The 121,896-nt window shown below is 41.9% G+C and overlaps 1 protein-coding gene and 1 pseudogene across 2 annotated transcripts; both read right to left on the minus strand.

Annotated features, from left to right (window-relative positions):
• Positions 1–42,498: 42,498 nt before the first annotated feature.
• MCCC2 (methylcrotonyl-CoA carboxylase subunit 2) lies at positions 42,499–119,844 on the minus strand. 2 transcript variants are annotated; one of them, XM_061393316.1, is made up of 18 exons: positions 119,546–119,844; positions 114,310–114,376; positions 102,476–102,560; positions 100,711–100,812; positions 97,016–97,143; positions 95,430–95,542; positions 79,027–79,140; positions 67,976–68,040; positions 63,380–63,479; positions 63,173–63,268; positions 59,279–59,351; positions 55,775–55,851; positions 53,771–53,837; positions 51,180–51,336; positions 50,181–50,295; positions 48,020–48,105; positions 44,948–45,095; positions 42,499–44,543 (listed from the first exon to the last, which is right to left on the minus strand). In XM_061393316.1, the coding sequence occupies exons 1-17, from the start codon at positions 119,672–119,674 to the stop codon at positions 44,978–44,980; spliced, it is 1,692 nt and encodes a 563-aa protein (XP_061249300.1). In that variant the 5' UTR covers positions 119,675–119,844; the 3' UTR covers positions 42,499–44,543; positions 44,948–44,977. The 2 variants fall into 2 exon arrangements, with proteins under 2 accessions (XP_061249300.1, XP_061249299.1); XM_061393315.1 differs by having other exon boundaries at positions 42,499–45,095.
• On the minus strand, positions 105,655–114,303 carry LOC133233481 (peptidyl-prolyl cis-trans isomerase FKBP2-like; annotated as a pseudogene).
• Positions 119,845–121,896: the final 2,052 nt, after the last annotated feature.

The following is a 121,896-nucleotide window of genomic DNA, read 5'->3' on the forward strand; positions in this document are numbered from 1 at the left end:
ACATCTAAAAAGCTCATGCTTTGAGATATATCCTACCTGAAGCCTTCCTCATCCACTGCTCCATCACACCACCAGGTTTGCCTTGCCTGTGTTTCCATGGAGTTCTCTACATATACTTATTAAAGCACCCATCTTAATTGCTAGACAAGATGTTTGAGGGCAGAGAATTTATCTAATCACCTGTGTGTTCTCAGAATGTAGCATGGTGCCTGATACACAGATGAGGAGAGGAAATGCTGTGAAATGAAAGATTACCTTTAGACACTAACAAGATGAGCATCCAATAACGTACAATACACAATCTATTACAGAATAGGTTCATCCAAGCGGCATAAAAGTACTACCAGTTTACTAACCAGAAACACCATTTTTACCCTTGTGTAAGGAGAAAAAAATGTGCTAGAGGAGGTAAAATTGTTTCACAGTAGTCAGTTTCAGAAATAGGATTTCTAAGGTTCAGACTATGGCCTCTCTCAACATTACCTCCCTACAACTAAGGGTATTTCAGTTGCAAAATGGAAAATTTTTTTCCCCAGATGCAGAACTGGCTGTGTCACTAGGGAGAAGGCTATCAACTCCATGCTCTTCTTATGGACTTCATTACTTTCCCCTCACACTCTCATGGTCCAGTATGGAAAGAGAACTGGGATAGGATCAATCCTAAAAAAATTCTCGAGAAGTTTAAAACCGACCCCTGATCATCAGTCTACAAATCATGGAGACGTGAATATGTGACTCCTGTGCTGGACAGGGGTTTGGCTTAGATGGCATCTAAGGTCACTTTTAAAACCACTGTTCTTCTTTGCCTCCTTCAAAACTCATCGAAGTGAAGTCTACTTCTTTTGACATAAACTATAACCTCAGGAGAAATAGGATACCATCTAGCATGATCCAAAGAGGCAGGGCCTGAGGGCAAAAGTATATTTTATAGGAAGAAAGATCTTCAACAAGTTTCTCCTCTCCTTTTTAGAAGTTCTCTGGTCCTGACGTTTCTCTACAGTACATCAACAGAAGTTTAATCTGGCTCTGCTTTGAAAAGTAGATTCATCACGTTGGCTTGGCTTACCAACTAAGTCAGACCCACTTCTCCTGCTCTGCAAGCTAGATGTATTGACCATCAGGCCTCTGTTTTTCCCCTCAAACTGCCTCTCTAAAGCCAGTCTGGCAGCCTCTGAGATGGATGGGCCAACGATCATTCCTTAAGCTCCCCCATCACTTGCAGGATGTCCACAGGGATTGTGCTTATTACTCAGGAAGGGGAGATTAGAGTGGGCTTTGAGAAGACTGAAATCCAGAGAACCGTAAGCTTGCCCAAGGTAACATGTCAAAGTTTTCCTCTCCTGTTAATGATTGCTGGAAGATAGTTGCTTAAAAATCCAGATGAACAGGATTATAGACAAGGCAGGTTCTTATATTTCTATACAAAGGAAGCTTAGGGACTTTAGGGAAGGCAATCCAATCAGAAGAGTTGTGCCAGAAGGGCATGTCTTAAAAGTTGAACTTGCCGGAGAGTTCACTGTTTTAGGACGATGTTAGACAGACAACAATGAAGATTAGGGACATGCTTTTAAAAATTCTCAGTTTTTTTTCAGTGCCCTGTACTCCCCTAATTTTCCAACCTTCTCTGAGAAAGATAGCTCTTTAATAGTATTTTCCTCTCTTGGGCCCTGGGGCCTCTACTCCAGTTCATCTGAGGATGTGAGCCATTACTCCCCTTCTTTGTTTATCACAGCAGTCTGTGGCGACCACTCCCTCCGATGGTATATTATGCACTGTGTTTCAGTTCACGACTATTTACTGCCCCACTGCGGGAAAGGATTATACTTTGGGTCCTAGTGAACTCATACGTGGCCTAATGACTCGCTCTTGGCCAGTAAAACACTAAGCAGAAGTATGTTGGGTTGTTTTCATGGGAAAGTTTTAAAAGTCAGGGTATACTCAGCCTCATTTTCCTCTTCCATGGTGATTAGCAATGTTCCAAAATGCAGTGGCTCTGTCAGCCTGGGTTATGGAGGGTTTTGGAAGGAGGGAAATGTTGAGTACAGCTATAATCAACCTTCCGCGGACATGTAGTGTGTTTAAGGAAATAAACTTTTATAGATATGAGCCACTGAACTTTGAGGGTTGTTTATTGTTACAGCATAATTTAGCTCAGTCTGATCAGTTCAGATAGACTACCATACCCATCAAAATATCTCATAGACAGTATTAGTTGTCTATCGCTTATAAGCAAAGTAATTTGCTTATAAGCCCAAAGCTTAGTGGCTTAAAAGAATCCATGTTTGTTATGTCACCATGTCCGTGGATCAGGATCGCAGGTGTGGCTTAGCAAGGTCATCAGCCCAGGGAATACAGACCCTGTATTAGGGAATACAGCCTAGGGTCTCTCAGAAGGCTGCAATCACAAGAAGTTGACTGGGGCGGCAGTCATCTCAAAGCTCAACTAGAGCAGGATCCACTTCCAAGATAACTCAGTGGATGCTGGCAAGATTCACTTCCTCACAAGCTGTTGCACTGAGGTCTCAATTACTTGCTGGCTTTTGACCAGGGGCCACTCTCAATTCTCTCAAGGTAGCCCTCTCCATCAGAATAAACATGAGAGAAGAGCCTGAGAGAGGGAATGCCAGCAAAAGAACAGGCTCAGTCTGTCCTAATCTAATCACAGATGTGACATTCCATCACTTTTATATTCTATCAAATGTCAAATTCTATTCGCTGAGTGCTGCCCAGACTCAAGGGCGGGGGTTACATAAATCTGTGACTGTCAAGAGGCAGGGACCACTGGGAACCATGTTATAAACTGTCTACCACAATTATCTGTCAAAAAAAAAAAAAAATTAACACAAATTGTGCAAGAACCGAGGCTTGTCTGGTGAGGTAAAAAAGAGAATTGCAGATTTTACAACTAGGTTCAGAAGCCCAAGAAGTCTAAATACCTCGTCTAGAATATACAGTCAGAAGTCAAGCCAGGATTAAAATTCAGGTCAGGGACTTCCCTGGTAGTCCAGTGGTTATGAATCTACATTCTAATGGGACGCAAATTGGGTCTCTGGTTGGGGAAATAAGATCCCACATGTCTCAGGGCAACTAAGCTTGAACACTGTAACCAGAGAAGCCCCTATATGCTACAACTAGAGGAAAAACCCACTTGTAGCCAAAAAACACACACCAAAAACAAAAACAATTGTTTCAGTTTTCTAAAGCTAGTTTGGAAAATTCTATCTGAAATGATCATATTCATTCATGAGTTATAGTATCCTTTCATATATAATGTTGAGTATATACCAATAATTCCCAGAACATTTTAAAAATTAAAAAAAATTAAATTCAGATCAGTATTATTTCCACTAGAGATAAGTGAAAAGTTAAATAGCAATATAAGACAAATTGCATTCAACTGAAAGAGAAGCTAGCCATCAATTTCTAGTTGAATTGCCAAATAAATCATCTAGACAATGAGTGTACAAGATGTGCAGAGAAAGCAAGCTCTTTGGGCTGGAGCAACTGGAAAGGTAGGTCATGATATGAGCGAGGCTTTGCAGGGTGTAACTCTTTGGGCTGGAGCAACTGGAAAGGTAGGTCATGATATGAGCTAGGCTTTGCAGGGTGTAATGTTTGAGCAGAAAAGAAGGGGAAAGTGTTTTCAGGATTGGCCAAACTGAGGCTTCTTTAGGGAATGCTAGTGTCATTGGGAAAAGTTCCCCCAAGTGACTCTGATATAACCTGTTATAATCCCCTGGTTGAGGAGCACTGCTCAGGGGATCTTTGCATCATTTAGTGAAATGTCAGGGAGCATGCTTTGCCCTATAAAGATCCCTAAGGCCAAGTCTTTCAGGATTCCAATATGCTTTCCTCATACAAGAATAGCTATATAGACTCTCCCCAGTATTGATGGATAGAGTCAAGTTACTGCCAGTTAAGCAAAGACTTCCATGGTCCCCTCATCTAAAGGGTCATGAACACACCCAAAGGGCCTCCGAGAGCACCTGACATGCAGAGATAAGCCCCCAAGATATAAGTCATTAAACTTTGAAGAAAGACTTATTAAAAAAAAAAAAAGACTTATTTATATTCACCTTGAGCTGATACTGTGTTCCCAATTCTGCAGGCGATATCATTGATAGTTTAAGCAATTGGATCCAAATCCCCAGTCAAGTGGGAAGGAAGCTGGACCCAAATCATCTGGAAAAGTGTTTTCTTATTTACACCTTCCTTCCATCTTGTTTTATCAACTTGATCATTTTTTTTTAAGGAGATTGGGAAAAAAGAGAGAGCAAAAGAGAAGGAGAAAGTAAAATTTGAATTCTAAAATAATCTTTAAATTTGGTAAAAGATAGTCCCTAATGGTCAAGATCCCCCTTTGCTCCCTGAGAAACCAAGTCATTTTTCCACTGAAAGCTGCAAAGATAGCCGATTAAGCGTCCAAGTGCAAGCTTTGACTTTCCAAACATGAACTGGGACTGGCCGTGTTATGACAGAGACCTTAATGCCGGGTAGAAGGGAGAGGCCTTTAGGGCCTTTTAGCCGACGGAACAGTAAAGATCTCGGCCTATAGAGACACAAACACCACCCCCACCCCATGCCTGACTGTGGAGGGACCCTGTGGAGCCACAGTGATGGGCATGTGAGATGCTTTGTACCCAGACGCAAATGTCATCTTCTGCCATTTGCACTCTTGGCCCGGGTCGCCCTGGATGAAGACATTGCTGATGGATATGGCCTCTGTCCAGCGCCCTGCAGTGGGGTTTGGAATGGACCATAGCTGTAGCTTTGCCCACAGCAGCCACAAGATACCCACGGAGACCTATGTCCTCCAGGGTTTGCTAACGAAATTTCTCCTCCAGGAATTAAAAGGACTTCAGTGAAACCTGTCCAGTTTATTGTATTTTTTATTATGTTTTTCTTCTGAAGCAAAGCTGAACATAAAAGAGCAAGTAGCTTCAAAATGTTTCCTGTTTCCTAGGAATCTTAATATTTGCCACAAGACAGTCTTGATGTTCGAGCATTTCAAAGGAAGACTGAAATAACTCTTTGTTCTTTTCTCATCTTCTCTCTTTCTCCAGAATTCTATAAAATCTTAGCTCTGGAGATAACAAACATAAAAGTCAAAAGTGCCCAGGACTTCTCTGGTGGTCCAGTAACCAAGGCTCTGTGCTCCCAATGCAGGGGGGCCTGGGTTTGATCCCTGCAGGGGTCAGGCAGATCCCACATGCCACAACTAAGACCCAGCTGCAGACAAATTAAAAAACAATTTTTTTAAGTCTACAGGGCCCAATTACACATCAATAAATCAGGATGAGGTGAACGGGGCTAACCCAGAGGTGCTGGGAGACAGGTAAAAACACCAACTTTGATGCAAGACTTCATGAGCCCATTTGTCTGACATAGAGACCTGAGCCTGGAGTGCTACTTATGGGCAAACCCTAAGTGGAGATTTTTAACCTGGCTGGGGATTAGAACCCCCTGGGGAGCTTTTCGAGCAATAGTTATCTATCCTCAGACTCTGATTCAATCAGCCTGGGATAGTGCCCAGGCAAGGGCCATTTAAAAGCTCCCCAAACACCTGTCAATGGATATTTAGGTTGCTTCCGTGTTTTGGCTGTTGTGAAGAGTGCTGCTATGAACAGAGAGGTATGTGTATCTTTCTGAATTATAGTTTTGTCTGGATATATGTCCAGGAGTGAGATTGCTGGATCACATGGTAACTGTATTTTTAGTTTTCTGAGGAAGCGTCATACTGTTTTCCATAGTGGTTGCAAGAAATTACTTTCCCACCAACAGTATAGGAGGGTTCCCTTTTCCCCATACCCTCTCCAGCATTTGTTATTTTTAATGGTGGACATCCTGACCGGTGTGAGATGGTACCTCACTGTAGTTTTGACTTGCATTTCTCTAATAAAATTGTAAATCAACTATACTTCAAGATAAATAAATAAATGCAAGCTCCCCAGGCGGAAACCAAACGTATCTCACTCTTCCAATGATCAAGTGGCCTACGCACTAAACTAGACTTGGGGTCAATGGCTTTGTTCTAGCCTTGGGGTTACAAACTCAGATATCTAAGATGGCCAGTAAGGTAAGGCATGAAGAGGGCCATATACACGGCAACAGAGAGGTAGAACTTCTGGGTTTTCAATAGAGGTGGAAATTTGGATTTTTACAAGAAACTTACTGACTTTAAAGTGCTGACAATTTATTTAACGTGAAACTCTTTGAAGGTACAGCCTTGGTTCCCACTCACACCATTTCCTACGCTGGGTCCTCAGATGACCTGGTTATCTCTTTCTTTCATGGATAAACTAGCAAAATTAAGGCAAGAGCGAACAGGTCAACAGAGCTTGAGTGCATCACCTGGTTAACACAGGCCCGTGTCAATATGGGGCAGAGAGGTGAGTTCTCATATATACCCTTGTGTCATTCATTCATTCATTCATTCATTGTGCTGGGTCTTTGTTGCTGCTCGGGCATTTCTCCAGTTGCAGTGATGGGGGGCTACGCTCTAGCTGCAGTACACAGGCTTCTCATTGCGATGGCTTCTCTTGTTGCACAGGAGGGCACAGAGCACAGGCTCTGTGGCAGGCGGGCCTCAGTAATTGTGGCTCAAGGGCTCCAGAGCACGGGCTCAGTAGTTGTGGCACATGGGCTTAGTGGCTCCGGGGCATGAGGAATCTTCCTGGACCAGGGATCGAATCCATGTCCCCTGTCTTGGCAGGTGGATTCTTATCCACTGTACCACCAGGAAGTCCCTACCTGTGTGTCTTTAATTGCATTTAATGACTGTGGTTACAGGGAAGGCACGGGAATATCCCCATCACCTAACTGGGCAACACTGAGCCTGAGGCCAACCCTAGTGTAACTCTGAGACCAGGTCTTAGACAAGGATGTGCTACTGGGTCCGGGACTTCAGAAGAAACCCAACAAAAATAAGAAGGGGAATAACTGAACCCCCTAAAGATCACTGTTGAGCCTGTTTATTAAGATCACAAATAAGAGCATGTGGTGTATAAGGGAAAGCACAGGAACTACAGCCAGACACCTAGAGTCTAGTATGACACTGGCAAACTAGACTGTCCCCAGACTCCACATCCATAAAAGGGACATAAAAAGAGCTCCCCCCAAGAGTTACAATGGCAACATAACATGTTCAGAGCGTTGCGCAGTACCTGGTACATACAAGGCACTCCGTAAACTCCCAGTCAGAAAAGGCAACCATTTGCACTCCTTTGTAACTGAATTAAATCATCTCAGAACACTTACAGTTCGAGAGCTCTTCCAAGTATCTAACTTAATTCTAAATCCTTTTTATCTGCAACAACTGGCAAATACATGTTCTTTCCACATATTGAGCACAGATAAAAAAAAGCCTCCCCCCACCATAGCCCTTTCCTCCAGCATTTTCCGAAGCTCCAGTGATTCCTGTCGCCTCTGAATCTGTCTCTCTTCCCGCATACCTGAGGTACACCAATTATCACTGAACCTACTGTATCATCTGCCACTCAGCCCATCAGGCTGTGAAAACACCACACCTTAGCAGTCTGCATCGAGTCTCCAGACAGAATCACCCTTAGGGAAGAGACTGTGTGTCATTTATCTTTTCATCCTCTTCAGATACAAAACATCACCCCGAAGACCAAAACTGTCACCCAAGACACTTTCTCCCAGCCTCTCTCCACAAAGCCCTATCTTGCCTCCAGCACCCACAGCCAATTCCGAAATTATATTTTCCATCGTGGTGGACTCCGCATTCCACAGAGCAGCCCCAGTCACGGCTCACCATCTTCCAGAACATCTATTTACACACAGTTTAATTTGCAAACAGGTGGTGACTTCTACCTCCAGCCACTCTATTTACGGCCTTGAGGTTAGTGATAGTGTTAGTCGCTCTATCATGTCTGACTCTTTGCAGCCCTATCGACTGTAGCCCGCCAGGCTCCTCTGTCTATGGAATTCTCCAGGCAAGAATACTGGAGTGGGTTGCCATTCCGTTCTGGACAAGCTAAACAGTGCAGTGTCCTTGTTCTGAGTTCCCACATTATAGAACAAGTTTTCTTGAGAGGATGACATCCCATCTGTGGTTAGGCAACTTTTTATTAATACTTCTCTACTCTGTATCTCTTTACCAAGACACCCACCTCTGATTCAGATTCCCTGGCCCAGAAGTGGAGGGGTATGACTATTAACTAAGATAACTGATTTTTTTGTTAATTTATTTTTATCAAGGTAGTACTGATTTACAACATTATATAAGTTTCATGGGTACAACATTATATTTCTACTGTATACACTACAGCATGTTCACCACCAAAAATTTAGTTTCCATCCACCACTATACAGTTCAAACCCTTTAGCTCTTTTGCCCTCCCAACCCTCCACATTTTCCCCCTCTGATAACCACTACTCTGTTCTCCATATCTGCATTTGTTTTTGTTTCGTTTGGTTTATTCATTTATTTTATTTGTTTGCTTTTATATTCCACGTGTGAGTAAAATAATACAGTGTTTGTCTTTCTCTGTCTGACTCATTTCACTTTAGCCTAACACCCTCAGGGTCCACCCATGCTGTCGCAGATGGAAGATTTTATCTTTTTTATGGCTAAGTAATATTCTATTTAGAACTTCCCTGGTGATGGTATGGATCTAACAGAAGCAGAAGATATTAAGAACAGGTGGCAAGAATACACAGAAGAACTGTACAAAAAAGAGCTTCAAAACCAAGATAATCACAATGGTGTGATCACTGACCTAGAGCCAGACATCCTGGAATGTGAAGTCAAGTGGGCCTTAGAAAGCATCACTACCAACAAAGTTAGTGGAGGTGATGGAATTCCAGTGGAGCTATTTCAAATCCTGAAAGGTGATTCTGTGAAAATGCTGCACTCAATATGCCAGCAAATTTGGAAAACTCAGCAGTGGCCACAGGACTGGAAAAGGTCAGTTTTCCTTCCAATCCCAAAGAAAGGCAATGCCAAAGAATGCTCAAACTACCACACAATTGCACTCATCTCACACGCTAGTAAAGTAATGCTCAAAATTCTCCAAGCCAGGCTTCAGAACCGTGAACCGTGAACTTCCAGATGTTCAAGCTGGTTTTAAAAAGGCAGAGGAACCAGAGATCAAATTGCCAACATCCGCTGGATCATGGAAAAAGGAAGAGAGTTCCAGAAAAACATCTATTTCTTCTTTATTAACTATGCCAAAGCCTTTGACTGTGTGGATCACAATAAACTGTGGGAAATTCTTCAAGAGATGGGAATACCAGACCACCTGACCTGCCTCTTGAGAAACTTACATGCAGGTCAGGAAGCAACAGTTAGGACTGGACATGGAACAACAGACCAGTTCCAAATAGGAAAAGGAGTACGTCAAGGCTGTATAATGTCACCCTGCTTATTTAACTTCTATGCAGAGTACATCATGAGAAATGCTGGGCTGGAAGAAGCACAAGCTGGAATCAAGACTGCCAGGAGAAATATCAATAACCTCAGATATGCAGATGACACCACCCTTATGGCAGAAAGTGAAGAGGAACTCAAAAGCCTCTTGATGAAAGTGAAAGTGGAGAGTGAAAAAGTTGGCTTAAAGCTCAACATTCAGAAAACAAAGATCATGGCATCTGGTCCCATCACTTCATGGGAAATAGATGGGGAAACAGTGGAAACAGTGTCAGACTTTATTTTTTTGGGCTTCAAAATCACTGCAGATGGTGATTGCAGCCATGAAATTAAAAGACACTTACTCCTTGGAAAGAAAGTTATGACCAACCTAGATAGCATATTAAAAGGCAGAGATATTACTTTGCCAACAAAGGTCCATCTAGTCAAGGCTATGATTTTTCCAGTGGTCATGTATGGATGTGAGAGTTGGACTATAAAGAAAGCTGAGGGCTGAAGAATTGATGCTTTTGAACTGTGGTGTTGGAGAAGACTCTTGAGAGTCCCTTGGACTGCAAGGAGGTCCAGCCAGTCCATCCTAAAGGAGATCAGTCCTGGGTGTTCATTGGAAGGACTGATGCTAAAGCTGAAACTCCAATAATTTGGCCACCTCATGCAAAGAGTTGACTCATTGGAAAAGACCCTGATGCTGGGAGGGATTGGGGGCAGGAGGAGAAGGGGACGACAGAGGATGAGATGGCTGGATGGCACTACCGACTCGATGGACATGAGTTTGAGTGAACTCTGGGAGTTGGTGATGGACAGGGAGGCCTGTCGTGCTGCGATTCATGGGGTTGCAAAGAGTCTGACACGACTGAGCAACTGAACTGAACTGAATATTCTATTTCTGAATATATTACCTCTTCTTTATCCATTCATCCATTGATGGTTACATAGGTTGTTCCCATATCTTGACTAGTATAAATACTGCTATGATCACTGGGGTGTATATGTCTTTTTGAGTTAGCTATAACTGATTGTTTAAAAGTAAAGCTTTTGTGTGCAAATACACCTGGAAAGAGATCAGAGTATGCTACCCCCAAAATAAGTACTTTAGCCTAAGGTTTATTTCAATAAGAATTTGAGCTGAAGAGAATCAACAGACACAGAAAGAATTCTCTGTCCCCCCTTTATCTGCCTATAAGCAGAAAATAAATTTTTCTGTACTAGAAGAGAAGAGTGACCCTTTTAACTGAAGACTGAGAGACAGCACCAAGATGAGTCTGCAGAAACAAACTTACCAAAATGGCCCTCGTCTTCTGTAAGTTTCCCCCATGTATCTCCTAGTCACTTTCTTAAAATTTATTGTCCCCTGAAGCCCAAACCCTCTTTCCTCTGTTAAAAAGGTCATATAAGCTACCATGTCTACCTGCTTCTCTGAGTTTCACTTCTTTTCTGTGAACTCCCATGTATGTAAATATTAATAAAAATGTGTGTTTTTAATCGTGTTGATATGTCTAATGCCAGTCAAATTTGCAGACACCCAACCACTGAATCAAACAGGTAAAATCTTTTTCTCCCTAACAAGTTCCTTCAGAGCAGACATTCTTGGAGACAGTATTCTTATTCTCTAAACCTAAGGACCTGCACCCCCTTCTTGGAAGATTCATTGTAGTTTATTTAATTAGGAAACAATTATTGAGCCCTCATGCATGCAAGGCTGCTGGTGGAGAATTATAAACACTTATTTGCCCTGAAGCCATGGCTAAGCTACTGGAGATAGGATGAGGATACATGAAACAATTTCAGAGCAGTGTGAGATGAGCTGTAAAAAAGGAAAGCACGGAATGCTACAAACTGGACCTTGGTAGCTGTGCTTCCAGCTCAGATCCCGTGCTCCCGCAGAGCAGCCGTGGCAGTCCTGAGTCTTATTTTTCCCCTGCTCAGATCCCCTGAAGGCTGGCTTTGCACTTAGAATGAATTCCTAATTCTTTTCACAGTCTACAAGACATGGCGTGTATAAATGATTTTATTTGCAAAGCAGAAATGGAGACATAGAGAACAAATATATGGATACCAAGGGGGAAAGGGGAGGAGGGTGGGAGGAATTGGGGGATTGGGATTGACACATACACACTATTATTGATGAAAAAGTTAAAGAGATAGTCGCTCAGTTGTGTCCGACTCCTTGTGACCCTGTGAACTGTGGCCTGCCAAGCTCCTCTGTCCATGGAATTCTCCAGGCAAGAATACTGGAGTGGGTAGCCATTCCCTTCTCCAAAGGATCTTTCCGATCCAGGTATCAAACCCAGGTTTCACGCACTGCAGGAAGATTCTTTACCGCCTGAGCACCAGGGAAGCTATAAAATAGAATAGCTGTTATAAAATAGACCACTGTTGGGAACACGCTGTACAGCACAGAGAACTCTACTTGATGTACTGTGGTGACCTGAATGGGGAGGAAGTCGGGAAGGGAGGGGATGTATGTATATGTAGGAAGAGGAAATGGCAACCCACTCCAGTATTCTTGCCTGGATACTGGAAGAATCCCCAGGACAGAGGAAACCGGCTGGCTACAGTCCATGGGGTCCCAAAGAATCAAACATGACTGAGCAACTGAGCACACACACACCCAAATGTGTATGTATGGCTGATTCATTTTGCCATACACTAGAAACTAACACAACTATACTCCAATTAAATTTTTAAAAAGTAAAATAAGGACAATGAGAAATTCAAATATGGGGGGAAGAAAAGACACAGAGTGATCTGTTCCTTGCTGCCCTCTCCACCCCCATTTACTGGTCCTTTGAGCATCTAGGCTGCAGGCCTCCACTCATCTCACTTCAGGCCACTCCCCTTGACCCCCACCTGCTCCTGAGTGGTTTCTTCTCCTCTATGTCTTTTGTTCTAATGTCACCACAGTGGCCACTTAAAATAGCTGCCCTCTGTTGCTCTCAATTACAGAACACCATTTCCTTCAGAGTACTCATCACTGTCTGAAATGGATTAACCTGTCTCCTTGTCAAAGGTTTATCTTCCTCCTTAGATTGCAGACTCAGTGATGACCGGGTTCTGGTCTGAGTGGAAGAGCACTGCACACAGAGCCTCTCCAGAACCAATGGTTCTGAATGATGAATGGAGTCAGAAGGTCAGCCTTCAGGACAGCAGCCCTCCTCCATGCCCCCATCCATCACCCACTCCCCTGATGTCTGGGGCTTGTGCTGTCTGAAGCCAGTCACCCCGCACCTGGCCACAGCCAAGCAGGAGCAGGTTCTCCCACACACCTGGTAGTCCAGCAGCATCTCAGGGCCCCTTTGCAGTTGCATTCCTGTTCCTGAGTTCTTTCCCCACCCAGCCTCCAGGCAAGCCTTTGGAAAATGGACTGGATGCCAAGAGAAACCTGTTCCTTCCTCTCCTTCCTCATCGCACCTCCCTAACAGGTGTGCGTGCACACACACACATGCGCACATCAGGAAAGCATGGCTGGGCTTCCACAAATAGAGACACAAACTATCCAACAGGTACAATTCTGGCTTTATTCTGAGATCTTCAACTCCTGGTCCCTCACTCCCAAGCTGTTTCCCACAGGAGTCTGTGCTGGGCCCTTGCTCTGAAGCTCCTGCAAAAACCCTCCTGAGTCAGCCTGAGGGAAGGCCGGGCCACTGCCACCCAGAACATCCAGTGTGACGAGAGTTTTCAGCGATGTCAGTGCGTGACCGTGGGTACCGGGTGACATCATACATGACCTAGCACTGGACTTTCAACACGGCACAGCATGAACTTCATCACAAGAACCAGATAATATAGATTTGATGCCTCCAGAAAGAGATGGCTGCGATCTCATTTCCTAGGGATCAGACAGATCATGCTGAAATGGGTGTTGATAATACCCACTGATTGCATCTCAAGGGCCATTCCCCTGAACAAAGCCTGGGTCTTGTCATCAGAGAGCTTATTCCTTTAAAGCTACATCTACTGCGAACATTTTAGCTCTAAAATATACAGCATTAGAGAAATGGAAAAAAACCTTTTAGGATTGTATAGTGAAGACAGTTTCATAATAACCTAATTAAATTTTAAGATACCATAGAGCTTATTGAAGGGCAGCTATGAAGAAAAGATGCATTAGTGTCTTAGGGGATACGCTCAATAGACTCTGACATCAGAACCCCGCCAGGGACGCTACCAGAACCCTTACTCTGGGCCAGGCACTGAGCAAAGCAACAGGCATGTCTCATTTAAACTGAGGGTCAGAAATTATTCTATTTTCACATGAAGTAACTAAGGCTCAGAAACTAAGACTAAGTAGTCACACAGCTTATAAGTGACTCAACCCTTTGCCACATGGCTCCATCAGTTCTTCCTGCCATCATCTCTGTTGCTTGTGAACTTGGGAGTCAGCAAGAGAGCCAGGGAGGTAACCAGCTTAAAATCCACCAGCCACTGCCACACTGTCTGCTCCCTATTGCCCATCTAGGTGGTCTCATCACCAGCCGCCCCAGGCAGACAGCCCTCAAGGCTGCTGCTTGGAAATGGGACCTGCGGGAACAGTGAGGAGAACAGAGGACCAGAGGGCAAGACCCTCTCCTGCCACTGACTCACACAGCCCCCAGGAGCCCGCATCCAGGGTCCCACCACAAAGAACACTGATGACACGGCTTTCAAACCTGACAGTATCTGCTGAACTTGAAAGCAATGTGCTCTCAATAAGCTGCTCTTTCAAAGCTCTAAGAGCTGAGTCTAATGGGTGCCCTTTAAACATAATCCAGGGTATATTTCTTTCCTGATATATTTTACTATTATTATTGTATTACCATAGAATTATGTAATAATAGTAATAAATGGCTAGTGTTTACTGAATATCTACTATGTGTCATGAATTACATAGATATTTCTCTTAAATAGCTGTATCATGAACAATGCACACTGTACTAACATTTTAACAGTTATTAATGGCTATTCATAGTATCTTAGTATGAAGGTATTATTAAAAGTATTTTGTTTATCTATTTCAAATCATTTGCAAGGTTAGTAATTTCAATCTTTCAGATTTTTATAGCAATTATAGTTTAGAATAGAGCCAGGCCCTATACAGACGGGAGTAGGAAATGGCAACCCACTGCAGTATTCTTGCCTACGAAATTCCATGGACAGAGCACAGACCATGGGACCACAGAGAGTCAGACATGACTGAACACCGGCACTGGCACTCTAAAGATTAATTCATTTCATTCTTCTTAACAACACTACATTATTTTTTTTCATTGTTATAGTCTTTTTTAAATATAAATTTATTTATTTTAATTGGAGGCTAATTTCTTTACAATATTGTATTGGTTTTTGCCATACATTGACCTGAATCCACCATGGGTGTACATGTGTTCCCCATCCTGAACACCCTCTCCCACCTCCTTCCCCATCCCCTCCCTCTGGGTCATCCCAGTGCACCAGCCCTGAGCACTCTGTCTCATGCATCAAACCTGGACTGGCATCTGTTTCACATATGATAATACACGTATTTCAATGCCATTCTCCCAAATCATCCCCCGCTGACAGAGTCCAAAAGACTGATCTAGACATCTGTGTCTCTTTTGCTGTCTCGCATATAGCGTTATCATTACCATCTTTCTAAATTCCATATATATGTGTTAGTATACTGTATTGGTGTTTTTCTTTGTGGCTTACTTCACTCTGTATAATAGGCTCCAGTTTCATCCACCTCATTAGAACTGATTCAAATGTATTCTTTTTAATGGCTGAGTAATACTCCATTGTGTATATGCACCACAGCTTTCTTATCCATTCAGCTGCTGATGGACATCTAGGTTGCTTCCATGTCCTGGCTACTATAAACAGTGCTGCGATGAACGTTGGGGTGCACAACAACACTACATTATTATCCTTTTTTTTTGCAGATAAGGAAACTGAGGTCCAGAGAGAGTAAGTAATTTGCCCAGGGTCACACAGCAAATTGATAGCCTAATGGAGATTTGAACCCTACCAATCTGATTTCAGAGTCCAAGCTTATGGCCTCTTCGCTTTGCTGCTACAAATGATTCCGGCGGCTAACTTCTTGAGAAGGCAAAGGATAATTGCATAAAGCTAATGATTGCATTAAAAAAAAAATTAGCAGATTCAGACAAGTCCATCCTGTGACAGAGTCAGAATCACATACATCTCATAGGAACACTTTTACACACTGAAAGTGAAAGTGTTAGTTACTCAGTTGTGTCCAACTCTTTGCAACCCACGAACTGTAGCCCACCAGGCTCCTCTGCCTATGGAATTCTCCAGGCAAGAATACTGGAATGGGTAGCCATTCCCTTTTCCAGGGATTGAACCCAGGTCTTCTGCACTGCAGGCGATTCTTTACCATCTGAGCCACCAGGGAAGTCTTTTACACACTTAAGTTGATTAAAAAAAAAAAAAAGTGTTTAATGTTGCACACTACAGAGATCCTAACCTTTTAAGATTAAGTAAATAAAGACTTAGAAGTGCTTACAATACTTATTAGCATTTCTTTTTTTTAAATATAAATTTATTTATTTTAATTGGAGGTTAATTACTTTGCAATATTGTATTGGTTTTGCCATACATCAACATGAATCCGCCACAGGTATACACAGGTTAGCATTTCTAACTGTAATTTGTTAGTGTCTCCATTTATAAATCAACAGGAACCACATGTAATATACTCACTGGATATTCATGCTCTCAGTGGATACTCAGCTACAACCCACATGCAGATGAATCTTGGGGAAACATACTTAATCAGGTGTGTGTGTGTGTGTGTGTGTGTGTGTGTGTGTAACAGACAGTAGCCTGCAATGTTTATTGGTGGGAAATAGGACACTCAGGTAGAATACGTAACATGTCCACTACTTACTCACTACACTGCCTTTCTGAAAAAACAGAATGAGAAGAGGTTTCAGCTATGTTTTTCTATGAAACCTTGAATTTATGTTAAAAGTTATTCATCAAAAGGAGATAAACAGACCTAACACTCATAAAGTATGATTTATCTGCCATTCTTTGATCTATTTATTTTCTATCTTCTGTAAGTTTTGTATCCCCAAGGTCTTTCATAAGTCATATTGGTTGTCATTAAAAAGATTATCTATTTAATTGATTGTTTTTACTTAAAAATTCTGTATACTAACGCATATATATGGAATTTAGAAAGATGGTAACAATAACCCTGTGTACGAGACAGCAAAAGAGACACTGATGTATAGAACAGTCTTATGGACTCTGTGGGAGAGGGAAAGGGTGGGAAGATTTGGGAGAATGGCATTGAAGCATGTATAATATCATGTATGAAACGAGTCGCCAGTCCAGGCTCGATGCATGATACTGGATGCTTGGGGCTGGTGCACTGGGACGACCCAGAGCGATGGTATGGGGAGGGAGGAGGGAGGCGGGTTCAGGATGGGGAACACATGTATACCTGTGGCAGATTCATTTCGATATTTGGCAAAACTAACACAATATTGTAAAGTTTAAAAATAAATTAAATTAAAAAAAAAACTCAACATTCAAAAATGAAAAAAAAAAAAATTCTGTGAAGTAGGTTTGCTAAATGCTTGGAATTCATGTTTTACAGTATTTCTTTTTAGTGTACCATAAACTAAAATTGTTCCTTTCTTCCTTTTTCTAAATGACTAATTTTAACCCAAAAAATAGCAATGGAAACCAAAGGATTTTGTGGGAAACAAAACTGTGCATATTGTTATCATTTTGTCCTCTCTCTTGTTACTCACTGAAATCATGAATCCTTATCACAATGATGACAGACAAGAGAACTCCGGATAATATATTGTCTACAAAGCAGGTGAGGAAAAAAGGGAAGAAATGAGAAAAATGGTCAGACTTCATCACATCTGGGTCAGGTGCACAGGACAAAATGCCTGTAAGCTGCTTTTGTTTTTCAACTGCTTCATTTAAAAAACACCATTTGATCTTTTTTGCCTTTGACTTCATCTCTGAGGCATGTTTCTACCCTTCGGTTGGCTTCAACTAGCTAGCCAACCCTAAGGTCATGCGTGATGACTTCCTAAATGTCAGGGGCACACAGGAAAGATCACAGCTGGAGGGTTTAAGACTCAGGCTGCTCCTATCAGAACTGCCTGGTGTGGGGGTCCAGCTACCTCAGCCCCCCACCAACTCAAAGAAGCAAGTGGTCCACTTAAGGCCTGTGGCCTGTGTGTCTCTCAACCACTTGAGAGACTGGGTTAAGGTTAGAGCTGGGGACAGGCATGAGCCAAAGCAAAGCCCTGAATGTTCACAGGCTGAGGCCCCTCCCCTCTTGCTCGGCAACCACACTGAAGTGCTCTTCCCGTGTCCTGAGCAACCATAAAGGCACAGCATTTCCCAGACAATGTGCTGAGCCTGACCCCCATGCACAGCAGCCCTACGGAGTGAGTGCTACCATCTGCATCCTTGCCCAGAAGGGGAAAGCGAAGTGCCAGCTGGGACTACAAAACCCAGCAAGCTGGCTCCAGAGCCCACTACCCAGGACCACAGCTCTGCCAGTGGGCACCCCAGCACCTTTGCAGGTGCCTTGGGAAGAGAAGGGTAAGCCCAGAGCAGGGGTTTGAGCACCAGGGGAAAGCCTCACCATCTGCATCATGCCCTCCACTCCCTGGACCTGGTGAGAGAGCATAAGCTTCCAGACCCACCTTAGGGCTGTCATTGCGGTCCTCAGAGGCCTGAAGGAGAGGAAATGAGGCAACACATGAATTTTCAAAAAAATTTTTTGAGCCTAAGGTCCGTCTAGTCAAGGCTATGGTTTTTCCAGTGGTCATGTATGGATGTGAGAGTTGGACTGTGAAGAAAGCTGAGTGCTGAAGAATTGATGCTTTTGAACTGTGGTGTTGGAGAAGACTCTTGAGAGTCCCTTGAACTGCAAGGAGATCCAACCAGTCCATTCTAAAGGAGATCACTCCTGGGTGTTCTTTGGAAGGAATGATGCTAAAGCTGAAACTCCAGTACTTTGGCCACCTCATGTGAAGAGTTGACTCATTGGAAAAGATCCTGATGCTGGGAGGGATTGGGGGCAGGAGGAGAAGGGGACAACAGAGGATGAGATGGCTGGATGGCATCACCAACTCGAGTTTGATGTGAGTTTGAGTGAACTCCAGGAGTTGGTGATGGACAGGGAGGCCTCACGTGCTGCAATTCATGGGGTTGCAAAGAGTTGGACACGACTGAGCAACTGAACTAAACTGAACTGAACTGAAAAGCTAAGAGAGGTCTTTTTGAGGGAGACTGTAGAGTCTGTCCTTGAACTTTACAACAGAGGATGGACAGTCCCCTCGGCTGCATGCTGAATGTCCTTCCATCAGACCAGGACATTTTGCTATTGTTCCACCCCCACCCCAGTGAAATCCTCTTTTGTCTTCTTCTATCTGCCCTTTTCTTTCTCCCTCTCTGTAAGTCTTCACTGATTTGACAGTCTGAAACACTTTACTTCTTGTCCAAAACTTAGTCACACCATCCAATAATTTCTTGACCTCTTTGATATATAGACAACTAAATAGTTTGGGGCTCAGTAATAAGACTTATTATGTCAGACTGAAAAGGAAAGAACATTTAAAACATCTTTGCCCCACAAGTCACTGCTCTTTCAAGTCTGCAACAGATATCTACAATTATCAACTGAATAAAAAAAATTAAAATGCTGCTTTCTAATAAACCCTAATTCTTAGAGCAATAAAAACGGTTTGTGTGACAATATCCCTGTAAACCTTTTTTTTTTTTTTTCTATTGGTCTCATGTGTTCACTTTCAGCTAAAGGCTCAACATGAATTCATTTACAGATCAAGGAGACTTTTAATAGCTCCCTAGCCAAAGGCTCTGCTGGATGACTGCTGCCACTGCCTCTCAGCGACAATGTTCACCTCTGGGGAATTTTTCCATTAGTCATGGGTCATCACCATTCTCAAAATGTAATAAGTTTGTGGCTACACATGACCCTGTAAGTGAGAGAAACGTAACTGAGTACTTTGGCATTAAACGTGCCTGGGTTAAAACCTAGCCCAGCAATTCTGTCCTCCCCTATGTGCATAACGAGTTATGGACATAGATGAATACTGTAGCACTGTGTTTAGCAGAAAAACAAAGAAAGCAACCTAAATGTCCACCCTAAGGAAATGCGCTGCTGTGCTGGAACACTATACAAGAGTTAGAAGAGGTGATCTAGATGTTTACAACAGCTTATGTTTATCAAGTGCTTACAGTGGAATAACCAGACAAATTTCTGTTCTATGACCAATGATTCCAAATCCACCTCCCATGCAGTAATGTTGGTAATGCTTGTTTGAGGACACAAGAGGGATTTGGTGGAAATTTGTATCAGTGATAGAAAAAAACAATTCAACAACTTTGTCTTAGTGATGGACAGCCAGGGGCATCTTTAATAAATAGCAGCAAAAATGAACAGCAATTACTGAGCTCTTTCTGGGTCAGGCACTGTTGTGCACACTTTACATGGTTAACTCAATTTCTGCTTCAACAACACAATAAAGACGATAAGAACCTGCATGTCACAGACAAAGAAACTAAGATACAAAGAAAATAGGGAGTTTCCCGAGGTCACACACTAGTGATGGCAGGGCTGGAATTCAACCCAGACCATCTGACTTCAGGCCCTGTGGTTCTAACCACATTGCTATCTATTTCTCTATTGGAATCAAAATGATAGAAGTCAAAATAAAATGAGAATGGGGAAAAAAGGATGCAGAATTTTATACAAGACATAATTCATGGAAACTTTAAGAACACATATATATTATAATAATACCGCATGTTAGCTACTAGCATATAAATGTATTATGTAAAAGTATTTCTATGTGGTTCATTAGGGAAAGAGGGGGTAAAAGACATCAGGATGGGGAGATGAGGAAAAAAACTGAACAGAGCTGTATCCCTAATATTTTCTCTCTTTAAAAAGGTTTCTTCAGCTTCAATGAATATGTGAAGTCAACGCACTGCTCTTTTAGTTTTCCCAGTACTCTTACAAAATGTCTCATTTTTCCCTGTGGTATTTACAAAGCCCAGAATCCATAAACATGCTTTCAATTTAATCCTACCAATTAATACTTGTATTATTAGGAGACAGTTTAAATGACATTTACTTTTACTGAGTTATGCATTTTAGTAGTATGAAAAGATTTGAAAGAAAAACCAAATAGATTAAACAAACTTTACTTTCTTATGATAAAAGTGTTGCAGATTCATTTTAGAAACTTAGAAAGTTTCAATATGCAAAATGACACTTCACTGAAATACCACTGTTTACAGTCCCATGTATATTGTTCCAGGGATATTCTGTGACTCAACATACATATGTAATTTTTATATAAAATGACATTATATTGTATATCCATTTCCGTAAACTGTTATTGTCCACTAAAGACACAGGAAATGTCTTTAAATGTATTTCTGCATTAAGCAGCTACATATGCTTGATTATACGGATGTACATATTTAACAACTGTTATTACCACCCCCAAAAAATAGGAAGGTTAAATAAAGACATTTTTGGAATAATGAAAGCTAAAAGAATTTGCTACTAGCAGATCTACGCTATGAACAAGTGTGAAAAGTAGTTCCTATGACCGAAGGAAAATCATTCAAGACAGAAACCTACACACACACAAAGGAATAAGGTGCATCAGATGGTAAATATGCGAGTAAACAAGTTTTTGTTGTTTTTTTTTTACACATCTATAAAATATAATTTAAAATTTAAAACAAAAAGGAATAACAGTGTATCCCAGGTTTTGTAACAGGAATAAACTCGAAAGATATGACAATAACAGCACAAAAGGTGGCAGGAAAAAATGGAAGCAAACTCTGGTAGGTTCTTACATTATTCAGGAAGTGGTATAATTGAAGTAAAATGTGAAAAGATGTACATTGTAGACCTGACAGCAACTGTTATACATTTAAAACAAAAGTATGAAATAAGACAGCAATTATATGATTCCAATAACTGATATTTAAAGAAGGAGAGAACTTTCTTAAAATTAAAAGCTTTTACACAGCAAAAAAATTAAAAAATGAAAAGACAACTTATTGAGTGGAATAAAATACTTGCAAATGATATGACCAATAATGAATTAATAGTCAATATATATAAAGAGCTTATACAATTCAACATCAAAAAATCAAACAACCTGATTAAAAAATAGGCAGAAAACCTGAACAGATATTTTTGCAAAGCAGGCGTGCAGGTGGCCAATAGGCATGTGACATCTCTAATCATCAGGGAAATGCCAATCAAAACCACAATGAAAAAAGAATAAAAATCATTTTATAAGACCACATGGTTTATCACTGCACACCTGTCAGAATGGCTTGATAGCCAATGAGAATTTGCTGTATGACTCAGGGAACTCAAGCAGGGGTTCTATGACAATCTGGAAAGGTGGGATGGGGATGGAGTTGGGAGGGAGGCTCGGGAGGGAGGGGACATGGGCGTACCAATGGCTGAACTTGTTGATGTTTGACAGAAAGCCACAAAATTCTGTGAAGCAATTATCCTTCAATTAAAAAAATAAAGTGGAAAAACAACACACAAATACAACTGTTGACAAGGATATAGAGAAAAGAACCCTCGTACACCTGACGGGAAGGTCAACTGGTGCGGCCACCAGTTGTTTTTCAGAAAGCTAAAAATAGAACTACCGTGATCCAGCAATTCCACTCCTGGGTATGTATCTGAGAAAAAACAAAAACACTAATTCAAAAAGATATACACTCCCCAATGTTCACAGCAGCATTATTTATAACTGCCAAGATACAGAAGCAACCTAAGTGTCCATCGGCAGATGAATGGATAAAGAAGATGTGGTGCGCACACACACGATGGAATCCAACTCAGTCATAAAAAGGAACAAAGTCTTGCCTTTTGCCGCAGTGTGGTTGGACTTAGAGGGCATTATGCTGAATGAAATAAGTCAGACACAGTCAGACACATACTACATGTTATCGCTTACATGGGGAATCTTAAAAAATACAACAAACTAACGAATATAACAAAAAAGCAGCAGTCTCATAGAAGACAAAATAGTAGTTACCAGTGTGGAGAAGGGGAGGAAGGGCATATAGGGGTTGGGAAGCAGGCGTACCAACTATTGAGAGTAAAATTAACCAGAGAAGCTTGGGTCCTGAAGCTTTGACATTAATCACCCTTTTTCTATTTTAACAGTTTATCACCACTGAAGACATTTTAGATTCACTTTTTAATACAGTTTCAGGTATGATAACCAAAGTGGAAGTCTGCTGGCATTTTTCAGTATCAAGGGATCAATTTTTCTAAGATTCAGTTCCTTTTTGCATCCACAAAAGGACAGAGACAAAACACAGCAACTTGGCCTTGAATGAGCCCTCCGGGAAAGCCAGCTGTTGTTGCCAAATACATCGGAACTCAGGTGGTGGAAATCAAACAGACTTTCTGAATCATCCTATTTTGTTGCCTGGATCCAGGCACAGCTCTGCACGTCTCTGACAAGTCCTCTTGTCAGTGCCTGCAGGCCTCTGGCAGCTGAGAATTTTTTTAATGGTTCATCAATCTCAAAATATAGTTATCACTCTAGACCCATCCCAGACTTCCTTTGTGGCTATGGGCAAAACACCTGACCTCCTAGAATCTTGCATTTGTCACTGGTAATTATTATATTAATTAAACCGAGCACTTGGGCCTTAATATATGCTCTGAATGGGCACAAGTGACTATATTATACACATGTATAATATATAATACATATGTATAATTTAATAAATGATATAAATAAATAATATATATGCACTTAATCCTCACTATAGATGATGAAACTGGGACAGAGAAAACTTGAGTAACTTGCCCTCAAACTAAAAACCAGAAAGTGGCAGAGCTGAGGCTTCAAAGCCAAGACTTGGCTCCAGCTCTTCACCTCTGTCCCACACAGCCTCTGGTCAAGGAAGGTGAAAGACTGAGTCAACACAAAATCAACTCATTTTTAGTCCCAGCTTCCAGGTGACAATAGCCAAATACTGGGACAGAACGCAGTAACCTCGCTTCTTACTCATGCCCCTGCTGCTAATTTGCTGCCCCCACAGCCTCCCCTTGACTGCTCCAAACGTCCATCATGTAAGCACCTCCCCCAAGAGTGAGAGACAGCCCACTGTGGTCACTGCGGAGGGTCCATCCACCGTGCGGGTCTCTTCTAGTGCTGGCACCTCAAGCCAAGTTGGCTTTCTTACCCATAAGGAATGCATCCATTTGTTCATCCCACCAATATTTATCAAGCACCTATTATGTGCCAGCCTGGCACTGTGCCAGGACCTGGGAATACAGAGCTAGATAAACAAGAATAACCCATGCCTGTGAAGAATATACAACCAAGTAAAGAAGACAGACAGTGAACTCATAATTAACAGTTTGAAGAGGAAGAAAAAATAGGGAAATGTAGCAGAAGAGCTGACATTTGAGCAGAAATTGGAGGCTTTTGTGGGAGTTTGTCAGTCAAACAAGCAGAATAAAATTCCAAGTTGAGGTCAAGCACATGCAAAGACATGAAAATACACTGTTGGTGGGAATGAAACTGGTACAGCCACTGTGCACTTTGGAGAACAGTATGGAGGTTCCTTAAAATCCAAAATTAGAGTTGCCATATGATCTAGCAGTTCCATCCCTGGCATACACCCAGACAAAACTATAATTCAGAAAGATACATGCAGCCCAATGTCCACAGCAGCAGTATTTACAATAGCGAAGACATGGAAGCAAGCTAAATGTCCATCAACAGCTGAATGGATAGAGAAGATAATGTGATACATATATATATGGAATATATATAATAGAATATTACCCAGCCATTCAAAAGAATGAAATAATGCCATTTGCTGAAATATGGATGGGTCAAGAGATTATCATACTAAGTGAAGTAAGTCAAAGATAAACACCATGTGATATCACTTACATGTGGAATCTAAAATATGACACAAATACATTGAATGAAGTCAGACAGAGGAGAAATACCATATGACATCCCATATAGGTGGAATCTGCAAGGAAATGATACAAATGAACTTATTTACAAAACAGAAACAGACCCACAGACTTCAAGAAGGAGCTTATGGTTGCCAGGTGGTGGGGGAAAGATGAGAGGAAGGAATAGTTAGGGAGTTTGGGATGCGCATGTACACATGGCTATATTTAAAATGGGTAACCTTCTGGAGAGCACATGGAACTCTGCTCAGTGTTATGTGGCAGACCGGATGGGAGGGGGTTTCAGGGAGAATAGATACATGGATATGTATGACGGGGTCCCTTCTCGGTTCACCTGAAACTATCACAACATTGTTTATTAATTGGCTATACCCCAATTGATGCTTTTGAACTGTGATGTTGGAGAAGACTCTTGAGAGTCCCTTGACTTCAAGGAGATCCAACCAGTCCATCCTAAAGGAGATCAGTCCTGGGTGTTCATTGGAAGGACTGATGCTAAAGCTGAAACTCCAATACTTTGGCCACCTCATGCAAAGAGTTGACTCATTGGAAAAGACCCTGATGCTGGAATGGATTGGGGGCAGGAGGAGAAGGGGACGACAGAGGATGAGATGGCTGGATGGCATCACCGACTCAATGGACATGGGTTTGAGTAGACTCCAGGAGTTGATGATGGACAGGGAGGCCTGGCGTGCTGCAATTCATGGGGTCACAAAGAGTTGGACACGACTGAGCGACTGAACTGAACTGAACTGAATACCCCAATTCAAACTAAAATTTTTAAAAATATGACACAAAAAAACTAATTTACAAACAGAAACAGATTCACAGACTTGTGATTGCCAATGGAGTAGGGGAAGGGGAGGGATGGATTGGGAATTTGGGACTATTATATATAGGATGGATAAACAAGGCCCTACTGTATAGCATAGGAAACTACATTCAATAGCCCTTGATAAATCAGAATGGAAAAGAATATGAAAAAGAGTATATATATATGTATAACTGAGTCACTTAGCTGTACAACAGAAATTAACACAACATTGTAAATTAACTATACTTCAATAAAATTTTTTTAAAAAGAAGGAAAGAGATTGGAGGGTCCCATGACTGTGGGATTATGGGCAAACGATGGCAGGACAGGAAGTCAGGTGAAAGAGATTAGGCAGCCTTTGACTGAAGAAGGTAAACTAAGCAAGGATGTGTGTCTCCTCACCCCCTTTACACACCAGGAAAAATGACAGGAAGCAGCACAAGAGGAATAAGCTGACAATAGCAAAGATATAGGAAGGGGCTCATCAGTGGATGTATCAAGGTGGAAAGCACAAGAAATGGTGGTGATTCATACAGCAGAGTAGATGACAAACATCCAAATTTGAGGTTTCCCAAAAGCAGATCCTGAGACAAAGACTTGTGTACAGTTAGTTTATTTGGGAGGTGATCCCTAAAAAGCATAAGGAGGCAAATTGCAAACAAAGGGTGAAAAATTCAATAAAGTACATGTTAATTTGAAGGTTTTGTGTGTGTCTTAGTCACTCAGTTGTGTTCTACTCTTTGCAACCCCATGGCCTGTGGCCCACCAGACTCCTCTGTCCATGGAATTCTCCAGGCAAGAGTACTGGAGTGGGTTGCCATTTCCTTCTCCAAGGGATCTTCCCAACCCAGGGATCAAACCTGGGTATCCTGCATTGCAGGCAGATTCTTTACCATCTGAACCACCAGGGAAGCCCAGTTTGAAGGTTATTAGTACTAACTAGGGATCCATCCTGGTGGGGATGTAATGAACTCAGAATTGGAGTATTTATCCAACAAATTCCATCCCTCACTGGTTAAAGATTGTCCCTGGAGGCTTAAAACTCCAGCATTTTCAGGCTGCCCCGTATGCTGAGCCAAGCCCTCCTGGCCTGGGAGAAAGCCTACATGCAGGGAGAGGCAGGTACCTAAAGTAGGAAGTTGGTGGTATCTACAGTGACAGACTTTATTTTCCTGAGCTCCAAAATCACTGCAGATGGTGATTACAGCCACAAAATTAAAAGACGCTGCTCCTTGGAAGGAAAGCTGACAAACCTAGATAGCATATTAAAAAGCAAAGCCATTACTTCGCTGACAAAGGTCTGTCTAGTCAAAGCTATGGTTTTTCCAGTAATCATGTATGGATGTGAGAGTTGGACTATTAAGAAAGCTGAGCACTGAAGAACTGATGCTTTTGAACTGTGGTGTTGGAGAATACTCTTGAGAGTCCCTTGGACTGCAAGGAGAACAAACTAGTCAATCCTAAAGGAAATCAGCCCTGAATAGGCATTGTAAGGACTGATGCTGAAGCTGACGCTCCAATACTTTGGCCACCTGATGTGAAGAGCCAACTCACTGGAAAAGACCCTGATGCTGGGAAAGATTGGATGACATCACCGACTCAATGGAGATGAGTTTGAGCAAGCTCCGCAAGATGGTGAAGAATAGGGAAGCCTGGCATGCTGCAGTCCATGGGGTTGCAAAGAGTTGGACACGACTGAGCGACTGAACAACAGGCACTGGGACTGCACGTAAATTCAGAGGCGATCTGCAGGGATGTGGTGCCAGGTATAAGCAGCTTCTGCTATGTACAATAGGCTCCAGACTCAGAATGTGTGAAGGACAGCAGGAATGGGGCAGGTATTAGCTGGAAACTAGCTGAAGTTCAGCTCACCAAGCAAATGTTCTCTCACAACACCATGCGTGGTAGGCTCTGCAGTCAGATCATTACCCTTCTCCTGCTCTATTATTCATCCAAAACTGAAAGGTTATGAAGAGTGGTGGTACCAGACTCAAGTGTGCTTCCTCCAAAATCCGAAAAGGCCTGCCAAGTTCTGGACCTCATTTTACTGGCGGACAATGAAAGACAGAGCAACCTGTCTCTCCCCCTCAGGTGCTATTTCAACTGGACCCCCAGAAACTTCACCAGGGAGACAGATTCCTAAATGTTCACAGGCTTTATCTCCCACCCCAAGTTCACGTATGACTCACTAAGGCATCTTAAGTATCTGCTACTTCCTGCTCACCAAATCTAATTAACTTGACATCAAAATAGTGGTGAATTATAATGCTGTATGGAAAGTCAAAATGACCAAGGCTTTGGTGGATTGTGTTATAACAAGAGGGCAGAACAGGTCGTGTAGACCTGAGGTAAGACTGGGCAAACACACTGTTGGTTCTTTCATGTAAGAGCAAAATTGCTTCTGGTGATACTCAGAAATTGGTAAGAAGAAAAGGGCATTTTTCTGGGTCAAAATCTGAATACCAGATGCCTGTGTGCTAAGTCGTTTCAGTTCTATCTGACTCTGTGAGACCCCACGCACGGTAATTTTCCAGGCTCCTCTGTCCATGAGATTCTCCAGGCAAGAATACTGGAGTGGGTTGCCATTTCCTTCTCCAGGGGATATTCCTGACCCAGGGTTCAAACCTGGGTCTCCTGCATTGCAGGCAGACTCTTTACCATCTGAGCCACCAGGGAAGCCCCAAAAGGCAAAATAGGAAGGTGAAACGAGGATGCAGTAAGCAGCAGCAGCTCACATCTTTTACGTATTTGACAGCAGCTCTGCAATTCTTCTGCATACCAGCTATTTCCTCCCACATCAGACTGTGTGCTTGTCACCCTAATTATGGATCTCGTGACAACAAGGAGAGAGTGGGGTGGGTCTTGATGACAACAGGCATCCTCTTGTAAGGCAACTTCCTTGAGTAAAATTATTACAGTCTTCAAGCTAGAGAAAGCTTGTCTTCTCAGATGCAGGGTAGCCTGCTTCCTCCAACAAGAGAGCCTTGAAAAGACTTGGGGATTTGAGATTCTCAAGTCTACCTGGGTCCATAAGATATCCCCATTCCAAGTCTTTTTTTTTTTTGGCTGTGCTGGGTCTTAATTGCAGCATGCAGGTTCTTCTTATTGCTGAGCGTGGACTTGGGTATACGGGCTCAGCAGTTGCAGTGCTGGGCTTTCCACTTGTGTTGCATGGGCTTAGTTGTCCTGCGGCATGTGGAATCTTAGTTCCCAGACCATGGATTGAACCCACATCCCCTGCATTGGAAGCTGGATTCTTAACCACTGGACCACCAGGAAAGTTCCCCATTCCAAGTCTAAATTTTTCATTCCTTCTCAATGGTTTCACTCTCACAAGAAAGACAGCTTTGTCATGCAAAGCTGTGAACTCAGTTAAATTTTGTATTTTTCTTTCAACGAGATTGGCTCTGTGGCTATAACAGGAGATTATTTTAGGGCTGCCCTAGAAGCTCTCTGGTTCTCTATAACTAGAACTGAGAATTTAAACATCTAAGCTTGTCACTTTCTTTCTCCCGAGTTCCCAGGAGACTCCATCCCAGGCTGTTGTCCTCTGAGGCCATCATTGCTGCCACACTGGTCAAGAGCAACAGCCTATTGTTCCCACGGACACTTGCTTCCATAGACGCTTCATCACAATTAGCCACACATGAAATCGTTCAGAGGTTGAATTTGCCAGCAAATGGGTTTCAACACCAAGATTTTTTTTTAATCTTTTCAATTTCATAGATTTCTGAGTTTTAAAACTGTAGACAAAAGATGATGAACCTGTGATAATAAAACTATACTGGGAGGAGAAAAAAAGAGGAGATGGGGATGGCTGGGTAGGTGAGCTAAAAGTTTATTCTAGCAAGAATTAAACAGATTATTTCTAAAGCTAAAAAGCAAAGAAACTATTAATCTTTTAAATGGGGATATCACCTAAAAACAAAACAGAAATGTTTTACAGTGATTACTCCTATGGATAAAAGATGGATGAGAAAGGTGGATCTGGGGGACTGTTATGTACCCGCTTCTTCTATTTATTTCAACCATTTGTAAGTATCATTTGATTTTTTTTTTTTAATTTAAAGAATTTAAGCCAAGCCCAGATCAGTCAGGGATGCCAAGGAAAGTCATGTTAAGACATGTTAAGGAATCATGTTGATCTGCTAAGTGATAGGGAATCAACAAAAGTATTTAAGCAAGAGAACAGCATGATCAAAAAATGTTTTAAGAAAGGTCGGGGGTCTGCAGTGTAAGGAGTATACCATATGATCTCACTTACATATGGACTCTAAAAAAGTCAAACTCGTAAAACCAGAAAGGATCGATAGAACAGTGGTGACCAGGGGCTGAATGGTGGGAGAAACAGGGAGGTGTTAGTGAAAGGGCACACAACTTCATTAGAAACAACTACCTTCTGGAGACCAAATGTATGGCCTGTGACGACTGTTAATAATAATGTGCTGTATTCTTGAAATTTCCTAGGAAACTAGATCTTAAGTGTTCTCAACATACACACACAGACACATGCACACATACGCACAAACAGAAATGGTAACTATGTGAGGTGATGGTATGTTAGCTCCATTGTGGTAACTATTTCAACAATGTATGTGTGTGTAGGAGCATCATGCTGTACAAGGTAATACATATAGTAGTAGCGGTGTCAGTTGCTCAGCCGTGTCTGACTCTGTGCGACCCCACGAACTGCAGCCCTCCAGGCTCCTCCATCCATGGGATTCTCCAGGCAAGAATACTGGAGTGGGTTGCCTTTCCCTTCTCCAGAGGCTCCTCCTCACCCAGGGATCAAACCCAGGTCTCCTGCATTGCAGGCAGATTCTTTACCATTTGAGTACAGGGAAGCTCTTTAAATATATATAACTTTTGTCAGTTGTACACAATAAAACTAAAAAATGTATATTTTTAATGTAAAAAAAAAAAGATCATATCAGAGGCCTATTAGAAGGTGGGGCACAGGAGTGTATCAGGACTAGTCAGAGGGGAACTTTCCACACCCATAGTTCTCATAGCTGAATAGTTCAGAAACTATTTCACTTGCAATTCCAAGTTCCAGCAGTGAGAATATTTAAGCTCATCCCTCATACAGCTCTCATATGGTCAGACAGCACACCGATGAAGGCTGTTTTTTAATCTATTAGTTATCATTATTACTTTGGGGTATATTATTACCTTAGGGTATAGAGTTAATAAACCCTGAATATTCATTGGAAGGACTCATGCTGAAGCTGAAGCTTCAATACTTTGGCCACCTGATGCAAAGAGCTGACTCATTAGAAAAGACCTTGATGCTGGGAAAGATTGAGGGCAGGAGGAGAAGGGGCCGACAGAGGATGAGATGGTTGGATGGCATCACCGACTCGATGGACATGAGTTTGAGCAAGCTCCAGGAGTTGGTGATGGACAGGGAGGCCTGCCGTGCTGAAGTCCATGGGATCACAAAGAGTCAGACACAACTGAGCAACTGAATAACAACATAAAGAGCTATATATGGCCCCATATTGTACTGAGGCCCAATCTAGAGGATTAGCAGAAAAAGTCTTCCACTAAGAACCAAAGAGTCAAGGTGGATGCCTGGTATTTAATGGCCATGGGATAAAGGTGTGGACAGAACAAGGATCTGAATGGCATGCTTCAGATGCCCCAGGTACTCCCATGCCCACTCACTTCCCTGCTGGCATGTGTGAGTGAGACTTGGAGAGGAAGATAACCAAGAGTTAATGTACTCAGTCTTTAAACTGATCCTGAATTTGCAAATATTTGAAAATACTACCCATCAAATTTTAACCCAAATATATATATATATATATATATATATATATACATATATATATATAGTATGGATGGATGAAGAGAGGAGGGAAGAGCTTCAAAATGGTGATTCTGTGGCTCAGTGATGTGACCAAGGATCCAGACCAAGGATCCTTTCAACCTGCTCTGCCACACTCAACATCAGCTTCATCCTCTGATGGGAAGCAACCAGTCTCCAATCCCAGAGCCACGTCCCCACAAGACAAGATCCAGAAGAAAGAGATCAAATTTTTGGCTTTTCTCTGGAGCAGAGAAACATTTCCTAGAACCACCCCTCTACAGACTTCTTCCCATGCCAATTCCTGGGCCAATCACTGAGAAAGAGACTGGGAAACCCTTTAAACCAGACAAGCCCACCTGGAGCCAAGGGTTGACAGGACTTACCTGAGGCATGTGGATGCATTCATCGGTATGAATAATTGAAGAAAAAACAAACAGAGTTATACAGGAGAGAAGAGAGTAGCCTGGACACTGGGCAGACATCCACTAACATCCATTATAACATCTACGTGGGAAAACTGGCTTATGGGGTCAGGAAATCAAACTATACTAACTGGTAATTTTGTTCAAAATCAATAGGGAAAATATCCTGATTTCTGAAAGTAAAGGAAAGAAAATGCTAACAGGACATAAGACCCACAAAAAAGTATTTCTAATAATCTCACAGAAATCTGGGAGAACATGTGGCCTCTGAGATCTCAGCTCTCAAGAAGCCTCCAAGAATACAGGAGGCACAGGAAGGTACCGATGCAGAACCCATGAATGTCTGAATGAATAATTACATACCATAGCATAGAATGTATCAAGCTCTTGCTCTACATTAAGCACTTTACATGCATTAACACACAAAATGCTCATAAAAACTCAATGCTGCTGCTGCTAAGTCGCTTCAGTAGTGTCCGACTCTGTGCGACCCCATAGACGGCAGCCCACCAGGCTCCCTCGTCCCTGGGATTCTCCAGGCAAGAACACTGGAGTGGGTTGCCATTTCCTTCTCCAATGCATGAAAGTGAAAAGTGAAAGTGAAGTCGCTCAGTCGTGTCTGACTCCTAGCGACCCCATGGACTGCAGCCTACCAGGCTCCTCTGTCCATGGGATTTTCCAGGCAAGAGTACTGGAGTGGGGTGCCAAAAACTCAATGAGGAGTCATCAAAGATGAAGAAAATGAAGCTCAGGTAGGTTGTTACTTGCTCAGCTTCATAATCCTAGTAATGACAAAGACAAGACACAAACTCGAATTTATTTGATTCTGAAGTTCATGCTCTTAGTCATTCATCTACAATAGTTTCTAGAAAAATGGAGGAATTAAACTAAACAAATTAAACCATGGTCTATACCAAAAGTTCTGAAGAAGTCTAATGTAGTTTTGGTAGCAGGCTTTATCCATTTGGAGAAGGAAATGGCAACCCACTCCAATACTCTTGCCTGGAAAATCCCATGAACGGAGGAGTGTGGTAGGCTACAGTCCATGGGATCACCAAGAGTCGGACACAACCGAGTAACTATTTTTTTTAAATCCATTTTCACTTAAGTAATCTTTCCTAAATACCCTCTCTGCCCTTAAACAACACCTAGGTCACCCAGCCAATCAGTACGAGTATTCCCTATTGTCTTCTACTAAAGTGTGGTCCACAGATCAGAAGTCTTGGCATCAGTAAAAGCTCAATAGAAACGCAGAGTCACAGACCCTACCCCTAACTTAGTAGACTAGAACTGTATTTTAATAAGATCCTCAGGCAATTCATGTGGGAGACCTGAGTTCCATCCCTGGGTTGGGAAGATCCCCTGGAGAAGGGAACAGTCACCCACTCCAGTATTCTGGCCTGGAGAATTCCATAGACTATAGTCCATGGGGTCGCAAAGAGTCAGACACAACTGAGCAACTTTCACTCACTCGGGCAATTTACATGCACATTAAAGTTTGAATTACTGCTCTATAGCATCCCTGACATCTGGGCTCCTCTAATTTTTCCTGGGGACAGCTGACTCCATAACAACACAGCTCCCATTATTATTAAATTCTTACTAAAGTTTCTCTGATCATTCTACTCCTTCCCCCAGTCTGTCATCTCAACTTACAAAAGGGAACTCTTCAAATTTTAGAAATACATATTACATCCCACCATGGTCCTCCCTCTCTAAGCGCCTTCAATGTTTTCCAGGTCACGCTGTTCATTTCCTTCATATCAGTGGTCCCTGATCTGATATGTGTATTGAATCACCTGAAAATACCCAGACGTAGATCCTAAGCATCTGTGCTTTTTACATACTCCCCAAGTTCAGCCAACCACTGCCTTACATGCCCTACAGTATCTTATTGATAATATTCTCCTTAGAATGCAGCTTACAGAGCTGAAGACAATGATTTGTCTTAAATATAGGCATTATGCCCATAATGAGAGCAGCCTGAAGTGTGACCAGCCTGAAGCGTGACTAGCTCTTGTAAAGGGTCTCATCACACTATTAACTCTTATCAAGTCTGTTAATAACCAAAACCTCCAGGCCTTTTTTCCCCCTATGAACTGCTACAAAGTCAGATTTCCCCAGTTCTACACATCAGCTTTTTATTCTCCTTTAGAATTAGATGTAAGGCTATGTACTTTTTACTCTTAGATTTCCTCTTGTTGTTTTAACCCCTTAATTTCACCTGCCAGGAGTCCTAAATCTTTAGTCCATCCTTTATTGGATGGCAATGAATGGACTGTGAAGAGTTGGACTCTAGCATTAGCCATGCTTAGGTACAATCAGATTTATTTTATTGAGACAAATGACTCAAATAGCTCAGCACAAATCCTTACAAGAAATGTTCGTGCGCTAAATTTGTTGAATGAATTAATGATGTAATGACTGATAGCAGTGATAACCAGGGAGACTAGTTAGGAGGCTCTTGTACTGATTTAAATATGAATGGATGGTCTGAACTGAGATTGGTTCACTGATAAACAAGGAAGATTTAGGGAGCTATGGAGAGGTATAATCAATAATATTTATTGGACAAGAATAAGAATGTCAGGATAAGGAAGAGGGAAGAATCACAATGACATCCATGCCTAAAGGCTCCAGGGAAATAAAAATGTTCTCTATCACCTGTGCGTGTGTTTAATTGAAATGGGGCTGATGACTTTATGGACCTAACTCAATTGTGACACAGACAGAATTGATTAAAAATAATCTCCGGATAACCTTGAAGACCTTATGCTAAGTGAAATAAACCAGACACAAAAGAACAGATACTGTGTGACTCCACTTACATAAGATACCTAAAACAGGCAAATTCATACAGACAGAAAATAGAAGGGCCTGGGGGAAAGGGAAGAATGGCAATTATTTTTTAATGAATCACAGCCTCAGTTTGGGGTGATGGAAACGTTCTGGAAATGCACAGTGGTGGTGGCGGCGGCACAACGATGTAAATAAACTAATTCCACTGAATTGCACACCTAACAAGAGTGACAATGGAAAAGTTTTGATGTACGTTTTGCTGCAACGAAAAATGTTTTAAATGGACCTCACGTTATCAACCACTGATGTTGATGAGCATTCCACTTTTTTTCTAGTTACGGTTGGTTGGGCTTGAGGAACTGACAAAAGTCCTGAGAGACTTAAACCTTCTGTTTAATTTACTGTGAAGTTACAACAAAGGCACTAAGGCATAAAGGACCAACTCAGAAAACAATTCACTGAGAAGTTACAGCAAAGGCCTCAAGGCATAAAGGACCAACTCCTCGGAAGCAAACTGTCAGCTGCTGTGATGGCCCATGATGTAGAATACTTCTGTTTTTACTGGTTTTTGTTCTGATCTCATCTTTCCATCACCTTGAATAAATCTCATGAGCAACTTTTACCTACTGATAAACACTTTCAGCAAATAGCCTGAAATGAGGTACATATAGAAGTCAAGTAGGCCTTAGGAAGCATCACTATGAACAAAGCTAGTGGAGGTGATGGAATTCCAGTTGAGCTGTTTCAAATCCTAAAAGATGATGCTGTGAAAGTGCTATACTCAATAAGCCAGCAAATTTGAAAAACTCAACAGTGGCCACAGGACTGGAAAAGGTCAGTTTTCATTCCAATCCCAAAGAAAGGCAATGCCAAAACAATTGCACTCATCTCAAGTACTCTTGCCTGGGAAATCCCATGGACGGAGGAGTCTGGTGGGCTGCCTTCTATAGGGTTGCACAGAGTTGGACACGACTGAAGCGACTTAGCAGCAGCAGCAGTCTTTATCTTGGAGAATGAAGTGGCAACCCACTCCAGTATTCTTGCCTGGAGAATCCCGTGGACAGAGGAGCCTGGTGGGCTGCTGTCCATGGGGTTGCACAGAGTAGGACACAACTGAATCGACTTAGCATGCATGCATGCATTGGAGAAGGAAATGGCAACCCACTCCAGTGTTCTTGCCTGGAGAATCCCAGGAACGGAGGAGCCTGGTGGGCTGCCTTCTCTGTGGTCGCACAGAGTCGGACACGACTGAAGCAACTTAGCAGCAGCAGCACGAATTAGCAAAGTAATGTTCAAAATTCTCCAAGCCAGGCCCCAACAGTACATGAACCATGAAATTCCATAAGTTCAAGCTGGATTTAGAAAAGGCAGAGGAACCAGAAATCAAACTGCCAATGTCCGTTGGATCATCAAAAAAGCGAGAGAGTTCCAAAACAACATCTACTTCTGCTTTATTGACTATGCCAAAGCCTTTGACTGTGTGGATCACAACATACTGTGGAAAATTCTGAAAGAGATGGGAATACCAGACCACCTGACCTGCCTCCTGAGAAACCTATATACAGGTCAAGAAGCAACAGTTAGAACTGGACATGGAACAATAGACTGGTTCCAAATAGGAAAAGGAGTACGTCAAGGCTGTATACTGTCACCCTGCTTATTTAACTTATATGCAGAGTACATCATAAGAAATGCTGGGCTGGATGAAGCACAAGCTGGAATCAAGACTGCCAGGAGAAATATCAATAACCTCAGATATGCAGATGACACCACCCTTAAGGCAGAAAGTGAAGAACTAAAGAACCTCTTGATGAAAGTAAAAGAGGAGAGTAAAAAAACTGGCTTAAAACTCAACGTTCAAAAAACTAAGATCATGGCATCTGATCCCATCACTTCATGGCAAATAGATGGGGAAACAGTGGAAACAGTGAGAGACTTTATTTTTGGGGGCTCCAAAATCACTGCAGATGGTGACTGCAGCCATGAAATTGAAAGACGCTTGCTCCTTGGAAGAAAAGTTATGACCAACCTAGATAGCATATTAAAAAGCAGAGACATTACTTTGCCAACAAAGGTCCTGCTAGTCAAAGCTTTGGTTTTTCCAGTAGTCATGTATGGATGTGAGAGTTGGACTATAAAGAAAGCTGAGCACTGAAGAATTGATGCTTTTGAACTGTGGTGTTGGAGAAGACTCTTGAGAGTCCCTTGGCCTGCAAGGAGATCCAACCAGTCAGTCCTAAAGGAAATCTGTCCTGAATATTCATTTGAAGGACTGATGCTGAAGCTGAAACTCCAATACTTTGGGCACCTGATATGAAGAACTGACTCATTTGAAAAGACCCTGATGCTGGGAATGATTGAGGGCGGGAGGAGAAGGGGACGGCAGAGGATGAGATGGTTGGGTGGCATCACTGACTCAATGGACATGAGTTTAGGTGGACTTCGGGAGTTGGTGATGAACAGGGAGGCCTGGCATGCTGCAGTCCATTGGGTTGCAAAGAGTTGGACATGGCTGAGTAACTGAACTGAACTGAAACACTTTCAGCAAATAGCCTGAAATGTGGTACATACAGAAGTCAAAATAAGACAAGTTTTTATCTGGGTTGTAAGTAAATACCTAACAAAAAATGTATATACAATCTGAAATTTCAGACTTTAAATTTATGGAAGTGTCTTGAGATGAACAGTGGCTCCTTTTGAAATCTCCTAATCTAGCCCTGTGAAGTGACTCTCAGCCTGGGTCACACACTGGAATCATTTGAGGGAGTTTTACAAATTGCCGATACCTGCATCCGAACCTGAAAGATTTAGTTATCTGGAGTCCAGCCTGTGCATCAGAATTTTTATAACCTGAGCTCCTTGGGTGATTATATTCAGCCACTGGCTTAAAAAGTAAGACAAATTCCCTGTATCCTGAAAATGAGAGATGGAGAGAAATGTATCTAACTAAAAACCTGTGAGAGTAATCATATCATCACAGAAGAAATTGATATAAGAATCCTAAAACTTTAGAAGGAACTTCAAGATAGTCTTGGAGTAGGTAAAGGCAACATACTCCAGTACTCTTGCCTGGAGAATCCCATGGACAGAGGAGCCTGGCAAGCTACAGTCCATAGGGTCACAAGGAGTCAGACACGACTGAGCGTGCACGCACTCAAGATAGTCTAGGTGGTCAGTGGGTCTCAAAATGGGATACCCAGACCAGCAACATCTGCAGCCGCAGGACGTGTATTAGAAAAAGCATATTACAGGGCCCACTCCAGATCTGTGGAATAAAAATCTAAGGTGGAGCCCAGCTACCTGAGTTTTAAGAGGCCCTCAAGGCCATTCAGCTATCAACTGAAATTGAGAACCATTGTTCAAGAGCAGTTAACCGGGAATTTTAAACAATATCACACTTCAAAGATTCTGATACAAGGGGTTTTTCTTTTTGAACCTCAACTGATTTCACTGTGAAACTGGGATGGAAAACCAGCTGGAAAAGAACACAAATCTTTTGATTCCAAATTGAGCTCTCTGTCTAGCAGCCAATTTAGGTTCTTCTACTCAGGATGCTAGATCCAATCTGGTATAGATTTAAGCTGTGACTCAGTTTGAAGACTTCATTGTCCCTCACAGCGCTCAGTTCTAGGAAATTGACCTTCTGGTTACTGTTCTTATATCCCTCATGATGGAAAATGAAGGTTAGGCCATGAAAAATCAACACAAAGTAGGGGAAAAATAAAATTAAAATACCAATGAGTGTGTGCATGCGTGCTAAGCTGATTCAGTCGTGTCTGAGTCTTTGCGACCCTATGGACTGAAGCCTGCCAGGCTTCTCTGTCCATGGGATTCTCCAGGCAAGAATACTAGAGTGGGTTGCCATTTCCTCCTCCAGGGGATCTTCCTGACTCAGGGATTGGCCAAAGGATCAAACCTTACGTCTCCTGTATTGGCAGGCGAGTTCTTTACCATGAGTACTCCAAAATAAAAACAAGAACCTTACAAATACTTGCAAACAAGCATATAATAAATGAAAAGTGTTTACATTTCAAAATGGATTGTGGAAAATCTATTTACCATTCATATAAGACCAGCACTCTGATCTTCAGGCTACCAAAGATCCACTTAAGCCTACTTAAGAAGTTACTTTGTCTCTTTGTGAAGTGAAAGTGTTACTCATTCAGTCCTGCCAACTCTTTGCAACCCCAGGGACTGTAGCCTGGAGTTTCTGGCAAAAATTTCTAGCAAAAATAAGTACAACAAGGCCCCATTCTTCTGCAGCAGTGAGACAGTGACATGGGAGGGTCTTTCCTCCTGCTCAGTACCCCTCCAGCTCCTCCTGCACCTTCCCAGACCCTCTCTCCCAGACCTTGCCTCCTCGGCCCACTTGCCCTAGTACTGGCAGAAATATGGGGAGGGGGAAAGAAAATGGGCCTCTGGAAAAGGAAGGAAAACAACTAGTACTAGGCCAGAGAGGCTGATTGTGGTCCCCTGTGATCTTCCCCAAGCTCCCACAATTTTTTAGTAGCAGAACTAGGACTGAACTGGTCTGCTCCAAGTCCTTTTCAGCCTAGTGTTCTTTCCACAAGCATGACACCTCCCATGCATTTATGCTGTCTTCACAACTTGTTACTGATGTGACACTGTCACCTACACACAACTTTTAAGAATTAAAGGAAACACTCATTTTGTAAACCATTTGATTCTACTGGAAGCTATTTCAGCATCTGAGAGTCCCAGGGTCATCATTATATCCAGCAATACTTGTACCATAAATGTACATTTATAGAGCACAGTTTAGTAACGTGCCTTAAAAAGCTTGATCTAACATATACCTGGATCTAACAATTCCACTACTAGGAATTTGTACTAATAATCATAGTCATATAAAGAAACTACAAGATACTTGTTGCAGCATCATCTATAATAGAGGGCATCCAGAAACAACCTAAGTGCCAACAATATGGCAGTGGTTAAGTCAAACAGGGCGTCTACACAAAGTAGTGTCAGGAAGCATCAAGATTATTGTAGAGGGGGTAATAAATGACATAAAACATGTCAACAGAGTCACATTACATTAAGTGAAAATGCAGATTGCAGAATAAGTTTTTCTGTGAAAAAAATTCCTACAGATAGAAGAAAAGACAACAGTATACAGGAAATTATGAATAGCAGTTATCTCTGGGTGGTGAAATTACAGAGAACTTTCACTTATTTTCTTCGCTTGTCTCGAAGTTTTCTACAAATAACATTGTTGGGTTTTTAATTATAAATCATTTTACAAGAAAAGTTATTTTTAATTATCATAGGAATGTGATGAATAGAGATATGGTTGAAAATGTTATCTTCTATAGAAATCTCTATATTGGTCCAAGTTCTCCAAAATTCTACTTGTTCACATCTTACAGTTAATATCTACTCAATAACACATTTAAAAGAATTCATTTTCTCTAGCGTACTTCTTTTTTTTTTTTTTTAACTTTACAATATTGTATTGGTTTTGCCATATATCAACATGAATCTGCCACAGGTATACATGTGTTCCCCATCCTGAACCCTCCTCCCTCATCCCTCCCCGTACCATCCCTCTGGGTCGTCCCAGTGCACCAGCCCCAAGCATCCAGTATCGTGCATCGAACCTGGACTAGTGACTCGTTTCATATGATATTATACATATTTCAATGCCATTCTCCCAAATCGTCCCACCCTCTCGCTCTTCCACAGAGTCCAAAAGACTGTTCTATACATCAGTGTCTCTTTTCCTGTCTCGTACACAGGGTTATTGTTACCATCTTTCTAAATTCCATATATATGCGTTAGTATACTGTATTGGTGTTTTTCTTTCTGGCTTACTTCACTCTGTATAATAGGCTCCAGTTTCATCCACCTCATTAGAACTGTTTCAAATGTCTAGCGTACTTCTGACAAGTAGTTCTGGTCACGTTTTCTCTTCAGTAAGTTCTCCACTAAATCCCCACCTTCTAAGACCTTGTTCTCCCTCAGACACTTCTCTCCCTTAACATAAGGAGCAGCTCAAACCTGTGACGTGGGTCACCTTTGTGAAAGAAAAAGCTTCCAGACAGGCTGAAATGCTGGCTGCCACAGAAAACCAAATTGCCCTTGCCCTATGCTAAAGTCCCCTCCTGAGTCAATTACACAGCTCTAGAATACTAACACATGTCATGTGTTTGATATCACATGGAAATCTACATTAAAATTTACATATTAGGCAGATGGCCTCTAGAAGCTGAAATCAGCAAGGAATTGGATTTCCCCTCAAAGCCTCAGAAGGAATACAGCCCTGCCGTTTTGATTAGACTTCTGACCTCTAGAACTGTTAAGAGAATAATCCTGTGTTTTTCAAGCCACTACAAAGCTACAGAGCAACTATCTGGAATACTGGTTTGCAAGAATTATCAACACCTGACGTGTAACATCAGCACTCAGTCCACGACAGTGAGTTAGAAAGAGAGCAACCACATGCTGAAGTCTGCCTGGTTAGTCCTGGCTCACATCTGTTTCTCATGGAATTATTAGCACTAGGGCTCAGAGTGGCTGACCAATTACACAGTCACCTTGATTATAAGCCTCCTCACCTGGAACGCACCCTTGCCTACAAAGGTCAAAGGCAGACAGAAATTTCATTTAGGTCCAAGAATAACTTAATCCTTAGCATCTTGACTCCAGACACAAGAAAATTCAAGGCACATTAAATAAAAAGTTATTTTAGTATTTTGTGAAAATGATGAAAACCAACGTCATCATTAAATATTAGTTGTATTTAATTGTACCATTTACAGACAAATGTTATAAATGACAGATCATTAGTATCTAGTTCATTTCTTTCATTTCTAAATATTGAATTTCAGAGCCAATCATTAAAAGATCCAGCTTTGGCCAGAGCACTCAACAACAATTATCCTTCCAGAACACCATCATCAATACACTTTACAACTAACAAGAAGTATGTGATCCTCCCCCACCATCCTAGAAGTCTTATTAACGATATCATTCAAAAACCTGTTCTTGCCCCTGTAAAGGTAATATACACCCTCTCTCTAGTCATGCCTTGCATGCAGCCATGCTCGTTTGGTAAATGACCAATTTTTCACTTGTACATTCACCAGTGCCTTCCGCTAGCATGACAAATCCTCACTTGAAAACATTTCCCTTGAAAACTGAAAAAGAGAAGTAATTTTGTCTCTTTTTCATTCTGTAAGTGCCCAGAAAGCCTACTTGAGAACTGTATGTTTCTTAAAATTCTAAGAAATACTTAAAATTCTAAGAAATACTCAAAATTCTAAGATACTCATATTATCCTAGCTGAAATTCATATTTTAATTACCAAAATGTTTAAATTCTCATTACAAAAAAGTAGTCTTTATGTATGTTGATGGATGTGCCAAGTAACCACATTGTGGTAATCATTTCACAATATGCAAGAGCATCAAATCATCACATTGTATACCTTACACTTACATAATGTATGTCAATTATACCTAAATAAAGCCCAAAGGGCAGGCAAAAACTGCTGCCTATTTTGGCAAAGCATTATAAATGCTTTTTACCTGATAAAATGAACAAAAAATTATTTTAAGTGTGGTGTTAGTGGTGACCATGATCTTCCTAAAGAAAGGTAAAAACACTTCTAAAATAGCATGAATCTTTCTTTGCCTTGTTGATGGTTCCTACAATGAAATACCAACTAGTCTTGATTAAAAAAAAAAAATCACTGTTTTCTGATAAGGATGTAAATTTCAACCGAAAATTTAATATAATTTACTATTTAAAAACACTGTGTTCCTTTGCTGGTTTGGTTTCCTTTCCTTTCCTCGCTGCCACACACAGAGGGCAAGGAGAGAGGAGGAGACACAGCCACTCCAGACTGGGAAGAGGCAGGTTTATGAAGGCAGGGAACTCACAGACCAGTGTGGTGGCTGGGCCATACCAGGAGAGAGTCTCCCACCCGCTCACCAGAATCTTAGAAGTTATTATAGAGTCCTTATCTGAGTTCAGTTTATGTATTTAGGCCAGATGGCCCTGGCAACACCTTACTTTCTCCACGCTGCTTTCAGCAACCTATGGGACTGGTGGGCAGTCGGGGGAGTGGGGAGGAGCCAATGATTGCCCCGTTCAAGGTCAGGGGTCACCTGGTGGTCTCCTCCTCCACAGGACCTCCTCAAAACATTCATCTGAAAATGCAACTTACCTCTGAATTGTGATCTTCTATCTGTACACATCCCAAAGAACTAAACTGACTTCAGATACACAATGCAGCCTAAACTGAACATCACGCACAAATGTTTGAAATATTAATTTTATTAGGAAAGCATTTCATAGTAGTATCAGATCATATAATCAGTCACTTCATTTTAAATACAATTAAAATACAAACTTTTCATTCATTTGACACGTATCTGGGCACCTACCAGTGCCAGGAGTTGGGGACACAGGTCAAGCAGGAGGATCCCTGCTCTCACGGAGCTTACATTCTAACAGGAGGGCAATTTTTTTTTTTTAATGCTTATATTTCTTATAAACATGTAAGTCAGAGGAAGAAAATGGTGTTCTACAAGAGCACATAACAGGTGTCTAACCCAGCCCAGGGAAACCACAGAGATAAAAAGATAAGTGTTTAAGTAGAAGGGAGAAGAGTTCAGGTAGAGAGAACCTCATAGACTCTAAGAGGGGAAGGACTTTTTAGGTTCAAGGAATTGGAAGAAGTCTAGAATGGGAGGAGTACCCAATGTGAAAAGAGGAGTCAAGGAGATGAGACTTAAGAAGTGATGATCAAGACCCATGGAGGGCATTAGGGGTTTGGCACTTCTAAGGGGAACAAGTGAAAGATGTAAGTAAGGCAGCAACGTGCCAGATGTGCGCCTTAGAATGGCCATTCTAATTCCAGAGTGAGGCAGAGATAGGTAAGACTGGATGCAGGCAGACTCCTTTTAAGCTCTGCAGTAAACGACAAAAGTAGTGGAGGAATTCAAGAGATGGTCAGGAGGCAAAATCAATTGAACATGAGGATCGAATTCTGAGGTTCCCTGAAGCTGTTTGACACAGAGGTCTGGAGCTCAGGGGAGAGCTGTGTTAAGAACTGTCGGCACAGGAATCATCCCCATTTAGACGGTAACTAAAGCCAAAAGAAGGGCTTGAATGGCCAGACAGCATAAATGAAGCCATGAAAAACACATACATTTAAGAATGAGGAGGAATAATATTCAGCCATAAAAAGAATAAAATCTTGCCATTTGCAACAACATGAGTAGACCCTGAGGTCCACTATGCTAAGTGAAATAAGTCAGAGAAAGAGGAACACCATATCTAACTGATACGTGGAATCTAAACAACAAAACAAGCTTATACAGAACTGATTAGTATTTGTGAGAAGGGAGAGGGGTGAGGGTGTTCAAAATGACTGAAGAGGGTCAAAAGGCAGCATAGGTCCAGCTATAAAATACATAAGTCCTGGGGATGTGATGTACAGCATGGGGACTACAGTTAATAATGCTGGATTGCATATTTGAAATTTGCTAAACAAGTAAATCTTAAAAGTCCTCATCACAAGAAAAAAAAAAGAAAAAATTTCGTAATTGTTCATGATGATGGATGATGATTAGTCTTATTTTGGTGATCATTTTTGTAGTGTACAGAAATATCCCATCATTACGTTGTACACCTGAAATTAATATAATGTTACATTCAATTATATCTCAGTTTAAAAAAAGAAAAAGGAAATGTGCCAGGAGCAGGGAGAAGAGGGAATGGGGAGTTATGATTTAATAACAGAGCTTCAATTTGGGATGATGAAATGTGCTGGAGATGGATGGTGGTGATGATTACCAACAACGTTGAGGTGCTTAACATCACAGAAGCGCACACTTGAAAATGGTTAAAATGGTAAACTTTATGTTAGGTGTATTTTGCCACAGTTAAAAGAAAAAAAAGAGACACTTTTGTGCTATTTGTATCTTTTAGAGTAAGAATGTATTCACAAACTGCTAATGAAAAATCAGGACGAATGGTGAAGGGAAGGAGGAAGGAGCAGAGGAAGCCGGGCCTGCAAAGGCAACAGAAGGAGGACCGGCTCGGAGGCTGGGAGGTTACAGCGTGGAAGCTCAGAACAGCACTGCTGGAAGGAAGTGTCTGACCGACGTGAATGCTCCAGGGAACTGAATCAGGTAAAGCTGGGAAAAGACCCACTGGTTTCGGGAACATGGAGGTCAGTGGTGACCCTGGAGAGGAGGGCTGCTGACAGTAGAAACCAGAGAGGCGAGAATGGGTAGGAAACAGAAGCCAGGGTGCAGACAGCCAGAAGGTCGATGCCGTGGAGAGGAGGACGGTGGCTGCAGGGGAAAGTAATAGATGCTGTTTTTAAAAACGTACATTAACATATCACCATGCATAATTGGCAAAGCAACCACTTCAGGGAAAATACAATTTTCTGTTTAAAATATCTCAATAATACCTGGAATTTACAGATAACAGAACTTCTCATACTTCTTAGGGCTTAGAAAGGATAACTCTAAATTATTTCCTTCCTTCTAAGCATGGCAGAGTTGAGCCACAGAAAGCTTTTTCTAAGAGAATTTACAAGGAATGACACTTCATCAGATAAATATCTTCACTGATTTTTTTTTAAAGGTAGAAAAGTACAATGCACTGTGTTAAGAAAACACTTTTACTATTAATAGCGACATGTTGAAAAAGTCTAAAATTTTAAGGCTACAAATATATTAAATTTCAGTACACGTCCAATAGAAGATGCTTTATATTCCAATCACATCCTCAAGATGCCGAAGTTAGTTTTCTGGATGGGCGCGTTGAGGGCGGCACTAAGACTGAGGCCCAGGACCAGCCTGGTGTCCACTGGATCGATAATCCCGTCATCCCACAGCCTGAAAAAAGACCAAAAAATGAGTGATTATGCATCCTGCACCAAACACCCAGTTATACTCACAATGCCTAAAAGTGCCAAGGAGGTCTTTCTGCAGGTAATATATGGATCCCCTGATGAGCTTCTGTGTATTATAATCTCACAATAGAAACCATGATCAGGAACAGGAGAGAGGAAGGAAAGAAAAGTGACTTGTCTCAGAACCCACAGAATGTCAAGCTGAACTTGAGGCTTTAGGAGCAGCTTACTATAAGGAACCTCAAAATAAACCCTGGTTTTAAAATACTTTATTTCATGAAAAGCTTTCCCATCCCTCCTCTGCACAAACAAACATACAAACCAAAATGTTATATTATTGCTATTATTATGGAGATCCATATAAACCAAGGTAAGAGTCTCCAACCAAAGTCCCCACTGAAAAAGGTATAGTCCCCCAAACTCCTAAGAAACTATGAAAATTATTAAATAGACTTCAGTCCATTTTATTAATAAAATAAATATCTTCATATGTAGTTCTTTACTTTTTGCTACAATAGGAAAAGCAAGTAAACTGATTTTAAACTGATTTCAGAAAAAATTTACAAGTAGATATCCTAGTTTGCTATTCACGGACAACCTCATATTTATACAGAAAAATGAATAAGAAATAATATTTTTTAAAGGTCATTAGTGGGTGTCAGTTTTGCTTTTTATAAACAAACTGCCTTCAGTATCTAGACATAGCATCAATTATTAAACCATACTTACATTGACAGACCATGAATCAAATCTTTACTCATAAAACATTCATAATAAGTACCCTAAAGCATCAACAGGCAATAAAAAAATTATTTTTGTAACCTGTTCAATTGACTATACACTCCCTCTGAAGCCTGCATGCCTGTGTGCTCAGTCATGTCCAGCTCTTAGCAACCACAGGGACTGTAGCCCCTCACCAGGATCCTCTGTCCATGGAATCCTCCAGGCAAGAATACTGGAGTGGGTTGCCATTTCCTTCTCCAGGGATCTTCCCGAACCAGGGATTGAACCTGCGTCTCCTGCATCGGCGGGCAGATTCTTTACCACTACCCCACCTGGGAAGCCCCTTCTGGGACCTACAGCAGAGTAAATACAGCAAGCACAATGATATCAAGGTTGCTCCAGGTATGAGGTCCTTAATCAAATGTCTGGATAAGTTTGGATATAAAAACAATTGAGAAGAAGAAAATTGGCATGCTGTACATGTAACCTGTAAAGATTAAGAAAAACACAGGAGGTTACAGTGCAGATGATGACAGAGCTCTCTGAAAAGACACACCTAGCCACATTAAAGCCTAAACAGATGAGGAAATTTATTATTAAACTGAGATTTATCCAACTGAAGGAAGGTGCCATAAACTGGCTTGAAAATCCTTTAATAATTGAAACAAAGTTGGTATATCCATGCCACCAATTGTTTTAACAGATCAAACATCTACAAATTAACAGAAAAACCTTAGTCTTTCAATATTAAATCCCAGAGATAAGTCTAGGTGGGCCATATGCTCTCCTGTCTTGAATATAATCCATTAAAAAAAATAATAATGTTAAGTATGAAAATAATAAGGGATTCAGTCTAGCTAGGACTGAAAAACAAATTAATGGCTCACACAAAATATGCTATTTTTCAAAGTTTAATATTCCACTGTCCTTTTAAATTTCAAAGTCTTATGTAAAAACAAATTATAGGTGAGCTTATAATGTATATTTTCTCTTAAATTTTTATATGATTTTCTATCCCTTCTTTGTTCCTACTGGCTACTATGTAAGCCTATTTCAGTGAGGGTAAAAAAGAACATACAATTTCTCAAACCAAAGACTATATAAAATATTCTGTTCTTAATTAAGTGAATCAATGACCTGCCATGACAAAATACACTTGGACATTTGCTTTCAGAAATACATATGAACAAGAAGAGAAACAGGTTCTTCAAAAATCCCAAATGGTATTAATTTAAAATTTGAAACTAAGGATGCTCTGGGAGATAAGTATGTTCAGCCTTTGCAGCCCCCCAACATTAGGAGCAGAGTCTGCCACAAAGTATGCATTCAAGTGACTGACATGGATTCTACTTTTTGATTTTCCTTTCTCCCTTCTCTCTGGTTTCTCCAGTAAATGACACAAATCACAGCATAATCTAATTTTAAAAGACACAAATAGTTATTTTCTTTTTTCCATCTGCCCAAAGGATAAAAGGAAGACATAAAGCTTAAATTATTCTTCAGAATGCAGAACATTAAAGTTGTTGAAAAAGAGGTCTGAAAGCACACACATATCTCCAATGGGGACAGCTGGGATAATTTATTACCTCATTTAAGTGGTGTAAGAAACAAACAGAATAAGAACCACAGTGGTATGTGAGGTAATTGCTTAATGTCAACACGTGGACCCTGGCTGTGAATAATCACCTTCTGAATGCACCAGGCTCACTTGTTAAGAAGTGTCAGTAAGTGACCATTTTCATGTTTAAATGGAGTAAAAGCAAAATAATCAGAGAGGGGGATGACTGGGATTCATGTGTCCAAGCAAAAATTATTGCAGAACTAATTCCTGAAAGTGACACAGCCAGGATTATAACTCAACTTCCCAGCCCCAGTGTGGTCCACCTCTCGCCCCAGTGTGCTCCAGGCCGTAGACCACTCAACTAGGAGCAGGCTAAGGGAAGAGGCGGGGAGAGTGGCAGGGTCACACCAATAGGGATGGATCCAAAGTCCAGCCTGGAAGAAGAGCCAGCATTTCAGCAGCAGGCATTCCCATTAGAGAAACAACTGTACAAAATTGTGTCCAAAAATTATTTTTTGCTTCCCACGAGGGCTGGATGATGCCAACTGCTCAGATCTCGTAAAGCTATTGCTCTGACTATCAAGATGTGCCCATCAAAGAGTTAGTTATTCTCTGGCTCCCACCTTGCGCTGGAATAGTAAGGGTTTCCTTCCTCTTCAAACCTCTTAATGATGGGCTCTTTTAAAGCTGCTTCATCAGCACTGGAGAACTGAAAGAAAAGGGACCATGAGTAAGTCCTCCTGCAGGGGAACACGGATCCACTCAAGAGAGTCTCAAGGGAAAAGGGGCAACAGATTTCATGAATGACAATGTTACAACCAACATCTGAACAGTGAGGTGTAGATTACATGTGGTGCTTTAACACATCTGATCTCACCTGAGATGTGAGTATCTAATAAATTAGTGCACTGTTACATCTCCTTCATCAAAGCCAACATCCTGAAGTTGTTTAACATAAGGTCAACACCAAGGTTATCATATACTTCAGCTGCTGCTGCTGCTGCTAAGTCACTTCAGTCGTGTCTGACTCTATGCGACCCCATGCGACCCATAGACGGCAGCCCACTAGGCTCCCCCGTCCCTGGGATTCTCAAGGCAAGAACACTGGAGTGGGTTGCCATTTCCTTCTCCAATGCATGAAAGTGAAAAGTGAAAGTGAAGTCGCTCAGTCGTGTCTGACCCTCAGTGACCCTATGGACTGCAGCCTACCAGGCTCTTCTGCCCATAGGATTTTCCAGGCAAGAGTACTGGAGTGGGGTGCCATTGCCTTCTCTGACATACTTTAGCAGGGTAGAGCAACTGGATGTGAATTATACAACATAACAAAAGGACTATATTATATTACATTTAACAGCTTCTGTTTAAGGAGGTGGAGAAGTTGGGGATTTTCATTCAAAATAGCCAAAATTTTAAAGATTTTAAAGTTTAAAGGGATAAGACAATAAACCACATTTTAAATAACCTCTGCAACTTCCCAGATAGCTGAGATTTTTCTCTAATTAACACTTAAGGACTGGCCCATCCATATTGCCAGAAACAAGTGATAATTAATTCGGACTGCAAACTCTCTATGCAAATTAATTTTGAAATCCTGAAAAGTATTTTCAACTTAAAGATTATTTTTTCAAATAAACCCAAGATTTTTTAATGTACTTTCATTGACTAATGTCATTTATAACTCAAGAATTTAAAGGGAAAACCACTAAAATCCTACACTTTCCTTTAAGACATAAAAATAGATGAATTCATATATCTGTATACCAAATTAATCAAATAACTATTTAATAAGGTATCACTGTGCTGGGCTAGCATTTAAGACATGTCTTCAAAACATCAGGTAGAATTTCATAGACCCCACTGCACACACGTGCCCCTCTGCACACACAAAAGTAAGGCTTTCCTTTTGCTTGGATACTAGTCAGCACTAAAGTGAATCTGAAACCTCAATTCCGCAGAATTCCTGTCACTTGGGATGAGAGGCATGGATGAGATGCATTCAGGGAGGCAGGAATCACCTCTGGCTTTATACTATCCTCACGCTACACACTGGGCAGTTGACCAGATGATCAATCTCTAAATGACAGAACTGAGAGCCTGAAAAGGCAGGGCCTCCTCTATGCCATGCCTTACTATGACGAAACAGTGCATCCAAGCAACTTCAGGAACATTCACCAATCATGAAATAGTTGTAAGTTATAATAAGTTACAATGTAAAATTTCAGATGAATCTTTAACAGACACAAACAAAAGACTCCATCTAAAAGCAGTCATTTGCTGATCTGCCTTTCATTAAGCTTCCAGGGCCCTCCAGCCTTCTTCATTGATACTTTCACAGTGTAATAATGGTATTCAATTCTCATTATATGACAGGGCCTCCACTCAAGGTATCCTTAACAATCTACAAGTAAAATAGGAAACAAAATTCTGCGGCTTTAGATCATAAAACCAAAGACGTAAGTCAGGTTTATTTAAATCTCTTTCACTGCAAATAACTAAGAATCAAACATCTTTATGCCTCAGGCACTCACAGACAAGAGTTTCTGAAGTGTTTTCTTAGAGATTCTTAAAAATGTGTAAATTACTACAGAAGTTACTTCAAATGAAATGGCTTTAAAAAGAGAGATGGAGAATGTGGAGGTCTAAGTTGCTAAAGCAACTTCCAGGCCAGCATCTTCTAGACAAAGCCAAGCCCTGCATGTTGGAACCGTGCCCGTGAACTTGGCGGGGTTCCGGGTGTGCTGCTCCCCGGCTCCACTGCCTGGCAAACCTCAAACAGCACTTTACCTGCTTCCCTTCCCGCGCTCGTTGGTCCTTTGCTACTGTCGCCAACACGTTAGCTGCCTGCTCTCCTCCCATCACTGAGATGCGAGCATTTGGCCACAAGTAGAGAAATCTTGGGCTATGCAGGGAGAAATGAAAGAATGATCAAATGAATTCACTGTACAACACAGAGATTTTCAGAGGCTCATGTTTACCTTTTAAATTAGTGGTTCTTCATTCTGGTTGCATGCTATAATTATCTGAAGATTAAGAAAAACAAAAACAATGCCCACAACCTACCATAGACTAATCTCCAGCAGTGGGGCTTCAGCATGGTAGAATTTCTAAGTTCTCCAGGTGATTCTAATGTCTGTTTTGATGAATTATATTTTTCCAGTTTATCCAAATTTACGGGGCAAAAATGTATTCAAAAGATCTTCTTATGTATGGTTATATGCTATTTTCCATTCCTAAAATTGGTGATACATCGCCTTCTCCCTTTATTTTTTAGTTTTAACAGGGGACTCTCAAGTTTGTAACCCTTTTAAACATACCAACTTTGGGCTTTCCTGATTATTCTATCTTTATAATGTTTGTGCTTTATTACATCCTGTCTCTATTTTTCTTGTTTTAATATCCTGCTCTTCTTTGAACTTCTTGGGCTAGCTGCTTGGCTCAGTGATTTTCAGCCTTACCTCTTTTCCAGCATATATATATATATAAAGTCTACACACCTTCAAAACAAGACTTTAGCTGCATCGCACAAGTTATGATATGATATATAGTGTTTTCATTATCAGCCATCTCAAAATATTTCCTAATTCCCACTTTGGCTTTCTTCCAAGTGGTACCTTTAGCATTAAATTTCATTTCACCCCTCCAGAAGATGCAAATTACGGCCTAATTGAATAGGATTTGTGAATGTCATTCTGTGTTTCAAATAAACTTGAAATAAACTAACCATTCATAATTATACCTGAAGTATGATTCATTCCTTCAGAGAAAGTCATGACAACCACCTACCTATAGGCTCTGCCACACATCCCGTAGTTTCCAGCCCCGTAAGATCCCCCAATGATGACAGTTATCTTCGGCACATTGGCACAGGCTACGGCAGTCACCATCTTGGCACCATCCTTGGCAATTCCTTCAGCTTCATAGTCTCGACCAACCATAAATCCTATGAGGAAAGAACAGAAAGACAGCCTCAGGGTGATGAGATTAATGTGCAGTCATTTTCACCAAGGTACTGGAAGGACATCTTGTCAAACTACATATATTTTACCAGAGGTCTCTCACCTTAATAAAATATTTATATGTGAAATACGCACCCCGCCCCCAAATTTACTTTTAAGGGTAAAGTAAAATTTTCTCTAATCATTTAAAAAATTGCTTAAATGTTTCATCTGGATACACACAGAGATATTCAGACAAGATAACAATGCCACATATCTTCAAGAAATTAATGTCAAAACTACAGCTTGGTGAGGAAAGAACAGGATGAGGCAAGTTAAGGAAAAGTAGTGGAGCAAGTCCAACTGTGAAACTGTGGGTTTCCAGGCTCACTGACCTGGTTCACAATATAGATTATTCCTTCTGAAGCGCTGCTTTAAAACTTTGAGGAAATAAAATTAATGTTTCAGAGAGATGCTCAGAGTCCTTGTCAGTGACTCAATAGCAAGATAAAAGAATTCTCATTATCATTACAGGATCCTTCTACTTCTCCAAGCTCCCAGCTCTGTTGAAACTGATCTGCAGCCTCACTGGGCCTTCCAGGCCTTGGGGTCCTTTTCCCCTTCACCTTACAGACACCAAGTCAGGCTTCATCTGTCTCCCTCCCCATACACAGATTCACACGCCTACTTGATAGTTGCTCTTCTTGCTTTGCACATCTCCTGCATTGGGTAATTCAATTCAACCACTTCTTCCGGATCACCTGTACTTGCTGTGGCTACAACAATACTGATACAATAACCCTTGCCCTACCAGGCACCATCTGCTTCCTCTGGTTACCCACCCCAGCCCTCTGAATTGGGCCCTCAGAACAGCTCAGAAACTCCTTTATCCGTTTTATCTTGACTCCCTGTCACATTTCCACAATAGTTATCTCAAATATCGACTCTTTAAAAGTTCTCACCCCCACCCACCACTCCACTGCCCCTCTAGTCCCTGTGAATGATTTTACCTTGAAAAAGACGACAAGCCATTTCACCTGGCTTTCTCTGACCCTTCTTTCTTTCACCATAAAGAACAACATAATCACGCTGCCTTTCTTCCTTTACTCTCATCTCCTGGAAGAAATTACTCAAAGACTGTCCCTTTCTCTTCTCCCTGGGTCTTTTCTATTCCCACAGCTTTATGTCCCATCTCCATGGATGTCTCCATGTTCCCCTCCAGCTAACACAGCTTCTGTGCTCAAGACTGTTCAACTGCCCACCACGCATCTCCAGATGGGTGTCCCATAGGCCTCTCAAATACAGTGTTGTAAACCAAACTCCACTCTCTGTCCCCAACACACCTAAAAATAAAATACAACAAAAATGTAGGAATCTTCCAAGCATACAGTTTAACTTACTGGTGATTAATAAACCATGACTCATTATTAGAAACAAGGTCTCTGGACTAGCAAATCTTCAGAAGACTTTTACATGACCTCTTAGAAGGTCTGCCGCACAGGGTCCTCTCCAGCCGCAGCTGGATACAACTTCTCCAAGAGTCATCTAACCAAGGATCTTCAACTCAAGAACAGTACCAGATGAAGCTGTTTTAGTACCAGTACTGAGTAAAACCCTGCTAACTGTCAAAGGCCAAACTCCTTCTCATAAAGGCATGCCTGATCCCAGCAACTAATTAAGGGGCCTCTCCTTCCTTTGAACCTGAGATAACCATGCATGACTTAGAGGTAGAAAAAGTTTTCAGCTCAGCTACATATTAGAGTGCTTCCTATATGTCAAACACCAGGCAACACACAAAAAGTATAAATAGGAAAGTCAGAGAATTCCAGGAAAAAGAACTCTAGAATCATAAGAGCCCTTAAAGAATCATTTTATCCACCACATTAGGATGATCCATAGATCATGAAATTGGACAGGTGACATAGATCATATTGTTCTTTGGAGTCAAAACTCCAATTCCAGACTTTGGTTCAGGATGTACGTGTCCATTTAAAAAAGATGTTGCTTCAGGGAGAATTACACAACGAAAGATGAGGAAAAGGGAAGACCAGAGCATGTGCTTGAAATCTTTTAAGGGCAACGAAGTACGGGAAAGAGACCAGGGGGCAGACAGCATGGTCTGCCACTGATGCCAGTGGAACTAGCTCAGGATACCGCTGCTTTCTGGGGCTGGGTGCGGATACGCAGGCGTGAAAGGAGGTCACGTGAATGTGGTGCATGAAACTCAAAAACTGCTTGGCTAAAAAATATGCATAAACTCCTCCAAACCTTTAAGATTCATGAAGCAGTAACCTTTGAAGACAATCTAGAGAGAGCAAGTCCAATCAAGTTTTCTGTTCTGATGGAAGCGTTCTATGTTGGCACTGCCCAATACATGGACATATTGGCCAGTGCGGCTCTGAAATAAATGCAACCAAACTGGTGGAACTATTTTCTTACCAGTAATATTTTGAAGGAAGAGCAGAGGAATATTCCTTTGGCAGCATAACTGGATAAAATGAGCCCCCTATAACCAAATAAGAAACAAATCTTTTCAGAGGAGGTTAACAAATCTGTGATCACCATGCATCCTGCAGACGCCAGCTGGGGTCAAAACAAGAGTACCCTCTGCTTGGCTAGTCTGACCTTGCAGTAACAGTAATGGTGATACCACAGTGCAGACCCACTGTCAACGGAGCACTTGATGTGGCCTGCACTGAACCTGTGCTGCCCAGGCACCTGTCTGATCACTGGCATACGGCCATAGCACAACTCCTGTGTCCAAGATGACATCGATCACTAACATGCCAAACAACAAGGAAAATTTAAGGACCAGGGAAGGAAGAATTGCTTGTCAATGAGAATTTCTGAGTCTCACCATAAGGCATTCTCTGGCTTTCTACTTTTAAAAGGATAGAATATAAATCCTTCTGGGATATCTATGTTTTGATGATCATCTGAAATTCTTTCATGCACCAAGATTATAGTAAAATACATCTTTCCTACCAATGTGTTTCAAATAAATGGTATTTTAGATAAGTGCTAGAGACCCTTTAACCTTAAGCTAAGGAAATTAGTTAATGACACAAAAATATTCCTTTCCCTATTTTTTCTAAAGATTATATGAGTAAAAGAACAACTAAACCATTTGTTTCATATTTTACTCTATTCACAGATGCCCTTAACTTAGCTGAAAATGCCTTGGCAAGTACAAGATGGCAAAGCAATTGCTCAACCTCAAATACGAGGATGAAGAAATCACACAGACTTGTGTGGCTTAACTTCAACAAATGAAATGTCAGACTGGGGCCAAACACAGGTCTTCTCCTGGGCTTATCTGTGACAAGCCAGCAAATAAAATGAGGTGGAGTTTGCTGACCCCCGTCTGACATATCCTCTATTGAGATATGCATATTATACAGTCATTAAAAGTCAGTGTATTAGGAATATTTAGTATTTTAGGAAACACTCACTATACATATTATTAAATGAAAGCAAGCAAAATCTCTCTATATATGGCAGAACCCATTCTGGTTTTTGTGTTTTAAAGAGAGGGAATTAAAAAAAAAAAAACTAAGGAATATAATAAAATGCTACCCAAGGTTGTTTCTGGTAAGAGTGTAGCTGACTTTTCTGTTCTTTATTTTTACTTTACTTTCATCTTACAATCACAGTGGGGAAATGACAAGGAATACAGAATCCAGAAACCAACTTTACTGGTAAAACATTCCACCAAAGACAAGCTCTTCCTAATTGAGGTACGAAAGTGCCTAACTGCCTGCTACCTGCCTCAGTAAGAGATGCTTCACCTTATTATTTACCTACCTTATGAAGAGGAAAAACAAAACACTAAGCATGTTTATTTTCTTAAGAAAACATTTTGTCAAATAAGTACATGAATTACATTTATCCAAGTTTAGGTAAATCTGAACAATGATGTATGAAACTGAATACTGAACCCAAAAGGTATTCATTAATTTCCTCTCTTAAAACCAGAGCTTTAGTTCTCACTATCTTCCTGTTCCAAAAAGTGAAAATATAATCAGGTTAAAACGATGACAGGATAGAATAGAGCAGATGATGTCTCAGAACTATAAGAATAGTATTAATATCTTTGAATCCCTCAAGTGTATGAAATACTATCAAGGCAAGTATTTCCATATTCTTAGAATATATACACACAATCCATAGCAGTTATAATTCAAGTATTAGAACTTTCCTAACAATCGTTTGTATCTTAATAGTGCTCCAGACAGTTCATCATGTTTATGTAAACCTCCATAAAGCTGTTTCAATCAAACATGCACACACACACATGGCCACATGCTCACACACACACACTGTTCTGTTTGCTAAGGCATCTGGTTAAATATTCGAAAGCTTTCATGCAATAAATTTTCACTCATTATTTGAAATGTTTAAATTAAAACAGGAAAACCTTGGAACATTTTTAACAATACTTGCCTTTTTTGCCGATTCAGAAAAGAGAACTCCATTGTTTCCAACGATACCTATTGGGTATCCAAATATTCTAGCAAATCCTGAAAAGAAAATTGAAAAAAGAGAAAAAGATGTATGTATTTCAGAGGGCTTTTAATTCATCACAAGCAGACATATTTATACATTGTTTAATTTCAAATCAATGTTTAAAATGTACAGATTTCATCTATGGTACAAAACAGCTCAGGGCATGATTTATTTCTAAAGCACTAAAGTCTGGGATTTATGCTTTCTTGAAAGGGTTGTGTCACATGTAAAGTAAATTATCCACTTGTCTGATCTACTGGTTTGGTTAGATGATCGGGTCAGTGCGTCATCCATTCACTCACATAACATGTATGTAAGAGCATCCACTATGTACCTCACATAGAGAGTATTCTGAACTAGAACAAGTCAGAGACATGGATCCCTTAGAAGGTCAGTGTCCAGAGTCATCAGCCAGTTTCAAGTGACAAGCTCGCCTTAAAATGCCTGTGTTAATGATACCCCTTTGAAATAAAGGGGATAAACTCAGCAAAGACAAATCTTTTTAAAAAGCAGGAACAATCAAGCCCGGTGGTAACCGAGCTGAAGGTAAGAAATACAGTTAAACTTAGAAGAGCGTATCACTCCACTTTGCTTTTCTCTGTGCTTGCATCTTTTTTCCCTCCCTTTCACAAGTTTTGTTTTTGTCTCACCACCACTTTCACTACCACTCCAAATGCCCACTACACACACATGCGCACACACACACACACACATGCACACACACACACACACACACACACACACCCCAGAAGTAAGAGAGAAGAAAAATGGTGAAGAAAACTCTGTAATTTTATGAAGTAGATACTTTGGGTGACTCTAGGATGCTATTTTGTAAATATGAAGGAGGTGACTAGAGACATTTCCAAACCTACTGGATTATAAACAGGTGTCAGGTACTTGGAAGCCAAGTATCAACAAACTGTGCTTGTTAGAGCGAGTCACCAGAAGTATGCTACCAATTCTTGGACCAGGCTCCGTCTCCAAGCTCAAGCTGGACAGGCTGCTGCCAAGACCCCCAGTGCAGGGGGGCCAACAAAAAGCAGGTGCTCAAAAAGTGAATGGATAAGAGAGAATGTCAACCTTAAGACTTATTTTTGTTCTTTTCTCTGTCTTTGTCTTGATTTATTTTTAAAAATTCTTATGGTTATTTAAGAATACTAACAGAGAATAAGATGGTTGGATGGCATCACCGACTCGATGGACATGAGTTTGAGCAAGCTCCAGGAGTTGGTGATGATGGACAGGGAGGCCTGGCGTGCTGCAGTCCATGGGGCTGCAAAGAGCCAGACACAACTGAGTGACTGAAGTGAACTGATGGTTATTTAATGTGATAAAATGAAACACTGATTTGATGGTCACCTATAATTCTTCTGGTCTTTCAGACCTAAAATCTCAGCCAAAACCCTATGCTACACACCCTAAAAGCCATTGCCTCTTACAGAGGCAGTTCAGGGAGAGGCAAACTTGCCCAGAGCTCTAGCAATCCACTCTGAGTCCATGCCTGTCCCACAAAAAGAGCTGGGAATTTGGTCCCTGTCTCAGCTGCTGCTGTTGCTGCTGCTAAGTCGCTTCAGTCGTGTCCAACTCTGTGTGACCCCATAGACAGCAGCCTACCAGGCTTCCCGTCCCTGGGATTCTCCAGACAAGAACACTGGAGTGGGTTGCCATTTCCTTCTCCAATGCATGAAAGTGAAAAGTGAAAGTGAAGTCGCTCAGTCGTGTCCGACTCTTAGCGACCCCATGGACTGCAGCCTACCAGGCTCCTCCGTCCATGGGACTTTCTAGGCAAAAGTACTGGAGTGGGGTGCCATTGCCTTCTCCACCCTGTCTCAGCAGTAAGGTGCTAACCCTGAAGGTGTTCTGCCCTGTTAACTACTTAGACTTTCCATCCATCCTTAGTTCTGTTGAGTAGGGTGCATCTCTCACTACACTAGGCTCACCCACCCATGAAGGGAACATCTTCACCAACTTCCTATGGGTCAAACAAAACAGTGAAATGTCTATGAAACCCCTATGGTTAAGTGCAGGGGCAGGAGGGAAGCTGTAAGAACCGCCAACAGCACCAGCTCCTTGGAGAAATCTGTCCTTGTTCTCCTTGCTCCCACTCAGGGCCCCGACCCTCTCAGGGCCCCCTGATCATCACCCCCCCAACTCCTGGCCCTCTCATTTCCCCTCCCCATCTCTTACTGCCCCACTTCCTCTCAAACCACCCTCCCCTCCAGCCCCCTCCCCTCTCATTCCCCACCTCCTCCTCTCTCCCTCCTCCCTCGCCCACTCACTCCCTCCTCCCCCCACCTCTCAGTCCTCTCTTCTTCCTCTCACTCCCCTCCCCTCCCCTCAACCTTATTTGAATTCCAACACAGACTAAAAGAAATGGAGGACAGTGGATATAACCCTGGTATTTTAGGAGGCAAAGGACTTTTAGCAAGTCCAGGGCAACTACATAAAAAGAGATGACAAAGACAGCCCATCCATCTTCAAGAAAGAAGGTGAAACAGTTCTGACTTGTTTTAAATTGCTGCACAATGCGGGTTACATGCTGAACTATTTGGTGACAAATCCTGTCTATATATCAAACAAAAGGCTCTTAATCACTTAAACACCTACATACAAACACATAAATTCCACTCCCAGTATGAACCCTTCTCTTGCTCATAAATCAGACCAGAAGAAAGTGCTGTGACTTATCCTTAAACCTCAATGTATATTTGTAATTTGGATTTTTGCAGCTAGTTGTTTTCTCTACTCTGATATGTTACCTTCAGGTTAACTACTACATTTTGGAGCTTCTACAAGACCAAATAAAATGCCCAAATTTGTTTTGCTGTTTGTTCAAGACAGATTATTATGGATCTGGTATCTATGCTTCAAATATTTTTTTTTTCAAAGGCCTACAAACAACACTTTAGGTAAATGAATTAACTTTTATAAATATTCTTATTTTGCTTTTTCAGACTTGATATTCTGTCCTGTATTTGTGTGGGTCAACATAAGATCTACACATAGACAGTGAGAAGGTTTAACTTAGTTTTCTGGGAAAATATCACATGAAACTTCACAGTTGAATTGAAGACTAAAGAATGAAGAAGACCGTGCTGAAATTTTCAAAACAATTATAGCTATCCAGAGAAATAAAAAGAACTACAAATATTTCTTTCAATTTTATGATCATAAGAATCTTTTTATACAGCTAAAGCCACAAAGTCACAGAATAAGGGCCTGGACCATAGCATTTTGCCCTCGTGATTTTAAACTCTGGATCCATAAAGCCATTCAGCTACAAATGATCCTTACAAAACACTTCCTCTTGAATACTGACTCACATTTGTACTGCTCTAAATAACAAAGCTCATGCCAAGTGCATCAGAGGCATGAGACAAGAGATCATTTGTTTTCAAAGCATCATAAAATGTTCACATTTTCAATTCTTCATCTTTATACCTGTAACTAATGTGTCTCCATATAAGGCTTTGAACTCATTGAATCTGCTTCCATCCACGATTCTAGCAATGACCTAAGAGGAAAAAATAACAATGTCCCTGAGGAATTATATTACAAAAGACTTTGTGCATTCAAGTTATTCATAAGGAAAACAAATTCTTAATGAAGTTGTCACTTTCACAAAATTTCACCCTGTTCAGAAAATCTCAGTAGAATTTCACTAGACTTGTATGGTTAATGCCCTGAAGTCATTCTCAGTCCTGATATTACACTTCACTATAAAAGCTACAGTACCACATGGCCAACCTAGACCAACCTAGGCGGCACATTAAAAAGTAGAGACATTACTTTGCTGATAAAGGTCCATCTAGTCAAAGTTATGGTTTTTCCAGTAGTCATGTATGGATGGTGAGAGTTGGACTATAAGGAAAGCTAAGTGCCGAAGAACTGATGCTTTTGAACTGTGGTGTTGGAGAAGACTCTTGAGAGTCCCTTGGACTGCAAGGAGATCCAACCAGTCCATCCTAAAGGAAGTCAGTCCTCAATATTCACTGGAAGGACTGATGCTGAAGCTGAAACTAGAATACTTTGGCCACCTGATGGGAAGAACTGACTCACTGGAAAAGACCCTGATGCTCAAAAAGATTGAAGGCAGGAGAAGGGGACGACAGAGGATGAGATGGTTGGATTGCATCACCAGACCTGAGCTCATGGACATGAGCTTGAGGAAGTTCCAGGAGCTGGTGATGGACAGGGAAGCCTGGCATGCTGCAGTCCATGGGGTCATAAAGAGTCAGACACGAATGAGCAACTGAACTGAACTGAACCACATGGCATCCTACAAGGGCTGAGAAGCAGAGAAGCAGAGACTACAAGGGCTGGCTACTGGACTCAGAGCTTCAGGGGCTGTCAAATGTATTAGCTGAGGGTCAGGGATTCAATCAGAAAGCAAGGACCCACTGTATAGAACAGGGAAGCATACTCAATATTTTGTAATAACCTAAAGGGCAAAGAATCTGAAAAAGAATATATGTGTGTGTATATATATACATACACACACACATATATGTATATTTTACATATATGTAAAACTGAATCACTGGACTGTACACCTGAAACTAACACAACATTGTAAATCAACTATACTTCAATTAAGAGAATATATTAAAACAAGAAAAAGAAGAAAGAAAGAAAGGTCCAGCCTTAGAGTTAGAAGACTTAGGCTCCAACCTAAGGGATCACATATAATTTGTGGGCCATTTGTGTGTCCTGGAGTAAGTCAATTAGCCCCTCTGAGTCTCAGTTCTCACTTCTGCAGAAACGGAACAAAGTTGTGAAGATGTGATGAACTAGTAACAAAGGAACCTAAGAAAATAATGCTGAGATGAAGAACCAGCTCTGACTCCCAGCATCTCCCAGCTCCACCACTGAGACACTGGAGTCATAGGCTGGTTACCTAAAATCCTCAAAACCTCAGTTTCCTCATCTGTTTAATAATAATAATACTTATGTGCTAATAACAAAGCACACTGCCTGGCACTCACTGAAAGGCAGCTGTTATTAAGTCTTCAATAAAGGTTCTTTGATTCTGAATCTGACAGATGTTTTTACATACACACATGTATATATACATGTCATTAATCTATAAGAGATCAAAGTTACCAGATAATCCTCAGTGCTCAGCATTAAACATCAGGACTATTTCAAAGTGTTTAAACATGAAGCATATTCCAAATTTTTTCAGAAACTATTTTAGATGCTATGCATCATTTTTTCAGTCCAGTTCAAACTTCCTTTTCCCTCCTTACCATGTCAATCAAAGACATATTTTACAAGATGCAAAGGCTGAAAAATGAGTGAATAACTTACTTTGAATTATGTTTTAGTTATTTTCCTGAAAAGGTCCAATAATATAATGGGGATATAACAGTTGTCTAAGGGCTATGGAGTTCTAAAATTACACCTTTTGAAAAACAAACATATAATAACAACCATTCTTCCATACAAAAATAAAATCACTCAAGGTCAGAGAAACCTGGGGCCAATTAATGTGAAACTCCCTTCTATCTGCTTTATGATGAAGCTCATTTAACCACATAAAATATACTAACTCATCTTCCCAAAGAAGTAAACTTTAGGAAACAGACATATCACATGATATTATCCCTATTTGTAGGAGTGGAAATCAATGCTCAGAGGTTCAATCTCAATACCACTGACTAGGGAAACAAGGACCAGAACTGGGTTTTTCAGTTAATATCCCAATGCAGTCCCACAGCTCCATATACTAATATCTCCAAACAAGGCTTATTTGCTATTACAGAAAAATATAATAAATTATCATCACAGTGATGAACATGAAGAAGCTAGGATACAATTTAAGAAGGCAGAGGTCTATCTTTATAAAAAGATACCAGTTAAGATGGCATCACTGACTCGATGGACATGAGTCTGAGTAAACTCCGGGAGTTGGTGATGGACAGGGAGGCCTGGCGTGCTGCGATTCATGGGGTCGCAAAGAGTCAGACACGATTGAGCGACTGAACTGAAATGAACTGAGGATGAAATTGAAATACTGTTTAAAAAAAAAAAAGATGAACTACCACGAAGGCATGGATTTGCATCTGTTTTGTTTATTTCTCTACCCTTGGTTCCTAAAATAGTATCTTCACAGAAAAAGCATGCAATAAATACTGTCAAATATATGAAAAAAGTGATTATGCTTGAAAGAATGAATCCTTCACCATCTAGAAAACTTGACTATTAAAACAACTCATTTTTCAGGGACAGCATCCCTGTAAGTACCATTTTTTTCTCTATGTCTGTAATTAACTGAGAAGTCAAATCAAAAACCTAATTTTAAAATGTATAGTTAACTAAGTTACCTTGCCAAAGTGAAGTAACAGTTGAAGCTTCATTAAAATCCAGGATTTAAGACTCTCTAACAATAATAGGGTATTTCCTAAATAAATAATTGCTCACGTCCATAAGTTGGATATTACATTCATCAATTCTTCCAAAAATTGATTTACTGAGTGCCTGCCATGTCACCAAGTACTAGCATAAGAATGAGGACCTAGCTACAAAAAAATGTTTCATGAAGAACTTTTCAATAATGGGGAAATGTTTATAATTTAAGCATTGATTTCCACTCCTAGAATATATGTATATACTATCTGAACTACATAAAAATGTATACACACACATTAAGCCAAAATACCAAATATTGGCTGCTTTCTCTAGACGGTGGAATTACAAGCGATTTTTGTTTTTCTGTATTTTCTATATTTTTCACAATTAGTACATAATAGTTTTATAGTCAAGGGGAAACATAACAAAATATTAAAGGCACAGAATCTGCTATTAGGACAATTTCCTAATTTAAAAACTATTCTGCCAGAGAAGATTACATGCTGTATGCAAGCACTAAAAACTGTCGACCTAGACGGTGGAAGACAATCTGTAACCATAGCAACATCTTCAACTGTAATCAGAAGTCTAATCCTTTGTTCATGTCCTATTGATCTAAAAGGGTATGTTTTTTCTTTCAACAACTTACTGACATTCCATCCATTTCCCGAAATAAGAACCCAAAAAAGAAACAGCTGGAAATTATAGTGTTGCCCTACATCTTTCCTCATGTCCACAGGAATACAGAGCACTAAATATGAACAAAGCAAGCTTAGGCATCGTGCAGGGAAAACTTGCTGATAATTAAGAGGTGTTCCCCCTTTTTTCTTTTAGTAAGGTATCTTTTCCCTTTTATGTCCCATATATAAAACAGACTTCAGCTTTGAAAATGGATACATACAGCTTACTAGTTCACACGAAGTTTAAACACATGCCTTAAACTATGACAGCATAGCTTATAGCTCACAGTTCCACTTTACACACCTCTCGGACATCAAAGTTCCTCTTAAGGTTGGCACCAACTATTCCATACAATTCATCAGCAGGAAATAAAGGATCTTCAGAAGGCTCAATGGTAACCTGCAGAAATACAGAACAACAACATTAGCCTGTTTAAAGATATTATTTCAAGGTGACATAAGCCAAAATGCATTGGAAAAATAAAAAAATATAAGAACAAATTCAACTCACATCCATTTTCTTCTGATAATTTAGACTCCTCACAATCTTCCTAGCTAAGTGAAGGGCATGATTATCATCCAAAGCGTAGTAGTCACTTACTCCAGACTTTCTACAGAGTAAAGCACACTAAAATAATCAGAACAGGGGAAAGAAAAATAATTAAATACCTTAAACCCCAAGAATCTTCTCTCGTCTAAGGATTTACGAACAGGGAAAACTGAGGTACACAGAAGTTATATACCTTGCCCTAGGACCGCCAGTAGCTGCGTAAGAACCCTCACCTTATGTTTCTCAATCCTGACTTTCTTTTAGTAGACCACAGGGCCTTACTGGCAAGAACTTCTATTTGATGCTCATCCCATACACCACAGATAAAACTGCATATGATGCATTTCAACCTCAGCTGGCCCACTTTTGTGATGTAGTTGCCAACAACGACAAGACTCACTGAGGTACAACTGTGTACCTTCATCAACTGTAAAGATGATCACAACCTCACTATCTTCATCAACTGTGAAGATGCCAACTGTGACTTCCCATTTCTGAGAGATTGCTGAGGCCTCCCTTATCAAGTTACACCCCCAGAGTCAGCTGTCGCAGGTAGCACACACAAAGTCTTGAAGACATTGTCCCTCAGATCAATGGTGAAAATAACTGATAACGTGGCACTGTGGTAAGGGCCATGGAAGTTCTTCTCATTTCAAGTTCAATGTGAATGAAGCCTGGGCATACTCTGGTTCTTAGATGGCTTGTTATTTCACTTGTAGATGTATGGCTATGACTTTCTAATGCAATATTTTAAGAAGAACTATAGAGTCAGGCAAAAATATATACCTGAAAAGAATAGAATTTTAGTTTATTTTATAAGCAAAGATTTGGAGAAGGAACGGCAACCCACTCCGGTATTCTTGCCTGGAGAATTCCATGGACTGAGGAGACTGGTGGGCTACTCCACGGGGTAGCAAAGAGTCAGACACGACAAAGTGATTAAACAGCAACAAATAAGCAGAGACTAAGCTGCCATAGTCTAAATTTTGATGTCTTGTCTAAGGAAAACACCAAATCCTCAGGAGCTATGTCCAGACTAGGGCTCTCACGGTGGTCTCATGTCCCGTCCACTTTGGGCTTGGGTGTTCCTCAGTAAAAGCAGGGACCACGTATCCTCCAATACCTTTGCAAATGGTAGATCCTTCAGTTTCATCAACTTAATAAGGCATTTTACAACTGACCATATCTTTCAAACATTTCACACATAATACCAGCTGCATTTGCTGACTTCTATCTACACTATAGCAACTCAGTAAACAAAGAGAAATAGAAGAGATTGCTTCCCAATCAGTAAATATTTAAAATAAAATGTCTTCTTTTAAAAACTGCCTAGTATGTACCAAAATAGTAGGAAAGAGAAACTTTTGATGAGACACTGTATTATGTAAAGCTTTGTGTCAAATTACCTACTAAGGATGACAAATCGTTATGTACAAGTATGTATTTATTTATAGTAACAAAGAGAACCAAAGCAACTTGTGACTAGTAAATTTTATGACACTGTTCCCGAAAAAAGCCATTACCACCTAATCCACATGACTTTAAACAAGCTATTATTAATGATAATAGCTGGCAGTAATAGAGCGCTTAGGATGCCACAGACAGTGTGCTGTGAGACAGAAGCAATTCACATCTCCATTTCACTCATGAGGAAATGAGGCTCCGGGAAGTTTAGTAGTTTGTCTAGTCACAAGGGTAACAAGTGAGGCAAATGGAAGATGCATCCTAGAATCTACACCCCTAACTTTTTCACCTTTTGACTTTATACTGGAGTAGCTGATCAACAGGCTGTGTTAGTTTCAGGTATACAACAAAGTGACTCAGTTATACACATGTATATATCAATTCTTTTTCAAATTCTTTTCCCATTTAGGTTGTTATATAACATTGAGCTGAGTTCCCTGTGCTACATAGTAGGTCCTTACTGGTTATCCATTTTAAATATAGTAGTACGTGCATGTCAATCCCAAACTCCCTAACTGGACGCAAGCTAGCATATTCGCTCTGTAATTGTTTTTTAGTTCATTCATTTATCCGCCTAATTAAATTATAAATCCTTGAGGGCAAGGACTAGGCCTAAAATTCTTCTGCATTACTCATAACACTTAGTATAATCCATCTATCCACAGTAAGTGCTCAGTGAGAAAGGAGTGAATGGAAAACTGAGGCAGAGGTAGGTCCCTTAGCCAGCTCTTCAAAAGGCATGGCAGTGTTCTTTGATAGGAGAGTGGAAATGATGTACATATTTTCCTTCTCCCACTCACTAGACTGTTCCTACAGCCACCTGCTGGTTTGTGGTATGGCAGAGCAAAGAAAGGTTTACTGCACCTCCCAGGCCACTGAGCTCAATGATTAAATCTACCTGCCACTTATGCCTGGGTTCTATAAAGTCTAGTCCTAGGCCCTGTTCCTTATCTACACTCAGCTCGAGGTGGACTTATCTAGTCCCATGGTTTAAATTCCACCTCTGTGCTGATGGTTCTCAAGCACTGATCTGGGCTCCAGACACTTATAGTTAACTGCCTACTCAGCATCTCTACTTGGATGCCTGGAGCATCTCTAACTTAGCAACACTTGACCCCTCCCAACACTTGACCAACATTTTATTCCCTCCCAGACTCAGGGAATAAAACCATTTCATGTCATTATCTTCATTACCTCACTTTCCTGTGCCCCATATATGAAATCCATCAACAAATCCCTCAATTCTACCCCTAAAATAGAGCACAAATGTGATTACTCCCTTCCTACCTTCACCACCACCATAACCACCGAAGCCAGCAGCGCCTACGCTATTGATAGAACCAGCCAACTGGTCCCTCATACACTCTTGCCAACCTACTAAGCATCTTCCATCTAGCAACCGGAGGGATTTTTCTAATGAAAGATTTGATAATAGTACATTTCTCCTTAATACTCTTCAATGATTTCCTCATTGCTCATAAGAATACTGATTATTATGATGATAAACATGATAATAATGGCAGTTAACATTTATAGGTACTTAGTTTAAAGTGGGAGAAAGCAATGGCACCCCACTCCAGTACTCTTGCCTGGAAAATCCCATGGACGGAGGAGCCTGGTGGGCTGCAGTCCATGGGGTCGCTAAGAGTCGGACACGACTGAGTGACTTCACTTTCACTTTTCACTTTCATGCATTGGAGAAGGAAATGGCAACCCACTCCAGTGTTCTTCCCTGGAGAATCCCGTGGACAGAGGAGCCTGGTGGGCTGCTGTCTCTGGGGTTGCACAGAGTCGGACACAACTGAAGAGACTTAGCAGCAGCAGTTTAAAGTGGGTATTGTTTCAAGCAATTTACACATAATATCTCATTTAATCCTCATGAAATTCTAGGAGGTAGATGGTGGTATTCTTACTCCTGAACTTTAACCTGAAATGGGCCAACTGGTGATGTAATGGAGCTGGCTCACGCCTGACTCACAAGAGCCAATTGTATGTATCTCTTCCTGATGCCATGACCAGTGTTGTCCCACTGGTAGCTTAAAATCAGGCATTGTGGGATAATTTATACCACAAATATGGATTGGCAGATGCCACAAAGCAGGATATTTTCTCTTCTCAGAGAACAAGCTAAGTGTTTACCTCTTATTGAGCATTTAGCTAAGCTATTCCTCAGCATTCCATGCAGCCTGCAGGGACCTTGAATGGACACAGGCTCCTCAAGCAAGACCTAGGTAGCCGCTCAGTCACGAGCAAATGTAAGTTCTCAACGACTTCCCCAACAGCCCTTATGATCAACAGTCCTCACTGCCTCTCATGGCCTGCATGCTTATATACAGTCTCCAAGGAACTTAACACTAGCCCCAATCTTCTGGTTTGATTGACCAATCTGGCCCTAGTCAGGGGACCCCAAAGCACTCCAATCATCAACCCTAATAAAAACATGTACCCCAGGTCCTGTCTCATCTCTGGGCAGCCTGGCTTGACCACCTCATGTGGTCCCTCAAGGTGTGCTGTATAATTTCTCCAGGACCTATGACTAATAAACTTCTCTATTTCAGATTCTCTTATGGTCTATTGTTGAATCATGGCTCACCATCCAGCACCCTGTCCTCCACTTAACAAGTGTTAATTAAGCAATGTCATAATGCCTGCACGCCACTGGCTTAGCTCTACCTTCTATATGCCTTCCCTATACTTCTTTTTTTGTGGCCCTTATCATGTATACACATTTATGTACTATTTTGAAGGAGGTGAAACAAACCTCCCTGACTAGACTATAAGCTTGAGATCAAAGACAATGTCTATCTTACTACCTTGAATACCTAAACAGTGCCTGGTCCGTAACAGGTGTTCAATGAGTATTTGTTAAATAAATGATAACTCTGTCTCTCCAGTCTTTCTAGGCTATAATAAAAAGCTGATGTTCTTGCTTAGAAATGGAACACTAAAGAACTGAACCCCAAAACTGCAGATCTAGAATAAGTAAACTGGTTTGATCTGGCAAGTTTAACACTTGGAAAAAATAATTTAAAATTTCTTTTAAACAGATAAATGACAATCAATCCTGGGAAGAAACAACTGCTTCTGTTTCACCTGCAGTGAAGATCAGCCCCTCCAAGATCCTCAGCTGACACCTCTTCTCCAGTGGCTGCTTTAACCTACAACAAAGATAAAAGTCAAAGGTGAGTTTTGTCCATCAGAGTTATTAAAATGCCTTCCCATACATTCCCTAACCTGGCTATATCTACCATTCTTTCTTTCACAGAACTACATATTTTGTTTCTCATTTAACCCACCTGGATAATATTGCCTCCAGTCTACAGACAAGAAATGCGAACCCAGAGTCACTAAGGAACTTGCCCATAGCCCCCAAGCAAGGGACAGAAACTGACTTGAACCCAGACATTCCTGGCTTGAAAGCACGCTCTTTCTCCTACTTTATTCTGCCTCCACATGCACCTTAAAGCCTTTGTATCTGTGCATATGCTGTTCCCACTACCTGGGCTCCCTTCTTCCTCTCATCCACCCAATGAATCCCCACTTATTGTTCAAGCCCTACCTGCTCTATGGGGCTTTCCCTGATCTGCCCAGGCCTTTAAACCATTAATGATGCTGCATGGTATTAACAGAGCAATGCTTGCTCATCTGTGGTTCAAGCATATTCCACTTACACCTCCAATGGCACTTGCCAGACTGTATTTCACTAATTTGCGTGTGTCTCTCTCATCTTTTCTATACTGTGAGTTCCTGGATGGCAGAAATTGTGATTTATTCATCTTTGGACACTCAATAAATGTACTGGAGTAACACTATTTTTTTTTTCATCTTTGGTAAATAATTCCAGTGAATATCAAAAACAAACTCTTAAAGGTATAGTATCTTTAAGATGGGGGGAAAAAATCTCCATGATTACCCACATCTAAGATTCATGAGAATATGACCAAAAAGAAAGAAATGTTAAGTAATAAATTAAGACTGTCTTAATTATAGTCTGAGAAGTTTTAACAAGAAAAATGATTTAAGGCTAAATGCCAACCTGGTCCCTTAGAAATCGTTTATTGATTCCTACTTCTTTGAGTTGGTTGATTTATTTCTTTTTCTCCAAGTAATTTTTTAAAAGGCTTTTATTAGAATAATGAACATTAATCTAAAACACAGCATAGGAATGACTTATTCACTACATCAAAAGCTCTGTCTTAAATATTATTCTACAGGGAGAAGTAATTAAATTTTTTACCTCCAAATATTCCACCCCCAGAACTAAATTCTTGATTCTCTTCTTCCCAAAAAATTCAGTGTAAAATAACATTCAGTCCAGACAATAACTAGTTACAAAGGTGTCTGGATATTTAAAAACTAATAAATAGCTGATAAATGATATTCATTTTCAGGGAACTAATACCAGATGAAAAAATAAAATTTGTCATCAGTTAATATTTCCTGAAACACTTACACATGACTGAAACTGTGACATATATAAAAATTTGATAAAAGTTTAAGAGAAAAAGAAAATAGCTCATTCTATTAAATAACAAGCTTGGACAATAGAAGATAGGACAACAAAACAGCTCCTTCAAAACCTTGTCTGCAAAGCCTTTTCTCAATTTTCAGTAAAACAAGCATCAAAATTTAGAATTCTCCAACAGCTGAGGCTGCTGCTGCTTTTTTTCTACCTATAAACATGGCCTTTTGATGGCAGACTACGGAACAGGGTTCAGTTCTCTAACAGAACTGCAGACTTCAGTGACCAGGTTGCTTTTTTCCAAGGTATAAGTTAAATCTGAATCCACTGAACAGACACTGTGATGTTGATGCTGACAAAATCCTCTCTCAAAAACAGCATTATATCCATATTATGACAATGCCTTATTCCCAAAAAGATGTTTTAAATTCTAGTCATATCTGTACTCATTCTCTAATAAAAAATAAACAAGACTACCCAGGAAAATTTACTATACATAGTAAATTAACCAACAATCGCTATGAATATAGCTAGAGAGATATTAAAGAATAATATTTAGTATTATTCTGCAGGCTTTTGGAATGAAGCCTTGAGACTTTTACTACATCTGAAATGGTAGTTTTTCAGGCTTACCTGATCCTCCATAAAAAAGTTATTGAAAATTAACATGAAGCATAAGATCTTTTAACATACTCTTTTTAATAAACTTGTGTTAGTATTCCAAAACCAAGATAAACTTTTGAAGCAATAAACTTCCTTTGTAAGATATAATTCATGTACCAGAAAATTCACCATTTAAAAGAATACAATTCAGTGTTCTTTATTATATTAACAAGGTTGTGTAATCACCACCACCACCCAATCTCAGAACCTTCCATCACTCTCAAAAGAAGCATTCCTACCCATACACCCCCACCCTAGACCCTGGCAACCGCTAACCTACCTTCTGTCTCTATGAATCTGCCTGTTCTACATATTTCATAGAAATGGAACCATACAATATTCGTCCTTTTGTGTCTGGCTCAGTGTTTTCAAGGTTTATCCATGTTGTAGGATGTGTCAGAACTTCATTCCTTTTTACGGCTGAATAATACTCCACTGTGGGTTTACTGTACCTTTAGAATTTCCTTGGCATTATTCTGTTTACCTCTTTAATATTCTTGGATTATACATACACAGTGGGACGTTTCCTTGTAATTTGTACTAACTATCTGTGTCTTTACCCACCCTCTGTTTATCCCTCTGAAATCTAGGATCAAGTTGTGGCATAAACACTGCAGGGTGACCGCTGCTTTCCTGAAACTCGCTGTTGCAGCCTGGTGGAGCACAGACCAGAAACTGCCCCATGACTCAAGGGTGCAGCAAACTGCGCCCTCATGATTGTCCTAGTAAGCATACCAAATGCACATACTTGGGGCAGGACGTGCTCGCTGCTCCGCTTCACTGCCTGCCCCTGCGTCCGTCCCCATGGAAACAAAACAAGATGTTCCTGATCAACAGCAGAGCCTTAACTTGACTCCCTCTTTATGGTGTGCTGATCAAACTCCCCAGTATAGCTATTCCCTAATGATCTCATGTGACTTCTACCAATAAAAGTGCGGGCTGAAAGGAGCCATTTTGTCTTCCTGCCATGGGGAGCAGGAGGACCCCCTGATTCCCTGCTTGCCCAATTATGTGTCTGACTTTTCATTATGCGCCGGCCCCCGTTTCAGGACTTTCTCACCCGTTGTGCTGGACGTGGCAGGTGGCGCCCAAACAGGGACCTGAAATTGGGAAGAATTCCCCCGAGGGAAAAAACTGAAGTGAAGACGTGAAGAAAAAAGTGAAGAAAAAGTGAAGTGAAGACGTGAAGAAAGTGAAGACGTGAAAGTGAAGAAAAAAGTGAAAGTGAGGCGCCTGGATCATGGCCAGGCCCTCAGACTCTAAGGGTGGAAAGTCCCTTGTTGTCTTACAAAGTCAGGGTAACAATGGGGAATGATTTGAATAAAGCTGAGAAACATTATCTCCAGCTTTTGAGGCACCTCCTCCAGAGATTGCTAAGTGAAAGTGAAAGTGAAGTCACTCAGTCGTGTCCGACCCTTTGCAACCCCATGGACTGTAGTCTACCAGGCTTCTCTGTCCATGGGATTTTCCAGGCAAAAATACTGGAATGGGCTGCCATTTCCTTCTCCAAGAGATCTGCCCAACCCAGGGATTGAACCCCGGTCTCCCACATTGTAGGCAGACGCTTTACCGTCTGAGCCACCAGGGAAGTCAGAGGTGGTTAAATATAATCCTTGGTTTCTGGAAGAAGGCACTCTAGATATTGAAAATTGGGATTGAGTGGGAGAGAATTTGAAACCAGCACACAGGAGAGGGGATCGCATACTCGTGATGGTATTTGCAACCTGGGGCTAGTGCGCTCGGTCCTATACCCTTTTCAGACTGAGAAATCATGCCAGAAGGCAGTGTCCCCAGAAGCGACTCTTGTTTACCCTTCCACCCCTTTGCCACCTAAACTTGAGGATGATTTTCCACCACTGCCACCTCCACTGGATCCAGAAATGTCTTGGGAGGATAAGCCGCTGACTCAATTTCAGCCTGCCATGGCCTCCACCCTTCATACGTGTGCTTTAAACATTGAGGACCATCTTGCTTTCCCTATTAATTACAGACCCGACGCCAATAATCCCACTCAGGTTATTGCAACCCATGAAACTTTTGACATCAGTGTTTTAAAGGAACTAAAATCTAGTGTTAGGTTGAACGGGGCTAATTCCCCTTAACACAGGAACTGTTGGAAATTTGTTTCCCTGCAAGAAGTTCTCCTTACAATGTTAAAATGTTAGCCAAAGCAGCTTTAAGTGGTCCCCAATATTTACAGTTTTTTGCCTCTTATACTGAGTTGTGCCAAGAGCAAGCCCATACTAATTTGGCCACTGGACATAATCTTACTTTTGAAATGCTCATAGGCACAGGGCAACATACCAGTCCAACAGCCCAACTGACTTATGAAGGTACAGTGGTGGGAGCGTATCAACAGGTCACCAAATGTTGCCGAAGGGCGTGGCAGACAGTATCAGACCCTGACAAGCCTACCGGTTCATCGGTCAAAATTTTACAGAGACCTGGAGAAGACTCACTGAATTTGTAGACTGGCTCTCATCTGCTCTGCACTGTCAAATTAATAGTCCTACGGTGGAGGACATTTTGTTAAAACAATTAGCCTATGAAAATGCCAATGCAGATTGCAAGGCTGCCCTTAACCCTATTCATCAAAATGTCAGCCTTGCAGATTTTGTTCGAGCATGTCAGAATATTGGTACACAGGCTCACAAACAAACCGTGCTAGCTCAAGCAATTTGTGCTGCCTTTAAAAATAATTTTAGCTCTTCCCCTGCCAAATGTTTTCAATGTGAAAAGCTTGGACATATGAAAAAGGATTGCCGTTCCCGATCTAAAACAGGTATTACAATACTTCCACCCACTTGTAACAATAAAACACCAGGACTGTGTCCTCAATGCCAGAAAGGCAATCACTGGGCTAATCAACACAGATCAAAATTTCATAAGAACGGTTCCCCTTTACAGCCAGGAAACAGCCAACGGGGCCAGCCGCAGGCCCCACAAACAATGGGACACAGCTGGTGAGGATCTCCAGCACACCCTGCAGCCTATCTCCAGCCTCCCAGCTGCTGCCAGCGGAAGTGCTGCACTGGACCTCCCAACCAGAGTAACTGTTCAGATTAATGAATCAGACCCCCTGCAGCAATCCCTACTGGGATCTGAGGCCCCATTCCACTGGGGACTATAGGACTCATTCTGGGCAGAAGTGGCCTTACTCCCAAGGGCCTCCAAATTCTTCCTGGCCTTATTGACCTAGACTACTTGGGAGAAATTAAAGTAATGGCTCTTTCCCGCTCATCCCATGTCATTCTGCAAGGTCAACGAACTGCTCAGCTCCTTCTCTTGCCTTACCATGCCCCTAACAATTATAATCCTATCACCAGAGGAAAACAAGGATTTGGGAGCACTGGTGATCAAGTAGTGTGCTTTACTCAACAAATACTCTCAGATCGGCCCACTTGTAAGGTTAAAATTCAAGGAAAAACCTTATCTAATCTCTTAGATACTGGAGCTGACTTTTCCATCATTACTTCTCATCAATGGCCAGATGACTGGCCCTTGACTGAACCCCAGGAAAAAATCTCAGGTTTGGAAGAATCCCAACAACTTGCTCAGAGTTCAGCAATTCTTCCTTGCCTAGGGCCCGACAAACGACTTGCCCAATGGCACCTAGTTCTCTCCAACAAGGGAAAGGCAGATCATATGATGATGAGAATGGGGTAACAACAGAGAAAAGGGCTAGGAAAAAATTTACAGGGAGATCCTTCTCCTTTACCTATTCAACCCAAACTGGAAAGAAAAGAGCTACTATATAAAAATTTTTAATGAAGGTCACTGACATTTCTCCGCCACCACATGCCACACCTCTAACGTGGCTGACATCTAAACCTGTTTGGGTGGATCAATGGCCTCTGGCAAAGGAGAAACTTACGAATTTACAAGCCTTGGTAGAAGAACAGTTTCAAGCGGGACACAGAGGAAAGTACTAGTCCTTGGAATACTCCAGTTTTCACAGTCCCTAAAAACATCAGGCAGATGGAGGCTGCTTCATGATCTTCGAGCTATTAATGCTGTAATGCAACCCATGGAGGCCTTGCAGCCCGGACTCATCCCCTTTGGCCATACCTCAAGATTGGCCAATTGTAGTTCTGGATCTTAAAGACTGTTTTTATACAATCCTCTTAGCTCCACAAGACAAAGAAAAATTTGCCTTTTCAGTACCTAGTATTAACCAACCAGCCCCCATGAAATGGTACCAATAGAAAATGTTGCCTCAGGGGATGATGACGCTAAGGCAACAATAGTGGCTAGCACTCTGGAGGGAGCTCGATCCCTCTGTCCTCAAGCCTCCATCATTCGCTATATGGATGACATACTCTTAGCTGCCCCAGAAGTCTCTCCTAAACCCACTTTTTCACCAAGTTCAACACGATCTTAAATGATGGGGACTACATGTAGCCCCCCAAAAATTTAAAAAACAGCTCCCTTTTCCTATTTAGGTTATTGGGTTTCAGAACATACCATTATACCCCAAAAGGTATCCATTAGATGCGACAATCTCAAAACATTCAATGATTTTCAGAAGCTTTTAGGAGATATTCATTGGTTGTGCCCTGCTTTGTGCATTCCTACCAGTTCACTTACACACCTCTTTGAGACCCTTAAAGGGGACTCAGCCCTTTCTTCTCCTCAGACTCTGACGCCACAAGCTAAAAAGGAACTCGATATAGTAAATATTGCCATTCAAAATGCTCAACTTAATCACATTCATGATGATCATCCTATTCTCTTCATTGTCGTAGCTTCTTCAGAAGCCCCTACAGGAGTTCTATTTCAAGAACAGCCCACCTTGGGCATCATAGAATGGCTGTTGGCACATTCTCAGGAGGGCAAAACTCAGATGACGTACCTTACCCTTGTGTCTAACTTAATTATACAAGAAAGAAAGCATACCTGCCAGTTAACTGGCTTTGATCCTCAAACTACTCATGTTCCATTTGACAAAACTCAACAACAGCATCTTTGACAGACTTGCTTATCATGGCAGGTTGCCCTCACAGCTTTTGTGGGCATTTTAGACAATCACCCTCCTGCACATAAATTATTACAATTTATTTCCCTAACTCCCTTTGTGTGGCCCAGAGTCACCAAGGCCACGCCTATCCCAGGCGCTCCTACTTATTTTACAGATGGCTCTAACAATGGCAAAGCAGGCATTACTGACCCTGAGGAGTGAGAAACTCTAGTAACTCCCCACACCTCGGCTCAGCGGGTGGACCTAGTAACAGAAATTACAGTACTTGTTTCTAAAGACCTCTATTAATATTGTTAGTGACTCTGCCTATGTGGTTGGAATGACCAAGTCTACTGAGACTACAAAAATTAAACATGTTAATTCTGAGGACTTATTCCTCCTATTTCTCCAACTTCAAAAAGCCATTCGCTCCCATTCCTTTCCTTTCTTTATTACACATATTCAAGCTCACTCCCCTCTCCTGGGGCCTCTCACCCTTGGCAATTCTCAGGCTGACCTTCTAATGATGCCCATTTTTAAGCAGGCTTACCAGTTTCATCAACTTCTTTATCAATCTGCCATTCCCTTAGACATCAGTTTAACGTTACTAAATCCCAAGCAACACAAATTATTCAAGCCTGTCCTTCCTGTTAACAAGTCAGTGCTTACCAACCTCCATCACCTGGAGTTAACCCTCAGGGGTTACTCCAAATGAAATTTGGCAGAAGGATGTAACCCATTTTCCTGAGTTTGGACACCTTAGCTACCTTCGTGTTTCTACTGATACTTATTCTCATATGCTTTGGGTTCTGCTCATCCCGGTGAAACCACCATTCATGCCCAATGCCATTTATTAACTGCTTCCGCTCATATGGGCATCCCAAAGAAACTTAAAACTGACAACGGGCCAACTTACACCCGTAAAGCTTTTACAGCCTGTTGCTCTCTCTGGCCTATTAGTCATTCTACAGGCATCCCACATAATCCAACTGGCCAAGTTATTGTTGAATGAGCACATTATGCTCTTAAAAGTCAACTTTTAAAACAGAAAGGGGGAATAGCAGGGAAATCTCCACCTGCACATCTACGTCTAGCTCTCCTAACCTTAAATTTTTTCACAACAGATGACCAAAAATCAACCCCACATGAGAAACACCATTCACATACTCCTTCAGTGTGATACCCACAGGTCTGGTGGAAGGTGCCAGAAGGTAGTCCATGGAAAGGACCAACCCCCCTACTAACATGGGGAGGAGGATATGGTTGTGTCTCAACAGCTCAAGGCCCTGGTTAGATACGAAGCAGGTGCATCAAGCTTTACCATGGATCCCCCATTTGCACCACGGGAGATGTGGGATCCCACAGTGAGCATGGCGATGGTGACACAGAAAGTCCAGAGGCTGCACCTGGCGGACTGCGCCCTGAGCCCTGCCCCCCCCCACCGCCCCAAGCAAGAAGGACAACCACGCACTCATCAGGCACCTCCTATGACTTGCGGACAACTGAAGAGCCGCAGTCAAAAGAGTGAACAGATGCTCTTGCACACTCAAACACCTGACTAAGGCTCCCGAGACCATGCTGCTGGCTATGGTGGCATTGGTCTCCTGTGCTGTAACTGGGGCTGCTGCTGCTAAGTCACTTCAGTCGTGACTCTGTGTGACCCCATAGATGGCAGCCCACCAGGCTCCCCGGTCCCTGGGATTCTCCAGGCAAGAACACTGGAGTGGGTTGCCATTTCCTTCTCCAATGCATGAAAGTGAAAAGTCAAAGTGAAGTCGCTCAGTCGTGTCTGACCCTTAGCGACCCCATGGACTGCAGCCCACCAGGCTCCTCCGTCCATGGGATTTTCCAGGCAAAAGTACTGGAGTGGGGTGCCATCGCCTTCTCCAGTAACTGGGGCAGATGCCGATTTGTATTGGACTCATGTTCCAGACCCTCCATTAGCTAGACCCTTAACGTGGACTGACACTTCCCCTACAGTTTGGACCAACGATTCCCATTGGTTCCCAGATCCTAACGGGGTACCCCCAAATTTAACACAGAAAGAGCCCTATATTATTATTCTGGACTGACCATGATAGTCTTGCAATCAAAACAAAAAGGGGGAGATGTTGCAGCCTGGCAGAGCAGAGACCAGAACCTGCCCCACGACTCGAGGGTGCGGCAAACTGTGCCCTCGTGATTGTCCTAATAAGCACGCCGACCACACATACTTGGGGCGGAACGTGCTCCCTGGTCCGCTTCACTGCCTGCCACTGCGTCCGTCCCCATGGAAACAAAACAAGTCACTCCTGATCAAAAGCAAAGCTTTAACTTGACTCCCTCATTATGGTGCGCTGATCAAACTCCCCAGTATAGCTATTCCCTAATGATCTCATGTGACTTCTACCAATAAAAGTGCGGGCTGAAAGGAGCCATTTTGTCTTCCTGCCATGGGGAGCAGGAGGACACCCGACTCCCCGCTTGCCAAATGATGTGTCTGTCTTTTCATTACGCGCCCGCACCTGTCGCAAGTCTTTCTCACCTGCCCTGCTGGACACGGCACTCACAATAATGGAGATGGTCAAATGGGAAGTAAGGAAAAACCAGGGATAACATAATCCAGTCCCCAGTGCCTACTTTACAGGCAGGTGGCCAGTGAGGGTACACAGGGTCCCACTCTCAGAAGAGTCCTGTGCTCGGAGTTTAATGCTCACTGGTTACCCTGGTGCAAGTCTAAACAATTTTATCTCTGAAGCTGTTTTCTGTAATGAAGTCTGATGGGACAATGGAGCATATGTGTTAAGGTTTACAGCCTCTGCTCTTGTGCAGTCCTCCTCCCCTCTGCTCCCTGCTTCCTGGCTGACTGGCGCCTGTGCCCTGGGTCTTGCCCTACCTTCTCTTCCCTGCCCCTGACCAGCGACTGTTCCATTTGTCCCCAGTGGGGCTCTGGCTCAGGAGCAGGGTCATAGGTCAGGCGTGCACCCCATGGTGTCTCTGGGAGGATCATGGTAGCCCATCACAGACCTGGGCTAGGCAGTGCTGAGATGTGCTCACCAACAGGCCACTTGAGGGGAGGAGGGGGGCTAAGGGCTAGCCTTTTGCCCATCTCCACCCGGGTACCAAGCACATTTTCACATGGAGATGGCACAACTTTGGGGTCAGAGTGGGCCCATGGGAAGCAGAGATGCCCACATGGAGATGGCACAACTTTGGGGTCATAGTGGGCCCATGGGAAGCAGAGATGCCTGGGGCAGTGGTGGGGGGTGCAACGTCATGAAACAGCGAATAAAAACACAACTGCTAGACAGACCACAGAAGAAAGGAAAATGTTTTATATTTTAGTACCTTTGACAGTGGAAACAACCCAAATGTCTATCAACCAATAAATGCATAAACAAAATACAGCCTATCCATACAATGAAATATCACTCAGCTATAAAGAGGAATGAAGTAATTCCTCAAAAATTTAGATACAGAGTTACCACATGGCTCAGCAATCCCACTTCTGAACATATAAGAAATGAAAGAAGAAGAAATGAAAGCAGGGACTCACACAGACATTTGCACATGGTCATAGCAGCATTATTCCAAACAGCCCCAAAGTGGAAGCAACCCAGAAGTCTATTGAAGGATAAACAGACAAAATGTGGTATATACATGTACACTGGAATATTATTCAGCCTTTAAAAGGAAGGAAATTCTGACACATGTTACAACATGGACAAATCTTGAGGGCATTTTCCTAAGTGAAATATGGCAAACACAGAAGGACAGATATTATAGGATCCATTTAAATGAGGTTCCGAAAGTAGTCAAATTCATAGACAAAGTAGAATCATGGTTTCTGGGGTAGTGAAGAAGGCAGGGAATAGGGAGTTAGTGTTTAATAGGCACAGAGTTTCAGCTGGGGAAGGTGAGAACGTTCGGGAGATGGACGGTAGTGACAGCTGTACAACAAAGTGACTATACTTAATGCCAGAGCACTGTATACTTAAACATGGTCAGAATGGTATATTTTACTTCAAGCAAGCAAGCAAGACTATGTTCTTACCAAAAAGAAACGAACAGGCAGGTTCTTACCAAGGGAGGTCCACCCAAGAAAATGGTACCCTGCTTGCGGACGATGATGTTTTCATCAGCCATTGCAGGCACGTAAGCTCCTCCTGCTGTGCAGGAGCCCATGACCACTGCTATCTGGAATCCAAGCACACAGGAAACTCATGCAGTACAGCTCGAACAGTGAATTACACAGTCTCTGGATCTACAGTTCCACAAACAGTACCAGGGCATGTTACTAGCTTGTCCCTATGTTGTCTTTGTTTTTATCTTTTGGTTTTTTGGGTTTTTGTCTACGCTGTGTGGCTTGCAGGATCTCAGTTCCTGACCAGGGATTAAACCCAGGTCATGGCAGAAAAGCTTGGAATCTTCACCACTAGGTGACCAGGGAACTCCTTGTGTTTCATTTTTAAAATGAAGTTCTCTAAGCGTTTAGAACTGTTACCTAACTTTTGTATCAAAACATTTTGAAGGGCTTAGGTCACACTTCTACAAAGCTTGTGGACAACCTCCCTGTCAAATGGAAGACTGGCCAAACACACCATTACACTGAGCAACTAATGGAGAGAAGAAACTCACAATCAACCCATAAATTAGCAAAATTATATTAAAAGGACAACTTTTATATCTAATAATAGCAATAATAAGTTCTCTAAACAATTGCCACTTACCTCATAGGAATACTGAAATAATTCTCCAAATGAGCAATGTTAATTTTGTGTTACCCTGAATATAAGACTTTCTAAATATAAAACTAATGTTAGCATCACAATTGAAAATCTTGCTCAAAAGAAAGTCAGTTGTGTGGAAGCTGGGTGATGCATACTTGAGGGTTCACAGTACTATTTTTCTACTTTTGTGGGTGCTTGAAATTTTCCATGATAAAAGTTTTTAAAAAATTCTTGCTTAGAGATTAGTATGATACAAATAATAAATATAGATTTTGCTGATTAGTCCTAGATAGGAATAAATACTACCACGAAGAAAAATAAGAGAAGTATGTAGTGAATATTTTCTTAAATTACCATATGAAAGTAGTTTTACTAATTCCAATATTCCATCAGTTTTCCTACTAGTCATATAAATACCTACTTTGGAAAAGAAAAAAGCCACACTATTATTAATCCAAAAGCAAAAGGCAGCATGAGTTAACATTTTCTATGTAGATGGCTGTCATGTTAACTCATGTGCTGCCTTCTATTTAGATGGCTGTCACAAAAGGCATTTTCTCCTATTTCATGTAATGTTATTAAAAATAGCTGTAACATTTCTTTGTCAATATATAACAGAAATGTTTATCACTTACTGTTTTGCTTGTTTGCTTATCAGTCACTGAGAAGTCTTTTTCTTTCCGTTTTATTGGAATATAATTGACATACAGTGCAGCCTAAGTTTAAGGTGTACAGCATAATGATTTGACTTACATGGATCATGAAAGATTATCTTAGTAGGTTTAGAAAATATCCATCATCTCATTTAGATATAACTTTTTTTTTTGTTGCACCATGCCGTGTACGGGATTATTAGTTTCCTGACCAGGGATCAAACCCATGCCCCCTGCAGCGGAAGCATGGAGTCTGAGCCATGGACTGCCAGGAAAATCCCTAAAATTTTTAAAATGGAAGAAAAATGTTTTTCTTATGATGAAAAAACCTCTTAGGATTTACTCTGAACAGCTTTCACACATAACATAGAATAGCCTTAATTATATTATTCATATTGCACATTATATCACATTACTTATTTATCTTATAAGTTTGTACTTTTTGACCACTGTCATCCAGTTCCCTTTCTGCCCAATCCCTCGTCTCTGGTAACTATAAATCTGATCTCTTTTTCTATGGGTTTGTTTGGTTGGTTGGTTGGTTTTGAAGTATAATCAACCTAAACACTATGTTAGTTACTGTAATATGACAGAGGGATTTGATATCACTATACATGTCAAAATGATCACCACAATAAGTCCAGCCACAGTCTGTCACCATATAAAGACAGCACATAATTCCTGACTATACTCCGCACACTGTACATTTCATACCCATGACTCATTTTACAACTGGAAGTTTGTACCTCTTAATCTCCCTCACCGATTTCTCCCCCTGCCCCTGCCCCACCTCCCTGCAGAAGTTTGTTTTAAAATATCTATGGCTAGAAAAACTCTTGCCCATGAGTACAAAGAAATATTCATCATAGCAATGTTTATAATAGCAAATACATGCAAATAACCAACAGGTCTATCAATACGATATTTTGAAAGGGATATTGTAGATAAATAAATTCTTTAAAAATCTGAGGCAAATGGTACTAATAAATTTCTTTGCAGGGAAGGAATAGAAATGCAGATAAAACAGACATGAGGGGTGGAGGAGAGGGGAGGGCGGGATGAATTGATAGAGTAGCATCAACATACATACACTACCCATGCGTAAAATGGTATAAAAAAAGCTGGTGGGAAGCTGCTGCATAGCACAGGGAGCTCAGCTGAGCTCTGTGACGACCTAGAGAAGTGGGACGGGAGGTGTGGGAGGGAGGCCAAGAAGGAGGAGATATATGTATACATATAACTAAGATCATGGCATCTGGTCCCATCACTTCATGGGAAATAGATGGGGAAACAGTGGAAACAGTGTCAGACTTTATTTTTTGGGGCTCCAAAATCACTGCAGATGGTGGTTGCAGCCATGAAATTAAAAGACACTTACTCCTCTGAAGGAAAGTTATGACCAACCTAGATAGCATATTGAAAAGCAGGGATATTACTTTGCCAACAAAGGTCCATCTAGTCAAGGCTATGGTTTTTCCAGTGGTCATGTGTGGATGTGAGAGTTGGACTGTGAAGAAAGCTGAATGCCAAAGAATTGATGCTTTTGAACTGTGGTGTTGGAGAAGACTCTTGAGACACCTTGGACAGCAAGGTGATCAAACCAGTCAATCCTAAAGGAAATCAACCCTGACTATTCATTGGAAGGACTGATGCTGAAGCTGAAGCTCCAATATTTTGACCATCTGATGCCAAGAGCCAACTTGTTGGAAAACACCTTGATGCTGGAAAGATTGAGGGCAGGAGGAGAAGGGGGCGACAGAAGATAAGATGGTTAGATGGCATCAGCAACTCAATGGACATGAGTTTGAGCAAACTGAGAGATAGGGAAGGACAGGGAAGCCTGGCATGCTGTAGTCCATGGGGTCACAAACAGTCAGACACGACTGAGACTGAAAAACTAAAACAAAGAACACTTCAGATGCCTTTTCTCTGCAGAAGCTCTATAATCAAGGAAATCAACAATCCACTTCTCCAAAGCCAGAGAAGACATCACAAACGTATAGAGAAGACCTTTGCTTAGTAATGAGTGGGATAGTGTGGCAGGCAACTTCTAAAACACTCCCTACCCCGCTTCATCATCCTAGACTCTTGGTATTCACGTCCTGTATGATCCCATTGCCTTGAGTGTGTGGTGGGTCTGGTGATATGCCTCTAACAAATGGAATATGGCGAGTGATGGGACGTCACTGCTGTGCCCAGGGTATGAGAGACCATGTCTTGTGTCTTGCTGGCCTTTCTCTTGCCCACCTGCTTGCACACTCTAATGCAGCAGCTGACATGCTGTGATATGCTGTATGGAGAGGCACACAGTAGGAAAGAACATACAACAGCTCAAAAGGAACTAAGAAAGGCCTGCAGAGGACTGAATCCTGCCATCAGCCAGTGATACGGGGTGGAGCCTTGAGAGGATGCAGTCAGTCACGTGATCCAGCTAAGAGGAGAGCTCCAGGATCCAGCTAAGCTGTGCTCAGACCCTGAATCCATAGAAACTGCAAGACAATAAGCATTGTTGTTTTAAACTGCTATGTTTGGGGATAATTTGTTCTGCAGTAACGGAGAACTAATACAGAGATCAAAAACCATCTCCCTCATGTGACTGCAGAGAAGGCAATGGCACCCCACTGCAGTACTCTTGCCTGGAAAATCCCACGGATGGAGGAGCCTGGTAGGCTGCAGTCCATGGGGTCACTAAGAGTCGGACATGACTGAGCGACTTCACTTTCACTTTTCACTTTCATGCATTGGAGAAGGAAATGGCAACCCACTCCAGTGTTCTTGCCTGGAGAATCCCAGGGACGGGGGAGCCTGGTGGGCTGCCGTCTCTGGGGTCGCACAGAGTCGGACACGACTGAAGCGACTTAGCAGCAGCAGCATGTGACTGCAACTGAGGCACATCTGAAGACCTGGGATAACTCGCATTTGAAGTGCTTTGTTGCTGTTGCTCTTTAAGTGTCTGTGAACTGCTCCTCTAGTCCAGAGGTGGGAGCCAGACCAGCACTAGCACTCTGTACCACCCCAGAGAGTGATGAGAAACCAAGGGAAAGACAGGGATAAACTGTGAAGCCATTACGCTAAGTGAAAGAAACCAGTCACAAAAGACCACTTACTGTGCAATTCCATCTATACAAAATGTCCAGAAGAGGCACATCCATAGGTTACCTGGAGGGACTAAGTTAAAAAATGAGATTAACTGCCAATGGGTGTGGTATTTCCTTCTGGAGTCATTTAAAGTTGTTTTAAAGTCATTTAAAGTTGTTTAAAATTGATTCAACCCTATAAATATCCTAAAAACCACTGAATTATACATATTAAATGAGTAAATTGTATAGTATGTGAAATATACCTCAACAAATTACTTTTCTATAAAACTTATAAAATTAAAACAAAGCACAAGAGTTAGAGTGACTAAGTATATAAGAATCAATATCCTCACATTTTTCATCAATAAGAAAGAGAGGCTATTCTAGTTCTAAGCATCCAACACAAACTTAATATCGCTAAAGCAAATTCTGAAAATAGAAATAAAAGAACACAGTGAAGTCACCAGTGTCACACAATCTCCTCTTCTGTATTTAATTCTGAGTCCTTCACTCACTCACAAATAGAGTGAGCATGCACTGAGAGCTCTGCCTCTGTGCCTACCGCTATTTCTCACAGAGCGTGGGGACCCCAGGGCCCAAACAGCACTGAGGACTTTCCAGGCCCCGAACATTTGTCCAGAGTGCAGTGAAGACCTAACACTGGGCCACACTGAACAAGGGATCCAGAACCCCAGAAAGGAGATTCTGCTGCTTTCTCTACCAAGAGGACACTAAAAGGACATAAGGAAGCTCTGTGGCCATAAGCCGCTCGGGCCACACTCAGCATAGCTTTGGCTGTGTGGGTGACACAGCCCAGGCACTGTGTCAGCAGAGATGTCACAGCGCCCCTCATCTGCATGAGAACACGAGACCTCCCGCCAGCTCCAAGGAGAGGCCACTGTCCACTCCTTCACCTTTGAGGTGGGCCTGCTCTGTGACACAGACAAACCAAGAGACCCCTCCTGCAGGGTCAGCAGGGCCATGGCGACTCAAAAACTGGAATCCAGAGCAAGAAAACAGCAAGGAGGCTAAGAATGATGTGTAACTGACAGCAACAATCCTCGTCATCACCGCCGCGGGCAGCACAGCAAACACTGTCAAAGAAAGGAAACGAGAGGCTAAAGAACAGAGGGAAGAGGCTGGAAAAACTTTACACAAACCTGCATTACCCTCCAGGCTTTGTCTGCACAAACAGAGACTGGTTGTCACTGCACCAAAAACAAATTACATATTGTAGGTCAGCAGCCTGCCCTGTGGACGGGGTCTCTGAGATGAAGTCAAGAGGTTTTACATCTAATTCTGAGAAGCTGTGTGAACCTTAGACCCCCATCTTTCCACTGAAAAATTGCAGAAGACCATGCAGTTCAAAGGCTCTCTCTGATAAATGTAACAGAACTTGGGGACAGAGATTTTCAGCTGCTTGATGGAAAAGCCATTAAACTATATATTTTTTTTAATCTCTCATCTTATTCCTTTTTCCTTTCAAAGTAATGCAGAAAGCAAATACTGCCTGTATCACACTATTTGCTTCTATCCTTGGGTGGGGAAGATCCCCTGGAGAAGGAAATGGCAACACACTCCAGTATTTTTGCCCGGAAAATCCCATGGACAGAGGAGCCTGGCAGGCTACACTCCATGGAGTCACAAACAGTAGGACATGACTGAGCATAAGGCACCTAAAGAGTTACCATTAAAAAAATAAAAGCCATAATATACACATATCAAGTCAATAGCTGTCTAGAATTTAAGAATATTATCAACTAAACCATCTGATCACACTGTTGATCCTAGAACATGCATGCTTATCTGTGCCCAGTGGATAGGACAAAATGTACATAGAAAACAAAAAATCCACCTTACCCAGAACATTCCGCTTCTGCTCCAAGCTTTTTATCAGAGAACTTCAAAACAATCAAACAGAGTGGTTTCTTCTACCCCTGACCCTGTCTGGTTTCATAAGCAAGTTCAAGTGCATTTCAAAAATAATACTCAGTGTTTATCCTAAGACCCTCCAAACATTTACCAAGGTCTGAACCAAAACTAAATTACAAAAATAAGCTAAGCCAAAGGGGATAAGAAGGAAATGGTAAGAAAAAGAGGAAAGTAAGGACATTTGAGAATAATTTCAGGTACATCTCCAAAAAGAAGAATGGGCAGAAATACAAAGAAGAAAAAAGGAAGAAAGGCCTGAGGAGCTGCAACTAGCACGGCTAGGTGAATAATGCCTGAATCAGAAGAAATAAACTGTTAATAAAAACAGAAACATTTGTTGCTGGTGTAGTAAGGATCACAGTAAAACAAGGAAGAGAATTAATGCATCAGAGCAAAGATCAGTCCAGACTAGACTCTCACTAGACTATAAAAATTAATGGTAATGTAAGATCTGAAGAAAAGAAACACCAAGATCCCACTTCTGAAGAGAACTGGAAGTCTCACACTTAAAAAGTCAGCAACGCGGGAGCCACAAAAGAAATTAAACACTAATGGACACCAATATGCCAAGTCTTTAAACTTCAAAAACAAATCAGGGGTCCTAAAACCTATGAGAAAGTAAGGAAAAATGAAACAGGAGAGAATACAGAGTGTATCTAGTTAACTGCTTTTTCTCGAGTCCAGAAACAAAATTATTGGATCTGGAAGATCTGTAGGAATCTAGTCACATCTTTACAGCTGCAAAATATAGGACATAACAGAGATATCGTTGTACGAGACATACTTCTTAGAAATGGATAAATGGATTTAAAATGGTTAAGGTTAATAATATTAAATAAAAACCAATCTTGGGGAGGAAAACAGGAATTGAACCAACATAGAAAGTTAGTGCTCACTGGGCTTCCCAGGTCGTTCAGTGGGAAAGAATCCACCTGTCAGTACAGGAGGCACAGGAGATGAGGGTCGATGCCTCTGCTGGGAAGATCCCCTGGAGAATGATATGGCAACCCACTCCAGTGTTCTTGTCTGGAGAATCCCATGGATGGAGGAGCCTGGCCAGCTTCAGTCCACAGGACTGCAAAGAGTCGGACACGGCACAGCACATAGACCTCACTATCAAAATGCAGGCATATAACATAACTGTGGTTACAATAGTGATTGCTTTATGTGGTAAAATACAAGAAAAAAAAAAGATTGTTTTTAACAATCCATCTAAGCTAACATCTTAAATACAGTAAATAATAAAACATGGGATTTTCCAGATGGCCCAGTGGTAAAAGAATCTGCCTGCCAATGATTAAAACACAAGAAACAGAACCACTTTATAGCCATAAAGGGTTTCACTCTTTTAATAAATTATTAGGTAGACAAATACATGTGTTGGGATGTAAATAATCCAATACCGTCTCTAATCCCAAGTGGCATAGAGTTTAATAAAGGAAATAAGTCAGGATACGTCTAGATAAAAGGGATAAATGCCACTAGTAAGGCAAAGTGCAAGAGTTACGGATGGGACTTGGGGGAAGAAAAGATGACTTCCAGTAAGGGATTCTCAGAAGTTTTCCTGGAAAAGGTAGCATCTAAAATGGATGCCACCATCCATCTCAGATGGCTGCGTGGGTGCAGGAGGGCCTGGAGGAGCTATTCCACGTTCAAGGTCAGGAGGGGCGGCGGTGAGGAGATATCCCTCGTTCAAGGTAAGGAGCAGTGGCTGCGCTTTGCTGGAGCAGCCGTGAAGAGATATCCCACGTCCAAGGTAAGAGAAACCCAAATAAGACGGTAGGTGTTGCAAGAGGGCTTCAGAGGGCAAACACACTGAAACCATACTCACAGAAAACTAGTCAGTCTAATCACACTAGGACCACAGCCTTGTCTAACTCAATGAAACTAAGCCATGCCCGTGGGGCAACCCAAGACAGGCAGGTCATGGTGGAGAGGTCTGACAGAATGTGATCCACTGGAGAAGGGAATGGCAAATCACTTCAGTATTCTTGCCTTGAGAACCCCATGAACAGTATGAAAAGGCAAAATGATAGGATACTGAAAGAGGAACTCCCCAGGTCAGTAGGTGCCCAATATGCTACTGGAGATCAGTGGAGAAATAACTACAGAAAGAATGAAGGGATGGAGCCAAAGCAAAAACAATACCCAGCTGTGGATGTGACTGGTGATAGAAGCAAGGTCCAATGCTGTAAAGAGCAATATTGCATAGGAACCCGGAATGTCAGGTCCATGAATCAAGGCAAATTGGAAGTGGTCAAACAGGAGATGGCAAGAGTGAACGTCGACAGTCTAGGGATCAGCGAACTTAAATGGACTGGAATGGGTGAATTTAACTCAGATGACCATTATATCTACTACTGCAGGCACGAATCCCTTAGAAGAAATGGAGTAGCCATCATGGTCAACAAGAGTCCAAAATGCAGTACTTGGACACAATCTCAAAAACAACAGAATGATCTCTGTTTGTTTCCAAGGCAAACCACTCAATATCACAGTAATCCAAGTCTACATCCCAACCAGTAACACTGAAGAAGCTGAAGTTGAACAATTCTATGAAGACCTACAAGACCTTTTAGAACTAACACCCCAAAAAGATGTCCTTTTCATTATAGGAGACTGGAATGCAAAAGTAGGAAGTCAAGAAACACCTGGAGTAACAGGTAAATTTGGCCTTGGAATACAGAATGAAGCAGGGCAAAGGCTAATAGAGTTTTGCCAAGAGAGCGCACTGATCATAGCAAACACCCTCTTCCAACAACACAAGAGAAGACTCTACACATGGACATCACCAGATGGTCAACACCGAAATCAGATTGATTATATTCTTTGCAGCCAAAGATGGAGAAGCTCTATAGAGTCAACAAAAACAAGACCGGGAGCTGACTGTGGCTCAGATCACAAACTCCTTATTGCCAAATTCAGACTTAAATTGAAGAAAGTAGGGAAAACCACTAGACCATCCAGGTATGACCTAAATCAAATCCCTTATATTATACAGTGGAAGTGAGAAATAGATTTAAGGGACTAGATCTGATAGACAGAGTGCCTGATGAACTATGGATGGAGGTTCGTGACATTGTACAGGAGACAGGGATCAAGACCATCTCCATGGAAAAGAAATGCAAAAAAGCAAAATGGCTGTCTGGGGAGGCCTTACAAATAGCTGTGAAAAAAAGAGAAGCGAAAAGCAAAGGAGGAAAGGAAAGATATAAGCATCTGAATGCAGAGTTCCAAAGAATAGCAAGAAGAGATAAGAAAGCCTTCCTCAGCCATCAATGCAAAGAAATAGAGGAAAACAACAGAATGGGAAAGACTAGAGATCTCGTCAAGAAAATTAGAGATACCAAGGGAACATTTCATGCAAAGATGGGCTTGATAAAGGACAGAAATGGTATGGACCTAACAGAAGCAGAAGATATTAAGAACAGGTGGCAAGAATACACAGAAGAACTGTACAAAAAAGATCTTCATGACCAAGATAATCACGATTGTGTGATCACTTACCCAGAGCCAGACATCCTGGAATGTGAAGTCAAGTGGGCCTTAGAAAGCATCACTACGAACAAAGCTAGCGGAGGTGATGGTATTCCAGTTGAGCTATTTCAAATCCTGAAAGATGATGCTGGGAAAGTGTGCACTCAATATGCTAGCAAATTTGGAAAACTCAGCAGTGGCCACAGGACTGGAAAAGGTCAGTTTTCATTTCAATCCCAAAGAAAGGCAATGCCAAAGAATGCTCAAACTACTGCACAATTGTACTCATCTCACACGCTAGTAAAGTAATGCTCAAAATTCTCCAAGCCAGGCTTCAGCAATACATGAACTGTGAACTTCCAGATGTTCAAGCTGGTTTTAGAAAAGGCAGAGGAACCAGAGATCAAATTGCCAACATCTGCTGGATCATGGAAAAAGAAGAGAGTTCCAGAAAAACATCTATTTCTGCTTTATTGACTACGCCAAAGCCTTTGACTGTGTGGATCACAATAAACTGTGGAAAATTCTGAAAGAGATGGGAATCCCAGACCACCTGACCGGCCTCTTGAGAAACCTATATGCAAATCAGGAAGCAACAGTTAGAACTGGACATGGAACAACTGACTGGTTCCAAATAAGAAAAGGAGTACATCAAGGCTGTATATTTTCACCCTGCTTATTTAACTTATATGCAGAGTACATCATGAGAAACACTGGGCTGGAAGAAGCACAAGCTGGAATCAAGATTGCCAGGGGAAATATCAATAATCTCAGATATGCAGATGACACCACCCTTAAGGCAGAAAGTGAAGAGGAACTAAAGAGCCTCTTGATGAAAGTGAAAGAGGAGAATGAAAAAGTTGGCTTAAAGCTCAACATTCAGAAAATGAAGATCATGGCATCTGGTTCCATACTTCATGGGAAATAGATGGGAAACAGTGTAAACAGTGTCAGACTTTATTTTGGGGGGCTCCAAAATCACTGAACATGGTGATTGCAGCCATGAAATTAAAAGACGCTTACTCCTTGGAAGGAAATTTATAACCAACCTAGATAGCATACTGAAAAGCAGAGACATTACTTTGCCAACAAAGGTCCGTCTAGTCAAGGCTATGGTTTTTCCAGTAGTCATGTATGGATGTGAGAATTGGACTGTGAAGAAAGCTGAATGCCAAAGAATTGATGCTTTTGAACTGTGGTGTTGGAGAAGACTCTTGAGAGTCTCTTGGACTGCAAGGAGATCCAACCAGTCCATTCTGAAGGGAGATCAGCCCTGGGTGTTCTTTGGAAGGAATGATGCTAAAGCTGAAACTCCAGTACTTTGGCCACCTCATGTGAAGAGTTGACTCATTGGAAAAGACCCTGATGCTGGGAGGGATTGGGGGCAGGAGGAGAAGGGGATGACAGAGGATGAGATGGCTGGATGGCATCACTGACTCGATGGACGTGAGTTTGAGTGAACTCCGGGAGTTGGTGATGGACAGGGAGGCCTGGCATGCTGCAATTCATGGGGTTGCAAAGAGTCAGACACATCTGAATGACTGAACTGAACTGAACTGAGCAACTAACACACACACACGGAGAACTTCAGGAAAGGGAAAAATGACAAAACAAATAATCTGTGTGGTCTCCAGGAGGTTAATGTTAGCAGGAACTTCTAAGAGCAACAAGGTTTTTAGGAGACTAAGCAGTCAGGAATGAAGATACTGGGCCAAATCGTAATAAGTCTGGTAATCCAGGGAGGAAGAAAAGTTTCATGGAACAGCAGAAGTTAGAAAAGGTCCTTTTCTTTGGGCCTTATTTTTTGGGGTACTTGTTCTTTAAAAAAAAAAAAATGAAGGGGAAGTCAACAGGATAGAATAGTGCTCACAAATATCTTGAGTTTTTCAGTAAAGCTTCAGTGCAGATAACCAGTTTAGCATTCATATATTGGGGAAAAGACTAGAAGAGGCACCACAGATGCTAGTGTACGATAACAATTAGATTTTTTTTAATTCGACAAGGTTCATAGAATATAGGGGTACTTCCCTGGTGGTCCATTGGCTAAGACTCCGTGCTCTTAATACAGGGGGCCTGAATTAGATCCCTGGTCAGGGAACCAGATCCCATACGCCACAACTAAAAGATCCTGTATGCTGCAACTATTTGACTAAGGGCAGTCAAATAAATAAATATTTATTTTAAAAAAAAAGAATACAGGAAGGCAAACCTTAACCACAAACATCCTACTGGCATGAAATACAAAAAAACAAATGTTAAGAGAAGGAGCTCAATTAAGGAAATACTGATGTTAAAATTTTTAGGAAATACAGACTTTCCTCTTGGTCCAGCAGTTAAGAATCCACCCACCAACAGAGGGAACGTGGGTTTGATCCCTGGTCTGGAAAGATTTCATATGCCGTGGATCAGCTAAGCCCATGTGCCACAGCTACTGAATCCACACTCTAGAGCCTGTGATCCACAACAAGAGAAGCTACGGCAACGAGAGGCCCTGGCACGGCACAGCCCAACAGAGAACAGTCCCGCCTGCCGCAGGTAGAGAACGCCCACACAGCAATGAAGACCCAGTGCAGTCAAAAACAAATAAATGAATAAAATTTTTAAAACATTTTAGGAAACAAAAATTAAATACGCAAACTGAAGGCATTCAGTCAAATGCCTCAGACATACTATTTTATGATAAGCAGATAATTGCTTATTAAAAATATAGGACACTTTTAATTGTAAAAAGTCTCAGTTTTTAAAACACTCTTTAAGCTCCAGGTTCCACAGGAGCAGAGACTCTACCTAGTTTTATTCACCAGTGCAGGGCCTGGCTTAAAGCAGCTTCTCCACAAATATTTGCTGGATGTTGGTTGACGTATTTTGTGGTTTCTACAGAAGCTACATGAACCGAAAGCCAGAGCACAGAAGAAGCATGCAAGGTGACAGAAGTCTACAGTGGGTTGAATGTCCACACTCGAATCTCTGGAACCTGTGAATGTGATCTTACTGGGGGGTGAAAGGGGGGTATGCTGGGGGGGTGGGGGAGGTCTTTGCAAATGTAATTAGGTTAAGGATCTTGAGATAAGATCAGGATAAGATCAGATAAGATCAGATAAGATTACCCAGGGGTAACCCAGTGACAAGAGCCCTTATAAGGAGGAGATGGGACGCAGAAGAGGAGGCCATGTGAAGACTGAGACAGAAACCGGAGTCATGCGGCCACACGCCAAGGGAACGCCTGGAGCCATCGGAAACCCAAGGAGATGAACAGAGTCTTTCTTAGAGCCTTGTGAAGCACCGTGGCCCTGGCGCTACCTTGATTTCAGACATCTAGCCTCCAGAAATTTCTCCTAAAAGACAAAAGATCACAATAAGAATTTCTTACCAGATAATGGATGGAAGGGCTGACTGTGCAAAAGTGAACAAAGTTGAAGTTTCTGTTTAGATAAACAAGGCACAGAGATAGGCAAGGTCGTCACATGACAGTAATCTCTAAGTCACTTAGCCGTGTCTGACTCTTTGCGACCCCATGGAATCTAGCCCACCAGGCTCCTCTGTCCATGAAGTTTTCCAAGCAAGAATACTGGAGTGGATTGCCATTTCCTTCTCCAGGGGATCTTTCTGGCCCCAGGGATGGAACTTGCATCCCTTAGGTCTCCTGCATTGGCAGGAGGGTTCTTTACCACCAGCGTCACCTGGGAAGCTCATATAACAGTAACAGTAGAATATAGAATAAAAATAACAATACATTGTATTAGTAGACTATAAAGAAGAGATATAATAAGTGCAGGTGATGACTAATTAAAGTATTAATAAAAATACTAAAAACTTAAGAAATTCAATAACAACAACAAAAAACCGAAAGGAATCGCAGCAGTATTATTAAATATTTCAAACATACAAAAAAGATTAGAATAAAATAAATATTCTTTACTTAATACCCAGTCTCAGTAAATCTTGACATTTGGCTAACTTTACTTCTGAATTTTTTTAAAAGAATAAAATATTTCAGATACAGTTGAAGGCTCTATAGACCTCCTACTGGCCTTTTTCTCCTCCCTCCCACCTCAAAAGTAACCACTGTTCTAAAATTGAGTGTATCTTTCCCATGTACCTGTTTAGACACAAATAATAGGTTATTTGATATATTTAACATTTGCATACAGAGCAACTGGTTATATATTTACTTTTTTTTAACCCAATATATTCTTTGAGACTTATTTCTGTTGATGCATACAATTCTAGTTTGTTCATTTTATTTTTTTTTTAATTTATTTTTAGTTGGAGGATACTTGCTTTACAATATTGTGATGGTTTCTGCAATACATCAACATGAATCAGGCATAGGTATACATATGTTCTCTCCTTTCTGAACCTCCCTCCTACCTCCCACCCCATCCCACCCCCTAGGTTGTCACAGAGCTCTGGATTTGAGCTCCCTGCATGATACAACAAATTTTCAGTGGCTATCTGATTGTACCCATGGTAACGTATATGTTTCAGTGCTACTCTCTCAATCTGTCCCACCCTCTCCTTTCCCCACTGTGTCCACAAGTCTGTTCTCTATGTCTGCATCTCCATCACCGTCTTGCTGATAGGGTCACCAGTACCACCCTTCTAGACTCCGTATCTATATGTTAATATACGATACTTGTCTTTCTCTTTCTGACTTACCTCACTCTGTGTAATAGGCTCTAGGTTCATCCACCTCATTAAAACTGACTCAAATGCATTCCTTTTTATGGCAGAGTAATACTTCACTATATATATGCACCACAACTTCTTTATCTATTCATCTGTCGATGAACTTCTAGGTTGCTTCCATTTTCTAGCTATTGTAAATAGTGCTGCAATGAACATTGGAGTACGTGTGTCTTTTTCAATTATGGTTTTCTCAGGGTATATATGCCCAGTAGTGGCATTGCTGGTAGTTTGACTCCTGGTTTTTTTAAGAAATTTCCATACTGTTCACCATAGTCACTGGATTACAGGACCTCCACGGGACTAGGGGAAACAGAAACAAAGCAATGTGTGCCCAGGTCCCAGGGGAAAGGAGCACTGACCCTACAGGAGACAGAGTCAGACCTCCCCTGAGTGTGTGAGGGTCTCCTGCAGAGGCGTGGGTGGGCAGTGGCCTGCCACAGGGAGAAGGGCACTGGTAGCAGCAGCCCTGGGTGATGGGTCTCAGCATAAGTTCTCTTGGAGGATGTCAATAGCCCTATCACAGAGCCTTAAGGGGCTTCCCAGGTGGCGCTAGTGGTAAAAGCCCATCTGTCTATGCAGGAGATATAAGGGACACAGGCTCGATCTCTGGGTGGAATATCTCCTGGAGGAGGAAATGGCAACCCACTCCGGTACTCTTGCCTGGAGAATCCCACGGACAGAGGAGCCTGGCGGACTACAGTCCATAGGCTCGCAAAGAGTCGGATATGACTAAAGTGTCTTAGCACACACAGCACAGAGTCTCTAGACTCAAGGACTTGGTCAGTTCCAAGCCAAACAACTAACAGGGAGGGAGCACAGCCCCACCCATCAGCAGGTAACTGTATTAAAGTTTTATTGAGCATGGCCCTGCCCACCAGGGAAAACTAAGAGACAGTTTTGCCCACAGCCAGTCCCTCCCATCAGGAAGCTTGTATAAGCCTCTTATCCTCATCCACCAGAGGGCAGACAGAAGAAATAAGAACTACAATCCTAGCAGCCTCAGAACTAATACCACAATCACAGAAGGCTAACTAAAATGAAAAGAAATAGAATTATGTCCCAGATGAAGGAACAAGATAAATCCCCAGAAAAACAACTAAACAAAGTAGAAATAGGCAACCTCCCAGAAAAAGAATTCAGAATAATGATAGTGAAGATGATACAGGATCTTGTAACAAGAATGGAGAAGATGCAAGAAATGTTTCCAAAGACCTAGAAGAACTAAAGAACAGAGATAAATGATATACTAGAAGGAATCAATAGCAGAATAACTGAGACAGAAGAATGGATAAGTGACCTGAAGATAGAATGGCAGAAATCAATGCTACAAAACAGAACATAGAAAAAAGAATGTAAAGAAATAAAGACAACCTAAGAGACCTCTGAGACAACATTAAATGCACCAACATTCATATTATATGGGTCCCAGAAGAGAAAGAGAAAGGACCTGAGAAAATATTTGAAGAGATAATAGCTGAAAACTTCCCCAACATGGAAAAGGAAATAGTCAACCATGTCCAAGAAGCACAGAGAGTCCCAAGCAAGATAAACCAAAGGAGAAACACACCAAGACACATAGTAATCAAATGGACAAAAACTAAAGACAAAGATAAAATATTAAAAGCAACAAGAGAAAAAAGACAGACAACATACAAGGGAAATCTCATAAGGTTATCAGATGATTTCTTGAAGACTAAATTGTATATTAAATTCTCTTTTGGAACTTCCCTGGCATTCCAGTGGTTTGGATTCCATGCTCTCAATGCCAAGGGCCTGGGTTCAATCCCTAGTCAGGGAACTAAGACCCCATAAACTGCATGGCATAGCCAAAAAAAAGTAAAATTCTCTTTTAAGTCATCTCAGAATACCTGGTTAGCAAAGACATTTGATGCAAAAAGCAACATATCTCATTAATAAGAAATTACCTGTGTAATGCTTTTAGAAGACATAACTGCCTGATTGTAGAATATGCGGCCAAAGTGATCTCGATCTGGAAATACCTCTGCTTGTCGAGGTAAGTTTGCCCCTCCTGAGTCAACTGAAGACAGGGGAAATAACAGATATAAGTACATCTCAATGAACAAAACATCCTATACACAGGAAGACTTGTCTCAATGATAATAGCACCAGTTCTTAATTACATTCACAGAAAAAAATTTGCTCTGTCTTTCTAAACTCTTCTGCAGCCTCTTTCTCCAATCTTCCCACACAGCCCCCTGAATTGTATTGCTTTCTTCAAACATATTAGGCTCTCCTACCCCTATACAAAATGCCACTTGAAATTATTTAGAACATTCTCTGCTTTGAGGATTAGCCCCAGAAATTGCAAAAAATCCTTAACCAGTTCAGCTGAAAATGGATCTCTCTCTCTTTAAAAACAATCCAAAAATCATCTACCAAATTCATGGGATAATTTTATCACACATCGCCTTCTGTTTCTCTTTTTACTGTGATAACAGTGGTGGATAAGAATGTCAGCTGAATTCAAAACAGAATTTCATTACTTCACAGCTGTGTGACCACAGAAGCATTTCTGAGCCATTCTATGCCTCAGTTTCCCCACCTGTGAAATGAAGGTAACAGCAGTGTACCACAGGGTCGTTATCAGGATGACATGAAATAGTGTATGCAAAGCACTTAGTTCAGCACATACTGTGAGCGTACAGAGCCAACGTTACAGAAAGCTAGCTAGTCTTATATCTATCAGCATGAGTCTTCTATTGACGTTTAATACATTATATCCTGTCTCCAATTCACTATGAGGAAGACAGACAACACGACGCCCTTAACTGCTTTCCCTACCGCGTTGGGCACAGCAGTTGCAAGCTGTAGGGTCCCGTTTGTTGTTTTCTATATGTGCAAAGCAGTTCACACTCTAAATCAATCAGGTAAATTCACTTTCATAGGAAAAAGAAATCTCATGTGTACCTGTTCAAATATTCACAGAAATGAACAACAGATACTGGTGTTTTTACAAACTAAGCTAATATCCAGGAAGTGCCAATTTTAAACTGCTTTGCTTTTATGTTCTTTAAAAAAATATCCTTAGATTTTATGATTAATGTATTTTAATTCCAAATATAAATTTACTTTCACTGAAAATCAAATTTCTTTAAATTATGTTTGCCCAAATTATGTACAAGCATTTAACCTAGTACCTGACACTCAAGAGACTCATAAATATTAGCTATTATTTTTTCATAGTTTGAATCCATTATGATGAATAGAAAAACAAAAATATATAGAAGGAAAAAAACACCACTCATGTAGAGGAAAAAACAGCACACCCCAAAATAGTGTCAGGGATTCCTCCTCAGTGATGTTATAATGGGTAGTTCTTATTTACTTTTCCTCCCAAGGGTTTTAACAAAGAATAAGTATTTCTTTTGAAATTATGAGAGAAACCAATAGCTCTTCTTGAAATGCCTATTGATAATGTCATATATCCTTCTAAACAATCTTTTACTTCTCTAGCTGAATAACCGTTTATTTTACAGTTCTTATAACTTGCCCAAGTAAATGCAGGGGAGCCTGTTTTGCATTGCAATTTCTTGTGCTCTTAAGTGTTTCTTCACAGTTACTGGATAGTAGCTGCCTCCTTTGACTGTGGCGTCATTGGCAACAATCATGCATTCTACTCTGAAAGGCAGAAATTTCATTGGAGAGAGAATATGAGAGATTTTTTAAAAGTAAAGACCAACTGCATCTCATTATAAGACATTCCCAATACAACCTGGCAATTTGCAGTATTAACACATATCACTAATGATAGCCATTAGGCAATCTGATGGTATAGGAGCTTTAATCACTGTTCATATATTCATTTATATAAAATGAATCACTTTTAATAAGTTTACAAACTCACATCTTATTTTTTTAAAGAATCATCACCCCACATTAGCAGAGAAAAACTGACAACCTAAGCCACATTTTGCAATGTTCTTTGAATGAAACAGTCCTAACATGATAAGACGACAACAACAACAAATCCAAGTCTCGAGATGAGAAAATCCCTCGTGATAAACTTCAGCATTTCCTTTTACGAAGGTAATTTTCAAAAAGGAAAATTGAGCCATCGAAAGTATTTATGTTTCTTATTTTCAAAAGTTCTTCGTGTTACTGCCATATGCTTTTCTATAAAACTAAAAGAAGTTAAAAATACAACATTTATCCTGCTTAAACTAACAATAGGTGCAAATTTTAAAATAGTATTTTTGAAAGCATATACTATAATGAGTCATTAGTGGGGCCCTTTCTCACCAAAACCTGTTTGTCAGGTACCACGGCCCCCAGGCAACTAGCAAGAAGCGGGAAAGTGAATGAAGAGGGCCAGCAGAGAGCCTGCTGAGTGCTGCCAGGAAAACCGAGGGCTGGAGGCTCACTCGAAACTTGAGAGAAGTGTGGTCTTCACAAAATTTAATCTTCTTTATATTTATGATGTTTTCGTTACCTCACTTTATATTCTCTAGAATTCTAAAAAATAACTTATTGAGTTCTTGTTGAACATGAACTAGAGAACAGCAACTGAGCCCACGACCTTAGGTAATGTTAAATTTCTTTTATTAGGGTAAGTGGTTCCTCTCCTCTGAGTATCAATTTTATTCACTAGGTTACAGCAAGCATTTTCCCACATTATAATTAACATTTTACAGAGTGGGAAGTACATTTTTAATGACTTTAATATTGAATAAATCACTTCAAAAGGAACTGAGGCTCTTGGCAGGCTGCTGGGCCATAACCCCACACCTCCAGAGTATGGCCACTCTTCCCTTTCCTGGGGGTGCTGCGTTAGAAAAGCTAAGAAGTTCTGGTGCAGGAAAGAGCCCAGGCTATGAAGTCAGGCAAAGGGAGGCTGAACTTCTGACTCTGTCACTTGCCTCTATCAACCTTGCACGAGAGACATTACTAGTAACTTTTACTTGTTTTATGGAAACATCACAGGATTTCCCTTGTGGTCCAGTGGTTTAAAAACCATCTTCCAACGCAGGGGACATTGGTTCAATCCCTGGTCCGGGAGGATTCCACGTGCCCCAGGATAACTAAATTCGTGTGCCACAACTACTAACCCCGTGCTCTAGGGCATGCGAACCACAACTGTTGAGCCCCAGTGCTGCAACTACTGAAGCCTGCACATCCTAGAGACTGTGCTCTGCAACAGAGAACCCATCGCAATAAGAAACCTGTGCATCACAAGTGGAGAAAATAAGCCTGCTCACCGCAACTAGAGAAAGAGCACGTGCAGCAATGAAGACCTAGTGCAGCTCCCCCGCCAAAAAAAAACAGAACAAAAGCACAGACATAGTACAGAATGAGAAGAAAAATAAGGCCACAAAATATTATATTAGAGACTCCTCTGGTGGTCCAGTGGTTAAGAAGCCATGCCTCCACTGCATGGGGCATGGATTTGATCCCTGCTTGGGGAAGTAAGATCTCGCATGCCACAAGGCATGGCTAAAACGAAAATACATACACTGTATTAGACACCTATTGATTTTGCCTATCCACCATCTATTATATTGGCAACAAACCTAAACTTTCTTTCAGAAACTATTTCTTCTCTATTTTTAATCCATGTGGTTCTAGCAGGACTGACCCCAAAGTCCATCCATCTTCAGAGGTGAGCACAAGGACCAGGCCTTTCTACTCAGTGTCCATGTGGTGGGTTCAGCGATGGACCCTGGCCCTGGGTCTGTGCCCTCAGGAACTCTCCTCTTACTGCAGCTGCTAAGCTCATAGAGCAGAAGCTGGGGAAGCCTACGGCCAGCTCTGCCTCGAGACTTGAACAGACTGCCTAGGAACAAAACCAAACACCAGCCTGGTGGCCTGGTGATGCTGTATGAACTCCTAGATCTGGCTTGGCCCAAAATCAGTTAAGAGTCAACAAATCTTTTTTTATTTAAACTAGTTTAAACATCTATCATCTGCTAGAGAAAGGGTGCTAACCATATTCAACCATATGATTATGTAAGAAAGGTCACTTTAATTATAGCAAAGTACTACTTTAGATGTTTTGAATAAGTGAATCCTTTTCCAGTCATACTATCCAACACCAGAGCAGCTTCAGGGAAAAGACAAAATCTGTCTGGTCTTGGCCCCTGCCTCCATGGAATCTTGTGAGCTAAAGTGCATACACTCAATATTGAGCCCTGGCTACTGATGTTCATAGAGCGCCTCAGAGAATGGGTGTCTGAGAAGAGCACTGATACAAAGTTTAAAATCTTCAGTGGAATGAAGCAAGGCTGTGTTCTGGTCCCTACCCCTCTGTCTCTCTGATTTATCACTGGGGCGTAAGGCTTAGGAGTTAAAGAAGGAAGCGAGAAAGAAGCAACAATGGTGAACGACTATAGTCACACCTCCCGTGAAGGCACAAACCACGGGGTGAAGGTGGAGGGACACACACGTAAATCAGAGTCCGAGTCAAATGCAACTGGATCAGGCTGCCTGATCTCAAAGTCAAGTTTTACCAGTGGCTTGATCTTTGGCAAGTTATTTTAACACTCCAAGGCAGTTTCCTTACCCGCAGAATGGTGATGATTATAGCACCCTTCTCACAGGATTGTGGTGGAGATTAAGACAACTAGGCAGTGGGGAGTGTTTATTGCAGTACGAGGAACAGTGACTGCATGGTCAGTGTGAGAGCATACAGAATACACACAAACAAATGTAATATCTAGCGATCAAAATGCCCTAAGTCTATGGCGGTTCTCAAAGGATAGCACTGGAGAATCCGGACAGCTTGTTTAAATGCTGATTTCGGGGCTCTACTCCCTGAATATGACTTAGTACTTTTTGGGAAGACCTGACCATTGACGCTTCTAACAAGTTCTCACTTGAGGCTGATGTTCCCCAGGGACCACACTGCAAGAACTACTCCTCTAAGACAGCGGTTTTTTGCTCTAGATGTGCAAGAGATCACCTGAAGAGCCTTAGAAAACTTACCCACGCCAAGTCCAAACCCTGGAGATTCTGATTAAGTATGAAGGTTTGTATTGGGTCCCCAGGATCACTGCTTGCGGTTTTTCCCTTCACTTTCTATCCTTGAAGCTCCACAGATGACTCTAACACATCTGGGTAGGAAGCCTCAGATCTAAATAATATCACTAGCATGACACTCACACACTCACGTGCAAAGCGGTGAGTGGTGGATGCCCTGCCCTGTCAGCCTGCTTCCTGACTCACGGGGCTGAGCACGGTCAGAATACTCACCCTGACACTCTCCCAATGCCTGTAATAACGCCACCTGCGGGGACCTCCTCATCACCATACAATTGGTAACCCGCAAACTGTGATAATTCCAGGAATGGAGACCTGAATGGAAGAAAGAATGCTGCTTGAATTAATGTTTTCTTTTTTTTAAATCATATGTGAATAGTTACACATGGAAAAGGAAAAGAGTTTTTTTTCTTTAATGAGTCAACGTTTCAAATATGTGTGTTGGATATAAAGTTTACAAAAGGAAGAATGTCTAAAACAAAGTCTAGTGTGAACACTTTGGGGATTGACACAATATAGCCACACAAAGGAACACATTTATCTTTGAAGATATTGTACAGATGTACTTATTGATATAGAAAGAGAACAGCAGCTAACACTTACGTAGCACTTAACCATGTGCCAGCCTCTCCTAGGAGCTTCGGAAATGCTAACTCATTCAGTCCTCAGGACTACCTTCTGCTATAGAACTAGGATCCCCGCTGACCAGTGAGGAAACTGAAACACAGCGATGAGGTCAGTTGTCTGCAGTCACATGACTACCAGTACGTGGCAGAGCTGCTTTGATAAGCTCTCTAATAGGGGACCAGGCTCTTAGCCACTGTTGTTATTCTCTCACTTAAATGTTCAAGATACATTAAGGGCAGTGGGGGAGGGGGAGAAGGGGGTTATAAAACACAAGATTCCATTTTTCTAAAACAAACAAAAAAGTGTGTCTGATCCGCATTTGCATGAAAATAGTGTAGGTGTTAACGGTAAATACACTAGTGTGTTAATGCACACCAGGTGTTAATGCTGTTTGTCTCCAGGCTGGGCACGTGTGTGCATGTCCGCAGAAACAATACTTCTGAATCTTCATTTCTCTAACTGGTCCTGGCCCTTCCGCCCTCGAGCCCCACAGTCTACTCACACACGTGGCCAGAATACCTTTTCAAAACATAAGTCAGGTAAGTCCTACCAAGTCTCCCCGTTTCTTTCAGAGTAAAAGTCCAAACTCTGACACTGACCCACAAATGCGTTATGAATTTGACCCCATCTTCCGCTACTCCCCACTTCACCAAACCTCTGCTCCCACGAGACGGCCTCCCGGGCCCTTCGGCATATTGGCATCTGTGACCCACTCCCAGCTCCCACCACAGAAACTTCGCACTGGCTGCTCCATCCACCTGTAATCCCCTCTCCCCAGATATATACAGCCCATCTCTCTCCACTCCTTCCAATCTTTGCTCAAATGTCACCACCTCAGCGAGGCCGATCCTAACCACCTCATTTGAAACTGCAACTTGATCTTCATCTTTCTCTCTTGTAACCCTGGCCTACCTTTTCTTTTTTTCCCATGACATGTATCACCTTCTGACTTATAATTTGTGACATTTATCAATTATTTCTTGTCTCCTCCTGCTCCCCTGTAAGCTCCAGCAGGGCAAGGAACTTGGTCTGCTTTGCCCACTGCTGCATCGCTAGCACCTAGAATAGCATCTGACATACAGCAGCCTCACAACAAACACTTGTTGCTGAAGCTTAGGTAAGAACCAGAACGTAAAACCACTTATTTCACAAAACTTTCTAAGATGGGAATTTCCTGGCGGTCCGATGGTTAGGATTCTGCACCTCACTGCCACGGGCCTGGGTTCAATCCCTGGTTGGGGAACCAAGATCCCGAGAGCTGCACAGCACAGCCAAAAAAGAAAAAAAAGCAACCAAGAAAGTACCATGGAACAGAGGACACCCTGAGCCAACACCTGGGTTATGTACCAACCCTGGGTCTATGAGATTGTCAATTCTTTCTCTGGGTAACAGTTTTCCTCTTGATATGTGCCGTGCTCTGGCTTTCTCACCACCTCCTGCGATTAAAAAAAAACACATTATAGATGAGATGAATTCAATATAAGGTCTTCATTCAACTGAATACCAGAAAAACATATAACACTTAATGCAAACAAAAAAATTAACATATCCTATGAAAAACAGATAATTTTTCAGATCATTCAAACTGGAATTTTTTAAAAAATCAGTGTATTATAAGCCCACAGTATATTATACATTTTCTAAATTCAGCAGTAATTACTTAAGGAAATAATGTAATATGTTTCTCTGCATCTCACATACTGCAAATACTGCCTCATCTCCACCATACTTATTGCACCCATTATAAATATCTAGCACTGTACTATATGCTCTATAAAATTTGAAATGTTTCTAACATCATCTGTACCAGGTAAAAAGCATTTTCTGACTTCCATAATATACACAACAAATCTTGGCTAAAGGTGCCACTCTGTGCGTGCTAAGTCGCTTCAGTCGTGTCCGACTCTGCGACGCTATGGACGATAGGCCGCCAGGCTCCTAGTTCCATGGGATTCTCCAGGCAAGAACACTGGAGTGGGTTGCCATTTCCTCCTCCAGGGGATCTTCCTGATCCAGGGATCGAAACCGAGTCTTTTACGTCTCCTGCATTGGTAGGTGGGTGCTTTACCTCTAGCGGCACCTGGGAAGCCAAGGTGCCACTAGCGACCCATCACTTTTACGGCCCTCAAACAGGAGAGAGTTGAACACATTATATAATAACTAAAACAGCCCCTGTGGGGACTTCCCTGCAGTGCCGTGGTTCAGACTTTGTGCTTCCACTGCAGGGGGCATAGGTTGGATTCCTGGGCGGGGGAACTGAGACTGTGCATGCCACAGTCGTGGGCCAAAAAGAAAAAAAAAAGTCCCCTCTTGTTACTATCCTGACTCAGAGATTGTCTTCAGTGTTTCCTGACTTTGCCCCAGACAGAAGGAAATCACAGTGACTGAAGAGTTCGCTGGGGTAACCGACCCATGAGGCTGTTTGAGGTGAGGGGTGCACGGAGCCTCACCCAGCCTGAGAGCTGCCAGGCTCAGTACCTGGGGAACAGCCACACCCTACCCTCAGCAAACCACAGTAACCGAGCAGAACAGACCATCATATCGCACCTTAGTATCTTTACCTTCACTGCTGCCTAAGAATTTCATCTTAATAAACTCCTTGTCCACTGAAATGTTTAGCTATTTTTAAAAACGATTTGTTTTTTTAGGTGAGAAAATACATTCATACAGATTTCAAAGAAGCCTCCAGGTAGCACAACTTTATTTTCAAATCAAGACTTTCCTGTATCTAAGGGGATGTTTAATTTTTTTCTGAAGAGGTAGAGGGCTTATTTTTAAGACTAAGCCTGCCTTAAGGTAACCAAGAAGAACATATCATACATCTAATCTTTTAAAAAGAAAACAATTCTGGGAGGGAAAGACTTACAAGATAGTGTGAATTAAATCAAAGGGCTTTCCTCCTTTCTCCCAGCCCCAGGGAATTCAGAGTTCCTAAGTGAGGTATGTGTGGGGGTAGGAGAGAGTGGGAACAGGAGGGTGACAGAGGGCAGAGCAAACTTCTGAGTGACATTTTCATCATCATCTCGATGGCAGGGACAGTTTCACGGGTATATACGTATGTCAAAACTCATCAAACCGTACACTTAAAATACTGCAGTTTATCACATGCCAATCATACCTTAATAAAGCTGTTTAAAAATAAACATTAAAGAAAAGTGAACCTAAGGCACTACAAAGAAGACGAGGCTTGGGTGAGGGTCTTTGGAGAGCCGAGGGACACAAGGCTCCACTCAGTGGCCGCCAGGATAAGGACAGCAGGGGAGGGTGAGATGAAAAAGAGGTAAGAAAACAGATCTGTGGCTTGTCTGGTTTTTTTTAAGTACTTAGACCAATATTATTCTTCTGCCTAAACCCTGACTTTGCTATTAAGAGCATCTAGTGAATTCAGATTTTATTAGGAAAAACCAGAAAGAGTGCTATCCTTGATATAAATTCTCAGGTCACAGAATTCATGCAGACCACAGAAAGACAGCATGTCACAGCACCTTAGTTTTCTAAACACTAACTCTTAAAGACTTTTGCATTAATTATCTCCACTCCCACAGACTCAGAGCTGGAAAAGCCGTGTTTTCCTTCAATCTCATTTACCATATTGCACTGATTCTAAAACACGCATTTTGTTCACATTTTAACACTCCTCAAATCAGGAAGGATTTTACAGTTTATACCATCTTTTCATTCCTGTCACCAGGGGGCAGTTGAGACATAGCGGTCAGCCTCTGCATGCTCAGCACAAATGCTTAACTGTGGTCACTTCAGTGATGCTATACGCATTGCTGGAGCTACAGACATGCAGTTTAACTTCCACTCCAAAGTGTTTTTAAAACTACACAAAGTCCTTAAACAACAAAGTCCTACTATATAGTACAGGGAACTATTCAACACCCTGTAACAAACCATAATTAGAATATGCAAAATGTGTATATATGTATAATTGAAGCACTTTGCTATACACCAGAAATTAACATGACACTGTAAATCAACTATTAATAAAATAATATTTTAAAAAACATACATAAGCCTTATCTTAAGGTCATTAAGAGGCCCTTGTTTCAACCACCAGAACTCTTTGCATTTTTCTATATCAATAAAGTTATTACCCAGTTTTAGAAAAACTAAGCACTTCTGAAACTATCAAAACACTTACAGGCCTTCAGTTAACTTGTTAATCAAAATACTTGAGTTCTGGCTAGCACAAACAACACAGCTGCGGCAATGCTCGTTCCACCTGTAGGAACAACTACGTCGCTCCCAGCCGTCCCACATGCCACATGCTTAGCCGCTGTGTGCTTAGCCGCTGTGTGCTTAGCCGCTGTGTGCTTAGCCGCTGTGTGCTTAGCCGCTGTGTGCTTAGCCGCTGTGTGCTTAGCCGCTGTGTGCTTAGCCGCTGTGTGCTTAGCCGCTGTGTGCTTAGCCGCTGTGTGCTTAGCCGCTGTGTGCTTAGCCGCTGTATGCTTAGCCGCTGTGTGCTTAGCCGTTGTGTGCTTAGCCGTTGTGTGCTTAGCCGCTGTATGCTTAGCCGCTGTGTGCTTAGCCGTTGCAGTCGTGTCTGACTTTTTGCGACCCCATGGACTGCAGCCCACCAGGATCCTCTGTCCATGGAATTCTCCCAGCAAGAATACTGCAGTTGGTTGCCATGCCACCCTGCAGGGCATCTTCCAAACGGGGGGACAGAACCTCTGCCTCCCTCCTTGCAGGTGTATTCTTTACCGCTGAGCCACCAGGGAAGCCCCTACATACTCTGTGGGAACCAAAGGGGAAGCAAACATGGTGCCCTGAGAAGAAATCTGAAATAACAGTAGCAATGAGGCGGAGGAAAAGAAGACACAAATCGGAGGACGAGAATCCACCCATTATCGCCAAACTTTTTACTTACCACAAGTTCTCTTAGATGAAAACTTGGAGGGTTAACCTCCGAAGCAACTTGAAACACTGTCCCTTCCTCTTACCTGAAAATTACTTCGGAAATGTTATGAATTCAAAACTGAGGATATCTATACATGAGGTCAACGGGGACATAAAAAGATGCTCAACATCAATATGATTAGAGAAATGCAAAACGTAACTACAGTGAACTGCCACCTCACAGCATTCAGAATGGCCATCAGTAAACAGTCTACATATAACAAATGCTGGAGAAGGTGCGGTGAAAACGCCTACACTGTTGGTGGGAATGTAAATTGGTACAGCCACTATGGAAAACAGTATGGAGGTTCCTCAAAAAACTAAAAATAGAGTTGCCACGTGAACTGGCCATCCCACTCCTGGGCACATACCCAGACAAAATCATAATTTGAAAAGACACATGCACCCCTCTGTTCATAGCAATACTATTCACAACAGCCAAGAGATGGAAACAAGCTAAATGCCCACTGACAGATGAATGAAGAAGATGTGATGGATACACACATACACATACACACAACAGAGCACTCCTCGGCCATAAGAGAGAATGAAGCAATGCCATCTGCAGCGAAAGGGAGGGACCTACAGACTGCTCACTCAGGGAAGTAAATTAGAAAGACAAACACCATGTGATGTCACTTATACATGCAGAGTCTAAAACATGACACATAGGAACTTATCTATGAAACAAAAACTGCCACACAATCGCACTCATCTCACACGCTAGTAAGTCATGCTCAACATTCTCCAAGCCAGGCTTCAGCAATACGTGAACCATGAACTTCCAGATGTTCAAGCTGGTTTTAGAAAAGGCAGGGGAACCAGAGATCAAATTGCCAACATCCGCTGGATCACTGAAAAAGCAAGAGAGTTCCAGAAAAACATCTATTTCTGCTTAATTGACTATACCAAAGCTTTGACTGTGTGGATCACAATAAACTGTGGAAAATTCTGAAAGAGATGGGAATACCAGACCACCTGATCTGCCTCTTGAGAAATTTGTATGCAGGTCAGGAAACAACAGTTAGAACTGGACATGGAACAACAGACTGGTTCCAAATAGGAAAAGGAGTACGTCAAGGCTGTATATTGTCACCCTGCTTATTTAACTTATATGCAGAGTACATCATGAGAAACGCTGGGCTGGAAGAAGCACAAGGTGGAATCAAGATTGGTGGGAGAAATATCAATAACCTCAGATATGCAGATGACACCACCCTTATGGCAGAAAGTAAAGAAGAACTAAAGAGCCTCTTGATGAAAGTGAAAGAGGAGAGTGAAAAAGTTGGCTTAAAGCTCAACATTCAGAAAACGAAGATCATGGCATCTGATCCTATCACTTCATGGCAAATAGATGGGGAAACAATGGAAACAGTGACAGACTTTACTTTGGGGGCTCCAAAATCACCGCAGATGGTGACTGCAGCTATGAAATTAAGACTCTTACTCCTTGAAAGAGAAGTTATGACCAACCTAGATAGCATATTCAAAAGCAGAGACATTACTTTGCCAACAAAGGTCCGTCTAGTCAAGGCTATGGTTTTTCCAGTAGTCACATATGGATGTGAGAGTTGGACTATAAAGAAAGCTGAGCGCAGAAGAATTGATGCTTTTGAACTGTGGTGTTGGAGAAGACTCTTGAGAATCCCTTGGACTGCAAGGAGATCCAACCAGTCCACCCTAAAGGAAATCAAGCCTGAACATTCTTTGGAAGGACTGATGCTGAAGCAGAAACTCTAATACTCTGGCCACCTGATGCAAAGAGCTGACTCATTTGAAAAGACCCTGATGCTGGCAAAGATTGAAGGTGAGAGGAGAAGGGGATGACAGAGGATGAGATGGTTGGATGGCATCACCGACTCAATGGACATGAGCTTGAGTAGACTCCAGGAGTTGGTGATGGACAGGGAGGCCTGGCGTGCTGCAGTCCATGAGGTTACAAAGACTGGGACACAACTGAGCAACTGAACTGAACGGATGAAACAGAAACAGACTCATATACGTAGAGAATAGACTTGTAGTTGCCAAGAGGGAGAGGGGGTCACGGAGGGATGGACAGGAAGTTTGGGATTAGCAGATGCAAGCTATTATATATAGGATAAACAAAAAGATCCTACTGCATAGCACAGGGATATTGAATATCCTGTGATAAACCATAATGGAAAAGAGTATGAACAAGAATCACTGAACTTTGCTTGCTATACAGCACAAATTAACATAACATAGTAAATCAACTATACTCCAATAAAATATATTTTTTAATGTGTCTTTAGAGATATTACTGATATGTTACATATGAATAACATAGGGCTTCACAGATGGCGCTAGTGGTAAAGAACCTGCCAGCCAATGCAGGAGATGTAAGAGATGTGGGTTTGATCCCTGGGAGGGTAAGATGCCCTGGAGGAGGGCATGGCAACCCACTCCAGTATTCTTGCCTACAGAATCCCATGGACAGAAGTGTATATCACTTGTACATTATATGTACCTTGTAATACCCACTTTCCTAGCATAACAGTGCTAACACCAGGCAACACCGTGAGGACAGCTGTCTGTCCTTCCCTGGCTTCCCTCCCAAGGAGTCCCACTCAATGCTCTGCTCTCCTGCAGAAATCAGACCGCCAGAGGCTCAGAACCTGCCATCCCCAGCAGAGGCCCAGCGCTGGAGGCCTCTACTGCTTCTTAGTCAGACCCATTAGGCTTAACATCCAAAGGGAATAATTAACTCTTCAGTTCTGCTCCCAACAAAACATACTTTCATTTCCGCAAGCGTTCTGATTCTTTTTCAGGAGACAATGCCTTATTCCAAGATGACTTCAAGACTATGATTCTAGTCATCTTTCTGAAAAGCATACCAGCAGGATATCTTGCCTCTCAAATCATATCCAATAGACAAAAACTCATGTCATTTTTTAACACCATTTCCTCACACTTAGAATAGGGGTTCAGGAGCTACCTGGTCAAAAAGAATGACAAATGTCCACTACCTCTGTTTTTACAACTCACCCTCCTATTTACACACCCCTCTCTTCCTAGACAGAAATTAGGGTGGCAGAGGATGAGCTGGCTGGATGGCATCACTGACTCGATGGCCATGAGTCTGAGTGAACTCCGGGAGTTGGTGATGGACAGGGAGGCCTGGTGTGCTGCGACTCATGGGGTCGCAAAGAGTCGGACACGACTGAGCGACTGATCTGATCTGAACTGTTGCTGTTTAGTCACGAAGTCGTGTCCGACTCCTTTGCAACCCATGGACTGCAGCCCTCCAGGCTCCTCTGTCCATGGGATTTCTCAGGCAAGGATACTGGAGCGGGCTGCCATTTCCTTCTCCAGGGGATCTTCCCCACTCAGGGACAGAACCCTTGTTTCTCGCATTGCAGGTGGATTCTTTACCAGTGAGCCACCAAGGAAGCCCAGGGTGGTCTGGAGACAGTGTAATTGACATTCTTTGCTTTTTGACTGCCTGCTTTCCTTTCCTCCTTTCCTGAAAACCACTGCTACCTCCATGAAGTTTCAGGAGCTGCCAGCTGCACACTGTCTTGGAGTCCTGGTGGACATGGGTCCAGGCTGGCACTGTGAAGTACCACACCCCACTGGATACAGTGACTGGGCTAAGGAGAGAACACGGGACCCCAGAGAACCCATCAAAGTTTTCCAGATTGGAGGTGAAAGGATAACTAGATCTTTGCTTCACATTATAAACTGATTGTTTACAATTTACTTCAGATTGTTGCTGGCCTCCGAGCAACCTAGCTCCCCACCTCATGGAGAAAGAGAATGTGGTCCAACATACACAGGCATCCTTAAATGAGAGAAAAGGGGCAGAGACAGTGAGTCCTGGAGGGCTTGGAGTCCCCTGGTCATTCAGCACTTCCTTTGCATGGTTTGGTTGTTGGCTTCCTGATTAAACAAGTTTGATTTGGATCTTTGTGACTTACAACCAAAGGGACTGGATACAGCCATTATCAAAATAATATTCTTCTTATATTACAAGTACCTAACCTAGAAGAAATGGCTTCCCAGGTGGCACAGGGGTAAAGAATGTGCCTACCAATACAGGAGACACAAGAGACATGGGTTCAATCCCTGGGTCAGAAAGATCCACTGGAGCAGGAAATGACAACCCACTCCAGTATTCTCGCCTGGAAAATTCCAGGAAAGAGGAGCCCAGTGGACTAAATCCATGGGGCCAAAAAGAGTCAGATACGACTGAGAACACAGAATACAGAAGGACCTATAGGAAGTTTACCATCTTCGCCTGTTTTTTTTTTTAATTCTCCCCTATATCCTTATAGATAGAATGGGAGCAATTACTGCCATCTGAATGAGGTCTTTGCTTCACCTGGCCCCACATTGAATTTCATATCCACTTGTTCATGTCATGGTAACTTTTAGAGGATTTAATTGATTTTGACACTAAACTGCTGCTGCTGCTAAGTCACTTCAGTCGTGTCCAACTCTGTGCAACCCCATAGATGGCAGCCCACCAGGCTCCCCCGTCCCTGGGATTCTCCAGGCAAGAACACTGGAGTGGGTTGCCATTTCCTTCTCCAATGCATGAAAGTGAAAAGTGAAAGTGAAGTCAGTCTGTCCGACTCTTCGAGACCCCATGGACTGCAGCCCACCAGGCTCCTCCGTGCATGGGATTTTCCAGGCAAGAGTACTGGAGTGGGGTGCCGTTGCCTTCTCCGTTGACATGAAACTACTACAGTACAAAAGGCAGAGACCAGTATATTCCAAATGGATCTCTTTTATGGTTTTTTTCAATTAACTTTGATTAATCTATTAAGTCAAAAGAAGACAGAAATGTGTGCTTTGAGTAAATAATGCTTGTACTTCACAGACCCACTCTTGAGTCTCAAGTTACAAATGAGGTACTGAAAATGTTCAAGAGGGATTAAATAACTGGACCAAAGTGGTTTACTTATTGGAGTAACTACCACCCTCAAAATTCTACAAAGGATGAAAATACTGAGCTTATTTCTTTCCTATTGCCTATACAAATGAATACACAATTTTAGATGATCTTTCTGTCCATCTGCCATCAATCAATTACCTTGTCTCCATCCTTCAAGTGCTCAGAAGAAAAAACATATAAAAATATTTTAATTTAAACAAATCCACTAAGATTTTGCCAAATTATTTCACTAATGACTTCTACTCAAAGTCTGTCCTCTGAATGTGATAAGATCATATCCAGGAATACAACACCCTTAAACTACAGGTTGATAGACCAAACAGATTCTATCTATGAGGATTTTGAAGAGAATTCTTTTTTTTGTTTGTTTGTTTTGGGGGGATCTTAAGGTTTTTGATGGGGAAACAGTGAAAACAGTGTCAGGCTTTATTTTTGGGGGCTCCAAAATCACTGCAGATGGTGATTGCAGCCATGAAATTAAAAGACGCTTACTTCTTGGAAGAAAAGTTATGACCAACCTACATAGCATATTGAAAAGCAGAGACATTACATTGCCTACAAAGGTCCGTCTAGTCAAGGCTATGGTTTTTCCAGTGGTCATGTATGGACGTAAGAGTTGGACTGTGAAGAAAGCTGAGCTCTGAAGAATTGATGCTTTTGAACTGTGGTGCTGGAGAAGACTCTTGAGAGTCCCTTGGACTGAAAGGAGATCCAACCAGTCCATTCTAAAGGAGATCAGCCCTGGGTGTTCTTTGGAAGGAATGATGCTAAAGCTGAAACTCCAGTACTTTGGCCACCTCATGCGAAGAGTTGACTCACTGGAAAAGACTCTGATGCTGGGAGGGATTGTGCGCAGGAGGAGAACGGGACGACAGAGGATGAGATGGCTGGATGGCATCACCGACTCGATGGACGTGAGTTTGAGTGAACTCCGGGAGATGGTGATGGACAGGGAGGCCCGGCGTGCTGCCATTCATGGGGTTGCAAAGAGTCTGAGAGGACTGAGCGACTGAACTGAAGGCTTTTTTTTCTTTCTTTAAACAGTCTGGTCCCAGATGGGGGCCTCTCCACCGCCCCTCTCCAGTTTGGCTACAGTTCTGAACGTCGCTCAATTTTGAGCAGCTCCACCTCGATCACCAAGTTTGCACCACCTGGAATCTTTGGGGGAGCTCCCTGATCTCCATACCCCAGCTCTGATGGACTCACCAGCTTCTGCTTTCCCCCCTCACACATCCCTAACAGCCCTTGGTCCCAGCCCTGGATGACCTGACCTGTGCCCAAGGAGAAGACAAAGGGCTGGTTCTGGGGCAGGCTGCTGTCAAACTCTGTTTCGTCTTCTAGCTTCCCCATGTAGTGCGTGCGCAGGACGTCCCCTTTGTGCGATTTGATGGGACAGTGGTACCCGCTTCTTGACTCCGACCTGCAGCTTCTGTTTGCCCTCGGCCCCTGTGGCCATGACCACGGCACTCAGGCAGATGGACAGTACTGTCAAGACCCAACTCAGCCTCATCTCTCTCCTCGCTGTGCCCCTGGAGTCAGAGAACTCTTTTTAAATGAAGGCCATAAAATTCAAATAGCTCCTTCTCAGGTACTTCAACATGAGGACTCTTACTTTGGAAATGGCTATTATTTCAAGTCACAGAGCCTTCTAAAGTAAATTATCATATATACCAATAAAGGCACAACAGAAGTTGAATAAGTTAGTACTTATTTAAACATTATTTAAACACTTATTTAAACAAATAAGTTAGCACTTATTTAAACATTAGCATTTTATATTCCTATGATGCAATTTCTTCCAAGAAAAAGAATGTCTATTATGTCCACAATTTAAAAATAAAAAATGACAATTTACAAAGTTTTTTGGAAATCTCATTTAATTAGCAATAAACCCACACAGAAATTATTTCCAAATTATACAACACAGCAGAAAAAGCACAATTATGCAAAATACAGTATATAGTATGAATATGATGAACAGAAAATGTTTTTAGTTTCTTCAAGTAAAACAAAAATTTCAGTGTGATCCTGTGACTGAAATAAAAAGCTTAAGAAGAAACAGTTTAAAATACTGATGAGGAAGTTCTCTGGTGCTCTAGTGGCTAGCATTTGGTTCTTTCACTGCCATGGCCCAGGTTCAATCCCTGGTTGAGAAACTGAGGTCCCACAAGCCACAGAGTGTGGACCAAAAAAAAAAAAAATGATGAATCTGAATTTCTACTTTCCCCCAAATAATGGCAAAAAAACTGACCAAATACCAGGAAAAAATAAAATGTCTGCATGCTGACAAATGCAGGCTTTTTTTAATTGAAATATAGTTAAATAACAATATTGTGTTAGTTTCAGGTGTGCAGCAAAGTGATTCATTTATATATATTTTTTTCAGTTTATTTTCCATTACCAGTGATCACAAGATAGTAAACACTGTTCTCCATGTTTAGTAAATCCATGCTGCTTATCTATTTTGTGTGTATTAACTTTTTATCTGTTAATCGCATACTCCTAATTTCTCTCTCCCCCTTTCCTTTCCCCGAAGTTTGTTTCTTATGTCTTTGTGCCTGTTCTGCAGTCAAATGCTCCACCACTGAGCTATCCTCCATGTGTGTTTCTGCTTTGTACATAGATTCATTTGCATTATTTTTTAGATTCCATATATAAATGATATTATATAATATTTGTCTTTCTCTTCCTGACTTACTTCACTTAGTATGATATTCTCTAGGTCCATCCATGTTGCTAGAAATGGCAATATTCCATTCTCTTTTTATGACTGAGTATATATCCACATGTATATATATATACATATATATCACATCTTAAACCAATAACCTGTTGATAGGTATCTGGGTTGTTTCCATGTTTTTGGCTCTTGTAAACCATGCTGCTATGAACACTGGGGAATTAAGAGCTTTCATCTTTTCCAGATATAAGCCGAGGAGTGGGATTGTTGGATCATATGGTAACTCTATTTTTACTTTTTAAGAACCTCCACACTGTGTTACATGGTTTCCCTGATGGCTCAGGGAAGAATCCACCTGCCAATGCAGGAGACGCAGCTTCAATCCCTAGATGGAGAAGATTCCCTGGAGAAGGAAATGGCAACCCACTCCAGTATTCTTGCCTGGGAAATCGTGTGGACAGGGGAGCCTGGTGGGCTACAGTCCATGGGGTCGTAAAAGAGTCGGACACGAGTTAGCAACAACAACATACTGTCTTACTCAGTGGCTGCCCCAATTTACATTCCCACCCACAACAAATGCACAGTCTTGAAGAGTCAAAGCGCTGATGCTACTAGTTTTTCTAAAACAAATAAAGGGACAGCTTAGTTAAAAGCATAAACTGAAGAGTAACTGAGCGCTTACCTAGTCTGATGCTCTGTGCTCGCTCGTGGAGTTGATTTACTAGTGCTTTCATCTGTTCATAGTTTTCCTAAAAGAGAAGCAAGGAAAAAGAGAGAGAGTATTATAGGAAACCAATATTTTGTTTTTTTTTTTTCCACCATAACGAGGGTTAAGGAGCACAGCATTAGATGCCAACCGTATGTGGCCTCCACACTGGGCCACTTCCGTACTGAGCCAACTCCAACATAAACTAAAAAAGTTAGCTCATGCCTCTCTGTCTTTGCTCAATGTCTTCTGCACTACCACGACCCCCCTCTAGTCCATCTATATAAACCTCATCCTCTATTTATTTATCTATTTATTGGCCACCCCTCAAGGCATGTGGAAGCTTAGTTCCCTGATCAGAGATGAAACTCATGCCCCTGGCATGCATGGAAACGCTGAGTCTTAACCACTGGACTGCCAGAGAAGTCCCTCACCATCCCCTTTTAAAGCCTAATTCATATTCCATCTCATCTCCAACTTAGTTTTTGGCTACTGCCACTCATTTTACCCACTTCCTTCCTTACACGCCTACTGAGCTTACCTCTACTTGTTTTACTCTGTTCGGGAATATAACCTCTTTGAGGGTTAGAATGCCATCTTCTTTTTCTGTCCTATCAAATACTATTGTGAGGAGACACCAACCAATTCAGAAATACTTGCTTTTACACTTACTGACAATTTACACTTAAAAACAAAGCCCAGGGGAAAACGGATCCTATTTTATGTTTTAAAAGGATCAGAGGGAAATTCCCTGGTGGTCCAGTAGTTAGGATTCCAGGCTTTCACTGCCCTGCCAAGGGCACAGATTCAATCCCTGGTTAAGGAGCTAGGATCCCACAAACCATAAGACACCGCCAAAAACTAGAAAAATAAAATCAATCTCTGAATCTGTCCACATTATGTGATTTGACAAGTGGAATGTAGGCAAAAGGGACAGTGTACCAACTGCAAGCAGAGGCTTTAAGAGGGACAAGGTACTTCCACACTCTTTCCTCTTGTGCCCCAGACTTCCATGATGAGAGGAGCATCCCACAGCTGCCACTGCCCCTTCATTCTGGGTCCTGGAATAAGAAACAAGTGGAGCAGGGACTTCCCTGGTAGTCTAGTGGTTAAGAATCAGCCTTTCGAAGCAGGGGATGTGGGTGCGATCTTTGGCTGGGGAACTAAGATCCCACATGCCACAGGACAACTATACCAGTACATACCAGTGAAGACACAATGCAGCCAGAGCTCGAAGCCTGCAGTCGGTTGCGGAGGAGCGTGCTGGACACCACTGTGGGGCCCCGAGGGTCCTGAATTCCTACTGGGTTGGTGAAGATTCTACGTACAAATTCTTTGATATTATCCTCATTGATCCATTCCATAAAGTTATCAGAAGAAACCCTGGCACCCAGTGGATCACCAAACCAGCCCACAAGCACAGGGAAATGCGGGGGCTGACATCTGCAGGCAGAAAGAGCCGCGGCCTGGGCAAGGGCCACAAGTTCCACCACACTATTGGTGGCTCTCGCCGGGCAGCGTGGAGAAGGCGCAATACTCTCCAGCTCCACCGCTACTGCTAATATAGGCAATGGTCAAGTCATTCCACTCTTGAAAATGCTATTGAGAAAACTGATCACTGGTGTCAATGCAAGTTTAATTGGCCTCCAATTTCATGTTGTCTACAGTTCCCATCCCTGCTCAAACCAGCCTCACAGTTCCAGACTTGCTGGGCGCCAGCTGTGGTTGCCCTTACCACCTCATTCTGCTTGTTCCATCACGTCCTCCCGTAGACTAGGCTTCTATTTCCCAGGGTGGATTTGAGTGTAGGAAATACAGAAGACGAATTACCCCAATTCTTGGCTTGCTATCTTCATAAATGGTTTGATTTTGAAATTTAATTGCTGGTTTTCTTGAACCAGTTTTTTTCCTTCAAGGGTCTTTAAAAAGGCCCACTTAAGTGATTTCCAGAAAACAGGCTTGCAAAACCTTTTAAGACCCAAATTCCTTCCAACTCAAAAAAATCTTAAACCATATTATTTTGTGTGTGGAGGTTGTTCAACTACATAATAACAGAATAAATGTCTATTAAACCAAAAATAAAAAATAAAAAGAAAAAAGAAAAGCAACAGTGTGGACCTGAATCTAATATGGCCCTGGAGCAGAGCTGCCATCGCAGCCCCAAGTGTGAAAACTAAATATTGTTCTTTTGAACACTAAAATCTTGGGATTGGTTGCTACTCAGCATTACTGAAATAACATCTAGCTAAAATAGATCACAAGATGACCTTGAGAAGAGGAGGCAAAGTAGCAAGAGCTAATACTTCTTGAGGGTTTATTGTACTTCAGGCACCGTCACTAACTGTCTTGATAAATGAAACATACACCTAATCATTAATGCCACAACACAAGTGAGGCACAGAGAAGTAAGTGATTCGTCCAAGATCACTCAGCTAACAAGCAGTAGAATTAGGATTTTAAACCAAAGCTCTGGAATCTTGTTCTTAAAGCACAACACCTCTTCTGCCCACTGAAAGGGCCACTGTTAACATTTCCTCCAGGTTTTCCCCCTCTATGGAAAAATGTTCCTTGTTTACTTTTAAATATATATGAAATACTAAATCAGTGTTTTTTCCACCACAGCACAATTACTTCCCTATTCTAATTACTAGCACACAGACTAAACCAGAACATAAAACATTTTACACAGAGAAAGAAATTATAATCTCAGGCTCACACTCCCTAACCCCTGATTAGCAGCTGCTTATCAAAGACATCAGCCCAGACCTGACCTCAAAAAGACGGGAGACCAATAAGCTCCGGGAGCTCATTCCCTCACAGAGACATCACAGAACAACCCCAAACCGACTAGCGTAACCTTACAGGAGCTCTGGAGAACACTCAGAGGTCTACAGCAATCAAGAGAACACACCACGAAGAAGTCACATTCGATGCGGCGGGAAACCCATTCTCTACCCTGCTGCCCTGCCAATTATTCTGCCACGTTGACAGTATCATGCCACTTCTCTACTTAAATACCAGCAAACAGACTGCAAAGGGACATCAAAACGTGGCTCCGGCACATGGCTTCCCTCCTCTACCTGGCCACATAAGCAATCCCATCTACCCCATGAACTCCACACCGTGGCCAGGACTTCCAAGTTCTCACTCCCACTAACTGCTTTCATAATTTAGAACCTATGTTCTCATGACTTCTTTTGGTTGTGCAGGCCCATTCTCCACCCTGAACCTGGACAGTTCTTACTCCACTCAAGAGCCAACTCACTCATTACTTCCTATCTTTCTGCAAACACTTTCTAGGCTTTAGACACCCCTCATCACAATGCACTGCTTTCTTGTCTGTCTCCCCGACAAAAATATGATTCCATTCCTGCACATCTATTCCAAGTACCTAAATAGTGGCTTCCCTGATAGCTCAGTGCCGAAGAATTGACGCTTATGAACTGTGGTGTTGGAGAAGACTCTTGAGAGTCCCTTGGACTGCAAGGAGATCCAACCAGTCCATTCTGAAGGAGATCAGCCCTGGGATTTCTTTGGAAGGACTGATGCTGAAGCTGAAACTCCAGTAAGAGTTGACTCATTGGAAAAGACTCTGATGCTGGGAGGGATTGGGGGCAGGAGGAGAAGGGGATGACAGAGGATGAGATGGCTGGATGGCATCACTGACTCGATGGACGTGAGTCTGAGTGAACTTCAGGAGTTGGTGATGGACAGGCAGGCCTGGCGTGCTGTGATTCTTGGGGTCGCAAAGAGTTGGACATGACTGAGCGACTGAACTGAACTGAACTGAACTGATAGCTCAGTTGATAAAGAGTCTGCCTGCAATGCAGGAGACCCTGGTTCAATTCCTGGGTCGGGAAGATCTGCTGGAGAAGGGATAGGCTACCAACTCCAGTATTCTTGGGCTTCCCTTGTGGCTAAACTGGTAAAGACTCCGCCTGCAGTGAGGGAGACCAGGGTTCGATACCTGGGTTGGGAAGATCCCCTGGAGAAGGGAAAGGCTACCCACTCCAGTACTCTGGCCTGGAGGATTCCATGGACAGAATAATCCACGCAGTGGTAAAGAGTGGGACACTACTGAGCGACTTTCACTTTCACACAGTGCCTAAATCACAATAACCATTTAATGTTTCTGAGTGAAACATTCTCCCTTGATCCCAGGAAATCTAAAAACTTCTGGAAGTCTCTCACTAGATATTATTTCTGCCTCAGTCTGATTTTCTTTCAACCTATTTGCTTTTCCAAAGGGAGGAATTATTTAATACGTCTTTTCTGGGGACTTCCCTGGTGGTCCAGAGGTTAAGAATCTGCCTGCCAATTCAAGGGACACAGGTTTGACCCCTGGTCCGGGAAGATCTCACATGCTGAGGGGCTACTTAGCCCGAAGCCCACGGGCCCAGAGCCTGTGCTCCGCAAAAAGAGAAGCCACCACAAGGAGAAGCCCACACACTTCAACTAGAGAAAGCCCACTAGCAGCAAGGAAGCCTCAGCACCGCCAAAAATAAACATTTTTTTTTAAATAAATAAAATAAAATGTATCTCCTGAGAGTTATCTGGCACAACTTAAACGTTATCTGTATAGGCTTAGAAACCATGGGATAGACTGAAAATTTCCAGCTGATATTTCATAAGCCAGGAGTAGATTGTGACCTGTGGCACCTCCAAATTCCAAGAGGAGTAGATTGTGTGACCTGTGGCACCTCCAAATTCCAAGAAAAGCTATTTAAATACAAGTATTTTCCATTAACATAACCAACTATCTCAAATCTAGTAACCACAGACCAGGGTTAGCTAGTGTTCGGCCAGTGGTTCCCAAAGCTAGCTGCCTCCAAGGCCTTTGCCCCTCCTCACCCCCAACCTAATTAACCATGCAAACACCAGGACCCCACCCTGGAAGACCAAAACGGCCCAGGGTGAGGCTTAAGGTGGCTGTAACTCGAACAAGCTCCCGGAGAACCACTGGCTTTGAGAACCACTGATTTTAAAGATACAAAGGACAGTGCCAGTGCTAAAAGTGAACTAAAATGTATCTGATTTGTTTTCTTTTTCAAACTTCACGACCTCCTAGTGCGTCCCAGAATCATGACTGCGGATCCAGAGAAAAGAGGAGCTACTCTTAAAAGTAGCCTACCCTCTATGCTTCCCAGTCCGGCCAACACCTTGTCCCGTTGGTGAAGAGGAATCACTGACCCGGGCCGCTCACCCACCCTACCTGGTAGATGGCAGAGCTCGAGTCCGGTTGGGTGCCCAGGGTAGCCACGGAGTCCCCATGATAGGAACGCAGCGCTGGGGCAGCGGCGCGGGCGCACGGCCGCAGGGCTAATCTCAGAGCGGCCCACATGGCAGCAGGCACAGAGGCAGGAAGCTGCGTGAGAGAGCGGCCTGCGCCGATTCGGAGCCGAAGCTTTCCCTGCCAACTCCTCGGCTTCGGGATACACTTCGGCCCAGATCCTTGCTGTCCCAACTCGCCTGAAACCTCCGGGATTCTCCGGTAAGCCTAGGCACGTGTCGGCGAACGCGGCCCCTGATTGGTCGATGTTGAGCACCACGCCCCCCTAACTCAGCCAATGAGGGACAGTGATGCAACCTCGCGAGGCCGGTCCGTTCCCGAGCCCTTGAGCATTGCGAATCCTAGGAAGGAGCTCCGGAGCCGCGGCTGAATTTCTTTGCTTGTCTGAGAGCTTCTTCTACGTGCTGTTTTCTTCTCCCCCTACTGCTAGAAAGGGTATTCCGGGACTTGAAAAAGCTTATTCTTATATGAGAGCTGGAAACCGAACAGGCTTATAAAACTGTCCTAAGAAATTAAACTCTTTAAAGGCGATAACCATCCGTTCAACAAATATTTCTTCAGTGTACCCTATCAGGTGCTCTTTTGGAGCTGGGGATACACTGGAGAACAAGCCAAACGTACCCTTTTATAAAGCGGAGAGAACATAAATTTAAAATTCTGGTAGTGATAAAGTACATCTTAGATGTACGATTATAACGTACTTCTAAACCTAGCCTATAACAAGTCATCTCAGTTCAGCCGCTCAGTTGTGTCCGACTCTGCGACCCCATGGTCCCTGTCCATCACCAACTCCCAGAGCTTGTTCCAATTCATGTCCATCGAGTCGGTGACGCCATCCAACCATCTCATCCTCTGTCTTCCCCTTCTCCTCCTGCCCTCAATCTTTCCCAGCATCAGGGTCTTTTCCAATGAGTCAGTTCTTCACATCAGGTGGCCAAAGTATTGTAGCTTCAGCTTCAGCATCAGTCTTTCTAATGAATATTCAGGACTGATTTCCTATAGGATGGACTGGTTGGATCTCCTTCCAGTCCAAGGTACTCTCAAGAGTCTTCTTCAACACCACAGTTCAAAAGCATGAATTCTTCAGCACTCAGCTTTCTTTAAGGTCCAACTCTCACATCCATACATGACTACTGGAAAAACCATAGCTTTGACTGGACGGAACTTTGTTGGCAAAGTAAGGCAAAGTTGCCTATAACAGATCTGAGTGAAAAAGTGAAAAAGCTAGCTTAAAACTCAATGATAGGGCCTACATGGGATCTCATTGTTAAAAATGGCTTGCAAATAAAATATAAAGTCACAGTGACCCATGAAACTGACCACATTGCTCAAGTGACATCCTGTTTTAGCCACTGGCACTCTTTGCCAAGACTAAGTGACCACCCTACCATTGAACACCTTTGGCTTTCTCAAGACTACCAACTGCCAAATTCCATCTGCAGACTAAAGATGAACTAACCACCCCCTGAGGGGACCCAGTTTCCCGCCTGGAGGGTGTAAGAGGGACCCACCAGAAGGGAAGGGGCTGGTTCTTCTCAAGGGCCACTCACTCTCGTTTCCCTTTAATAAACTTCCTTTTCTTTGCCTGGCTGTCCAGTTCATTTTCTTTTTCTCTGCACTTGCCTTACATTGAACATTCAAAAAAAACTAATACCATGGCATCTAGTACTATCACTTCATGGCAAATAAATGGGGAAAAAATGGAAACAGTGACAGATTTTATTTTCTTGGGCTCTAAAATCACTGTGGATGGTGACTGAAGCCATGAAATTAAAAGATGCTTGCCCCTTGGAAGAAAAGGTATGACAAATCTAGACAGCATGTTAAAAAGCAAAGCCATCACTTTGCCGACAAAGGTCAATCTAGTCAAAACTGGTTTTTCCAATAGTCATGTACAGATGCTAAAGTTGGATCATAAAGAAGGCTGAGCACCAAAGAACTTTCAAACTGTGGTGTTGGAGAACACTCTTGAGAGTCCCTTGGACAGCAAGGAGATCAAACCAGTTAATCCTAAAGGAAATCAAACCCGAGTATTCATAGGAAGGACTGATACTGAAGCTCCAATACTTTGGCCACCTGATGTGAAGAGCTGACTCATTGGAAAAGACCTGATGCTGTGAAAGATTGAGGGCAGAAGGAGAAGGGGAAGACAGAGGATGAGTTGGTTGGATGGCATCACCGACTCAATGGATGAGTTTGAGCAAACTCCAGGAAACAGAGGACAGGGAAGCCTGATGTGCTGCAGTCCATGGGGTCGCAAAGAGTCAGACACA

The sequence above is a fragment of the Bos javanicus genome, chromosome 20 (assembly GCF_032452875.1).
Source record: "Bos javanicus breed banteng chromosome 20, ARS-OSU_banteng_1.0, whole genome shotgun sequence".
Classification (NCBI taxonomy): Eukaryota; Metazoa; Chordata; class Mammalia; order Artiodactyla; family Bovidae; genus Bos; species Bos javanicus.

Excerpts from the sequence above, each read along its gene's own strand:
- MCCC2 (XM_061393316.1), bottom strand. The coding sequence starts at position 119,674 with ATGTGGGCCGCTCTGAGATTAGCCCTGCGGCCGTGCGCCCGCGCCGCT. Across the intron at positions 97,144-100,710 it reads GGCATTGGGAGAGTGTCAGG|AGTAGAATGCATGATTGTTG; the intron begins GTGAGTATTCTG and ends TCTGCCTTTCAG. Across the intron at positions 53,838-55,774 it reads TTTCTGAATCGGCAAAAAAG|GGGGCTCATTTTATCCAGTT; the intron begins GCAAGTATTGTT and ends ATTTGGTTATAG.